At 41.2% G+C, this 140,750-nt stretch overlaps 1 protein-coding gene across 3 annotated transcripts; it reads right to left on the minus strand.

Moving 5' to 3' along the window:
- Positions 1 to 1,984: 1,984 nt before the first annotated feature.
- TRIM9 (tripartite motif containing 9) lies at positions 1,985 to 113,166 on the minus strand. 3 transcript variants are annotated; one of them, XM_029238471.1, is made up of 13 exons: positions 111,950 to 113,166; positions 50,538 to 50,633; positions 48,168 to 48,290; positions 34,520 to 34,630; positions 33,239 to 33,392; positions 25,012 to 25,157; positions 23,682 to 23,820; positions 11,493 to 11,681; positions 8,914 to 8,955; positions 8,463 to 8,486; positions 7,348 to 7,651; positions 4,883 to 5,045; positions 2,817 to 2,879 (listed from the first exon to the last, which is right to left on the minus strand). In XM_029238471.1, the coding sequence occupies exons 1-13, from the start codon at positions 112,769 to 112,771 to the stop codon at positions 2,817 to 2,819; spliced, it is 2,376 nt and encodes a 791-aa protein (XP_029094304.1). In that variant the 5' UTR covers positions 112,772 to 113,166. The 3 variants fall into 3 exon arrangements, with proteins under 3 accessions (XP_029094305.1, XP_029094304.1, XP_029094303.1); XM_029238470.1 differs by having other exon boundaries at positions 25,012 to 25,169; positions 111,950 to 112,771; XM_029238472.1 differs by lacking the exons at positions 8,463 to 8,486; positions 8,914 to 8,955; positions 11,493 to 11,681 and having other exon boundaries at positions 1,985 to 2,879; positions 25,012 to 25,169; positions 111,950 to 112,939.
- Between the last annotated feature and the right edge of the window lie 27,584 nt (positions 113,167 to 140,750).

The raw sequence follows: 140,750 nt of genomic DNA on the forward strand, positions 1-140,750 counted from the left end.
AACAGAGGAGGGAACAAATCTCAAACCCGCCTCCCCACCCAAGGCAAGGGGCTGGGGTATTTATGGGATAACTGCATAAGGAAGCAGGTTGGTCTGAGGTATGGGGCTCGTGGGGCGCGTGGGGGGCATGGGGAAAGGTGATTGGAAAAAGGTGCGGTAAGTGTCCTTCTGCCCAGCTGTAACTAATTACAGGCCTCTGCGCCTTCAGAAGGTCACCGAGAGGACACTCACGCATGCCCAGTTGAGGGGTTGGTAATCCTATCCAGTCTTAACCAGCTCAGCTGGAATTAGACACAGCTGATGCCAAGTTCCCGGAAAAACCACTCCCTCAAACACCTTATAGTTTAGGCTGCGAGCCGGGTCGTAGATTCGGGAAGGCAGGTGAAATGGATTTAACCCGTGCTTTCAATATGCTTTTAGGTCATGTTTTCCTTTTAATATAAAACCGAGGCTGTTCATTTGAAAAGGCTAGTTGTTGTAATTATTTTAAAACAATCGTATTGCTTAGCTACTCCAAGAAGTGGTGAAGGAACCAGGTTAGAAAAAGTCAGTGACACTGTATCTTGCAGTACAAGTTTGTGGAGCTTCTAGGAGCAGGTTTGTTAAGGTAAGTGCCCAGTGTTTGGAGGCAGACCCTCAACAGCATCTCACTGTTAATGTTTCATACTAAGTTAAGATTCAGGTGGTCAGCACCACTAGGCGACAGTGCAAGGCTCCTGAGGAGATGGAATGAAGTGCAGGTGTTTTCCCGAGCTCTGCGGGACCTTCCCATGACACTTTGCTCTGACAAAGGCGAACTGTCGTCCCCAAAAGGCAAAAACTAAGAAACTCTAAAGACACATAGGATGTTCTCTCATAAAAATCATTTATTGGCACACCAGAAATATCCATCTGTTCTAGTACAGTAGCTGTATGCATCTATAACTGCAATTCTGTGTAAACTACGTGTTACCGGTCACTAGAAATCTAATTAGCAGGATGAATTTAATAAGGAACAAGAGTAACTATGAGTCTACAGCGGCCCAGCCATCGAGTCTCATTGGAGAATAAATCATATATCAAATTAGTGTTGGCCTGCAACAGAATGTTTCTGTAGCCAAGAAAAACCAAGGTGGACACAAATAGGATAGCACCCATTCAATAAATCAGGTACACTTAACTAGAAAAACACCACAGCTGATAGAAACAATCTAAATAACGTAAGCCCAAGAGTAAATTAGTAGCTATTTACATATATTACTTTTTGCCCAAACTTTAATTTGTTAGCCTTCCCATCCTACCTCTTCCCTTTTGTTATTTTTGTTTTGTTTTTTTTTTTCATGGTGAATTTCTTGGCTCCCTGGCAAATATTTAGACAACTAACCAGAACCTCTTTCTAGGTGCTACATTTTCTAAAACTTCATGTCAAACCAAAGGATCGGAAGGGTAGCTTATATAAGTCTATCTCTACACGGAAGTAGTAAGCTTATTATTCTGCTATCCATCATAGCAATGACCTACAATTTCATTTCCTCCCGAACATTTGAACAATTCCAGAAAGTTGGGTTGTGAATGGCAGCAGAGAGGATGGATTGTTCATTTGTAACAGGCACAGATAGTCTACACGGAGACAAGCACATTGATCCTGAGAATGTGAATGCTGTGAACTGCAACTTAAGATCCTCCGTTATGGACAATGAGTCTTCCTCCTTCTGGTCATTATGTTTTTTTCACACTTATTTTTAAGGCTTAGTATCATCGCAGTATTAACAAATAAGAATGCTGACATCATTTCTACCAAAAAAGGACTCTGGTGAATGGCAGCAAGTACCATAATTAAAATAGCACAGTTGAAAAGGCATTGAGTTGGTATGTTTCTGGTGCTATGGCCAGAATGTATGGATTTTTAGCATCATTCTAGGGGATCTGAAAGATCTTACCAAGGAGCCTCTTTGGCCCTTGTTTATTTCCTTCCTAATACTAATAACAATTTGTAATAATTTTATTTTTGGCTCGTTCTCCTAGGACCATATAAGCTCCGGGAGGGCAGAGACCACACCTGTGTATTCACCACTCTGTCTCCATTGTCTAGAACAGTGCCTGGTCCAGAATCGGTTTTCAATTAAAAACTTGTATTAAATGAATGAACCAAATCATGAAGTCCCCTGTCCTGCCTCTATTTAGAGACCTTCCCATTTCATTCAGTGACCAGGGTTTCTGGCATGTCCTAATGACCTAGCTGTCCTGTGAGCCTCTACCCCTTCGTCTTTGTGTAGTCGGGTCACTGATACCTTTGTGCTTTAGTGGATAGTAAAACTTTTCACTGCTGAAAAGACTAGCTTTGCAGAGCTAACGCTGCATGAGAGGTCGCAGGGTAAGAACACTCAAGAATGTTCTAAACGGCAAGCTCCGAATTCAGCTCATTCTTCCTTAGCTCTCCCTACTACCTACCTCCTTGACAGAAAGTTTAAGAAAAAATTTATCAGGAGAATTTTCTCTTGGCAGTGCCAGGTCAGTAAGTCACCAATGACATGATCAAAGGAGAAAGAAAAGATAACTCACCTACATAAAAAAAACAATGTAACTAAAAGCAAAATCTGGCTGTGGAAACAAAGTGACATGGTGGGCTGTCTAGGTCTTCCGTTGGTTAGAACTGCTGAAGATGGAAGAGAAAGCAGGCTTTACAGCAGTAGAGAGGCTGGAGGGAAAGGGGGGCTGCGGGGTGCGAGGACCAGCATCTCTCTCCTCCTCCCTCTCCCTCCACCTCTGGCTGAGCTCCTTGCTGTCGCTCTCAGGTGGAGGTAAGAACAGGCAGCTGGCGCCTCCACAGCACATCTTTAGGCTATTGATGCTCTGCTGGAGTAGCAGTCGGGGACTGGGAGCCCCGTGTGGAGCGTGACCTGTGGGAAGAGACTGTGAGTCCCAAAGGCACTGCAGGATCCCCCCCTGCACCCCTTCCCCAGAGCACAGCGGGTGTGTTCCTCACTCAAAAGGGGATCTGTTCAGTTTTCTGTAACATCTATTCTAGCAGGCATTAAAGAGAATTCTAGTAGAGTTCAGCTGGTGCTAAGAACCTGGCCACCATGCTGGGCTCCCCACTCTTGGAGACACTTGATAATATGGTTCACAGCCACTTGCTTCTTCAAAGGATTCTGGGGAGATTGTGTTCCTATGACTGAAGACACAGGCATGGATATGAAGGTAGAAAAGCCTGTTGGCCACACGGCGGTGATCACTGCCATGTCCATGGACAGAAAGCAGATGCGCAGACAACCCTTCCCCTATTATTTGTCCACTAGTTATTCCAGTTAGGATAAGCCTTTCATTTAGGGATGGACTACATGATTGCCAGGTATGAAGAAACGTGGGCACTTATTTAATATTTCACTGAATTTTGTCCCACCTCATACTTCAGCTGCACGGACCAGGCTAGAAACATTTCATGCACTGCTGTCTGTCATCTCTCCCCTTCTTGTCTTGTCCCTGTCTTTCCCAGCCCAAGAGTCTTTCTCTAAAGATACTCAGAAACCCCTAAAGAGCGTCGAGTACAATATTCTTTGCAAGGGAAACAGCTGAAAATGTGGAAAACTTTGAATGAGGGTTTTCTAAGACACACTTCTAGGGAAATCTATAGCTTTCTTTTGTTCAATGTAGAGGCTGCACTCTGATTGATTAGATGTCAGCCATCCAGAAAAACCCATCTAGTTGCAGCAAGACAGAAGGGCAGAGGTCACTGGGTTGCAATCACTTCTACTGCACATACTGATAAACAACAACGGATTTTTAAAATAGCTCCCAAGACGTGGTTTTATATAGAGCAAAAATCACCAGCAGTGTTTTGCTTCTCAAGCCCTATCTATCCTATCGTAAAGCAGCCATTTGCTGAATGAGGGTCACGGTCGATGATGAGCTCTAGCTCAGGACGGAAGTGAAAGGTCCCGTCCCGGCAGAGGCTGGCAGGGCACACCCTCCCGCATGGCTCTGATCTTCTCTCCCACTGCCCCTCATCTGCCCCAGTTGCCACCTCCTGGCTCTTCCTTGCTTAAGTGAGGTCCCTCGTGCCTTAGAAACTTTGTCCTGGCTGTTCCCTCTGCCTGGAAAGCCCCACACAGCTCACTCCCTCACCCGCTTCAAGGCTCAGCTCACCTGTGACTACAATAAGTTCCACCTATGCTGATGACGCTGCTTAAGACGGCCACTGCCCTCCCTCGGTCTTGTCTCCACTGGATATCGCCTTCTAACATACTATATAATTAACACAGCAATTGTGCTTATTATTCACTGTCTGTCTCCTATAACTAGAATGTGAGCCCTAAGAGGGAAAGATTTTTGTTTTGTTTTCACTGGTAAACAACAATACTCATAATAATTCAATAGTGCCTGACATATTAAAGGCACTCAATAGATATTTGTTGAATGAACGAATGAGAAGAACTTGTTGTTTTTATTTACAGTAAATCATCAGTATGTGTTTTCTGTCCCCGAAGCGCCTGACAGAACTGATAAGAGTGCAGAGAAAACGCCCCAAATTTCTGAGCATCGTGCTAGCACTTCAGGCTCACACCTTCACTTCTCTGGCACTCACGGCGCTTTGCATCAGTGATTTCATTTGTTTTCATGCCAGCTGATTCAAGAGCTTCCTTTCTACTAGAGAGGAATCTAGGGCTCAGAGGGACAATCATTAGCCAGCCATGCAGAGAATCCCAGTTTCCCACCTGCTGTTCACTAGATTGTGTCTAAATATAACCGAGGGGCTCACGCCGGTCTGGAATCATCTCACTTGTCACGTCCATCCCACCCGGCGCTCCCCCACCCTTCCTCCGCGTCTTGGTCTGGGCCTTCGGTGGGCAGGGGCTGAGTTCACTGCCCGTGGGCAGCCTCAGAAGCAGAGTCTGCAGCTCACCTGCACGTTCCTGTTCAGGCTGACTGCCGGGAAGAACAGCCCTTCCACGTTCTCAAATGCGATGGGACCTTGCTGCTCGTCGTTGATAAAAAATGTCAAGGTTTTTCTATTTAAGTCTAGGAGGACCCCGATCGTGGCCCCCTTTGTGATCCCTCCCTCAGTTCTGTGGGAAGAGAAAACATGGGGTTTCACTTGCCTGTCATCATTCTAGAAGCTTCCCGTTTTGTATGGTTAAACCAGTATTTTTTAACTTGTTTAAAAGTATTGTTCCTCATCCCCACCCCAGGAGCCTTTTCCCCCCAATCGCCCCTCCTCACTTACAATTTTAATACCGCAGATACACTGTGTATCTGCTGATGGGCTGTACGTATATCTGTGCTTTATATATATAAGAAGTAAGATCTTTTGCTCGCTCCCTGGAAAACCAATTTTCACTCCCCTGTTGAGAATGTTATGGGTTCACCGCGCTGCTCTGTCTTTGCTGAGAGCGAACTCCTTCATACAGGGTCTCTACAGGCTGTCGTCTAGTAGAAAACAAAGCATCAAAGGCCAGGAGCAAAAAGTAGCCTCTGGGCTATCAGAGGTCTGCCTAGAGCTGGGTCTCACGCTTTGCACATATGGTGTGAATTAAACATCATTAAATACAAAATGATTTAATTTGAAAGTCAAAGAAGCACTTAAGCTGAACCTAAAACACATGCATGAAAAATTGGATTTGGGCCCTTCTGCTCTCCATGAAACAGAAAAGCTCGTTCCAGAAAGATGGTAATTTGGGGCATGCTGAATTTGGAGAAGTTGGAGGCTCTTCATAAAACGCCAACACCGGAGAAGAGGAATCTCCTCTCTGTAAGGTGAAATAATTAATTATACTGTAGGAGGTGGAGTGACTGTCATTTGACCATGAATTGTGTCTTACGCTTCCATTGATGGTTTCACAAAAGCCATTAAGCATGGATGATCAGATTTGTCTTTTTCCTCCTCTTTGAGAGCTAGCAATACTGAACTTCAGCCTCATCTCAGCAGAGCACAGAAATGTTAGAGTGTTGTTCTTTCCCCCCGGCACGCAGAACACAGACTGCACATAGCGGTTAAAACACAGGGGTATCAATTTCATCTTGGAAATTCACAGCTTCAGCAGTGAGGGCACTGGTGACATGTAGTTTGCATGCAAGCAGATGTGCTCTGCCTTAAGAAAGTGTTTCCCTGCATAGCGTGGCAGTTGTGTTATTACTCACTCCTTCACTCCAAAATAAAGAAGCTAAAAGGGAAAAGTAAGCGTGGAACATGGCATCAGGGAATCTGGTGACAGAGGGTCCCCCCAAATGTGAATTACTGAAGACAATGGCTTATATACATCTAGTAAGATTTGATATCGGGCTGGAATGGCATGTGTGCTCACTTCAAGTGATGGTGAATAATACACAACTGAATGCAGATGTATAGAAACTAACCAAGGGGACAGGAACTGAAGGACCTAGGAGTCCTACTGGCTAGAAAAGGGGCAGTGATGAGCATAGAGAAAAAGCTGAGACAGTGGAGTCCACTGCCTACTACTGCCTGACTCACTTTCCTTGTGATCCAACTGACTACAACTGTATTTTTGTTTTTTTTCCAGAGACACCAATGAGAATGTATCCTGGGGAAATCTTTGAGAATAAGGTGGACCAGGATCCATAAAAGACACTTCTCTACCTAGGAAATTTGTGACAAATACATTTGAGGAAGAAAACGCAAACCATATGAAAAAGGAGGTCTAGAAAAAATATGATAGCATGGGTTAAATTATACTTGCCTATATTCTGGTGTTAAAGGAAAACCTTTATTTACCTTTGTTCTCTTTCCCCAGCAAACTGGGTACTCTGAGTCCATACAATAATAAGAGAGTTCTTCAAGTACAAAACTATCCAAATTGGCATCCATACGACTTCGTTTAATGAATGGCTACTATTCTGAGAAGTGGCATTGATAATAATCATAATAAGAAGAACAGTGGCTTCTATTTTCAGGTGGATGGGAGGCATTTTTGCATGATTCATGTAATCATGGGAACATCTATGCATGGAAAAACATGATTTTCCTAATTGGTGGATTTGGAAACCGATGTTCAGAAAAACTAAGTATCTTGTCCAACAGTGCTTCTCTGGGAAGTTGTAAGTCTGGATTTTAGAATCCTGGAATGTTTTTCTATAATACATATGCATGAGGATTCTTAGTTTCCAGCCCTGGGTGGAACGTAGCAATGAGGGACCTAGGAAAGTACTCATGTCTCTGTCATTATGCAAATAAAATAAAATAAAACTCCAGGATGGACTCAGCCAGGAGCAGTAGGACTTCTACTTCATAAAGATCGCCTGCCTGTCTTCCTTCATGTTGTCTGTTTAACAGGTCTCTGAACTTGGGCTCTCGTTCTCGACCAGAAGCCAACGTGAAGAAGGCTTGCATGGGGGGTAGGGGCTGCAGGGTACCTGTTGGTGTGTGAGTTGTTGTGCATGAACCAGCTCCGGTTGTTGTCCACATACATTGCCCAGGCTTTGTCGTCCTTTCCTAACATCACATCCTTCATCACGTTGTTGCGAGCCACACCAAAGGCAGGGTCTGGGTGGTTGTCATAGCGATCCACCGTGAGCTCCCAGTAATGGACACCCTTGGAGAAGCCAGTCTTCCCCAGCACCACCCGGTCATCGTAGCTACTGCAGGTCACAGTCAGGTTGTCATTGGAGAAGATGATGTCAGAGTGCGCCGAGCCAGGGTCAAAAGCAAACCAGGCCACTGGGAACAACAGAAGGGAGGGCGGTTACTAAGACGGACCCACTGAGCTCACGCCATAACGCACTCCTGGGCCGGAGAGGAGCGTCTTGTCCCGTTTTCATGCTTCCATGCGGGAAGGAGGTGTCCAGGGCCAGAAGGGGCTGTGAGTGAGCAGACAGGGGGCACTTCCTGGGAGCTAGGGCTCTCTGCGCCCAGAAGCAGACGGAGGACACACGACCGATTCAGCAGGGGTTACCCGGCTCAGCCTGCGCTCCCATTCGGGTGATCCGGAAGCGCAGCGGCATCGATTTTGGAAGGTGCAGGTCCCTTCACGCGGTGACTGGCAGGACAGTACACCAGAGACATAAGGGGAGAGGGATGCGCTAAGATGCCTGTGTAACCCCGAGACGGGGAGGCTAGGAGCTAGAGTCCTAGATGGAGGAGGGATAGAACACACTCAGTGGAACAAGGAAATATCCCTTCTGCAGAAGTGCTCAGGTCTACTAGTTTTGAAAATGTCCTCAGTGTTAGCGAACGCTATCAGCAACAGAAACTAATTTTCATGAGTGATTGTGACTTGGATGTAAGACAGGTTGCTTCCTTCACCACAAATGCAGTCTCCTTGTTACTCCTGAAACTACCGTGTAAAACGTTTTGGACCTTAGGTGCAGATGGAATGACGTCTTTGTACGCAGCGCTGTGCCCGAGTTCTAAATGTCACCTGCCCAGAACTTGCTCTGGACAGACGAAATTGCTGATTTATCAGATCTGTGAGCCACCACACATGCACTTTGGTCTTTGCTATTTGTAACAGAATAAGGTTATTCCATACCTGCCAACAGCTTTTTAATATCAACTGTTGTCATTCCAAGTGAAAGGCATGGGAGAGAGAAATAGGAAGCAAAATTGACATTGATAAGAAAACATGTCTCTCTTGATAGACTCATACCAAAAATGGGCTCAGTTTAAAACTGCATATACACTACTCAGTTTGAAACTGTATCGGTCTGATTAGTACCTTTGCCCACAAGTGCTCTGCTTATAAAGAGTGCTTTGCATTGATGTACAAGAAATCTGGGGGAAAAGTAATCTTCTCTGAGGCATAAAATTTAAAAATACAGACTCATTTTTTCTGCGCATGTGAGAAACTGCTATAATGGGATTTGAATGACAATTAGACAATTTTATTGACATAGAATAAGCTGCCACCATTTATTTTGTGAAGGGAGTGGAGCACACCAAGCACATATGTAAAAGATAACAATTACAATAGGTATACTTGCCTAATTGAGAGTAAGGTGCAGGTTGTGTCTCAAAATTGCATCCTATAAAGAGATACTACACATCAAAGCTACGAAACAACAACCAGGTCAATAAAAATTATTTGTATACATGTAAAAAGCACCAGCTGAAGAGAGTCACCAGAGGCCTGATTCATGAAAAACCAAAGCCCTTTCTATATTGGTTTACTTGCCTGGGTAAAAATTGCCTCTCTGCTCTTTCAAAATGAATAGTACATCTTTTTTTTTTTTTTTTCATTTAATAAAATCTCCTCCAATTGTTTCTGAACTGTACAGCTTAAATTTTCATCATCTTCCAAGTTTAATCTTTTCCACTAAAGTTTCCGTATTCAGAAGAAAATGAGAAAAATTCATCCAGTTGAAATGGAGAAATCACTGAATCTTGATACAACTCCATTCTACATCACTATTCCATGTACGTAACTCTGGTTATGCCCAGAGGCCTTTGCTGTGACTTGGGCTCAAGTCACATGATAATTATATAACTAGATGTGTAATGTAATCCCTATGTTAATACATACATCTGGTAATTATTAATAATGACATGAATTACATGTCGTAAATATGAAAATGACCTCATCTCTTTCTTAGATTGTTTTACTACATGAGTCCTTTTCACCTAAGGGAGGGAGGGGGGATGGTGCTGAAGGGGGTGGGAGTGACCTCAGAGATGTATTGGAATCACCTGTGTGACTTTTGCAACCATCTCCCTCTTTCCCTAACATACCCTTACCTACTCCATGAGAAGTTTCATCAGGGTGGATGAAGCAGTCTAGTCTTAAAATGTTCAAAGGTGTGTGAACTACAATTTCAAGTGCTGTCAGTGACTGATCTAGGAAATGTGTTTTTGATGAGCACCAGGGTATCTCCTAGAAAGGATCATTTAATGTTTTTTCAATTCAGTAAGGCCCTTATGTGCTAAATAAAGGATAATACACTGAATTAAAAGAATTTTAGAAGAATTAAGAAAGCACCTTAGAAAGGACTAATGATTGAATTAAAAACAAAATGTAAAGATTATGATATTACTTTTGGTTTTTTTTTCCTCTGGGGTGAATTGATATGCAGAATAATCATTTTCTCCAACTCATGGCTGAATACTTATGTTTAGTTTGTATCAATTATCACTTCAATTCCTATTCACAGGTTAGAACTTAGTGAGTACAGAACACCTGGAGTTTTAAAACTGAATCTGATATCCAGCTTTGGACATAAATTTGTAGAATCTGAATAGGGCTTTTAAATTTTTTAAATGAATCATGCCTTGTGCAAGTCTTTTTCAAAACAAGTTTTCTGAAATCTTTTTTACACTACTTTAAACACACCATCGTACATTTAAGTTTCAACGATACAACTAGAACAATGGTGTCAAATACAGCCATCAGATATCCCCAAACCCACATATTTTATTCTTGAGACAATATACATTACAAAGACTACAACAATATTTCAGTACATTAGACACAAGTGAAAAGGCTTCCATAACAAACATGTCTAAAAGCCAATAGCGCACAGAAAAACATTAAGAAACATAAAAGCACAAAGAAAAATGTCATTTTAAAGAGAGCTTGAAGTCCCTGCATCCTTTTTGCACTGTCATGCTGTGGCCTTCTTCATTCCAGGATGTGGGATGAGCAAACAGAATAAAATAACAAACAAAAGAAACCTTTGGAAATGTGAAATGTGCATCATATGTATCCCTGATTACAATATAGTCCTGAAGAGATCAAATAGGACTGTAGTTTAGATATTTTAAGATTCTATGGGCTAGACAGAGTTCATGGCATAGTATCACTAGTCCAGCTTCCTGAAATCAGCCTGAAGCCGTGTCACAACCCTCTTAGCTGTGGGAAACTTCGGGAGGCCAGACTTTTCAGTGACTCCCATCTTTTGCGCCTTAGGCTAGTTGAGGGTTTCTGATTAAGCTGGTGGTGGTTCCTCCCCTTTGCTTAGAAAAAAATCAGCCATGACCCTGACTGTCTGACCAGTGAGCACAGGCTTCGGCAGGAAATACTTTCACTTGTTGCTCTCTGGTGTGTCTGCTTTGTATGATGCATTCTGCTGTTGGCAAGTTTTTTACTTTTATTTTTTCAATAAAGATCTCTTGAGTCTATGTTTAATCAGACCACTCCAGGCTGGGTGCACTGATCCAGTCTCCCAGACACAGCTGGTTTCCTGGATACAGCAGGGCTGCAAACCTCCATACTAAGGCCACAGACTCCACTCAGCCAGCACCTGCGCGTGCTATGCCACTGCATGTGATGACAGAGCAGGTTTCTCATGGTGGTACCAGCTTGTGCAAAAAGAACAACTTCACTCATCACTTTCCGACACCATTATATACAGTGACCACAGCTCGATGGGTTGGTCCTCACACCACACACACAAGAATGCCACAAAGCTCCCTCATCCAAATGCTCCTCATACCGGAAGCAGGCCACAGACATAGAGACTAGCTCATCACCCTCTGCACGCACATGGACGCCAAGAACGAAACAGGTATTCAGAGATGCCTTCAAGGCACAGAGATCAAGAGGAAAGGTCAGACGAGCTCAGCTCACCCGGTGCATTGAGAGACTGTAAAGAGGAATGCAAGCTCAGCTGATGGGGTGAGGATCGGAAATCAAAGTAGGATCTCCTGGGGAAGCTGGGCTGTAGATTAAGGGTGGAGGAGAAAGGACTCATTCTACGGAGCGGCAATCTTTCCGAAGGCACTGGAAAAGGGACTGTCTGTTCTTCTGAATCTGTGTCTAAATGTAAGATCAATGCAAACTAGAGATCAGAAATCTGCCACCTGCTGTGCACAGTTTTCCCCAAGACCTGCCTTACGAATGCATTTTCACAAAGCCTCATCCACCCCGTAGTTGCCAATGTGGTTTGAGACTGGGAGGGAATTCTCGGCAGGTCGGAACCCATGACCAGAGGATACTTCAAATATCACAGACAATTGTCTTCTCTTCTCCCAATTTTTAGTGGTAGAGAAGGTATTGGAAGTTTCCGTTTAATTAAATACCTTTAGAGTTGAATTTAGAAACCTTAGAGGTAAATTTTACCCATTGATGACCAAGAGGAGATTAATACTTCACCCTCTCCAGCTCCCTTGGATGTTACTACCTGTACAACAATGGCCTCTTAAAGAGTTTCTATTTAGGAGGTGACGATTTTGACCAACTCTTTGCTGTTCCATATTTTTCCTTTTGTCTCTTATTTTTTCCATTTCTAAATGGACAAGATGGTTTTTCTATACCAGCACACTCAAGACTTGGTCTTTGAATAGGAGAGGAAGATAGGACTGAACAAGTAATCAGGGAAGGAGCCTTACCTTTGTTTCTGCATTAAGATGAGACCCTAGGGATGCCCTTGAACATCTCTGGTTCTCTAACAATAAACAGACCATGGGCAGTGGTGAGGTGCATTTGTGGCAAAAATGTCTTTATTTTCAGATAGTCAGGTCTGGCATGAAGATCACTATTATCCCAGAGTAAGGACATATCAATTACTTGATTTGGTTCTAACATTTAGAGTAATTTAGAGGTAGTTCCTCTAAATTACTAAAATCATTCCTTTCTCTTTTGTTGAACAATAGGTGGTTGTATGCAGTAGGGTTATCTGGTCAGAGTCAGATGTTTTACCAATAGGGGCCTTCGTAGAGCTTAGTTTGATAGTAATAATTTAGGAAATACAGATGGCATGATGGTAGTATTCTATGTCCAAAACCACCAAGGAACTTTCTTCTCATTGAAAAAATAATTTTGTTTTGGTGGCCAGAGAGTGTTCCTGGGAAAATTTTTCTGGTTTGAGTCTGTTAGCATGTTCCTCTGTGTTGAACACATCCTTATCCTATCCAAATGCTATTCTGCGCACGGTCAGTGGAGCACGTGTGTGCAGAACGGGATTCTATTTGAAGGGCTCAGAGCAAGGGCATTGGCGGAGCATTTCAGCTTAATACTGCCAACCCGGTCTCATTTTCATTTCTGAACATATTAAAATTAGCTTTTCAGGCTTTAGACTTATCCTCGGGGAAAATTCTTTTCTTTTTCTTTTTTACTTTTTTACAGAAAAGTGTAAAGCAGATTTTCAGAGAAAAGAAATGGCTACTTATGGAGTTAAGGCTTTGTGTTCCCAATGATAATACATTCCAATTTTCTTCTACCTAAACTTCAAATGGTTCGGGTAATTTGGCATGTGTGATCATTTCCTGGTTCAGAAATGATTTACATTATAATGATCTCAGGGGGGAATTAGTCTTTTAGTTTAATGGAAAAATTTGAAAGACAATTGCACAGCACCACAAACTGATACGGGCTTCTTTTAGGGAGAGAATTTACAACTATATTTATCTCAGTAAAACATTTTTAACAAGAATTTGCTTGGAAATGTATTTTTCACCAAGTAATAATAATTAATTCATTATCCTTAAAATACTTGTTGCCCTGAAAATTAAGGGAAAGGACACATACAGTAGAATGAATTTTGGAGTATATTGAACTCTCGAGTGATCATCTGAAAACCAGTGAAGAGGCGGGTACTGAACGCAGACTCAGTGAGCATATCCAATCCCATCATACTCACCTTTTCTAGTCTCAGCACCAGGAAGAAGCACTTAGAGTTGGTGACGGCACCACTCTGCGGGACTGGGCTGAGGGCAGCTATGGTTATTCATGGGATTAATAACTTGACACTAAAATGGTTAGCTTTTCTATCCTTTTATGTAGATCCATTATTTATTGATGACCCAATTGTCCCTGACTCCTCTCAGTCTTGAACCATGCTCTCTATTCAAGCAAGCTTATTTAATATACATGTTACCCAATCACTCCATCTCTGTCTCTGAATTTTTCCCACCTATGGCCTCCCATACCCTACCAGCTGGGCTCTTACCCCATTTTCTCTAAGAAGCTCCTAAAAAAAACTTCCTACCTTGTCATGAAAATTGTCCAAATGAAGTGCAAGAGAGCACTTTCCACTTGATCCCAGCAGACTCTCTGTGCCCTTCCCCATGGGCACATGGTGCAAGTGTTGGGTCAGTTGCCTACAGGTCATCTAAGTCACTTGATATTACCTTAGGTTGCAGGAGTCTAAGAGGGAAGACACTTATCTCGATAACATCTGACCAGCAATCACAAGCTTCCCCTTGAAGTCCCCTAGGTTGAGGATCTCATGGCCTCCGGCAGCCCCCTCCTGTTCGTAGTCATTGCTTACATGGGTCTGGATATATCTCCTTGGGAACTCGACTCCTTAATCGTACCATTACTATCTGGGGCCATACAGAACAGCACGCTAGTTCTTCAAATATTTGAGAGCAGTCACCGGTCCCCTTTAAATCATCCCTTTTCTGGGATAAATAGAATCGATTTCCGACCTTTCTTCTAGGGTGTGGATTTCAAATCTTTACTCTCCTCATCGTGCCCCTCTGGACATGTTCAAAGACATGAATCAAAGACAGTAAGACAATATTGGGAACAGTGGTGCCACACCCATGTTTAGCCAAATCACACAACTAACATTGAGCCTACACATAGCTACCCAAGAGTGTATTCTGTGTTATACCCAGGATGCAGGAAGGATGTACATGCCACTTCCTTACCTCTCCTTCAAAGCACAATTACTGAGATCTGGAGAAGGCTTTTCAGCCATTAATATTCTGTCAGTCACGACAAAGAGGAATTGGGTTAGTGCTTTTTTCAGAATACATGATACGAAGCTATGTTTCAGGTCATAGCTAATAACCAGGATAACTATTATTAATTTTTCATGTATAGGTCGCTGGAGGAAGAAAAATAGCCCCTTCAAAGATTTTAAATTTTTTGTCATGTTTCATCACATGCAGTGATCCTGTCTGCTGAAGAGCTTTGCTGAGCAAAAAGCAGTTTAGCAGGAAAGAGCAACGGGAAACAGAACGCCAACGGAATACTGGTGTGGCAGCTCCGGGCATATCAGTAACCCTGGGATGAGGACAGTGTTTATAATGGGAGTGTGACAAGACACACTTTCCCTCAACTCTGTCAGTGACCATCACTCTCCTCTTGCCTTTGCCTGGACTGCTTTCCCTTCCTACCTGGATTGGCTGGACTCTGGAGTTGGGGCCTCTGCTTGGAAGAAGTAATCAAGAATCATCAAAGCAAAGATTGGCTGGGGACCACACTTATTATTTACTGACTTTTGGGTTTGAGGCAAAAAAAGAATATTTAAGTGGTGTGCTCCTTTTTTGCCTTACTGTATATTTATTTTATTTGTTCATTAGCAGACATTGCATTAAACCTGAGCAGCTGGGAAACGGGACACATGAAGTTGGGAGAACTGACCGTATTTCGAGAAAATCTGTATCTTACACTACTAATTGGTTTTTATACTTCTGAGGGTAGACTTTCTTGACTGATTCCAACATGTACAGTGCACTAAAGATTTCTACAGATGTGGAATATTTGGAAATGTAAAGTAAAGTCTTTGAGATATTATTTTTGGAATTCAAAGAGGAAAGGCAAACTGACAGGGATTCCATATGCTAACCCAGCTTCTTTTGTGTTCTGGTAGAATTCTTGGTTATCTTCCTGTCTGGTAGTGAACAGCTGCGTAACTTAAGCAGTCCTTGGGCCCTGGTTCAACAAGATGGTTGTATTTCAGAGTACAGTAAGGCAAGATATGTCACTAAGAACTGCACAAGCAGCTTTAAAAATGAGTTTCAGTTCAATTATAAACCAGCTGTAAAATAATTTGCTTTTGTTGGGAAGACTTGAAAAGAGACAAAGAAATGAATGAAGGGGTTGAGTGTCCTTAAATGATCTAATAAGCATCCAAAGTCACAGTTATGTCCCACTGGTACATAATTTACAGTGAAAGGTGGTATTATAATCTTTCTTAAGTGTGGCATTAACTGCAGTTGAGAAGTGAGAAACACTTCCGTTCTGGAAAGCTCCTTTTAAAAGAAGAAATGCAACAGCCTCTTTCCACCCTTGGGACAGCTGCCCACTCTGTCACCAAGTCCTCCACTCCAATTTAGAACACCAGGGCATTATTCATAAGGAACTATCGTCAGAACTGAAAATTCCTATATTTCAAAGAGATACAAAAGATTCCAAAGGACTAAACTGCTCCCCAGAGTGTCAAGTGCAAAGCACATTCTCCGAAAGCGAAAATAGGGTTTGGATCCAGTTCGGTCCTATGGAAAATCAGGCAATTCTCTGGGATGTCGTGCATGTTGTCAAAATTAGAAAGAGCAAAGCACCTCTTTTCTGGGCTCTGAAAGCTGTCACGATGCCTCTCACCTTGGATTTCATAAAATCTACCCGGATTTGTTCAGGTATGGTTTACCTACCTTGAGGAATGTGTCCTGGAAATGCATATCCCTCTAACTAGATACTTTTATTTGGGGTTGCAGGGACGGCTCTGGTGCTCGGAGTCAAGAAAACTACAGCCGAGGCAGAGTGGACCATACGCTTTTCCTTGTGTGACCCTTTACCGGCTACTTCCTACTAGTGTTGAATTTTCCGTGTCACAGGCAACCTCTGAGACCCACTAGAACCCCTGGGGGGAGCAGGAGGCGGCTACGCCAGTCCATAGCGTTTCCTGAAATAGTAACAGCTTTCGGCTGTGATTTTGAAGAGAGAAGCCACAGAAGAAAACCAGGGGGTATTAACTGTAAAGAACTTAGAGGTCATCTGCTCTAAGTATATAGTTTTAGAGACAAAACAATCCACCCCCCCACCCCCAAACAAAACCCTGAAGTCCAGAGAGATTAAGGGACACATCTAAGTCACACGGCCAGCTGTGATGGGACAGGATAAGGGCCCCAGGCAGATCAATTCCTGGTAGATAAAATTTGGTGGCTGACAAGGCCATTGCTCTCTTTTGTGCCTTGGAAATGTATAAAAGGTAAGGTCGATGCTATAGGCCATGGGGCACATTCCGGTGGTCTCAGGGGTGACCAAGGATTGTGTGCAGGACCTAATTATCATTCTCCACGCCCTGCATTATACTGAGGATGAATCTTTCTTGTCTATATAGAGTGGTTCCGTGGACTGTGGTGGTTAGGAATTGAAAGGCAAATACGTCACCCTCCCCTTTGGGATTCTGACCACTCAAGGTGGGCGGGCTGAGATCAGATGAGGTTCTTTTCCTGACACAAGGTTACATATTCTCTGGTGGGAAGCGGGGTGGGTGCGTGTCTCAGTACATTAAGGTTGAAGAGTACAATGCTTATCCTGGCCCCAAATCACTATAAAATATCTGCAAAGAGACTTTTGAACAGATGCATCTGGGGTCATTCTGGGCCTGTATTCTGCCTGCATCACTGAATATTCTCTGGGTTATTTTCTGTGATGTGTGGGACAAGAAGCTAGCACACTGGAAAGGGTGCTGTGATGCTGAGAGCCTAATGCGAAAGAAAAAGGCATTTTAATCTTTATGAATAACACCTTCTATGTCCCCTTTTAGAAAGCAGTTTCTAAGATGTGATTTCAAGAGTCCCAACCCTTTTGTTGTCATTAGATAAAACAATCCTGGAAAGCATTGGGGAGATGGCTTTTACGGCTGTTCAAGTAAGACAATGCTTGAGAGCACTTTTGCTCAGTGCTCTGAGCACCTGTGTGCAGAGAATGCTACAATTTACAGCCTTATCTACAGCCTGATTCTCTCATGATCCCTGATTATGCTTCCCACTTTTCCTCACAGTTGAGATCTGGAGGGCTGAGAGCTTCTGTGAATAAATAGCTCTGTGGTTTCAACCCGAGCAGGGCTCCCAGTCCCAGACCTCACTTGGTGGGGTCTTTCAAGGACCTCAAAGATGTGGCTCTGACATCCTTTTCCTTCCCAGGCAGTGACCCATCACTGCCAGCTGAAAGTGTCCACGTTGGAGAGAAGCTCAGCCCGGGGGGTTGGGGAGCCAGAGGGAAGACATGGAAAAAGGACAGGACCCAAGGACGTGCTTGGATACTGGAAATGACATTCTCACATCTCCTTCTTAAAGCAGGAATATTATTCTTTAGAGCAAAAGTCTAACATGACTGAAAGTGTTAAAGTCCAATTTCTGCCTGGGGTTTCTGGATGAACATGTGAGGCAGCTACACAGTACTGCTTCTACAAGCTGTCTTCAGACATCTAGCAAACAGACTTAGGGTAGTTTTTCCTCTTTTCCTCTTTTTGGTTGAGTGCAAATAGCACTGTTTTAATGTCAGCATCAAAGTGTGCTGTGCTGGGCATTGGAGCTGAAAGGCCCAGGCCTGGCGCGTCATTTATCCTCTCCCAGGATAGGAGAGGGAAGGCTCCGTTTTGCCATGTGTAGAGTAGAATAATAATAATAACACTTTCCTCATAGAGTGTGGTAGGCTGAACAATGGCCCGTCAAAAAATCTCCATGTCATAATCCCCGGAATCTGTGACTATGGCACCTAACATGCCAAAAGGAACTTTGCAGATGTGATGAAGTTAAGGATCTTGAGATGGGAGATTATCCTGGACTATGCAGGTGGGCCCAAGGTAATAAATCACAAGGATGCTTATAAAAGGGAAACAGGAGGGTTAGAGTCAGAAAGAGATTGGAAGACGCTATGCTGCTGGCTTTGAAGATGGAGGAAGGGGCCGTGAGCCAAGGGATGCCGGTGGTTTCTAGAAGCTGGGAAAGAAACAGAACAGATTCTCCCCTAGAACCACCTCCAAGGAACGCAGTCCTGCTGACACCTCACTTTTAGCCCAGTGAAACCCATTTAGGATTCTGATCTCTAGAACTGTAAGGTGATAAATCTGTGTTGTTTTAAGCTGCTAAGCTTGTGGTAATTTGTTAAAGCAGCAATGGGAAAGTAATACATAGGGCAAATCTGGAATGTTGCAGCAACAGAACAGAAGGGAGGTCTAAACAATAGCAGTGGGTACAGAGGTATATAGCAGTCTTAGGGTGAAGAGAAAAGAATCCCTATTTTTAGGACCTTATAGTAAATGGATGGCTTTTATGCAATTCCTCTGCTGGATTTCAGTACCCTGAAAATATTTGCTGGCTTTCAAATTGCTGTCTTTTTTCATGGAATCTTTTAATGGGCAATGAAGAAAGTTCTTGGAAGCTCTACACAAAATTCCCATAGTATTTTTTTGGGGGGGGTACTTATACTGTAATTCCATAAAGCCTTCTGATATACTTAATACTCCATTATCAAGAGTTCCAGAATATATACTGACTTTTAAACGTATTAGGTGGAAATCTTTCTAAAATGCATTATATACTTTCTGACTTTCTGAGCATATGCCACAGAACGTTCTCTTTCTCTCCCCCTTTTTTTTTTTTTGGATTGTTCACAGTTTTTCCAGTTACCTTCCTTGCTCAGTGCTGCCAACAGCCTCAATTCACTTCTATACCAAATTCCTTTCTCTTCTAACGTGAGGTTTCCGGTCTGCTGTGCTCTTTGCAAATGGGTCAATGAGCTCAGTGGAATTGTGCATAAAAAGAGGGGGAGCCGAGTGACACCAAGGGCTCTGCTGTGAGAACAACGTAGGAGTTTCTGTGCCTGAACTCTGTCCTTCCTTTTCCTACCAATCACAGGTCATTGTTGCTTACATCTTGACTGTAAGATGACTGCCTACACTGTAGGGTGGAAATCTTAGTTCTCGAGGGGTGAGGTGGTACCATAGTTTTAGGCACTCTGAGCCAGGTGCCATGGAGTTCAGGGAAGGAGGAAGAGTAAAGCCCATAGTCACTGGGCAGGGCCATGCTGTATTCATCGCTGTGATCGTCAAATCGGCTCGCTCAATTAATGTTTTTGAGTGAATGAGGCCTCCTTTGCAAAGTCAGCTCAAGGCATAATTTGAAGTTTTTACCTTACCTACAGTTATTCCCTCTGTTAGGATTTCTCTCTCTCCCTTCTCTGAGAAGCCTCTCCTTCCCTTTAGATCATGTTCATTTTCCCTGTAGTGTGTTGTATTTCATGTAGTTATTAGATGTAAGACAATCAGAATATTATGTCTATGAAAATACGAGTTAAAAAACCCTCTGTTAGAAACATTTTTACTTTTAGAAGAGGCTGCTTGTTAGTCGAAATTAAACTCTAAATAGTAGAATTAAGGTGATATTAAAAATGGAACGGCTCATACATTTCTGGTGTAAAATCTATCCGGAAAGCAATTTGCAAACATAGATCAAGGGCTTAAAAACGTTCATACTCTTTAGTCTAGTAATTCTACTTCTAAGAATGTGTCCAGTGAAATGATCTTTTTCGCAAAGATTTGGATTAAAGAGTATTTTTTGCACAGAAGGCGCAACCCTCTGTGTTCTAATTCCCCTGAAGGATTGGTGAGCTGCAGCTCCTCCTGTGCTGAGAAGGCTGTGTGAAGCAGTTCCCTGGCTCTGGGAGCTGAGGGAAGTCAGAGAAAGACCTTTCTCCAGCCAGATAATAGTCTCAGTGAATTATTTGAGCACCAGGAATATTATCTTTGGTCTATCTTATTTTTTCTCCAGATTTGAAAAGAAGAAAAAAAAGTAGTCTGTTTAGGTAGGTAGAAGGAAAATAGAGAAAAATGAACAAAAATTTTTCCATCCTATTCTCACCCATGTCTATTTTTCTTTGGGGTGGGGGGCAGGAGGATAGTCTCCCAGACACAGAATGAGCCCTAGAACTCTATGTATTAACAAGGCCTTGTCACATAATATTTTAAACAAATACTCTTTTGTAGATGGTTTCAGAGACCGTGACACAGCCATCACAGCTATTAAATGAATTACTTTAAAGATATATACAACCAGGTTGTGGGCCTTATTTTAAAATTTCATTAAAATTATTAATTGCTTACAGTTAAGTTTCTTCTTAAGTCAGGGTAATTTGGTTTAGATCTGCAACTGGCCTTATTCTCATGGCTGTGTTAGGTACATTCCCAAGAACTTTGCTTTCAGGGAACTAAGCAAACTTGAACTCATATACTAATTTGTTTTCCTTTCCTTTTCTCTTTTGATAACACATTCTTTATAATTCCATTGCATTAAATTATTTTTCATTGTCTTCCTGACTGATTCCCTTATATAAATTATGTCTTCCTTACGGTCCCTTTTCCTTCTCTCACAGTGTTTATCGTAATTTGTAAGTATGCAATATTTGCATGTCTATTTCTTTAAGGCCTGTCTCTCTTCCTAGACTGTGAGCTCCGTGACAGCTGGGGTGACCTCTGCTCAACACTCTATACCCATATCAGACACTTATCAAATACTGCCCAACAAATAGACAAACAAATTTGCTTTTGAAAAAAAAAGGTCAGAATTCACAACAATGTGGGCATTTGATCTCCCCTGCATAAAGTTACCTTTAGGTCAGCAGAAGGTTCTCTAATAGTTCAGAGAGTATAAGTGATAAGTGATTTAAACCTTGGACTAAATGCATGTAAATACGAGTTAGACTTGCTATCACATACGAGATCGTACCCTTCTGTGATACAGACTTTTTATTTTGAACCTTGGAAAGGGGTCAACTCTTGCTAAAAAGAACATAAAAGATTTTATTAAAGTAGAAAGCAAACCAACCATCCCATCACCCACAATAGCAGCAAAGAAAAAAAATCTCCAAAGCAAATCTTTCCAGGAATGGTAAGAAATAAGATTAATAAAGTATAAGTTCAGTTAACTTATTAAAACTCTGTTAATGGCATTTTCCTCATTGGTTTCTAAAAAACAAAAAAGGAGGTATAATTCTTTAGTTCTACAGGCTTTCTCAATTGTTACAGATCGATCAAATCTTTTTTTTCCTAATAAGCTATTCGTTATATTTTTTCTTGCTTTCTAAATCTTGTCTCACTGTTGGAATGAATTAGAATGAGGGAGAAACAAATAGAACAAACCAAAGTTATGGAGAAAGTATGTGTGTGAACTTTATTTCATCATGAGAAAATCACTTCTGTGCAGTAACAGAGAATACTGATATCTACACGATGATAGGGTTTTCTTTGTATTTAGATACATACCTTATATTTGTACACAATATATAAAATTCATGGAGGAAATTAATTTCTACAGTACAGTTTCTTTGTTGGAAGAGGACTTGTTCCGTTAGTTTCTTTTAGAAAATGACCCCCAGTTCTGTGACTGTGGTACCAAGGATCGCAGTTCCAATCCTGTAATTTATTAGACACCATAATCTTATGAACATTAATCGAAACTTAGAAACTACATCCTCCTGCAGGATGAAAAGAGAGACATAAGTGCTCAGGCTGCTGTGCTAATAACTGATTTTAGCAGAATAGTGATTCCCATGATGCATTATGAATAGAAATAGTTTTCCCATAGGTCTGGTGACACAGATTAACAACGTTGCTGCAGATCGTCTCCCTGCTCTGATAGCATGCACTTCACTCTTCAATCAAACCGCTTTGTACACACACGGGAAACAAGGCCATCCCCATTAAGGGCCTTCTGCATTGCACCTAGGAACACTTCTGGAGGGCTTTAGCATCTAGCATGGTGCTTTGGGAAAAGAGGCAATTGCTCTCAAGCTGATAGGTCTCTTCCCAGAGAGAAGTTGCTAAAATGATCATCCCAGGGGAGGCTCGGCTACCACATCCCTATAACCCAAAGCGGGAGAGGTATGTGGGCATTTCCCCTTCACCAGATCCTTCTCTTTGAGTAGCATCATTCAGACTTACAAGTGCTCCCCAAGTGTGGTTTTCACGACTAGGGGCCTTTCAACCTTGCTGTGGGGTTTGAAGTTGTGCTTATTTTTAACCATGTGAACCATTTTAGGGGTGACTGGCACATGCTGAGGTTTGTGGGAAGCGGAGCACAGTTCTTTTTGCTAACATTTTGAATGTGAACAAAATCAACATAATCAGTCCTGCAGAGGGAAGTTACGGAGAATGCCATGGGATGGGGGTGGCTTCTATGATTAAAGTGACACCCAGAAGGTCTGAAAATGCTTTGGCACCGACCACAAATACCTCGTCATAGGTTTCATTTCATGTGTTGCAATTGCTTTTAGAGTGAAAATGTTAACAGCCTCAGAGGTTATACCTGGCCATCAAATGCAGGCCCCTCTCCTGAGATGGATGGCTTGCCTTTGATGGCCAAAATATTTACAGTATAGCCAAGAAGCGAAAGTTGTCTGGAGATGGACCTTGTGCGGAGGCCCCGGGCAGCCTAACCAAGCCTAGAGGGACTGGCAAAGGTGAAAATGGCGAGGTAACGCAGAGGCGCTGGCCTCTTCCTGGCTGGTGCCCACGGGGAGCCTCGGTCCCAGCGTGTGAAACGGAACTTGCTGGTTAAGCCAGGAGTGGCCGACAGGCCCTCTCGGAAAGGCTCCTGCGCCCCACACCCCTTGGAAACACGTTCAGTCAGATAAATCCGCAGCTGGAAAGGACCTCAGCCCCGCCCTCAGACACAAGCCAGCGCTACAAAGCAATTGAGAATCGTCTGGGCAAAACTGGCCAGTGGTGTGTATTGTGGAGAATGGGAGCCTGCCCTAGAGCCTACATACATCTGTCTCACACACCGCGGCACATTGAGGCCTTCACTTTTCAGCTTCTTCCGCTGCAGCTTATTTAGAGCGTTATCAAAGGAAGCCACCGGCCAAGGCCATTGGAACTGCCGCTGTGGACTCTTTGGTTTGATCACGTCCACATACCATGGGCTCGCTAAAGGCAGGAGAGAAACGGCGGCTCTGTGCCAGAATGCAGGGCAAGTCATGGAAACACTTGCGAATGTGGGCAGTGGTGGGGTTACCTCCGGGCTTGCCAGCCATTCTAGATGCCTCGCAGTTCTCGCTCTGAGGGATACTGCTGAAGGGCCTTACCCTCGGACGTCTGGAGGACCAGGGTCTTGCTGTACTGGCTGACTCCTGTTTTGTTGAAGGCCTTGATGCGAGCATTGTATGTACTGTTGAAGTGAAGACCATCCACGGTGCACATGGTCTCCTTTCCAACATACACTTCCTGAGGGGCAGAAAAGAACAGGCCACCATTTAACTCGAACCCTTGCCCGGGGCTGGTCAGGAGGCAATGTTGCAGGGTGGACAGGAGCAGGTGCTTTGGGGTCTGCCTGATCTGAGCTCATCCTGTGAGCTACTGGGCACTGAATTGACCTCTTTTAGCCTCAGTTTCCTTCTCTGTAAAATGGGGACAAAAATACCTACCTTATGAGGTTGGTGTGAGGATTATATAAGGTCATACGTGCAAACTGACTAGCATAGTGCCTTGTGTTTAGCATGGGTCTGGCAGCTTACTGAATGCTAGTTATTAGCAGATAGGGCTTAAAAGATTAAAACTGGGTACTTACAGTTACCATTATGCTTATTATTATTATTGGCATTTATTCAGTATATTATACCTACTGAGCTCTTTATTCATCAGTATGATTTGTAAAAAACAGGTTTGAAAACACGCAGTGGTCTCTATGCTATGTTTATAACCCACTGATAACTTCAGAAACTGTCACAAAGCATAGGAGTTTTGAAGTTTAGGAAGGGAAATCATGAGTATTCAGATTTTCACCACAGTACAGAAGGAAGAGGGAGGAAACAGGGAAGGGAGGAAGAATGACATTTCAAAAGCTTAAAATAAATCCTAGCATAATGCATCCTTAGCATAGGTTAGGCAGATGCCTCTCTCTTTAGCTGTACACGTTGCAACGTTATGCTGATGTAATGAGTAAAAATAATTTGCATCAAAAGCACAGCCTTAAAATGACAACTTGTCAGTGGGATACTCAGTAGACTGGGGTCTGAGATCGCAGCATGCTAAGAATTTTATATGAATTATCTAAGTGGCTCTTAACAACAGTGCACGAGGTACATATTATTGTCATCCCCTTTTTACAAATGAGGACCTGAAGGCTCAGAGAGCTGAGAAATGGGCACAGTCCCAGAGCCAAGTGGGGGAGTTGGGACTTGAATGCAGGCAATCTGACACCAGAGCTGGCAGTACTGCACGTATCAATATTTTCTCTTCAGAAGAGTGGAGCAGTTTCTATTCAGGGACTCCTTTGTCCTTCTTTGATGGGACATGGAGAAAGCAGGCCTCAGATGAAGAGCAGGCAGGTCCTGCCGGGACGGGTCAGAGACTCCATGGTGGGTCCTCCGAGGTCATTACCGGTTTTGGCTGACAAGCCGTAGGTTCTCCACTTACCCGGAACTGACCACCATTGCCGTCATCCAGCTCCAGAATGTATCCTTCGGCGGGCACCGTGGACAGGGGCGGCTGTTTCCAGGACAGCGTAGCGCTGTTGTTGTGGGTGCAGCACTCCTCCAGCTGTAGGATGGGAGTCGCTGGGACTGGAGAGGAAGCTAAACAGAAATTAGTGTAACACTGGCTTCTGTCGAGCTGCCAACATTTTCAGTATCTAGGAATGAGAAGCACGCCCTTACTTAGGCCAAGTGGCTGGGCTAAGTAGCTAGCCTGGGGTGCATGGAGGTGGGGGGCGCCTGAACAGGATCCCTCCTAGAGTCTCCAGGAGTGGCAGTGGTTTCTGGTCTACTGCACTGCCTTTTCCCAGCTCATGGTGGCACTTCCTACCTTACCTGGCGGGGAGACAATGGCTCCGTTCTCACCCCCTTGAGCACCGGAGACATCACCCCTAAGAGAAGTGTTTCACGTAGGAAATGGATGTCCCATCCAGCCCACTGAAGCCTGTTTCACCCCCATAACATGGCTGATGAATTTATCATAGAGTTTATTCTGAGCCTTAAACCACATTTAATAAAATGGGAACTGCCTATGCTGAGAAATAGCTCTGAAACCACTATATTTCTAAGGTTCTATCATTTTTTATTAGTGATTCCACTCAAGGTTTTGTGCACATAAGTAGCTATAGCTCTGGAATTTTGAAAATTTGGTACCAAGTGACACAAACAGTGATTTCTCAGTTTTGAAACTTCTGAGGAATTTGACACCGTTCTTTCAAAGCAGCTATACCTTGAAAATGGCACTAGCTCAAGTCTGTTCCTTCTGTAGGTGTAGAGCAGTCAACTGTGAACCTAGAGAGGAGTATGGGAACAGATGGGGCCTGGCAGGGAAGGTCAGAGTGTCCTTGTGACCTTGTGAGAATCTGTCACAGTGTTACTAGCCACAAAACCACCCCCCCATTTTGTGTTGAGTCTTGTATTACTTAAAACTGCAGATTAGTTGAGCCTTCAGACATACAGACATAGAAATGTCAGCGAATGAATAATCCTAGCTCCTGACATATGAACTCAATTTATGTATCTGGGAGCAGTGTTTTTACTAACTGCTTAAAATTATTTTTCAGCACCAAAACATGAATTTATTTTTGTAGCACTTTAACACAGGAGAGAATGGTGTGGACCACGTCCAGGGACATTCAGGTGAACAAATGTTAACTGTGGAACACCTGGTATGCTGTACCAAAACTGGACTTGGAGTGTCATGCACTGAATTAAATCTCCTTGCCAGTCACCCTGACTAAGATGGTTAATTTAACAGCAGTTTAGAAAACAGGTTCTATGGTGGATTACCTAGAAAACAAAAGCAGGGACTACAAGTGATATGAAGGTGAAGCAGGTCTATTATCTTATAATTAACAAGGCTGGTACATGACAAGAAAACCATGCCTGAGTTACCAGATCAAACATAATTAAATCAAAATTACCCCCAGGTAATTGGAGGTCATCAGTTTAGGAAGGGAAATAACGTTTCAAGTTTCAATTGCACAGGGTTCAGGTGGAATCTTATCAGAGAACAATGGCTCTGCAGCCGCAGAGGAAATTTGGAATTGGAGGAAAGGAAATAAACTCACTGCCTTGTTCAATATATAGACTACAGGACTGGCTGGGAAGAGGAGACAGAAGACAGAGCTGCTTCAAATGATTCTAATGACCATCTACATGTAACAGGTATCATCTAGGAGTTGTAATTGGAGGTTAACTTAAGGTCGTTATTCCAGTTAGGAATTTACTTTGTCATTTAAATTTTTTTCCGTATAAACAGAATACATCTTAACATATCAACAGTGGAGTAAAATCTGACAAGTTTAAGCAAACCATTCTTCAGAGGGCTTCTAGAGACACGGAATGATTCTCCCTGGGGACATTTGCTCTTAGCTGTGCCTAATGGTTACAGCCTTCCATAGAACAACAATTTCTTGGATTCTATTTCATTATGTGCCCTATCAGTCTTCATTTTCCCTTTGTTCATGTTTCAGGCAAGTTTACATTTCATCAATTTTAAAATCAAAGAATAAGATCACAAGATGTTTTCAATTTGAATCATACAAATACTTGCAATGTCTCTGATAAGAAACCTCAAATTTCCCATATAGACATAGGTATAATTAAAAGATTAATTGAAATACATGGTGTCATATATAATTAAAGCATGTGAACTTCATTCATAAGTCCTCAGTGGATACACTTTAAAAGGCCAAGAAGAGAGAAAAAAGTCTAACCAGTCACTAATCTTCAGATCTTAACAGTGTCCCAAATTTAAACAAACAAGCAAACAAAGAAAGCAAAGTGAGAGACAGAGAGAGAGAGAGAGAGAGAGAGAGAGAGAGAGAGAAAGGAAGAGAGAGAAGGAAGGAACCCAGAAACATTTGCATGTATCTAAATCTATTCTCAATGTGCTGAGAATTATTTTTTCTTTTTCCTTATTTACCCCAAAGTGATGTTGCATATAAAAGGAAATGTGACATAATTACAGCCTCATTAGCAAAGACTAAGGCTGGCATTTCAGAACAACGGATTTTATACTGGGTGTTATATTATTATTACCCTTTTTCACTTTATTAGGTATAAAATAAATGACCTACAAGAATATAAAGTATTTTCAAATTGATTTATCTCTTGTGTTTTAGAAATGGACAGCATTACAGTTCCTGGGCTGAACTCTGAGAGAGAGGGTTTTATTTTATTGAAATTCCTATAGTTGGAGCTACAATAACGATCTTAACTCCTTCATGATCATTCCTGGACATGTTTATTTTTCCTAAAGAACTAGTTTCCCCTGACCTGATCAGAATTCTAGTACTCAGCATCCTTTTAGCCTGTAAGATCAAGCTTCAGGCTAAAAATTCTCTTCGACACAGGAGGGTCGGTGTTCTTATTGACTTCCCTGGGGTCTGGTGGAGCCTCATCTCAAAATTAAATTCTGCCACAGTGGCTTGTTATGTCTTACCTTTTTTTGTAATGTCTTACCTTTTTTTTTTTTTTTTTTTTTGCTGTACGCAGGCCTCTCACTGTTGTGGCCTCTCCTGCTGCAGAACACAGGCTCCGGACACGCAGGCTCCGCGGCATGTGGGATCCTCCCGGACTGGGGCACGAACCCGTGTCCCCTGCATCGGCAGGCAGACTCTCAACCACTGCGCCACCAGGGAAGCCCTCAAGTGTCTTACCTTTTAAAGGCCATTCTAGTTCAAATTATCTCTCACGTTTTTCACATTTGTTTACTTTTCCCTCTTCCCAGTACTTTTCAGATTGAGAGCACTCACAACCATCCAGAATTCCTCTGTGAGGTTTCACAGGAGTGTGGTGAGGACAATGGGAGAAAAGAGATCCCGTGCTGTGGAAACACTGCTGAGGGCCAGACTGTGGGCAGAGGCTTACATGTGTTCACTCATTTAATTTTCAGCACGACCCCACAAGGTAGGTACTGTTATTATCCCTATTTTAGACAAAGAAACTGAAACACAGAAAGACTTCACCACTAGTCAGTGGCAGAGCTGGGTTTTGATGCCCAGCTGGTTGGTTCCAGAGGCTGAATGTTTTTATTGCCTCTCCAGTCTGGGGTTCAGTAATAGTGAATGAGACGGAAAGTGTAGGCCTAATTCCAAGAGAATGAAACATTTTTGGTTCCTATAATGTGAACAATAAAGCTTCTCAAGAATTGCTGGTATAGATTAAAGAAACATTTCAACTTAAGAGCTATGGTGGTTGGGAAAGCAATTTTACTCCATCATGTTCTCTGAAGGTTCCTTTGTAGACTGTCTTTCCTTTTTATGGTGGTTGAATAATACAAATGGCATCTGAGGAAAGTTTAGACTTTAGAGGAAGGACAGGCTGTTTCTGGAAAGCTATCACTAGTACTTTGCTAAGGATAAATGTGAACACGGGCTTTGAGGACATGAATTCCAGGCCCTCAGACCATGAACAGATTCCACACGAGTCCGCACGTGTGCTCATTCCCATCACTGCCAAATCTCTGTGCATTCGTTCTCCATGATTTATAGGAGGGTCTGTTCAGACCATACTGTCCTTGCCCATGACCTTGGTGCATACTCAGGGCTTTTAACATTCAACACTAGTTAATGAAGATAAATGTGTCCTTAGGTGAGTAGAGGCACTCAAGGGATTAACAGCCATTGGTCTATGTGCTAAAAACGCTTGATAGACTATTAGGTCAATGTTTCATCCTGGGCTGGAATGAACACACTGGTGTTTCATTTCAGCACTGACTCATGAACCTTGGACCACTTTGTGTACTTAGGCAATTCTGGGGTAATATTTTTCTGGGAGAAGGTAGGTGTCTGAAATCTATTCTGAGCCAAGCAGCAGAGCCCTTGATAGACTGGGGAAAAAAACATTAAAATTTCCTTCCCATGACCTGGTAAGCGTTGAAAATAGCCATTTAGAATTAAGGAAAAATGTGTTCATTACTCCATAATAAAAACAGAAAACAAAGTTTAATCAGTTGTTTTCTACAAAAGAAAAGCCTGAGAGATCAAGCACAACTCCCATAGTCTGGAAAGAGGGTAAGATGATTTTCTAATCAAAATGCAACTGGAAAACATGCCATCACAATTTAGGAACATTTGAACAAAGAGGGTACCAGCATTCTCTACTCAAATCTCAATTGCCTGAGGGTGATATGGAATCAGAAAGAGCAGATCAGTTAAATCCTTAACTAATAAGAGAATAATTTCAGGCAATGCATTTTAGCTGAGTAGCAGCTGGCCTAAGTGGAAATATTTAAAAACCAACCACAGACCTACCTTCTTTGATATTAAAAAAAGAAAGGCGGGCTTCCCTGGTGGCGCAGTGGTTGAGAGTCCGCCTGCCGATGCAGGGGACGTGGGTTCGTGTCCCGGTCTGGGAAGATCCCACATGCCGCGGAGCAGCTGGGCCCGTGAACCATGGCCGCTGAGCCTGCGCGTCCGGAGCCTGTGCTCCGCAACGGGAGAGGCCACAACAGTGAGAGGCCCGCGTACCGCAAAAAAAAAAAAAAAAAAAAAAGGCACCTGACATGAAATTTCAAAACCAGAGAAATGCTCAGATTTTGAGTCAGGCATTAAACAGATATTCTAGCTGTAAGTTTGAATCATAGCTTTAAATACATATTTCTAGTAACTTTGAAAACATTTTAAAGTTTCTGCTAATCCACTTCGCACAATTAGATATCATATATTGAAACTAATGTATTGTTAGTCTCACAATGGTCAGATTAACACCATTCCAAATGCTACTTAAATTTGGCCATTTGTACATGGATATTGGGGTGTAATTTCTTGAGATATTTTTACTGACAAGCTGTGAAAGCACAGTTTATTAAACTGACTATGAATACCCTAAGACAATAAAAAGACCAACACTACACAAGGCAAGGTTGTGTATATACTAACAGATATCAAAGGGGCCAGTAGGAGAAGTCTTAACTACCGTCAATCAAGTTCTACTGTGTCATACCTTTTGGCTTTTTCTTTCCATTGAAAGCATGACAGATAAAAATTATTCAGATTCTAAAGAGGACTGGGCTCTCACTGAATTAATTAAACTTAATGAGCACAAAGCAAAGCTTATAAATGAACTCTGCAGAGGGATACTTAACAGAAGTAAATTAAATTAACATGAAGTGTTGAAAAGGAAAATGGAATAATCCACTCTCATACCAAATGACCTGCTATATTAAATTCATAAATAACTGTTCTGGATAATTTTGTGTTCCAGGTGAGTTTCTGCTGTGAGAGTTTTCTCCGTTTTGGCCTTTAGCGTGTGTGACATCCTCTCCTGTGTGTGCAGTCCGCGTCCACACTTAACTCCTGCGTGCAGCCCTAAATGGCCCAGTGAGAATGCTTTAGGAATGTGGTCTGTGATGCACGACTCGCGAACCTGCAGTTCCCACATCAGATGAAGGGCCAGTTCACTCCAGTACAATAGTTACCATCGTGCCAGCTGGCCTGGAGTCCACCGTGGCAGATGGACATGACTCAGGACGGATGGGGGAGGAGAGGGCTCTCCAGTTGATTAAACCATCTGAAAGCCCTGAGGCTTCTATCCTCTACCAGCCCCTCCTCCTGCCCCATCACCAAGGCTAATTGGATTGGCTCTTTTTTTTTTTTCTCTTTCACCAAAAGCCCTTACATTGCCCTCTTGTGACACATTTTCTCCTCTGAGCTACTTATGACATAACCTTTCAATGATTCTACCTCCTTGAAGGAACTGGGCAAAGAGAGAGGCTGATCAAGGGGGCTTTACCTCAGGCTCTCTATACGACTTGGATGGTGACACATCACAGGCTACCGTGTAGGTGTTAAAGAAAAAAAAAAATTTAAAGCTTGAAAGCACTGCTGCAACAAAAAGTTAAATTTCTTAAGTTTAAGAGAAGACTTCAGTTATTCCTTGAAGAAGCCACTTAGTAAGGCATTAACTTTACAGCACAAACCAGAAGTTGTAGGTGTGGGTTCTGGAACCATGCTCCCCGCGTTTGAATCCCGGCCCTGCCACTCACTAGCTGGGTGAGCTCAGGCAAGTAACCCAGTCTTCCTGTGCCTCAGTTTTCTCAGCTGCCTACTAGGATTGTGAGAATAAAATGAGTTAATCCATGGAAAGCAATTAGGAGTGTGTCTGGTTTGGTAGGCAGTCAGTAAATGCTAACTATTTTTGTTACTACAACGAAGCATTTTTATTTATAATCTATACACTACTTACTTCGAAAATTAAGGCATTATCCCAAAGCAATACATATGAAACAAAAAGATGAGAAAACTGAAAATAAAAGAGGGCCAAAATCCATTAAAAAAATGAGGGAAGTACATGTACCAGGGACAGGGATGAGTGTAACTGCATGATGTAGTCTGTAGCCCTAACACTCGCTGGGTTATATGGCTCTCTCTGTCTAATAAAAGGACGCATGCAGATTTTTTTTAAGAAACAAAAATGTTAAAGCACTGAATTCTAAGTTATTTATTACACGGATGCTTAAATTGGGAGAAGCAAAGAGCAAATCAATTTCTTCAGTTTTAAAAAAAGATTAGAAAATGACAAAGTTAGAGGGATAGAGGACAGATCAGTGGTTGCCAGGGATTGGGGATGGGGGAGGGGAGGCGTGTGGGTGTAACTAAAAGAGGCAGCAGGAGGGAAATCTTTGTGGTGATGGAATAGTTCTGTATCTCGATTGCAGAGGCGGTTATACATGTGATCTGATGGCACAGAACTGTACCAATGTCAATTTCCTGGTTTTGATATTATGTGATAGTTAAATGCTAGATGTAACCACTGATGGAAACTGGCTGTAGGGTACCAGGGACCTCTCCTTAATATTGCTGCAACTTCCTGTGAATGTATAATTATTTCACAATAAGAAGTTTTAAAGATCAGAAATACTTTTCAAATGGGCTATTACTTACACTGCCATAAAAATATCATTGCATGTTTGGTTTGAGTTTTTAGCTTTTTTTCAAAGAGTTATTTTCCTTAAGATAATTTTAAGTACTTGTACTTCCCCTCAGCCACCCCAAATCTCAAACAGATCTTGCCATATCCCCTAATTGCATGGACCAAAAAGTTTAAAAAGTTAAAATTTATTTCATATTTTCATTTTCCTTCTGTGTCCAGGCTCTCATTTTCCTGACCACTATAGGCAGGCTGACTGATCCTCTCAAATTCCCGCTAATCTACACTCAATTGTTTGCCACTATCTCTACTCCTGTGGAAGCAGTCTCAATTCTAACTCCCTTGATTTATATCAATATATCTGGGTTACTATCTGTAACAAGATTTTATGTACAGCTCTCTCTCTTTCTTCCTCTTTTTATGTCAGCTATTCTCTGATGCTGAGCATGTGAAATCTCTAAGATTCTCAAAGACGCAAGCATTGAGTTGATCTGGATTTATCTGACTTTCTGAGAGGCAGGTCACCCAGCTAAAAGGGTACATTTCTATTACATGATAAGACAGGAGCCACTCCAGATTTTTGTAACATTAACCAGAGAGGGGTGTGTGTGTGTGTGTGTGTGTGTGTGTGTGTGTGTGTGTGTGTGTACTTTCCCACCTCTCAGCTGATTTATAAACCTGGAGGCTGCCTTTTGTTTGCTGCAATCTGGCAAGCCGCCTTTATCCTGCTTCCAGCACCAGGATCCACTTGGGGTACTGCTATGACTGGGCAGGGGGGTGGCACAGGCACTCACTTTTCATCTGCACAAAGTCGAGCTGGTGGATAGACTGCAGCAGAGGGCTGTTGTCCAGACTCAAGTCGAAGTCCGTGGTCATCCTGGGAGTGAGCGTGCCTTTCCCCCACTGATCCTCAGTCAGGTGCACTCTCCTTATGAGGGCGTCAGAAATCTATCACAACAAAGACCACAGCCTAAGAAATACATCCCCACAATGGACACAGAGCTCTTCGGCTCTCCCAGAGCAGCCCACCGAGTGCCTCGGGACTCACACCCTTCCTGTCTCTGTGCAGGCAGCAAGGAGCCTTTTATGACGAGGGTGACCCGTGATTTATCATGAAAATCTGAACACTTTTGGGAGTCAGAGGGAGGCACTATATATAATTAGCTGCTGTTAATTGCTCTAATATATGGTCTGGATATATGATCATGCTGTTTATGACTTATCAACTAAAAGCCAACAACATTAAATAATGATATGTTAGCAATTATTTAAACCTACTAGAACCAATGGCCCTAAGTTTCTGATATGAGCTGTGGGTATCCTGTCAAGACTTAGAAATTACTTTTATTAATAGCTCAGAGAGGCTGCATATGCTAACCTGTAATATAGAATTTCCTACACTTTAAGCACATCATCTTCATGTATGACTTTATTCTTTGGTAGAGAACTATTTTGTTTCTTATATTTAGGTCCCCTCTGTTGTTCTTGGCCAGTTTGGTAGAATGTCAGTTGGAAGGAATCTACACGTTCCTTAATAAAAGGTCCCTAAATCACTGGGATCAAAAGTCAAGTAAAATTTAGTTGACATCATAACATGTCACTAAAACAACTCTGAAGAAATCATGAGACATCCAAGGAATGAAAAAACTTCAATTTATTTGGGAAATCACTGACTTACTGGCCAGAAGGAGGTGTCAAAAAAGGTAGAAACCTTGTATAATTACATCTCTAGCTGACAAAACTGTCCAGGATATTAGTAAAGGAACCCAATTCTTAAGCAAGGCAATAACTCTGTTTTGGAGGAACTTAGAGGGAATTATGTTTTCATGATCAAACATAAACAAAAACAAATTTAAAAGCCCATGCACTTCTCAATCTTGTAGCACGTGGTGGCAGAGACTTCTGAGAAGCCAGTGAAGTTCTGCAGGCACCCATGTCCGCACGACCACACAAAGGTGGGTTCTGATGTGCAGGGGCCTATGCCCAGCCAGGGCCGTTGGGAGTCTGGCCTTGGCGTTGTAGACTCAGTCTCGTGGGGCATTGAGAATCTGAAGCAGAAACTAGTTGACACTTACCTGCAAAAAGCCACTAGGATCATTTTCCTTAATCACCTCCAGGCAGTACTCCATGAGACCCGTGGTCTGGCGCAATTTCACTGTGCAGTGAGAGATCTGATCTCGAACCACCTAGGATTGATGAGACAACAGAATGGTTCAAAATGGCAGAGGGTAGAAAAGAAAGCAAACTGGGACTTTGGAAAGCTTCTTTCAACCAGAATCCAAGAGCATCATGGAATGGAACTAAATTTATGAGAATATTTGTGGTGTGGCAATGTCTGCTGTGGACAATGGCTCTGGAAGACGGATTAGATAATGGCTTTTATGGGGAGGGGCTTATAACAACCGGACCCGTCAGAAAGGCACGCAGATGTTGGACCTCTGGGAAGCGGGTTACCTTGGTGCCTCAAGGGACATCTTCCACAGGTCCCCCTCACTCCCCTCTTCCGGGAGCTGCTCTAAGTGGGAGGTCGTGGAGAGCCTGTCAAGGAGCTGAGTAACCTGAGGCGCAGCTGCAGCTTCTGCTCTGGGACAGAAGCCCTCTACCGGTCCCTCCTAAAGAGCAGACATCATCTGAGCCCAGATCCTCTCTTGTTCCAATTCTCTTTTCCCTGGGTGGGTGGTAGAGTAGGGCTAGAGGTGGAACTTGCTGAAAGACAATGAGCTAATGACAGCAAGTATGCCAGAGAAAGATGGATACAGAATCAAGTTATAATCCACTTAGCACCACTCACTGCTTCACTTTGGAAAGCAGTTTCCAAGGCAATTTGCCGAGAGATGAGTCTACCTTAACCTAGAGAGGCATCTCTCTGAACATGCAGTTTTTCTCTCCAGGAAGTTGTCTTTGCCCAGTGTCAAGGGCATGGCAGTCCTTGAAAAGTTTCCTTCTTTAGAAACGTTCATCTTCTGTGTCCTCTGCTCAGTGACCCAAATCCCGAAGCAGTTTTTGAAGCATAGAGTTGAACAAGGGTTTTCTAGGAACCTCAATTACTCATCCTCTATATTTATACTACTTGGCAAAAGCCTCAAAAATAACCACCATTCTGGATTTTATGGGTAATAACTAAAAGGGGTTTTAATAACAATGATTTTAAAATTTTCCTTGTTCCTTCTTTTCAGTTTTCATTATAAATTTATTTTCCATGAAAGATTATGACATCCTCTTTCAAAAACAATAGGAAAATAGGTAAAAAAAAAAAAAAAGAAGCAAATCACCTCACCACTCCAATGCAAATTGTTAAAGCATTTTGATATTTCCTTTCAGTTTTCTTTCCGAGCTAGATTTAGTTATAGCTGTAATTATAGTATGTGACAATTTTATCTCCTCCCACTTAACACCATATCATAGGCATTTCCCGTGTTGCCGCCATCAATAAATGTTACTGGTTACATAAATATCTGATTGCGTGGCTTATCATAATTTAACCTATTTTTTTGACACAAAGTTCTTCCTAATTTTTTGACAGTTCATCCATTCATTATTGTTGATCTTCCTTTCTGATTTTTTTATTTTCATAAAATATACATAAAACTTACTATTTTAACTTTTTTTTTTTTTTTGCGCTATGCGGGCCTTTCACTGTTGTGGCCTCTCCTGTTGCGGAGCACAGGCTCCGGACGCGCAGGCTCAGTGGCCATGGCTCATGCGCCCAGCCGCTCCGCGGCATGCGGGATCTTCCCGGACCAGGGAAAGAACCCGTGTCTCCTGCATCGGCAGGCGGACTCTCAACCACTGCGCCACCAGGGAAGCCCTTGAGCATCTTTTCATGTGCTTATTGTGTATCTTCTTTGGCGAAAGGTCTATTCAAGTCCTTTGCCCATTTTTAAATTGGATTGTTTGGTTTTCTTCCTATCTTTTGATGCACAGTTTATAAATTTCCATGAAGTCCGATTTGTCTACTTTTTATTTTGTTGCCTGTGCCTTTGGTGTCATATCCAAGAAATCATTGCCAAATCCAGTGTCATGAAGCATTTGCCCTATGTTTTCATCTATGAGTTTTATAGTTTCAATTCTTACATTTCAATCTTTGATCTACCTTGGGTTAATTTTTATACCTGCCCAACTTCATTTTTTGCATGAGGATAGCCAGTTTCCCCAGCATCATTTGTTACAAAACTTCCTTTTTCCCATTGAATGGTCTTGGAACCCTTGTCAAAAATCATTTGACCATATGTGTGAGAGTTTATTTCTGGGCTCTATTCAATAGTGGTCTTTTGTCTGTCTTTATGCCAGTATTATACTTCACAGCTTTGCAGTACATTTTGTAATTAGGAAGTGTGAGAACTCCAATTTTGCCCTTCTTTTGCAAGATTGTTTTGACTATTTGGAGTCTCCTAATATTTTGACAGCTGATTTGTTATTGCTTTTAAACTTTTAATATAATTAAAATAAAAAATAAAATGTAGGCTTTAAAATCCCTTTATCGGAATTGGTGAAAGAAACCAACTTTGATGTGGGGATTGTTTTGTGATTTTGACTGGCGGGGGTGGAGAGATCAAATTTTAAATTCACTGTTTGATTTATTTTCTTCTGACATCTAGTATGTTTCTGTCAAACTACCACCACCGTCTGTTAGTCTGGGCTCAAGGAATGCAAATTACTATATTTTATTATTTTACTTTAAAATCGGAAAGTAAAGAAAGGTTAAGTTTCTGCTTCTTAGGGGAAAAAAAACACCCACAGGTTAAACCCTTAAAAATGCAACACAGGTGACCTACAGCTAATACGCTACTCCTCTCTGCTGTATGAGGCTTGACTAAATTGTTCCCAGAAAATGTTTTTACATTTCAGCCGCCTGTGCATCAATGCTGCTAGGTAGCAGAAACCTCAGCAGTCACCATTCACTATCCAAATGGCATCTGCTCTAGACTATGCAGAACTGACTGGTACTGAAAGTCCAAACAACAAGCACAGACTGGATCTGAGCGCTGTAACCCAAAGTAAGTCTGCTTTTGAGGCAAAAAAGACGGAATTGTGTTTACTTTCCAGAACATTCAGCTCAATGATAATTTTATGACCTAAATGTGCTGAAATAAATACATTACTCAGGCCTCATAAAATTCTATGTCTGCCTCTATAAATTTCCTTCTCAAGCAAGGTTTTTTGGTGCAACAGGAGCTGTGGGAATGTTGGGGGCTCTGACTACTCTTAAGAAACTTCGCTGTTGCACTGCCAAGAGTCTGTGAGTTTCAAGGCTGTTTGTCATTGGCTCCTGTAGTCCATGGTTCAAGCTTCTTGGAAGGACTCAACATCCCTAAATTCTTGGCTCTCAACTCCCACTGTTGCCACAATGGATGCTGGTCCATTTTTAAAGCATTTTAATGAACCGTTTTGCAATGATCACAGTAGCCTGTGATAAAAATCACTGTTAAAAATTAAACAGTGAGGTTCCCAGAAGCAGCATTTTTGGGTGTTTCATAACTAACATTTTTTTTATAAGATTGAAAAAATTTTATTTATATATATATATATTTATTTATTTTTGGCTGCGTTGGGTCTTCGTTGATGAGCACGGGCTTTCTCTAGGTGTGGCGAGTGGGGGCTACTCTTCGTTGCAGTGCGTGGGCTTCTCCTTGCAGTGGCTTCTCTTGTGGAGCACAGGCTCTAGGTGCACGGGCTTCAGTAGTTGTGGCACGTGGGCTCAGTAGCTGTGGCTCACGGGCTCTAGAGCGCAGGCTCAGTAGTTGTGGCGCACGGGCTTAGCTGCTCTGCAGCATGTGGGATCTTCCCAGACCAGGGCTTGAACCCATGTCTCCTGCGTTGAGAGGCAGATTTTTAACCACTGCGTCACCACAGAAGTCCCTCATAATTAACTTTTAGTTTCTCAAATAATTAATCTAGCAAGATTTCCCATCTTATGGAAATCAGCCAGATAATTAAATCTTTTAAGAGTATAAATATTTTTTTCTCTGAGTGTCTTTTTTTTTTTTTTTTTTTGCGGTACTCGGGACTCTCACTGTTGTGGCCTCTCCCGTTGCGGAGCACAGGCTCTGGACGCGCAGGCTCAGCGACCATGGCTCACGGGCTCAGCCGCTCCGCGGCTTGTGGAATCTTCCCAGACCGGGGCACGAACCCGCGTCCCCTGCATCGGCAGGCGGACTCTCAACCACTGTGCCACCAGGGAAGCCCCCCCCTTTTTTTTAAAGATCTTTTTGATGTGGACCATTTTTAAAAGTCTTTATTGAATTTGTTACAATATTGCTTCTGTTTTATGTTTTGGTTTTTTTGGCCACAAGGCATTTGGGATCTTAGCTCCCGGATCAGGGATCAAACCCCTACCCCCTGCATTGGAAGGCGAAGTCTTAAACACTGGACCGCCAGGGAAGTCCCTCTCTGAGTGTCTTTATCAGCTTTCTTACTTGCTACCTTCTTTACTCTGTGTTATTTCTACCACATTATTATTATTTATTTCTACATTATATTTTTTTATGAAAAACAATTCTTAGGAAGCCAGGCCATATCACTTTTTCTTTGAGTTCCACATTTCTGTGCAGTGGCTCTGATGCTCTGGAGAAACCCTTGGCACCATGTTTGCAGCTGGCTGGATTTAAGTAGTTTCTTTTATTTATTTAATTTTTTTTGACTGCGTTGGGTCTTCGTTGCTGCATGCAGGCTATCTCTAGTTGCGGCGAGCGGGGGCTACTCTTTGTTGCAGTGCGGGGGCTTCTCCTTGTGGTGGTTTCTCTTGCTGCGGAGCACAGGCTCTAGGCCCGTGGGCTTCAGTAGTTGCGGCACGTGGGCTCAGTAGTTGTGGCTCACAGGTTCTAGAGCGCAGGCTCAGCAGTTGGGGCACATGGGCTTAGTTGCTCCGTGGCATGTGGGATCTTCCCAGACCAGGGATTGAACCTGTGTCCCCTGCATTGGCAGCCGGATTCTTAATGACTGTGCCACCAGGGAAGTCCGGATTTTCTTTTCTTAAGAAGGAAATGTACAAGTTGCGGGAGTGACACAAATAGGAACTTGGAAACAATCTTCCCGTTTTCATGTGCATTAAAGCCTAAACCAGCTCTCAGGGGACAATTAATCTGTGGTCCACAGTTTCAGAGAAGGCTTCCACAATTTTATAAGCAGTCACCATCTTTTCTGGATGGCAAATCCTACTGATCACTTGAAGAGCTTTATTTTGTTGAGTGGCAAATTTATAAAGGTCATTTCTTGGGTCAGGATATGACACTGTACCTTTTCGGAAAAGGAGAATTTGAGAACAGACTGCTGTGCCCTTTGAATGCTTAGACTTTTTTAGTGTCAGAGAGTAACCCACGAGAGCTTATACAGTACAAATGTGAAATTTCATTCTGCCTATCCACAACTACATTTTCCCGCCACACCTTGAACAGGCCAATCTCTCGCCACTCAGCTCAGGTGATACAAAGAGCAGCAAGAACTGAGGTTAATTAAGGGGAATTTCATTATTTTATCCAATATTGACCTTGACACCTTTCCTCCACCTCCATTCACCTCTCCCTCTTACATGTGGCTCTTTAAAAATTGTTCTTTAAATCTTCTTTTTAATAAATACTTTTTCTCATAGTATTTTCTCTCATCACGGGGTCTGGAGGGATAAGACTAATGAATTTTTAGTCTAAGTAAATACTAACATTCTCTCTCTCATATTTCAAGATAGTCTTTCTTAAATAGAATCTATACATTTCCATCACCATTTAAAACAATTTCCTCGAAGTATAATGCAATTCTTTTTTTTTTTTTTCTAAGATACAAGTACTTTCAAGATACAGTCTTGAAGAATTTATTCTTCACAGGTCCCTTTGGTCAGTGGGGATAGTTTTTTCTATGTGTCCCATAATGTCCTGAAGCAAGATGCCCAACTGATACTTTGAATTAACTCATTGGTGAGTTACAGGTGAAGTACTTTGACCATTAGATTCATCTAGTAAAATAAATAATTCTCTTGATTTTCTCCTAGAGTAGAATATTATCTCCTATATTATTACATTCATTGAAACTTAGAGGCATTTAAATTAAGGAAGGACATTTTTAATTTCTCACATGCCACCATTCTCCCACATGGTTTATGGAAATACAGCAGCTATTTCCCCCATTCTCTAGATACCATCCTCTGTACTAGTGTTATTAATTGAACCACACTGGCAACTAATTATTTCAAAGACAAGTCTGAGGTTTTGAGTTTTTAATCAATAAAAGGATCATTGGGCTGCCCTGGTGGCGCAGTGGTTGAGAGTCCGCCTGCCGATGCAGGGGACACGGGTTCGTGCCCCTGTCCGGGAAGATCCCACATGCCGCGGAACGGCTGGGCCCATGAGCCATGGCCGCTGAGCCTGCGCGTCTGGAGCCTGTGCTCCGCAACGGGAGAGGCCACAACAGTGAGAGGCCCGCGTACCGCAAAAATAAATAAATAAATAAATAAAATAAAAGGATCATTTAGGCCTATTAAATAAATAAAACACATACCTGTTTTGAGGAAGGCTTGAGATTTTAACAGTAAAACTGTGAACTTTCTCTCTCAGAAGTGTGAATGCCAATAACCTCATCAATAAACATTGAGTGGAATATCCAAATTATGCTCTTAGTGTATAGAATACTGTATCCTTGTACAGAGAAGTTAATGAAGGAAGAAATACAAGGTATTTGGAGAGAGAGAAGCATCCTGGTGTGGTCCCACCCACACAGGAGAACATTTACAATTTATGCTGTTCCGCAATGAAAGTGATGCATCCAGTATGGTGTTTTGTAAGATGTGAGATACGGTGGATTATTCCATCATCTTCAAAGTGTGCTTTAAGTGTCTTCTGGAGCTAAGAGTGTCACTCATATATGGGTTTAGGCAAAGGGCATTAAACAAGTTCTGTGACTATGCTTCATTGGCATTGCCAGAGTGGGTTGAGGGTGTTTAAAGGTATGTCCTCTAACCTTGGTGAGTTCCAACTGTGTGTGATGGCATCCTGACGATTCCACGGGCACCTTGGGCACTCTATTCCTTACACGCCCTCTGTGACTTTTGCTCCTACACGGCGGGAAGCAGAGGACCACAGAATTTGCCGAATGAATTCCCCATTAATGATAGGCTTGTAATCAATAATAACTGTGGTTAAATTATGAAAGCTGACCCCCAAAAGACTTCTGTGAGGGCAAAGGTTTCAAGTGTTCCAGTGTGCCTAATTTTTCCAAATGTCTTCACTGTAATGAACTAATGGAACTCCTTGCCAGTAGTTTTATGGGAATTGAGTGGGTTATTGACTTTTTCTTTCTGGTTTTTGCTTTTCTTTCTAGAAATGACTGTAACAGTCAAATCCTATCTAATTATTTTTAAATTCTTTGTGAGCTTGGTCGTCTTTCCTTCCCTCCTTCCTTCCTGACTACCTTCTTCCTTTTCTTCCATTCTCTCTTTCTCTCTCAACCTGAATCAAAGGATTACTTGCCTGTTATGAAGCATTGGCAAAATGGCTTAAGTAAGCCAGTAATATCCCTAGTGTAAATTTCTACTCTTAATGATATGGCCCTATAACTAATGTTTTTGCTAGCATAATGGGGACATACAGGCAATACATGGTAAATAATAACAAAGATAACAATGCCAATCGTGATAATGAATCTAACAAAACCCAATGGTACACTTGGATTCAAAATCAAGCATTCCATAGATAACTACAGTTGGGACATGGAAGCCCTCTGTAAAAGTGAAAGCTCTGTAAAACAGTAAGCTTTATGATTATCCCTCAGCATTCTCACCGAGTAATGTCATTGGTATGTTAATTTACCAACCACACATGGAAATTAAAGATTAGATTTTCTCAGAATATATTTGAATAGTTATAACTATTTTTTTTCTTTCAGAGGCTCTAGAGTTGCAAGGGAACCAAGAAACCAAGAAGACACCTGTCACTTATCACCTATCATCATAGTCGTGTACTATCCAACACATGAATTCATTCTAAAATACTGGGGAGAGAACACATTTAAGATGATTGTGGAATTATTTCAAACTCTGAATGTTACATAAATAAAAATAATTCTCAGATATTTCTTTGGGCTTACCAAAAGAAAAATGACATTTGTAAAGTTCCTGAAAAAAAAGCATGGATCTCATTAATGGCACATTTTAAGTGTTGTCACAAATTCCCTCTGAGGATCACAGGCAATGAAGATATTTTAAAGCCTTACTCAGCTAAGGAAGACCTGGGAAGGATATTGACAAAATACACAGTTCGTACAAGAAAGCTGGGGCCGCAGCTGACTCTGCTGCTAGTGGGGACATTGCCCAAGTAGTACCAAATGTGAGTTAGTAATAGTTTTTGAAAGCTCAAAAGCACTTTTTCCCTCCAGTAGCTTTCTGACATTTGATTAGTTTACCACACCCTGAAAACAGACATTTGGCTCCCAGTGTGTTTTCAAACCACAGGGCAGCATTAACTATAGCTTATATTTCAGACAGTGTTCCTAAAATATGGTCACATCTGCATATGCCTCAAGGCCTTTTTTTCAGCTTTTAAAAATAGCTCACCAAATTTGGTGCACTGGTTTATGCGATGATCAATTATACTCAAGCCGCTAAAGAATTTCCTAGGTTCAGAGACAATCACACCAGCCCATAGGCTAAGTTTACAATATGAACTCTGGTATTATGGAAAATGAGTCCCTAGGAGCACTTCTTCAGTGTGCTGAGTGACACCACATTTCCAGTCTTCCAATGGCAGCAACCGTAAAGCTAATATCTTGAGTACTGTGCTAAGTGCTTTACAATGCCCTGTGAGGTGTCGACTACGTCTAGCCTTATTTTACGCACAGGTGAAAGAAATGGAGCTGTAGACTTGTCCATGGTTAGAGACCTAGTAAGTGATAAAGTCTGTCCTCACGCCCCGTTCTCTATGACCCAGAATCTGGGCTTCTCATCCCTCAGCTCCATCTTGCCTCAGAACCAGAACTGTTCAATCTGCTCAAGCAATCAGTGCTTTCAGAGAGGGGCATGAGTAGATTATAAAGACTGCCTTTATGCACACTTGCTTTCCAGCTCCCCTAGTCTTTTGCATGGCTCAAGAAGAGAAGGTTGCCAGAAAAACACACACATACAACTCTCCTCTTTGTCAGCAAAAAGCAGGCCCCCAAGAGAACTCTGCCAAAGGGAAGCGGAAGACCATAAGATTACCCCTGCCAGACCGTGAGTGATGGGCTAGCCAACAAAGACAGAAAGAAGTACTGTGCTTGGCAAGCGATGTCTATAAAAGGCCAGTCTTTTCTCACAAATCTGAGGAGCAACAGAAGTGACAAGAAAGGGAAGAGGCAGGAGGAGAAAAGCAGAGGGAGGGAGACATTCGGAGGCTGACATCAGCAGTCGCGGTGTCGACCTTGCTGGCTGTTTTCAGAAGCAGCGACATACAATCAGCTGAAAACAGCAGAGGAACAAATCACTCGAGACAGAAGACAGAACAGCTTTGCTGCCGTGGGCCACAGCCAGCCACCTGTCTCTCGTTTCAGTAGCCCTTTGGGATCTGGGGCAGGGAACTCCACCCCGGGCAGGGTGTAATGAGGGCAGGCAGCTGCCTCTGCTCGGTGGTCCCTGAGTGCATCAGTGTGCTTGGCTGGTCAGACCACCAGCACCGATGAACTGACACTGGACGTGGGGTCCCCGAGATGCATTTCGGCTATTCCTGTGCCATCCCCATCCATCCCCACAGCACAGCCTATAACTGATTTCCACACAGTCCCGTCCTGCAGAGGCAGCACTAAGGAGAGGGAGACAGGGGGCTCTGCATTTTTTGATATAGATAAATGATGTTTTCTCGATCCTCGATCCCCTATCTGTCCAGATTGCTGCCCTTACATCTCTCCCATATAGAAAGCCCAGAGATGCCACTGTTGTCACCCTATGACTTAACACAAACTGTTCCCAGTTTCTGTTTAAAGATGCCAGGAAAGTGTCTGCAACGTTTCACAAAAGAGACGTCTGTTAAGGAAAAAGTTAAAATTTTATGGCTACATATTAAAACGGCTGGTCCACTATTAGAGGGAAAATCCCAGCTGTCCAGCTCATTGCCCGAAGACAGCTGTGGTTTTATTTTAGATACTCTATTACTCTATGTGGTTCAAATGACATTTTAAGTTCCACTATAACAATAAAAGTTCTGGGTTTCTGAAGGGTGATAAAAGGGAGGGCTATGGTGATAATGCTTTTAGTAGTGTTAGAGCAGGAGATGGAAACAGAAAAAGCACCCATCAGTCCTCATGACTAACTGGATGCACCAAGACCAGGGTGCACTCTGCTGATCACCCTCTTCTTCTCGCACAGCTTGGCCCATCCCTGCAGGCAAGAATGCAAGTCGCCATCAACACACGCCTCCCAGACTTTGGGCTCCTCCAATGCCAGCTTTTCCATGAGGCACTCTGTGACCCTTTTAGCTGGAAGTAACTTTGCCCTCCTCACAACTCTAACGACATGGGCCACCTTCTCCTGGAAACTCACTTTCTACCTGTGTTGGAGTCATCTGTGGGTGTGACTGATCTCATCCACAGGACTGTAAGCCCCATAATCCTGAGTCACCTTTGTGCCCCCCTCCCCCTGCCCCTGTGCCCAGCACTCTGCTCCTAGCAGGTGTGCATTAGGTAGGTGCTGGCTGACTGGTGAACGGATTAGGTAAATCCCCGTACGCCTTCTCTCTGCATTGTACTGCCAGCCAGAGGCAGTAGGGGGCCACGGTCCAGATTCTGGGTTCTGAAGCCAGGTTGCCAGGACTGGAATTCTGGATCCTTGGACCAGTTCTTAATGTCGTGGTGCCATGGTTTCCTCAACTCTAGAATGTGGATAATAGTAATAATGACCTTGCAGAGTTGTTGTGAGGAATAGAGGAGCTGATCCCTATAACACAGTTTGTATAGTGCTGCCTCAAAGAAAGTATCCCCGAACGTCAGCTACTGCTGTTACGAAAGCCAGGGCTTGGTCATCAAGGATGCTCATTCTGTGTTGCTCCTGGGTAACTACAGAATCACATTTCACAGCACTTCTAGATTTTAATTCAGATAAAAAATGGTGACTCCAGGGCTTCCCTGGTGGCGCAGTGGTTCAGAGTCTGCCTGCCGATGCAGGGGACATGGGTTCGTGCCCCGGTTTGGGAAGATCCCGCATGCCGCAGAGTGGCTGGGCCCGTGAGCCATGGCTGCTGAGCCTGCGTGTCCGGAGACTGTGCTCCGCAACGGGAGAGGCCACAGCAGGGAGAGGCCACAGCAGTGAGAGGCCCGCATACCACAAGAAAAAAAAAAAAAAAAAAAGGTGACTCCAGAAGAATTTTTCACTTAGGCCTAACTTACCTTGGATGAAAATGCTTATGGATTTAAACCCATTTCCCAGGTTGTTGCGGCTAAATGTATAAGATTAGCATCCACATAGTACAACCTTCAGAGAACTTTCTGGGTAAAAAAACAGCATCTTTAATACACCCACACTTGTCTCCCGCACATTTTAGGAATGACTACATATGTTACCATGAAACACACACACAGTCCAGTGGCCCTTTACAAAAGTCAAAAGCAAAAAACTTGATGACAGACACTAAGGGACAGGAGCCTGGAAACTGATGAGCTAGAGAAAGTCGTCTAAGTAAAACTCGCCCTGAGTCAGCACTTTGTGAGTCATGCATGACACGGGTCAGTGTGGGTGTCTCCTGAGGAAAACCCAGGGCTCTCTTGATCACCTGCAGTTCAGTGCGAAGGCTCCACAGGGCTGGGGTTGGTGTGGTGCCCCTCAGGGGCTTGTATTTATTCTAAGATGAAACTGAGAGGGTCTTCCAGTTAGGCCCACCACCCCAAAACAGCAATGGCCTCTCTGGAAGAAGCGGTAAGATCCCCAGCCTTGGTTTGCTGTCCAAGCCAACAGACTGAGGCTCTCTGAACATTCAATCCCTGGGCACTCTTCTTTCCTAACTCATGGTTCAGATTCCAACTTCGAGACATGCAATTTTCTTTAACAAAGAATCTGCTGTGCCTCTCCTTGATGCAATTGCTCTTCTGTGTCACATCGGGAACACTCAAAGGGACATCGCCCTGACACAGCACCAGTGAGGTCAGGCCGGCCAACTTTATTGTAGGGCACAGCCCTCACAGGCCCTTTCTGGCTTGGACCCTGTTGTCGTAGCTCAGCCTCCATGTCACAGGCACCTTCAGAGTGACAGGTTGGTAAGTCACAAAGGCAGGGGAGAAAGGTTTATATTCCGGCCACATCACTGCCCTGGCTTTGGGGAAGGAAGAAGTGGGTATGTGGATCTAAATGCGTTTTGAGGAGCTGCAGGTGGGTAGCAGAGGAGGGAACCTTAAGAAAGAAGATAGAGTTGGGGTTTCCTTCAACTTTGGAGAGATCTGTTAAGCTTCCCTGGGGAAATGTTTCTCTTTTCATGCTGCCCAGCTCCCCATGCTCACAGCAGAGTCCCCTGGGCCCTGGGTGCTGCTGTGTGCTGGGCACAGATTAAGGACGGTGACTCCGCTGCTCAGGGCTCAGCACTGCCGTCTTGCTGCAGGTCTTGCTGAGGTCTCGTGCCCCAGTTAGCAACTAGTTTCTTGCCTTGTTTCTAGTAACCATGAACTGGGCACTGGCCCTGTCTGAAGTTTCCCTGCCACCAAGCTTTGGCCCCAAATCTTGTAAGCTCTGTTGTCTTAGTTCTTCATTTTGAAACTCTCCCTTGGCTCTCCTACTGGAATCCCACTCTTTTAGAAATGGGATCTCCTTTTGTTCTTCAGGGACTAAAGCCTGTTCCAAGCCTGCTGGGGATATCTGCCACTTCCTGGGCTGCTCACCAGTCCCCAGCTCCCCCGAGGCTGTGTCCCCTCACTCTTGCCCAGTACTGAAGCTCCCTGATGCTGACTGCCTGACCCCAACAGAGAACCAATGGTCAGACCTCACTTCTCCCTCCACCCCAATGCCAGGCCAACATGGCACACTGCCCACCCACTACCCACTGGTAGCCACCCTGAGGCTATTTGCCACGTATGTGGCCCTCTCCGGATGGTCTACTTCTTGCTTCCTTCGGCTGGCCGCTGCCCGTCTATGTCTATCCAGCCTGCTCTCACGTGTTGTTGCCCTGCTCCAAGGGGGCAATAGATGGGGTATCAGATGTCTCCAGGAAGATCAGTCCTCCTGCCAATAGGGCCCCAGACTTGCAATCAATTGCTTCTACTGTGTGATGACCAAAGTCTGTACAGTTGTTCAGTTGCATAGTTTGCTTCAGAAGTTAAGACAAATCTTGTTTGTTTTCTGGAAAGTACAGATTCCATTTCCCAATTCAAAAATACATTTGCCTCTGCATGGTTGTTCTGGCCACTCTGTCTAAAATTTCAACCCCCATCCTTCGTATTCCCCATCCCTTTTTCCTTATTTTTTCTTAGCACTTTTTACTAACATACTGCATATTTTACTTACTTATCTTGCTTCCCGTTTATCCCTTCTGGTAGAACACAAGCCCCAGGAGGGCAGGGATTTTTATTTATTTATTATGTCTGTACCCAGAGCAATTCCTGGTCCAGAGAAATCACTCAGTGAGTATCGGTGATGTCAAGGAGGGAGTGAGTGGTGAATGAAGGGACGTGCCTGCTTCCCCCCGGCCGGGCTACTGGCCATCCAAGGCTGCGGGCGGGCGTACAACTGCCTGTCCCAGCCTGCGAGCCGGGCTTGCGGGCCTTCTGCTTCCCCCGGTGCGCAGCGCTCACCTTTAGCTTGTGCTCGTGCTCCTTGTTGACACGGGCGAGCAGCTGGGCTTTCCTCCTGTTGAGGGCGTCAATGAGGGCGTCGCACTGAGCTACCAGGCAGGCCTCGAACTCCACACTGTTCTCCTGCATGACAGAGCACAGCTCTCAGCCGCGAGGCGCCTGGGCACCTGGGGCTGCCAGAGACAGCAGAACCCCTGTCCACTTGTGGGGTGGACGTCCCTGCTGAAGGGAAGGAAGAGGAGCCCCGTGCACAGTGCACATCTGCTTTTTATAAATAACGGAATAAATTTTGTTCAACAGTGGTAGTGTTTCACGTTAAATTTAGATTCAAAGGAATAAATGTTACTTCATACATTTATTCTTATCAGAAGGAAATCATCTCCACAGTTTGACTTATATCAAGTAAAATAAAGTTTTAGTTTGTAGAGTTGAACATGAATCCTTTTGAGGGCTGGCACGCGCCCAGCTGTGCATGGTGGAAGGTGGCATTCAGAAAGGCTGGTTGCTGGGGGAATGGGGTATTGTTGAGGCATGAGGGAGAAAGAATCATCGAATCCAGGGGGACAAAGAAGAAAGCGGATGGCAATCGTCTTCGATATTAAACAATAATCCAATGACAACAGAATAATCATGGGTAAAAGCACTTGCTCCTCTCATTGAAAAAGCAAGTCATGAGTGCATGTAGGCAGTGAAGAATAACTGGTATACGTAACAGGCATCAGCCTGCTGTAAAAATCAGATGTGAACCAACCAGCTTGTGGGGAACAGTAAGCATGTTCTAAATGGATCATAGCTTTCCCATGACGTTTAAATTGAATGTTGGATCTAAAATTTTTTACGTGATTTAAATCTGCACATGCTACAGACATTTCTTTTAAGCAATTCTCTCCCTAAATTAAAGGTAACCCTTTCAATATGTTACATATGTAATTTTGATTCTCAAACCATAATCTGGAAAACAATTGTAATTTACAGCAAATGAAAGCTGAATACTCGTTACATATACAGTAATAGTATTGAAAAAATAGCAATCAACTGAGTAAACTGAGTAAAAGTTGGGGGGCTGGAAAGGAAGGAACAGCTTAGCCTATCAAATTTTAATTTATTCCCAAAGTCATCAAGAACTGTGTCTCTTAATATAAGGATCTATGGACGGGTATTAAGTCACTGTCTCAAACGCAAGGTCTTATACACGCCTGTATAAGGTGTGCATTTGTAATTGCTTCAGCAATGACTTCTACAAATGTTAGGTTTTGGTTTTCGTGGCAATTGCTTTTGAGCTCTCACAGAACTGTCCTGGAAAACATCATTGAAGAGCTCTCTATGTCCCAAGCAGGGTAATATTGGTAGGGAGGGGGCAGCTGTCTTCATACAGGCTCTGATTTAAAGCAGAAAGAAAGCTTTGCTCTGATGAAGAGGTGAGGTGCAGAGGCAAGCCTGGGGCTGCACACTTTATGCCAGCAAAAGCAAAGAAAGGACCAACTGATAAACTCTACTGCTTTGGAAAACAGGAGGAAGTGTACAACTGTTAGGTTGTTAGGGAATCAAAAGTTTTAACATGGGCCTGCACGCCAACTAAAGGCAAAGAAATCAGTGTGAGATGCTCTGGAAGCCAGGCTTACATTTAAAAAGCCATTTCTGCCTTGACACAGGTTAAATATTAACTCAGAACGCCAATCTATTGGAGGCCAGAGCTAAGGTTATTTCTGTGAGGCAAACCTCAAAACATAAGAACAGTAAACAGTGAAGAAGGTCATTATTCTAGCATCTCATGCAATTTCTGGCTTCTCCCCTTCAGCTATAGTAGAGAGCTCACAAGCTCTCAAATGTCAGCTGATCCGTTGGTCACTGTGCAAATTCTAGTTGCCAGGGGATCACGGTTGAAAAACATTTAAGTATCTAAGTAGAGGAGAAGCATTATTATGGGATAGGAAGGAAGGAAAGAAGGACGAAAAAAAGAAAATGTGACCTGTTTGATACCGTTAGATAAGATATAATGATTGCAAGGTGCTTTGGGAACCTATAGAATTAAAAAAACTTAACAATAATGATTGCATTCACAAAGAAATAGGTATCTTTCTTTGCACAGCAGCAGAGAATTAGGAGCTCAGTGTGGAAGATGGGAACCAGTTGGAAAACGGGGTTGTGTCTTTGGCCTGTTGGGGAAACGTAACCACCTTGAGAAGGGGTATATTTGAAGTTGGCCTGTATGTGTGTTCGTATGTATTAGAAGAGAAAGATCAGGAAAAAAATACATAGGAAATTTCCCACAAAACAGAAAATAAAAGAGACAGACAACCCCTCCCCGCCCGCCCCACAGTTACATCTTAACCCGCGGGGCGTGCTTTCCGCCTCCAGTGCTGCCAATACCTGGATCTGCTGGACCATGTTGCGCAGCTGCACCAGGAACTCCTTGGCTTCCTTGGCCCTGTCCGACAGCCCGTTCAGTGCCTGGGAAAGCTGGCTCTGCAGAGATGAAGAAGGAAACCATGGAGCTCTCATCATAGGAGGCATCCACAAGGCCGCACAGGGTGGTTTTCATCCAAGACCCAGGAGCCCTCGCCCTCCTCAGATTCCTCTTGTCTGAGCTGGGCCACTGAGCCAACATCTGTACTTGAGGATGCAGGTAATAACGGCATCCCGACTCCTTCCAGAGGCGCCTGAGGACTGTCTCCTCTGAGAAGGTGAAAACTTCTGGCCATCGCAGTCAAAGGCCCTTCCCAGCTGATATCTGCCTGGAAGTTCCTCATCTCATTAATTACTTAATTAATTCAGCAATAATTTATTTAATTAAAAAAAAACAGTGAGTCAGATGATCTGATACTTATCAATATTATTTAGCTCCATGTGTTACTGATCTGGGATTAGGGCAGAAAGAATGAAGACAGTTAAGAACAGGATGAGGGAAGAAAGGGTGAGAGCCCGTGCCATGCTCTGGGGTCACTTAAATGTAACGACAGATACAGAGGGCAGGATGATGTTCTTCCTCATCGGCGTCTTCGTCCTTCTCTCAAGTACAGCCCTGTTGCCCCAGCTCCTCTCCACACTAGCCTCCTAAAGCAAGGTGCGCTCTCTTCTGACTGTCGACCCCACCCCGTCCACATGCGGATGCAGTTCTGCTGGGGGGGCCAGGTGTCCAGGTAAGTACTTGCTGCTGGGGGGTGGCACTTGTTCTCTGGGAGGATGCACTGAATTCATTACCGGTTTCCTGAGCCTAAATAATAGTGGTTCTGAAACATCCTCCACACGGGCTCCCAATCTCTGTTGCTGATTGACGAGACCTAAGTGGAAGTTGGATGGGGGCTGGAGGGGTCTGAGAAAGATTCTGCTTTTCTGCTAACATGGGACCATTGTGGCTGGTGCAACCTTTTCCCTTTCGCTGCTGACTTTATGGCAGATGCCTTGTGACTCTCAAGAAGAGAAGGCCAACGTGGTAAGGGAGGGCGGGGAAAGGAGAAAGTTGCCTGGGTTCCAATGGCATCTTTGAGCATCTGAACCAACACTTGAAGTCTCCTACCACCAAACTTCTTGTTATTGTTGGGGGAAAATTACCTCCGAGTTTAATCCCTGTACTGGAGTTTACCGTTACTTGCAGCCATTACCACTGTACTTGGTACAAAATTCCTGCTCCTGGCAGACTGGGCAAGTCCTTCCATCCCTCCTATAAATTACAGAGACACGCTGCCTTTCCCCACAACACTTTCTTTGAACACTGAAGCCCTTTCTCCTCCTTGCCAACACAGTGCCTCATCCACTCTGTCCTTTCAGCTAAAGGGCAGAATCTTAAAATTATATCTCTTGGTCCTATGGATGTTTTTCACTTATATTTGCATTATTACATACGCAGTCAGGCACTGAATCTCTTTAAAAGTGTGCATGCCACAGGCCTGGTGCAAGCACTGTGGGGAGGCAGTAAGAGCACAGACTTTGGAAGGGTTCAGATTCTGATTCTCAAGGGTTCAGACCTTGAGAAAGTGACCTCTGCCTGAGTTACTCCAATGGAAAAAGTGGGAATAATAATATTTTGTAGTTGGGTTACTGTGAAGGCTTAAGGCATTCATCAGCCTGAAGGCTCCTGCTAATAAAGGATAGTGGTTAGGGGAACTATTCCAAATTCTCAAATGCTGTCAGTTACCAGCTGTTCATATCTTACACATAGTTTGACCTCATCCATAAATGAGAAGAACGCTACGATTCTTGGGTGCTGTGGGCACGGCATGAGATACTGTATCTAAAGTCCAGAACCCTGCTGGCACATGGTGCATGCTAATAAATGTCGGCTGTTATTAACTCTTACTCACCTCTTCCTTCCTGCCCACAAACACCTGTGAACTGACTGGGGTGGGATTCACAGGGCAGGATCCTGGCACAGGATCTTTTGGAGGATACCCTTCATCACTTGGGAGTGATGAGGTATTCAAACTCTGGGAGGCTAAACCGATGCAGCCCAGGAAGAAAAAGTAGAAAGCGAGCCTACAGTTAAGTTGCTGAAAGGGCTACTCAATGATTTATTACTGGGTCCCAGCTGCACTATAACTTGGGTTAAAAGTTGTCTCAAGAACTTTTTCAGGAGCCCAGGGGATGAAAAAGGTAAAGAGAGTCTTATTTGGAAGAGTGAGCAATAGAATGAGAATCATATTCTAAAGGAAAAAGTTTGTCCTTGTGACTTTAGAACTCATATTCTCTCTTCTTCTAAATGAGTCAGAGTTGGCTGGGCTACCACAGTTTTCTTCCCCCTTTTATTGTAACCCATGCCTCAGTAACCACATTTGGAGGTTTGAGTAGAGAAGTCAAATTCATTCAGCTGCACAGAACTGGAGCTACCTGATTTCTTACAGTCCAGCCTTGCAACTAAATGTGTGTGTATATAATGTAAGTCAGATCTGACACCCAATAAGAATTGTTGACCAGGTGCTGCTATGTACTTAGAAGAAAATTATACTATAGTAGAAAAAGAGTGCTGGCCTCAACCATTCCCTGGATTTTATACAGTAAAGCAGTACATAAACTGCAAAACTCAATTTATTTGCGGATTTCCTCCCTTTGTGTCTATGTTCAGGCCTTCTACCTGGCTAATGATTGTTCTGGTATTTGATAAACAACTGCATTATAAGATAAAGATCTAGAAACCTTTCTCTTAAGATTTGCCACCTTGTGGAAACAGAGCAGGAGACAATGAAAAATCCTGGAATCTATCTATCACTAGACAATGCTCTTCTTGTAAGGATTTATATGTGCGTTGCTTTCATAGGACAGTCTTTTGATTACATTTATAAGCCACATCTGATGTAGAAGAACATTATTTTTTATTGATTTTGTTTCCAGAAGCATTTAAATTCCTGCTCTATGCTAACAGAGATGTTCTGTATTCAGGACCACAGAACAGCCCTGTAAATTTACACCAGAACACTGAAGATGAAAATATGTAGTATGTGTTTTCATTTTGGCATCTTTGGCTGTACCTGTAGCCATCAGAAGCTGTTTATAATGCCTAAGCAATGACATCCTGATTTCTTGGATATTTGTTTTCCAATTTACTTTTGAAAAGATGTCATGATCAGAAAGTGAATGGGAGTGGGAAAATGATGTAGCCAAAGAAGCACTGACAAATTTCCAGTCCAGAGCTCAGAGAATGCTCGGAATAACCAAGATCACCCAGAAAGATGGCAAGTTGTTTGGAGCTTGAAGGAGAGAAACAAAGAACTCCACCTCCTCCCTTCCTTCTCCCGGGCTTTTTCCCCTCCAGCTTCTACCCTGGCTGGCTCCCCTAGCCTTGCAAAGGAGTGTATGTTATAAGAGGTCAGAGCTCAGTCTGGGAGCCCCTGTGGAGGATGTTTCAGAACTACTATTATTTAGGTTCAGGAAACTGGTAACAGATTCAGTGCATCCTCCCAGATACCAAGCTTTCCCAGACAGAAAGTCACGTCTTCTTTCCTTTCCCTGCCGTGAACATTATTCTTCTGTCATTTCCCCCCCTCAATTTACTACAAATACTGGATGGAGACAAATTGGAACAAATGAAAGGAAGCTTCCTTGCTGTCTGGGATCTGAAGTTATAAGCACGAGATGGGTCAAAAAGGGTCAACCAAGATTTGGTACAAAATAGGTGAGGTGGCAAATGTGTAAAGGCACCTTGATGGCCCCAAAACGACCTTGCTGCCACCCTGGGCAGCTCTGACATAGTGCACCCCGCTTGAGACTGTGGCCCACGCCACCTCTTTGCCAGATACCAAGGTCACCACAAAACACAGGAGAAAAGTGAGGATCGATGCAATGCGATTCAGAAGGACCTGCCCCCCGCCGCCCCCCCCCCACCGGGAGAATAACAATTTTTATTGAAGAAATACTGATTTTTGATTCTCACTACATTACTGACATTATATAATTAAAAAGTAAAAACAAGAAATTCAAATGGTGTCAACATATTGGTCATTTCTTATGAGCCACGAACTCTGATGGGTGCTTTTATCAGGTGTCCTATTTAACCCCAATCACCTCCCTGCCATTTTGCAGAGGTTCAAAGGTGTGGATACTCCTGAGTTAAGGCTTTACCACTCACCGGTTCAAGGAAGAGCCAGAACACAAACCCTAGTCTGATTCCAAAGCTGTGCTCTTTGCTCCAGCCTCCTGAGAAGAGAGTTCTTTCCCCACCCACAGAGGAAGAAACAAAAACAACCCATGGTGAGAGTATGTAAAACGAAAGAATGTGAGTTGAGGAGGGGATTATGATTATTAGGGAATTTGATTATTCTTAACAGTCAGCTTACATGTAAACCACAGCAAGACTAGTTACCCTATGAAATGGTCAACTTTTTTCCTTCATAAAGCATTTTTAGTGACTTTAAAAATGACCCCTGTCAAAGAGAGGGGTCTCATGGGAGAGGGCCAGAAGCTTTAGTTTGGGGTCCAATGCTGGCTTTATCACCTACTGACCTGAGATCTCGGGCAGGGACTGGGCTGAGTGTGGAATGAGATCAAGGAAGAGAAAAGTGAGTAGAACCTGGGGAACCTCCAAGCTGAGCTACCCAAGGGGCCTGATTCTCCTTCCACTTAGAACTTCAGTTCCTGCCTGTACCTTTCCTCCCCCCACGAAGGGCTCTTTCCTCTGGTCTGTTGGTGGGAGATCCTGGATCTACCCCAGCCCCAGCTCACGGTAGTTAGATGGGTGGGAGGCCTCAGAGGCTGGCCTGCTTGGAGCTGCCACCCTGTCTCTTACTTAACAGCAGGGCTGGGGCAGCGAACAGGCTGCAATCTACAAACTGAGTAGCTGGGCCTGGGAACTGAAACACACAGTCCAGGGGCAAGTGTGTGTGTGTGAGTGTATGTGAGTGTGAGAACATGTGTGTGTGAGGCTGTGTATGTGAGTGTGTATGCATATGTGTGTGCGAAAGCCTACGTGTGATTGTATGTAAATGTGAGTGTATATGTGAGTGTGAATGTGAGTATAGAGTGTGTGAGAGTTTGTGACTGTGTGTGTATGAGCTACCTCATCAGTGGTGTATGGGGAGGCTCTTAGCTTTGGATGAGGCTTGTATCACAGTGGTCTTAAGGGTAGGGCACTGGTCCACTAAACTGCTGCTTATTGCTAATTGGTTGTGACAAAGAGTCTCTCCTTGACCAAACTCTATCTAGCCAGGCTCCTCTGAGCCGTCTTGTTTACTTTATAGGACTCAATTTTGGCCTACAAAGACTTGAGCAAACACTAACATACTTTCTAATAGCTCAAGACTGCATCCCTAGGATGACCCTAGTCTCCCTTAAAGTGTCTGTCTGTCTATGTTTTCCTCTATGAATTTTATAGTATCTGGCCTTACATTTAGGTCTTTAATCCATTTTGAGTTTATTTTTGTATATGGTGTTAGATAATGTTCTAATTTCATCCTTTTACATGTATCTGTCTAGTTGTCCCAGCACCATGTATTGAAGAGACTGTCTTTTCTCCATTGTATACTCTTGCCTCCTTTGCAGGTGGACGTGGGTTTCAATCCTAGCCTTTTACTAGCTGTGTGGCCCTGGACATATCACCTAACCACAGTGCATCCTCTGGTGCTCTGCCCAGGTTCCCTTTCCAGGCTGCTGCACCCTTCCTCCAGCTGGGACTATCTGCTGTTGATAAATTACGCTAGGAACTGCTCTTGGCCGTAGCAAACTGGGTTGCTCAAGGCTATGCCTCCTTTCAGGGATGTCCCATGGATAGGGACCAGTTGGGGCCCCCTTACCTTGTTTTGAGAATAATGCTGAAGGGTCATCCCAGCTCCAGAACTCCCTGCAGGACTGGCTGAGGCTCCTGCAGGTTAGCTCCTCCCTCTGCTCGATCCTGGCCTTCTCCCTTCCTTGGAGGTGGATCTATGGAGACCACTGAGCAACTAACCATCCCTATTCAACTCTCTGAATCTGTGTCCAGGGGACCCTATCTAAAAAAACAATTTTCCAGGCTTCAGTTTCCTCATCTGCAACACGTGGATAATCACAGTGCCTGTATCATAGTACTGTGGTGAGGATCATGTACTATAGAAGGTTCTATACAACACATGGCATATTATAAGCATTTAATAAATAGTATTGTTTTTACAATGAGAATTATGTTAAAATACACATACATAAATCATTAAAACACTTTGTCATACCACATGTCCCAATGTGGGGTTTGGCCAATTACAGTTATCTAGACAGTTGGGTATATTGTAGTATTTACAATTGTTTGTTCCCTCCCCATCCTTGCCACAGGACTTGGAGGACCTCCTGTAGATGGAGCATGTGTTCCTGCCCCATTGTCACCCTTGGACATGTGGTTTGCTTTAGCTTAAAGAGGCCTTGTGATTTTCTACCAGCTTTTTTGCTCTTTGTCACACAGATCCAGGGGTGTATTGATAAACTGGCCCTCAAAAAACAAAACCAAGAAACAAACAAATTTTGATTTGCAGTGTTTGCCAATTCCCATGGTGTAAATACATAGTTAATTTTAGGCCACCAACATGGCATCACTGAACAGAGTTGGGGAGAGATGTGCACCATCAACTCTTTTGAGCTGTGGGCTGGTATAAGTCAGGTCAGCATGCCACAGGGCATATCCCACATGGTGGCTGTGGCCCTTAGAAAGAAGACATGTATAATGGAACTTCAGACTACTTCCTATGATATAATATGAGCAAGAAATAAACGTTTGGTTTATAAGCCACTGAGATTTTGGGGGTTGTTTGTTACTGCAGCAAAACTGACTAATACAGATAGCAATTATAACTTTCCCTTCATGATTTATTAATTTAATCAACCTTCCATTTTTACCATGGACCAGGCACAGTGATTCATGCCAGGAAAACAATAATAAAGACAGTAGACATAATCTCTTGCCTCAAGGAACCATCATTGCATTGAAACTTCCACCATTCTGAGCTTAATAATGTCCCCTTTAAAAGTTCTCTCCCATAGGCTCTCTAATAAAGCAGAAGAAAGCTGGAATATTCTAACAACTAACAACAGAAATGTAGCTACTCCACTTCTCAGGGAAAATGAGAAGTATCTGCTTTCCTAGTAAGACATAGCCAGTTCTGGCCAGAGTTTGATTCCAGAGGTTCTCTGCACAGCCTTTATCCACCAAACTTCAGATCTTTCTCTGTCTTAGACAGAAAACACTCAAAATGGAGATGCAAATCAACACTGAAGGTTTTTTCAGCAATGAAATAGAGGAGCCACTTTTTACCTCACCGCAAAGCAAAATAACAGCTGCCTCACCCCAATGTTCATAGTTTCTTGGTGGAAATTGATTTTCAATGTCTCTATGGCTTTTGCTTAGAGTGCTGCAAGCTGTGAAAGAATTCATGCAGAAACTGTCGTGATTGAAGGCTTGAAACTTTAATAAAGTAGCAGGCACACAGGCTGTAAGGTCAACACCACCCTTCCCAAGGCAGAGCTCGCCTTTCTGTGGATATTCTAAGCCACGACATGTGTGTTGTTAGGCAGTTACTAAGTGTTTACAGCCGAGAATCAGAAATATGCCTACCTTGGGCTAAGCCTTCGTGCAAATATTGGATTTTACATCCTGGAGATGGAGTACAGGATAGATCTCCTTTGTGTGTGTGTTGCCTTTTCTCCTAGGAGAATTCTAGGGCCCCAACCAGCAGGCTCTGAGTGATTTTCCAGAAAGCTATTTTCTCTGTGGATCCCCCTGGCTGCCTTCACGTCCACACTGGTCCATCATGTTCTTCCAGGTGGTATTACAGCATTCTGCTTTGTCTGCTACTACCAGGGAATTGTTTTAAGACAAGCAAAACAGATTTAAGATCTATAAATTTTCAGTTCTTAATAGTATTTAAATACCTCAGACAGAAACTCTCAGTTCTAAAATAAGCACTTTTCACTAAATAGTTTAAAACATGATCTCAGAAATATACATGAAAAGGTAAAAAAGCACTGAACTATTTTTCATATAGAAATGCTTTGTGCTTTTTCAGAGACTCAAGTTTTAAGTGCTCAAAACAGGAATGACTTCTTACTCACCCCTTCAAATTTCCAGTGAGGAGAATTGGCAAGAGCAAGACTTTTTATTTGTTTTAAGAAAAGTCTTTTCCCACCTTATTTCAAAGGCAGAATATGCTCATTTCAGAAAAATCAGAGAACAAAGAGACTTAGAAGGAAAAAAGAAAACCCTCAATCTCACCAGAGACATACTACTAATAGCCTTGATAATGAACCCTTGATGTTTATCTTTTGAAATTTTGTATATACTTATAGTCAATTACATATGTATATCAACAAAATTGGGATCATGTCATATACTTATTGATGTCTTGAAATCTGACCTTTTCGTTTAATATGCTATAAATATTTTTCCATCTGACTAAGTACACTGACTACCTATCTGACTATATAATAGCTATATAACACTTTGATAACATTTACTACATGGCAGACACTTCTCACAAAGCTTTACACATATTAACTCATCTTTTTTCACAAAATAACCCAGCAAAGGTGGTTATTATTGTTATTCATATTTTTTACAGGTGAGAGATTGAAGGCAAGGGAGGTTAAGTGGTCCAAAGTCATACAGTTGTTAAGAAGCAGAGCAGAGAATCAAACCTAGGAAGTCTGCGGCTAGAATCTGTACTATTCACCGGTAAACTGTAGGGTAACCCACTGTGCAGGTGTATCATAATTTAGTTAAATAATCTCCTATTTTAGGATATTTAGTTTGTTTCCATCTTGTTGCAAAGAGCCAAAATGAAATTCATGTAGGAAGTATTTGGACACATTCTTGATTATTTCCAAAAGTGAAATTGCTTGATCAGCAAACTTTCATAGTTAGAAGGTTTTAAAAATCATGTTATCAAAATGTCCCTCTAAGTAATCATCTAATTTACACTCCTGTTGAAGGTAATATATAGGCAAGTATTATTGTCTGTATATCTCACTCTAAATATTATAATTTGTATCTATCTTTGTAATCTGATAGGCGAAGAATGGAACCTCATTTTTAAAATTCGCATTTTAAAATTACCAGCGTGGGTGGGTGGGTTTTTTTCAAAAGCTTCTTATTGATCTTTTCCTAGTTAAGGTATAAGTTCTCACTGGTATTATTTGTGAAGCCCTTAGAAGAGGTCCTCGTCCATGGGGTGCTACCTAAGTGTTTAATTACAGAAGCTAGTTTCTTCCCACTGCTGATGACTAGACAAGGCTGGCCTCACCACACGTGTTTGCTTACCTTAGGGGCCCAAAACTGGAAAGAGATCTGGAAAATTCAGGTTGCCTGTTGGAGAGGAAGTGAAGTCGTAGGTTGCTAGTTTTAGTAGATTATGGTCAGAATGTCTGGTTCACAAAATCTCTACTCTTTTGAATTTATAATCATTATTTTGTGGACAGATACAACTACATGATAGCTTCTGGTAAACATGTAACAGGCATAAGAGATGAATATCCTCTCTTCTTACAGGACAGGATATGTATAATATAAAGACGATATGCATAATATAAACCTTTGTAACATATTTATAAACATACTTGAACTTATTAATTGGGTTATTAAGATACTTTATATTTTTGTTCATTATCTGTCTACTTGACATAATTTTCTAAAACAAATAGATATCAAATTTCCCACAAGGATCATGTTCTCCTTTATTTTTAGGAGTTTTTGCTTTCTGTATCTGTGGCTTTCTTCTTTGTTATATCTTCTTTATACCTTTTAACACTAGATCTTATCCTTCTATGTTTCACTTAGTTCTTTTGGCCTTGAATTCAATTTCATATGATACTACTATATATATATACCCTCCTGTCTCTCTTGTAAAATCTTGCTCATCTTTCATTTTAAAACTACATTTGTTTTTAACTCAATCTGACTTTTTTTTATTACCATAGGGAAATTTGGGCTATTTACACTTATTGTATTAATTGATATAGTTGACTGTATTCCATCAATATTGTTTATATTTCTCTTTGTTATAATCCATTTTTCCTTTTTAAAAAATGTGTGGCTTTATCAGATTTCTTTTAATATCTTAATCGCACTCACCAATTAATTTGGATGTTTTGCTATGTTTTTCCATTTGCAAGCTGCTACTTTCCCATCTTCATCACATGTAAACCTACATTTGTCCATTACTGAGTCAAAATTAACTAATAACTTTGACTCTCCTTTCCCACTACAGTACCCCAAATGCTTCACTTAATGTATCTCTCAGAAGTTAAAAAATACCGTTCTAAATAATCCTTGGATCAAACTGGAAACTGAAACTGAATTTATAATTTATCTAGATATTAATGAGGAGAAATAATTTGTGAAAATATATTACAGTCAAAAATATGATTATTTGGGTGAGGTAGGAAACCCACACACTCTTTATAACATTGTTCCTACTAGAAATATTGTTCTTAGATGGAACTTGGAAAACCAGCAATATTTTTTTCCCTTCTCCCTATCCTGTACCTCCTAGACCCAGAATGGAATCCTTCCAACTCTAATATGCTTTCAAAGGTAAATCACAATGGTGGCCAGATCATAAAAGAAAGAAGAGGCTTTTTTGCACTTAAGTGCTTACATCAGTATGGCTCTGGCAGACTCTTCTTATGTTCTGAACATTCAATAATTTCAGTGTCTTTTTTTCCAGTATTAAGTTATGAGTTGCATGGCAAGATACAGTGGTCTCTAACTCTTTTAAAAATATTTTTCATAACATCAAAGAATAGCTCACAGCTAAGCAATCCTGTAACTGAGATTAAAGTCACAAGTTTCCTTTAAACTTTACTGGGAAACAAATACAAGAGGTGTCATACCATCTATTCTTCAGCTTTTGTGACACCTTGGGAGGAATAAAAGCCACACTTGTGGCATCTACACCATTAAGCAGCATTAATGAATGTTCACTCCTGAATGTTCACTCCAAGGGAGCACCTGTGCCTTAGTAGTGTCACTGAGAGCAGGGCTCAGCCACCAGAATCAGGGTGACCAGGTTCAATCCCTGGGTGTCGATTCTATTTCTTGATGTAGTATGCAGAATAATGCCCCTTCCCCAAATGTTCATGCCCTAATCCTCGGAACCTGTGTCATCTTACCCCACATGGCAAAAAAACCTCTGTAGATGTGATTAAGGTTATGGACCTTGGTTTGGGGAGATCATCCTGGATTATCTTGATGAGCCCATTCTAATCACATCAGTCCTTAAAAGTAGAGGACCTTCTGGGCTACAGTCAATGAGAGAGAGATGTGACAAGAGAAGAAGGATCAGGGAGAAGCCACATTGCAGGCTCTGAAGCTGGCCATGAGCCAACAGACACAGGTGGCCTCTAGAAAATGAAAAAGGCAAGGAAACTGATTCTCCCCAGAGTATCCAGAAGGGACTCAGCCCTGTGTGTTGGACTTTTAACCTACAGAACTATAAGATTAAAAAATCTGCATTGTTTTAAGTCATGAAGGGTTGTGGTAATAGAAACCTAACACACCTGAGAAGGCAGTCAGTTAGAAGCTGGATGCCCACTCCCTTGGGCAATGGCCAGATTGCTTCATCTTATATATTGTAAATGTATTTAGAATATGAATCCTCTGTTCTCCCTTTGACATTGGACTAGCTTCCAAAGAAAAGTAGAATGACCACAAAGAATTTGGCCCAGTGAAATCTGTGGACACATTTCAAGGTTAAGGAACCATAATTGGCTATTCAGCCCTTTACATACACATGTGAAGTATCTGAGGCACCTGACCTCCTCATAAACTAGAAATTCTGGGAGGTTGAGCTGTCTCAATAGCCCTGTGGCTAATCACCAAGGGCGAAGCTTCCCCATGAGGCTGGAGTCAGCTATTGAATTTCAGCTCTTTTAAAACAGGGACCGGAAACAGATTTTTGGTCTCTTCAGAGCAAGTGGCTATTTGTTCAAGCCTAAACTGACGTGTGTTTTGGATACCAGTGTTCCTTTCCACTTGAACCTGTTATGACCATCAGTTTATATATACCCTGAAATCTCAGCTCACTTGAAATTTTACTTATCTTGGAAAAACTACATTTTTCAAAGTCATGGGGTCATTGGGAGGCTGGGAAGTGTTAATCACAATATCTGAATTTTTATTCTGACCTCAGGACCCTCCTATAACATTGAGGCAGCACAGCTTCTTTAAAAAGCTTCTTTAGAAAAAAGGGCACACACAGAGAGACCACTACACACCCACTAGACTGACAACACTGAGTGCTGGTGCGGATGGAGAGCCTCACAGAGGCTAATGAGAGTTAAAATGGCAAAACCACTTGAGAAAACTGACCCTTTCTAGGCAAGTTAAATATACAGCTACCCTACATGACAGCATATGTCCACAAAAGACTTAGATAAAATGTTCATAGCAGCTTTATTTATAATAGCCCCAAGCTGGAAACTGCCCAGATGTCTATCAATAGTAACATGGATAAATAAATTCTGTATATTCATACAATAGAATACTGCTTAGCAATGAACACATTCAAGATAATGATATATGCGAAGCATAAATGAGTTTTAAAACATTATGTTGATAAAAAGAAGTGAGACACAAAAATATATCTATTGTATTTATGTAAAGTTTAAGAAAAGGCAGAACTAATCCATGATAATGGAAGTCAGGAAAATGGTGAAAGTGTTACGTGTAGGGATATGTTCTACATCTTGATCTGGGTGGTGGAAACATATATATAAGTGTAAAAGTTTGTATATATATAAAAATTCATCGAGCTGTAAATTTAAGTTTTGTATATTTTACTGGAGATACTTTACGCTTTTTATTTTAAAATGAACATTTTTTTTCCCAAGGATAAATACTCCTTGTATATAATTAATCTTTGTTTACTAAGACCCCATGCTGTGGGGTTAGTATTTTTTCAGATGACTTTGTTTGTCTTTCAACTGAATCTCTGAATTTAAACAGATACCCACAAAACCCTCAAGGATCTTATAGTTGACTACTAGAAATATTTCACTCAATTTTCTGTAATACTTGATATTGGGAGCTATTGCTGCCTTGGATGAAGACCGTCATCTCTCAACCCTTCCTCTGACCGTGTTGTCACTTCACTTCTGTTGCAGATACCCAGCAGCACCTGAAATCTGGCCACATGGCATCCGCTAACTCTGATCTGTGTGCCCTCTCACAATGACATCATTGTAATTTAAAAGATGTGTCTGTTTTGATAAATAACAAGGTCCTACTGCATAGCACAGGGAACTAGATTCAGTATCCTCTGATAAATCATAATGGAAAAGAATATACAAAGGAATGCATATATAGGTATAACGATCACTTTGTTGTACAGCTGAAATTAACACAACATTGTAAATCAATTATACTTCAATAAAAAATAGAATAAAGGATGTGTCTGGTTGAAGGTCCTTTAGGAGGAAATGTATGCCTAATCTGAAAAGTGGTAATTTCTCAGAGGGAGGAGGAATGATTGGGCCCAGGGAGTACGAAATGGGATGGCTCACACCACCTCTACTAGTACCTCCACCTACTCTTAGAAATGTCCCGTCCTTTAGGAAGGCACGAATACCATAAGGCTTGAAATACACATGTCCTTTCTGGTCAACTCATGATGCCATAAGTTTGTAGGAAGAAGAACTTGTGTGCAGACGTGCTTGGTTTGACTGTGAGTTTGAGATGCATGCGATCCTTTCATATTCATGATAAATCCACATATTACTTCTCTGACAGTCCTAACATTTAACTTATAAAGCCTAAATATAAGGACACTGAATTATCCTTAACATAACTCTCTCTCTCACTACCATGGCTTCAATTATTCTGAGAACAAATTAAAACACAATCTTATTATTCTAATACATGATCCTATTCATTGACAAAAGAGAAACTCTTTGGGTTATCTTAAATAGCTTCTAAAACATACTTCAATTTTTCTTCCCCCCAGCATTGAAAGGTTTGTTAGGATCCAGTATTTACAGGTCAATTTTCCATCCAAAGTAAGATTAGTAGCGATCATCAATATTGTTCAGAAAAATGGATTTAAGCTATGTCTGATTTCTTTTTACCCTTTCCCTCTGCGTCTTTGTCAATCCATCTCCAGGCAAGTGAATTGCAGCTCCTGCCTAGTGAAATGGGAATGGTTTCCATGACAACAGCTTTTCGCTCTGCTAGTTAGAATCTAAGATTTGATTCCCGCAGAAATAAACTCACCATGGGAATTGGTTGATTTTGTAAACAACTAAATAACTGTGCAATCATTTCCAAAGAAAAGCCTGTTAAAAGCTTGCATGAGGAAGGGTGGGTTATGTGAGGTGACATCACGCAGACAGAGCAATGTGCAGGGAAAGGCCTGTTTGGAGCTTGCAGCTCGCTGCGTTCTGCACCCGCCAAGTGTGGGCTGCACAGCCTAGCCCTCCTGTGAATTTCAATGATGTTTTCATCCGAGGTAGAGGGAATAGATTTTAGAGCACCTCACAGCAAATGACAAGTGTTCACCCCCAAATGTCTTTCCTCTTATTTCCAGAAACTATTAGTTCTTCAAAAGACGAGATTCCCGGAGCTGTTCTTAAGTATGATATGAATTTAATTGCTTATTATCTCTGTTAAAATAAGGTGCTGCTATTGTCCAAGAATACTCTTTTCTCTTTACCATCATTTCCCCTTCTTAGTAATCTTATTTTATCAATCAAAAATACTTTAAAATATATTATTTATTCTATATGTTAAGATATGTAGGAACATTTTCAGGTTTTTATTTTTCATTTCAAAACCTAACATGACGTTCAGAGTTTCAAATAATGTTTTATAAACATATTTTCCTAATGACATTTATACAACTCATAATGGTTAATTCTTATTTGTAAGAAAAAAATTGCCATCGATCTAGCAGTATATAATTAACAAAGCGAATTCCATTAATTGCATTCCTGAATCCATTAAGCCACATTTCCTTCTGAACCCTGGGACTCACTGCTGGAGCAGGAAGTTCTGTTGGAGTGAGGTGGTGCCCTCTGCAGAGAACGGAGAAGGGAATGAGTATGCAGCTTTGAATGAGGATGCTGGTTATTCAAGACTGTGATGAGGACCCTCTGCAACGTGTGAACTTGATAGCTAAATCAACCCCCCCCTCCCCAGCCTAAGCTGCATTATGCTAAGGGGGTTTTAAATGTCATTGCAAGTATTACACAGCAATTCCTCAGTATCCCACCTGTCATTCTCCCCACCCAGCAGAAGATAATTATGGCCAAATCTGGTAAAGTCTGCCTCTCTGCGTTGTGCACCTTCCTTGTCCCCTCAGCCTGTCCCCTGATGTCAATTCTTCTCCTTCCTCTCATAGCTTAGGGAGGATCGGATACCAGTCACTTAAGAATGATCGAACGATCGACCAAATACGCCATTATCCTGTCATTGAAATTCATTCACATTAAAATTTTATCTAAACCAAAGAGTTCCCTTTTAAATCTTTTATTTCTAGTTGTCAAATGAAAGACTTTGTAGTTAAGGGAATTTTTGGTAATGTTGAGAAAACTGGGAAGAATTTTGATGAGGAAAGGGGACCTTGAAGTTACATTAGTTTTACAAATGTGCTGGCCACAAAGGCAAACCTGAAATGATCTTTTTAGGATAAAGTTTCTCTCCTCCCATCCCTCCCATTGGGCATCTTCCTCCTTAGGGTAAGAGCAGCCCTCTGAGGCCTTTGGGGGCCTGGTCCAATTGGCAGGTGTGGGTGGAGGAACTGGTGTCCCTTCATCGTGAGCCTTTCCCAGGAGCTGAGCCAAGCCTGTTCTGCTACAGACCTGCCTGCTTCTTCTAGACCTGGCCTCAACCTTCTCTGGGTGAACACAGGGCTGGCCTCCTCTTCTGCCACTTCTAATTACATATATATCACACATATATATTCCCAGCATAAAATATTAAGCTCATGGTTAATAATGTTAACAGCTTAACTTGCTTATATGAGGTCCTAAAATGCATACATTATAACTCCTATAGTGTTTCTGAATTTCTGACTGAGAAATTTCTGAATTTCTGACTGAGAATGTTATTACTAGAGTGAATCAGCTTTATGGGAATTGTCTACCTGAATGTCTTATATTTAGAATATCATCTTCCGTCTATTTCTAGTTATATATTTAAAGTGACAGAGCTCTGGTATGCTGATGGCTAATTGATTAGAGTTAAGTATGGAGAGAGGAGAGGTGTTGGGGAAGGAAGAAACCAGAGTGGGTAGAATATGTGGTCTCATGGGCAGAGCACAGCAGAGACATCAAGCTGGTTGGGGGGCATCCAAGAGGGGAAGGCAGAGAATGGTGGGAACGATGGAGAGAAGAACAAGATAGAAATGTAGAAAGAGAAGATAGAGAACAAGTTAGAATCAAATACTAGACCATCTGGGGTAGTGTTGAAATGCCTGTTGACTCATAAGCATCCTTGATCAATTCCATCTACAGGTTTTTTTTTTTTTTAACATATTTATTGGAGTATAATTGCTTTACAATGGTGTGTTAGTTTCTGCTTTATAACAAAGTGAATCAGTTATACATATACATATGTTCCCATATCTCTTCCCTCTTGCGTCTCCCTCCCTCCCACCCTCCCTATCCCACTCCTCTAGGTGGTCACAAAGCACCGAGCTGATCTCCCTGTGCTATGCGGCTGCTTCCCACTAGCTATCTATTTTACGTTTGGGAGTGTATATATGTCCATGCCACTCTCTCGCTTTGTCACAGCTTACCCTTCCCCCTCCCCATATCCTCAAGTCCATTCTCTGGTAGGTCTGTGTCTTTATTCCTGTCTTACCCCTAGGTTCTTCATGACATTTTCTTTTCTTAACTTCCATATATATGTGTTAGCATACGGTATTTGTCTTTCTCTTTCTGACTTACTTCATACTTCACTCTGTATGACAGACTCTAGGTCCATCCACCTCATTACAAATAGCTCAATTTCATTTCTTTTTGTGGCTGAGTAATATTCCATTGTATATATGTGCCACATCTTCATTATCCATTCATCCGATGATGGACACTTATCTACAGAAGTTTTATGTGAAATTTGGTCAGGAAACCAAATATTAGGATTTATAACTTAGAGATCCTTTACCTGTTTTTATAGGATGTGCATACAGAGTTAATAGAACTAGGCATCTCACTAATTATATGACTACTTTTCAGTTCTCTGCTTGTAGAAAGAAACTGAGAAGCGGTGGTGGCTCTGAAATGTGTGAAGGAAAGTAGAACTGCATTCTCCAGAATTCCCTTTCCTGGATGCCCAGTTAGGGTGGGCCACAAGAGAGATCCTTGAAGGAGATTTGGAGTGGGGGAGGGAATTATCAGTCATTTGGTAACTTACACACATTGTCACTTATATGCTGGTTCAACTAGTTGGCATGAGGCAGCCACTGAGCCAGCAATCGCTCCACCTTCCCCTGGACCCTCCAGCTTCTCCAGTTCCTGGGCCAGGTGTGTGTGTGGTTTAGTTCTATGACAAAAGGCCCCAGATTCTGCAAGACACATGCATCACATCACCAAGGTCAGAAGCAAGAAGAACTGACATGGGTTTCGGTCCGTCCTCATGAGCTCCAGCTTGCGCTTGTGTGTTTCAGTCTCCTCTAGTTCTGCCCTGTGGACTTCAAGTTCCAGGATCAGATATGAATTCAGATAACAGCCTTACAGAGACTGCTTAATCACTTTCTCCTACAATTGTGTGAGGTCAAATCCTTGTCACAAATCCCCCTGTCTAACTAACTAACTAACTAACTGGCATATCTCCTAGTGGTTCTGCTTCTTTGATTGAACCCTGGCTGATATAGAAGGGAAAGATTTGAAAAACATTTAGTTCTAGAGTAAGCAAATAAAGTCTTCTTTAATGCTAAGAACGCTGTGCGTATAAAAATCAAATTAAAATGCAAACCAAAACCCATTGAGATACCCTTTCATCCCCACAAGGATGAATATAATAAAAAAGACAGACAATAACAAGTGTTGGAGGATATGGAGAAATTGAAACCTCATACATTGCTGGTGGGCATGTAACAGGGTGCAGCCACATTGGAAAACAGCTTGGCAGTTCCTCAAAAAGTTATAGAGTTACCACATGACCCAGTAATTCCACTTCTAGGTATATACTCAAGAGAATTGAAAACATATGTTTACACAAAAATTTGTATAGAAATATTCACAGCAGCATTATTCATGAAAGCCAAAAAGTGAAAAAAATCCAAATGTTCAACAACTAATGAATGGATAAATGAAATGTTATATCTATGCAGTATTATTGCTGAATATTATTCAACAATAAAAAGGAACGAAGTACTGACATATGCTACAAAATGGATGACCCTTGAAAACACTATGCCAAGTGAAAGAAGCAAGATGCAAGAGGACACATGTTGTATGATTCTATTTCTATGAAAAGTCCAGAATAGACAAATCTGTAGAGCCAGAAAATTTTATAGATTAGTAGTTGCCAGTGGCTGGGGGAGGGGGAAATGAGAGTGACTGCTAATGGGTACAGAACTTCTTTTTGGAGTGATGAAAATATTCTGGAATTAGATTGTAGTGATGGTTGCACAAGTCTGTGCGTACTATACTAAAACCCACTGAATTGTAAACTTTGAAACGGTGAATTTTAAAAGGGTGAGTGAATTATATCTCAATAAAGCAACTGCTTAAGAAATCAATCTCAAAGTCTTTTTGATAAATGAAGCAGAGTTTCAGCTATATAAAATCTAAATAAAATTTCAAATGTAGGCAATTCTATTTTCAGTATAAGCTAATAGAAATCATGAAGTCTCAAGATAATTATTAAATGTAGGGTTGTATTTACTTAGAAGGAAAACAGTGATCCCCAGAAGCCAATAATGGTTCACAGGAAATAAGTATTGTCAAACCAACTTGATAGTATGATTTTAAAAAGGCATTTGAATGAATCTAGTGTGATATCTTTCTAGAAAAGGAAAAGAAAATTTAACTAGCTTATTATTTAGCTGGTGGAGCGTAACTTTTTAAATAACAAAGGGAGATTTCTGAAGGTATAATGCATGGTTCAGGCATAATGTTGGTCCTGTTTGGTTTATCTTTTAGATTTCAATGGAGTATGGATGGCTTAAAAGCAAAGAGGATACTATATCTGCATATACTTAAATTAAAAGACAGACTGAGGATCCAAAGAGATTCTGATTGGAGCCACAGTCTGAATTGAAGCAGATTATATGCTTTGCCCTTGATAAAATCTAAAAAAAATTGCACAAGTCCAAGATCGTAAGATGTGATTTTGCAGAATAATGTCAAAAGTGGTTTAGGCCTAAATGGGAAGGAAATCCAAAAAAGAGGGGATATATGTATATGTATGGCTGATTCGCTTTGCTGTACAGTAGAAACTAGCACAACATTGTAAAGCAACTATATTCCAATAAAAATTAATTTTAAAAAGGTGGTTTAGGAATTTTAGAAAACAGGTTCAGCAGAGGTCACAGAATGATGTGAATGCAGGAAAAAAATCAGGATGCATTGATATAGATCTGCATCTTTAGAAAGGTCAACAATTCAAATTCTTCCAGGGGCTACTAATTGCTTTCCTAATGGCCAGTTCCTCCTTCTTCCATCCTAACAGATCACTATATTATTGGGGGCAATGATGTGTTTGGCTAAAAATGATTTCTGAACCTCCCTTGCAGCTGTGATTAGCCAATGAGAGGTAGCTGAAGTTTCTGAGAGGCCTTCTGAGGAAGTTCTTTAATGGGAACTGACTCAGGTGCCATTTAGCCCTTTCCTCCCTTTCTTCTTTTTCCTGTCTGGGACATGACCTCGATGACTGGAACTTTAGCAGCTATTTTGAACTATCAGGCAACTTGGAGGGTAGAAGCTGCACAATAAGGATGGTGGAGCAGAACAATAGATGGAACATAGGTCTCTGATGACAGTGTAGCCACCATAAGCTGACTACCTGTCTCTGTGTTTATATTATGCAAGTGAGAAAAAATTTTATTTTATTGAATCCAATCTTGTTTCCTATTATGTGGCTAAATCCAATCTTAACTTGTGAAAAATGAATGAAATGGGTTAGGTGAGTAGCTGTTACTTGGCCACTCCCTATTATCTCTGCCACATGGAAGTTTCTATTAATAGTAATAGTTGTTTGGTTTTGCTTAAGGAAGAAAAATCCAGGCTATCTCTAACATTAGCCTAATATTGCACCTGAGAGATACTTGGCATTGGTGAGGATTGTGGTGAACTAGAGAATTCATTTGTATAAGAGAGTGGCTGCTTCTCACCTCCTGTTGATTGTCATCATGTGAAAATATGGAAAACTCTTAACTACTGTGTTGGCTGACCCTGTTGGGGCTTTTCAAGACTCATCTGCTGGCCTCAGTCTGCGAGCCCCAGCTCAGCTCATGAGCTCAGGTCCGTGGTGAGGAACCAGTTTCATTCCCTGCCATCATTCACGTCCTACCTTGGGCACCAGGTTTGGTTCTGGATATTATGCTCTGAGAAGAACTGGGGGATACGTGATGGAACGGGACGTGAAGGTTGTCTCTGAATATTCAAAGACAACAAATTTTTGTGTGTGTGGCCCTAGGAGGGTGACACTAGCTAATGAGTGTTTATGACAAGACAGATTTCATTTTTAAAAAAAAAATTTAAATTTAATTTAATTTATTTTTTTATACAGCAGGTTCTTATTAATCATCAATTTTATACACATCAGTGTATACATGTCAATCCCAATCGCCCAATTCATCACACAACCACCCCCACCCCCCCGTGGCTTTCCCCCCTTGGTGTCCATACGTTTGTTCTCTACATCTGTGTCTCAACTTCTGCCCTGTAAACTGGTTCATCTGTACCATTTTTCTAGGTTCCACATACATGCGTTAATATATGATATTTGTTTTTCTCTTTCTGACTTACTTCACTCTGTATGACAGTCTCTAGATCCATCCACGTCTCAACAAATGACCCAATTTCATTCCTTTTTATGGCTGAGTAATATTCCATTGTATATATGTACCACATCTTCTTTATCCATTCGTCTGTTGATGGGCATTTAGGTTGCTTCCGTAACCTGGCTATTGTAAATAGTGCTGCAATGAGCATTGGGGTGCATATGTCTTTTTGAATTATGGTTTTCTCTGGGTATATGCCCAGTAGTGGGATTGCTGGATCATATGGTAATTCTATTTTTAGTTTCTTAAGGAACCTCCATACTGTTCTCCATAGTGGCTGTATCAATTTACTTACATTCCCACCAACAGTGCAAGAGGGTTCCCTTTCCTCCACACCCTCTCCAGCATTTGTTGTTCGTAGATTTTCTGATGATGCCCATTCTAACTGGTCTGAGGTGATACCTCATTGTAGTTTTGATTTGCATTTCTCTAATAATTAGTGATGTTGAGCAGCTTTTCATGTGCTTCTTGGTCAACTGTATGTATTCTTTGGAGAAATGTCTATTTAGGTCTTCTGCCCATTTTTGGATTGGGTTGTTTGTTTTTTTAATATTGAGCTGCATGAGCTGTTTATATATTTTGGAGATTAATCCTTTGTCCGCTCATTCATTTGCAAATATTTTCTCCCATTCTGAGGGCTGCCTTTTCGTCTTGTTTATGGTTTCCTTTGCTGTGCAAAAGCTTTTAAGTTTCATTAGGTCCCATTTGTTTATTTTTGTTTTTATTTCCATTACTCTAGGAGGTGGATCAAAAAAGATCTTGCTGTGATTTATGTCAAAGAGTGTTCTCCTATGTTTTCCTTTAAGAGTTTTATAGTGCCCGGTCTTACAGTTAGGTCTCTAATCCATTTTGAGTTTATTTTTGTGTATGGTGTTAGGGAGTGTTCTAATTTCATTCTTTTACATGTAGCTGTCCAGTATTCCTAGCACCATTTATTGAAGAGACTGTCTTTTCTCCATTGTATATCCTTGCCTCCTTTGTCATAGGTTAGTTGACCATAGGTGTGTGGGTTTATCTCTGGGGTTTCTATCTTCTTCCATTCATCTATGTTTCTGTTTTTGTGCCAGTACCATATTGTCTTGATTACTGTAGCTTTGTAGTATAGTCTGAAGTCAGGGAGTCTGATTCCTCCAGCTCTGTTTTTATCTCTCAAGACTGCTTTGGCTTTTCGGGGTCTTTTGTGTCTCCATACAAATTTTAAGATGTTTTGTTCTAGTTCCATAAAAAATGCCACTGGTAATTTGATAGGGATTGCATTGAATCTGTAGATTGCTTTGGGTAGTATAGTCATTTTCACAATATTGATTCTCCTAATCCAAGAACATGGTATATCTCTCCATCTGTTGGTATTATCTTTAATTTCTTTCATCACTGTCTTATAGTTTTCTGCATACAGGTCTTTGGTTTCCCTAGGTAGGTTTATTCCTCAGTATTTTATTCTTTTTGTTGCAATGGTAAATGCGAGTGTTTCCTTAATGTCTCTTTCAGATTTTTCATCATTAGTGTATAGGAATGCAAGAGATTTCTGTGCATTAATTTTGTATCCTGCAAATTTACCAAATTCATTGATTAGCTCTAGTAGTTTTCTGGTGGCATCTTTAGGATTCTCTGTATATAGTATCATGTCATCTGCAAACAGTGACAGTTTTACTTCTTCTTTTCCAATTTGGGTTCCTTTTATTTCTTTTTCTTCTCTGAGTGCCACGGCTAGGACTTCCAAAACTATGTTGAATAAGAGTGGTGAGAGTGGACATCCTTGTCTTTTTCCTGATCTTAGAGGAAATGCTTTCACTTTTTCACCATTGAGAATGATGTTTGCTGTGGGTTTCTTGTATATGGCCTTTATTATGTTGAAGTAGGTTCCCTCTATGCCCACTTTCTGGAGAGTTTTTATCATAAATGGGTATTGAATTTTGTCAAAAGCATTTTCTCCATCTATTGAGATGATCATATGGTTTTTATTCTTCAATTAGTTAATATGGTGTATCACATTGATTGATCTGCATATATTGAAGAATCCTTGCATCCCTGGGATAAATCCCACTTGATCATGGTGTATGATCCTTTTAATGTGTTGTTGGATTCTGTTTGTGAGTATTTTGTTGAGGATATTTCCATCTATATTCATCAGTGATATTGGTCTGTAATTTTCTTTTTTTGTAGTAACTTTGTCTGGTTTTGGTATCAGGGTGATGGTGGCCTCATAGAATGAGTTTGGGAGTGTTCCTTCCTCTGCAATTTTTTGGAAGAGTTTGAAAAGGATGGGTGCTAGCTCTTCTCTAAACGTTTGATTGAATTCACCTGTAAAGCCATCTGGTCCTGGAATTTTGTTTTTTGGAAGATTTTTAATCACAGTTTCAATTTCAGTACTTGTGATTGGTCTGTTCATATTTTCTGTTTGTTCCTGGTTCAGTCTTGGAAGGTTATACCTTTCTAAGAATTTGTCCATTTCTTCCAGGTTGTCCATTTTATTGGCATAGAGTTGCTTGTAGTAGCCTCTTAGGATGCTTTGTATTTCTGCAGCGTCTGTTGTAACTTCTCCTTTTTCATTTCTAATTTTAATGATTTGAGTCCTTTCTCTCTTTTTCTTGATGAGTCTGGCTAATTGTTCATCAATTTTGTTTATCTTTTCAAAAAACCAGCTTTTATTGATCTTTGCTATTGTTTTCTTTGTTTCTATTTCACTTATCTCTGCTCTGATCTTTTTTTTCTTTTTTCTAAATTAATTAATTAATTAATTAATTTATGGCTGTGTTGGGTCTTCGTTTCTGTGCAAGGGCTTTCTCTAGTTGTGGCGAGCGGGGGCCACTCTTCATCACGGTGCACGGACCTCTCACTGTCGTGGCCTCTCTTGTTGCGGAGCACAGGTTCCAGACGCGCAGGCTCAGCAGTTGTGGCTCACGGGCCCAGTTGCTCCGTGACATGTGGGATCTTCCCAGACCAGGGCTCGAACCCGTGTCCCCTACATTGGCAGGCAGATTCTCAACCACTGCGCCACCAGAGAATTCCTCTGCTCTGATCTTTATGATTTCTTTCCTTCTACTAACTTTGGGTTTTGTTTGTTCTTGTTTCTCTAGTTCTTTTAGGTGTAAGGTTAGATTGTTTATTTGAGATGTTTGTTGTTTCTTGAGGTAGGATTGTATTCCTATAAACTTCCCTCTTAGAACTGCTTTTGCTGCATCCCATAGGTTTTGTATCATCATGTTTTCATTGTCATTTGTCTCTAGATATTTTTTGATTTCCTCTTTGATTTCTTCAGTGATCTGTTGGTAATTTAGTAACGAATTGTTTATCCTCCATGTGTTTGTGTTCTTTATATTTTTCTCCCTGCAATTGATTTCAGAAAAGATTGTGGTTGGAAAAGATGCTTGATATGATTTCTATTTTCTTACATTAACTGAGGCTTGATTTGTGACCTAAGATGTGATCTATCCTGGAGAATGTTCTGTGCACACTTGAGAAGAAAGTGTAATCTGCTGTTTTTGGATGAAATATCCTATAAATATCATTTAAGCCCATCTTGTTTAATATGTCATTTAAAACTTGTTTTTCCTTATTAATATTCTGTTTGGATGATCTGTCCATTGGTGTAAGTGAGCTGTTAAAGTCCCCCACTATTATTTACTGTCGATTTCCTCTTTTATAGCTGTTAGCAGTTGCCTTATGTATTCAGATGCTCCTATGTTGGGTGCATATATATTTATAATTGTTATATCTTCTTCTTGGATTGATCCCTTGATCATCATGTAGTGTCCTTCCTTGTCTCTGTAACATTCTTTATTTTAAAGTCTATTTTGTCTGATATGAGTATTGCCACTCAAGCTTTCTTTTGATTTCCATTTGCATGGAATATCTTTTTCCATCCCCTCACTTTCAGTCAGTATGTGTCCCTAGGTCTGAAGTGGGTCTGTTTTAGACAGCATATATATGTGTCTTTTTTTTGTAACCATTCAGCGAGCCTGTGTCTTTTAGTAGGAGCATTTAATCCATTCACGTTTAAGGTAATTACCAATATGTATGTTCCTATTACCATTTTCTTAATTGTTATAGGTTTGGTTTTGTAGGTCTTTTTCTTCTCTTGTGTTTCCCATTTAGATAAGTTCCTTTAGCATTTGTTGTAGAGCTGTTTGGTGGTGCTGAATTCTCTTAGTTTTTGCTTGTCTGTAAAGCTTTTGATTTCTCCGTGGAATCTGAATGAGATCCTTGCTGGGTAGAGTAATCTTGGCTGCAGGTTTTTCCCTTTCATCACTTTAAGTATATCATGCCACTCCCTTCTGGCTTGTAGAGTTTCTGCTGAGAAATCAGCTGTTAACCTTATGGGAGTTCCCTTGTATGTTATTTGTCATTTTTCCCTTGTTGCTTTCAATAATTTTTCTTTGTCTTTAATTTTTGACAGTTTGATTACTATATGTCTCAGCATGTTTCTCCTTGGGTTTACCCTGTATGGGACTCTCTGTGCTTCCTGGACTTGGGTGGCTATTTCCTTTCCCATGTTAGGGAAGTTTTCGACTATAATCTCTTCAAATATTTTCTTGGGTCCTTTCTCTCTCTCTTCTCCTTCTGGGACCCCTATAATGTGACTGTTGGTGCATTTAATGTTGTCCCAGAGGTCTCTTAGGCTGTCTTCATTTTTTTTCATCTTTTTTCTTTATTCTGTTCTACAGCAGTGAATTCCACCATTCTGTCTTCCAGGTCACTTATCCGTTCTTCTACCTCAGTTATTCTGCTATTGATTCCTTCTAGTGTATTTTTCATTTCAGTTATTGTATTGTTCACCTCTGTTTGGTTGTTCTTTAATTCTTCTAGGTCTTTGTTAAACATTTCTTGCATCTTCTCGATCTTTGCCTCCATTCTTTTTCCAAGGTCCTGGATCATCTTCACTTTCATTATTCTGAATTCTTTTTCTGGAAGGTTGCCTATTTCCACTTCATTTAGTTGTTTTTCTGGGGTTTTATCTTGTTCCTTCAGCTGGTACATATCCCTCTCCTTTACATCTTGTTTACCTTTCTGTGAATGTGGTTTTTGTTCCACAGGCTGCAGGACTGTAGTTCTTCTTGCTTCTAAGACACTGGATTTGGCTGCCAGAAGGGCACTTTTGTCCTCTGAGAATATTATGTATAATGGGTGGTGTCAGAAGCCTGATTCACTACTGACTGGAAGGCGAGCAGCAGCGCTGCCGACCATGCGGCGGCAGCGGTGTTGCTGACCATGCGGCGGCAGTGGCGGGAGCCTGGAGACAGCCCTGGCAGTTGGGTGGGCGTGGGCTGGCCGGGGAGCAGAGGCGCGAGCGCCGCCTGCGTGGAGCCATGGTCTCCGGTGCCGACAGCTGCGGTGATGGCAGTGCTGCGCCTAGACAGATTTCATTTTAATGTCAAATAGGACTTTCAACTCTCTGAGCTATCAGGAGGTGTGATGGGCTGCCTGGAGAGGGGCAGAGTTACCTGACCCTGGAGGTTTGGTATAGGATGTCAAGCTTTGATGGGAAGATTGTAGAGGGCATTCAAGACCTAACTAGTCTGGACTACCTGGAAGGTCCCTTCCAACTAGATGGACCTTCCAGGTAGTCCAGACTAAGGAGACTGTAACATAAATCCCCATTAAAATAGAGGACATGTGACGCTACTGTCATTGTATTGTGACATTGTTTGCCTTAACTCAAACACCTTCATTAGAAGTGAGCTAGTAATTTGGATATTTGTGAGAAAGAGGACAGTGAATGACTCTGATAAGACAGTTCTGATGAGTTTGATTATAACAAATAGGTGCGTTGTCTGTAACAAATAATTTTTCTCATTCATCTTTCTTTGGTCATCAAAAGCAGACCCCAATTCAAGTGTGAAGAAGCAACAGTCTGCACAAGGAGATATATTCATGAATTGTTTGTACTGGTGAAAAAAATCCTGGAACCAACCTCAATGTCCATCAACAGAAGAAAAGTTAAGTAAGTCAGCGAGTATGCACACCACAGTTACAATGAATGAACAAGAGAATAAAAAAACTATGTATCAATCTTGAAAATAAAATATTCATTGGAAAAAAAGCAAATTGTAATATAATAGAGAGGTTAAAAATTTGGGCTTTGGAATGCTAACGTTTTAGAAATGAAGGACAGTTTAGAGGTTGCCACTGGTTAGGAATGGGGTTAGAGGTGAGGGTTGGAGAAGGTTGGGGGTCGGATGGTGAGAAAGAAAGTGTGGTTTTAAAAGTACAACAGGAGGGAGACTTGTGGGGTCCAACCTATTGATAATCTTGAGTGTGATGGTGTCTATACAAACTTATACTAGTGCTAAAATTATATAGAAATCACACACACACGAAAGTAAAAGTAAAATTGGGAAATCGGAATAAAATTGGTGTATTGTATCAGTGTCGATATCCTGTTATATTGGAATATTGTACTACTGTTTTGCAAAATGTTACCACTGAGGAAACTGGAAAAAGTGTAGAAGGGATTTCTCGATATTACTTCTTACAAGTGCCTGATTGAATCCTGGCTTTCCCACTAATTATCTGTGAAACCCTGGACAAATGGAAGACTATAAGCCTTTGTTTCTTTCTTAGTAAAAATGGGATAACCATAGCACCCACATCATCGAGTTGTTGTGAGGATTAACTGGCTCAGTATATGTACAGTGTTTACAACAGTGCTGGCGTATTGGTTCCTATTGCATGAACACTATGGTACCACTGATATAAAGGTGGAAAACAGGGATACGTATATTTATAGTAAGACTATAAAGAAATGCATGGAGGTGATAAATACAAATTCAGGACAGAGTCACCTCCGATAACGGGGAAGGGAATGTCCCTGGGGAGGCACACATTGGGAGCATCATTTGTCTGCATAGTGTGTTATCTCTTGGGTCCTGTAGCTCAAACATCGCCTCCTCTGAGATGCTGTCCTTGACTGCCCTGCCCCAGGTGAGACCATCAGTCACACTCAGACAGCACCTTCATCTACCCCTGCCTCAGCACTCATTCTTCCATGGCTGTGTCCCCACCAGAGCTTCTTGATGGCAAGGTCAGGCCCACTGGGCAATGGCTGAATATTGAGGAATGAACATAATGCTTAGAAAACCATCCTGTAGGATGATGAAATCATGGGACTGATTTGTTACCAGCAGTGTTGCAAAGTCAGGAGGCAAGAGAGGACGGTTAACACTCTGAAGCAAGCTATTTGATTGGTAATTAATTAAAATATTCCGGATGCATCTAACATGTGCAAGGCACTGGTCTAGGCCCTGGTGTACAAACACAAACAGGACAAGGGACATGAGATCTAGTATAGGCAAGACTTGCACATATGATCTGTATCTGGTAAGAAAAATGGCCAAAGAAGGGTACCAAGCAAATACTATGGGAAAATCTTGAGAGATTCATTTTTTTTTCCCCCAAGTGAGAATAATGCAACACATTTTAGAGAACAAGAGCTAAGCTTTCAATTGAAGTATATAGCTTTTAGCAACATTTCATATAAAAATATTTTCAATGGAAATACATAGCTTTTAACAAATATTTATATTTCATTGTAATTTAAAGAAACACCTAAAAGAACAATCTATTTCGCATACATATGTTCTTACATAATTTATTCTTTTTAAAAAGTCCCCTTAGCTAATCTTATCATTGTACAGTCCATGCTTCATTCAGGCCCTGAAAGGTAATATTTTCCTTCCTGATTAATAGCTTGCTCCAAGATGCCATTTCCTAAATTTTACTCCCACAAGGCTCTATCGTTAATGTTAGAAAAATGAATATCTAGCTATACCAAATTAAATTCTCCAACTGTTGCACATGCAGAGGTTTTCAGGGTTAAACTGGATGTCTGGCAGCTTAGGGAAGGATCATCACATGGGCAGTCCCTGCCGCGTGAAGGTTTGACTGCAGGTGATATAGAGGTCGCACAGCTCTGTCCCCGAAGGCCTGTCCTGAGAATTCTCATCTCACAGACTTTACAGACAGGAGCCACATTCAATGTGACAGTCTAGGAAGAGAGCCACTAATGCTTTTCCCCAGTGAGAATGACAGCAGGGTGCTGAGCATGTCTTCTCTCATTTTTTCGAGAGCCGTTCTCAACAGAGTACTGTTAAGAAAGTTCATGCACTTGTCTGTCTGCCTGTCCATCCATCAAATCCTTCTACTGAGTGTGTCCTATGTCAAAGTCATTGGTTAGTTAGTAGGGACACAAAGACCAGCATGACCCCAGACTGTCCTGGAGAAGCTGGTGATCCAGGAGAGGAGGCAGGCATGCGAACTTACATAAATGCAAAAAAGTGTTATGGTGCTGTGAGAGGTGTGCGTCAGGCTACTGTGGGCCTAACAGAATGCAGCACCTGGTTCTACTTTGGGGAGTGTGGGTTAAGAGAGCGTCAGGAGGTAAAGCTCAAGAGCTGTAGCGTTCCCAGTGAGCAAAGGTGTGGAGGGATAAGATGGCCCGGCTTAGTTGGGAACTGTGAGTCTTTAGGCATGGCTGCAGCACAGCAGTGAGGAGACCTGGTCCAGAGATACCCTGATGCTTTCTCTGCTTCCCGTAGTAAGCAGAACCATCACTGATCAAGTTGTTGCCAAATTTCTTAAATGAGTAAGCATAGGCATTATTCTTGCTTTTATTCTGCTGGCTTTCAGAAAAGGTCTGAACTCTCAGCTCCTTAGCAGTACCATTTCCCTTGAACCCAGTGATACGCAAGGCAAGCCTGCCTTTAAAATCCATTACGGAATGCTACTTACCCTGAAGTTTTAACTCTTTGATATATCATCATTAAGACAGTGCTCCACTACTTCAAAAAGCCTCAGAGATTGTTGATTTTGGCACAATCAACAAACGCAAAAGCAAAGCAAAGGGCTGGGTTGGACTCTGAATCCACAAATTAAAAGTCATCCCGTCTCAGTCTTATCATTTACGTTAACTTAGTTTAGTGTAAGCACCATGATGGGCTTTTCTTATTCTTTCATCAAGACTGAAAAGATTACACTGGGTCTCACTGTGACTTAGCAGCTAGAAGGTGTACATGCTGTGGAGCGCTGCCTTTCCTGATCCTCCCAGACACACTCGTTAAGGTGCTGCCAACGTTGATCAGAGGAACCTGGGAATGGCCTTCAGGAAGAGGTGCCATCCCTTTTTATTTTCATTCACTCATTCAACACACACACACACGCACAGAGTGAGCACTTACTCTGGGGTAGACACTGTTCTGTGTATTGGAACTCATTTGGTGAACAAAATGAGTTCCTGCCCTCATCGAACACATATTCTGCTGAGAGGCAAGAGAACAAAGCTGTATCTGTATCTAATATATGACATTATATAGATATAGATCTCTCTCTCTTTCTATCCATCTATCTATCTATCCATCCATCTATCCATCTATCTCTCTATCCATGATGTCAGGTAGTGACAAGTGCCTTGAAGAAAGGTAGAGTGAGGTAAGGGGAAAGATAGGAGAGAGAGAAAGTGAGTGTGTATGTGGGCATGTAGTGAGGGGTCACAGGGATGGCCTTTCTCAGAAGGTACCCTTTAAACAGAGACCTGAATGAAGCCAGGAAGCAAATCATGTGACAATTTGGGAGAAAACCAATCCGCGGACAGGGAATGTGCTTAGCAGGTGTGAGAAGTGTCAAAAAGATCAGCGTGGCTGGAGAGGGGTGTGGCTGGGATAAGGGGAGTAGAAGAAGGGTTCACAGTGAAGGGCTAGGTCATGTAAGGATTTTTAGGTAATGAGCTCTTGAAAGTAACTGATGGAGAGCCATTAGACCAACTGATATTACCTGATTTACCATTTACATAAAATAGTTATTATAACCATATAACCACAGGGAACCCTCCCCATGGAAGACTGTGTTTTTCAAAGATGGCCATATCTATATACTTATCTCTTCCTAGATGTACTTCTAACAACGTGACCCACCAAGAGAAGTGGTCTATGTTCCCTCTCCTTGAAGCTAGAGAGGGGCTTGGGATTGTCCTAGTCATTGCAGCGTGACAGAAGTGATCTTATGTGCCTTCCAAGGCTAGGTCATAAAGAGGATAAAGCTTCCTTCTGCTTCGCTTCCAATCTCTCTCTCCCTCTCTTTCTCTTCTCCTCTCTCTCTCTCCTCTCTCTCTCCCTCCTTCCCTCCCCGTCTCCAGAGGTGCTCACCCATAGGAACCCACGTGACAAGTTGTGAGGAAGACCAGACCCCTTGGAGAAGCTGATGGAGAGGAACTGAGGCTTCCTGCAAACAACCAGCACCGATGTGCCAGCCATATGAGTGAGCCTCCTTGGATATGGATTCTCCACCCCTACACAAGCCTTCAGATGACTTTGGTGCCAGCTAACATCTGACTGCAACCTCATGAGGGACTCTGAGCCGGAATCACGAAGCCAAGCCACTCCTGATTCCTGACCCACAGAAACTGTGAGAGATGACGAATTGTTTTTAGTCACTAAGTGGTGTCACTAAGTGCTAGATCACGTAAGCCTTTGCAGGTCATGGTAAGGAGCCTGGATTTAATTCTAAGTACGATGGAAAGTCATCGGAAGGTTTTTAGTAAGGAACTGACATGCTCTGATTTGCCAGTTACAAAAAAATATTATCATAACCAGATAACTACAGGAAAGCCTCTTTGTCCCTGAACATGTATCTATCTTTTCTCCTTCCTCCTGTCTCTTTATCTCATCTCTCTCACCTGTGCTCTCTCTTTAATGCCCCTCTCTCTTGTTGTTGCTCCTCTACTTTCTCTCAGTTACTCGCATTCCCTCCCTCCTTGGCCTCCCCGGTGGCACTCAGGGGAGCTGTGATTCTCTTAGCCAAACCACCGCTGTGAGGGAAGGATTGAAGAGGAATTTGGGGGTGGTGAGGTGAAGGCAGTCCTCTGCTGCACATTGAGATTGAGAGACTTTTACAGAAAACACCCAGGAAGAGATGCATTCACCTAACTTGCCAGTGTGGGTGTAATTAGCAGAGGAGTAGAATGCAAATAGCTAAATCATCCTAAAGTTGGGTTAATAGTGAGGTATAAATGTAGGCTCCCTGAAGATGGAGCAGTCAAACAACCCATACTTACGGTCTTTTTATCTAACAGGCACAATGATCCAGCTACTGAATTCTATTAATACCTTATGTGGCTTGTCATTAAGTTAATTCTCTCAACATGTATTTTTCCAAAATCATTAGTATGGTGGAAAAAAGACCTATAAATGTTGTAAAGCAAACTGCCAACTCCCTAACACTTGAGGAGACACTATACAAATAACAAAAGAGCCAAGGTCTGTGAAAAAGATTAGGAATTGCTTTATAGTTAATAAAGAGTCTTCAAAACATTTTTACCCCCTGTTGTGCGTCTGCTGGAATTCCTCTTCTCAGGAGAATTAAATTTAATCATCAACAGTCTCGTCCCTTAGTATTTTGGCTATCGTTGCTATTAGCAACATTTAATTTGTGTTTAATCCCTATGGATTTTATTTTGAATGGGAAGGAGACACTGATTCTGTTGCCTGAAGCAGCGTACTCTGAAATGTCAACACTCTTCAACTGATACAAGTCCCCGATTTCAAAGCAGAGTTTTGACATAGGCACAGAGATTGCCAAGATTCTATCAGTTTAGTGGCTGCCACTATGCACTCAGACTCCATCACTTAAGCAGATTCCTCTTTAACCCTCATTTTTGACCCCAGATACAGACATCGTTGGCTGTAAATCTCTAAGTGTTGAGAGTTAGGATTCACAGGTCACATCACTTTATTGGTGCACAGTATAAGCCCCATACCTCATTCCTGACACTGATGGAAAGAACTTGTCATTTTACTCTCTGTAGACTAAACAAACCAACAAAAAACTAAGAATTGAAAAGAATCTTGAAAAATACCTTGCACTGAGCACTCATTTCATATTTATGAAATGTTTTATTAATAATAATTAGATGAGCTTTATTTCAGGTACTCTCACACTATTTATCAGACTCTTAAGGGTCCCAAGATGAGTCAAGTTGTCAAGCCCATTTCCTCCCAAAGTCCTGAGGGAAATCATCTGTTTCTTCCTGGTACTTTCTTTTAAAGAGCTTAGTCTTTATGGAGCTGGGGAGGCTCTTACTGATGAGAAGCGATGCCCTGTACACACTGACAACAAGGGATGAAGCTTCATTCAATTCAAATGCAGAAAAGTTCATTCAACACTCAGTCTGTAGTTCATACTTCACACTCTTTGGGAGTTTCTCAGACACACAAGCTCAACTGCAAGATTGATCAGAACGAGTATTCTTAGGGATGAGAGGGGTTACAAATTATCACCTGAAGATAAAGACTATCAAATGTACAGGAAATATTTATGGGCAAAAATGAATCTACAAGCATCTGCTTTCTTAAAATCTTTAATAAAAGAAGTTGTCAATTTAATCAGCCATCATCTCTAAAGATAGATGAATGGTCAACCTGAATTTTAAAAATTCATTATCTTAAAATTTAGTAATTGAAGTCCAGGGACCATCACAGAATTAGTTCATCTTTCTCTAGAAAGAAGTTTGACATCATTTTGAGAGTATGATTTATGACTCACACAGAAAAGAAAGGATTAAACATTACTTGTACTCATTTGGCATATTACTTTGAAGTTACCATAAGTTATTTCATTAGGTCTAAATGCCATTGATCCTAAAAAGCACCATCATTTTATGTTCCAGTAAGAAAGAAAAGCATTGCCAGTTAAACTATGAAGCAATTGTTTAAAATCACATTGATTGTAAGTCATATCCTGATTGCAGAAATGATAAAATGTGAAAAAAAATGTGTGTGTTAGGCAGAATAATGGCCCCCAAACATGTCCACAACCTGATCTCCAGAACCCACAAACATGTTAGGTATTCATATAGATGAATACATGCAGATGGAATTAACACTGCTAATCAGAAGATGGGGAGATTATTCTGGATTATAATGACAAAGGTCCTTGAAGTGGAAGACAGAGGCAGAAGGGTCAGAGGGAGATGTGATTACAGAAGAATCGTCAGAGAGGAGCAACGTTGTTGGCTTTGAAGATGGAGGAAGGAACTATGAGTGAAGAAGGTGGGTAGCCTCTAGAAGCTAGAAAAGGCAAGGAAATAGATTCCCCTCTAGAGCCTCCAGAAAGAATGCAGCCCTGCTGACACCCTGATTTTAGCCCAGAGAGATCTGTATCGAACTTCTAACCCACGGAACTGTAAAAGGTAATAAACCTGTGATTGTTCAAGCCACCAAGTTTGTATAATTTTTTTTTTAGTGAGTTGTCGTTTATTATTTATTTTAATTAATTTTTTTTTTTTTTGGTCGTGCGGCATGTGAGATCTGAGTTCCCCGACCAAGGATCAAACCTATGCCGCCTGCAGTGCAAGTGCGGAGTCCTAACCACAGGACTGCCAGGGAATTCCTGAGTTTGTATGATTTTTTATGGCAGGGATAGGAAGCTAATACAATGTACATCTTAGAACCCATGAATATAACTTGTACAAATTTGAAATTATAATATTTATATTTTACTAGATATATAAATTCGTGAGACTTATCAATTGTTATTCATAAACAATTTTAGACAAGCCTGAAAAGATTAATTATGCACTCCTTTCTCATAGGGGACAACCTTCATTAGGATGTATAAATTCAGATAAATACGTTCAGGAATCAACCTTACTACTCAACATTTCACTTGTCTCTGATGCTTTGCTCGCTTCTATTTATTACAGACGTGGAAAAAAACCCTTTACAATGGGACAAAATAATGCCTATGCATTCATAATCACTGATCCAGCTAAAACATTAGAATATTCCAGAGTATTAAAACCTCTCTAACCAGATCAGATATTAGTTTTTAGTCAGTGAATCTTTATCATGTAATGGAATGAAAAACATTAATTGGTATTTATTTGGTTTCAAAAAATTTTAAATATCAAATTCTTTGTGTTAGCCCTCAGTCTAGCACATAATACATTCATTCTATACAAATGTATAATTTGCAACTGTACTACCTAAATCCAAAGCTGAATTTCTAAAAACAAAATAAACAAACTAATCTTTGAATAATCCCCAGCACCAGGTCTACTACACTCTAGATCCCAGATCTCATAATCTCATGTATAAAACCTTGACATTAAACGAATGAGTCCAACATTTTTCAGGCAGTTTGGAAATGTCACCTCACCTGGGCACAGTGAGCTATCCCTCAGGGGGCACAGTACTCTGAATACAAAATAGATGACCTAGGCATTGGTTTGGAGCACCAGCTCAGCAAACCATCAAAGAAAATTATTCTTTTGTTATTCTTATGCCATTATCCTTCGAGTTTCACAATTCCAGGAAGGATCTTAATTGTTACTGGGCCAAGATCTTGTTTTTTCTGGCCAACAGTTTTTTTCTTTTTATTTCTTTTTTTCCTCTATCATTGTTGTCTTGTCATACACAATGCAATTTTCCCAACCCTTTCCCTGATCCTCTTCAAATCGAAGGTCAGCGTTTCCAGCTTCTGGGATCAGAAAGCAAATATTTATTACGGTGAAATAGAGATTTAAGGCAATATTTTGTACCTTAATATTCATCTGGCTTGGCTTAGCTTCTGCCCATCAGATAAAAAAATGAGTAAATGAACCCACTTCCCATTCATTAACAGAATCATTCTGGAGACGTTCATTTTTTGGAGCACTTATTGATAAGGCTCTTTGGGAAGCCAGCATGGGGTTTCAGACATATTATGCCTGCATGGCCATTGATGCTGTGCTCTAAGTCTTCTGATCCTTATTTCATCACCCTAACCGCCACCCCCCACTTTGACAGAAATTGCTGCTCACACTTTCAATGGGAAGCAAATTGCTTGGGTGGTCTCAACAGCAAATGACTGAGCTAATGAATTGTTCTATTATTGTTATTAGCCTGATTATTAGAAGTGCTGCTCATATTACAGAATTGAAATGTTTCTGTTTTCTAAAATAACCCAAAGAAATTTACAAATATTCTTTTATCTGTCTTCAGGAAGGTTATAATGCAAGTCACACTATTTCCTCTTAAAGATCAAGGGATTTGTTTTCTGGGAAGCCATAATAATTAATATTATTAAAACTTGAGTCCCTTATCTTTTAGAGTAATATTCTATCTGCTAAAATAAAATACATTAAATTAAAAATACTGCTTTGTCATATTTGAAATTTTTTCTTAGATTTTATCTTTAAAATCTGCTTGTCAACTGTTCATTTGTGACCCACTGAAAATATGACATACAGTACATAGGCAGAATAGCATTGCACATCAGCAAATTTCAGAAGATATGAAAATCATGCTTTATTTTTGTTATAAAATAAAAATCATGGTATTTTAATCTGAATTTACTAATCTTTCTTCTAGTAATATACTCTGTTGACTAAAAAAATCACCAAGGTTATAAAATCCATAAATTAAAAAAATTCTTTTGAGACCAAAACATTTGTACAAGGCTAAACCATCTCTGTGGAACTCAGTAAGAAAGAAGAGGTGGGTTGGAAAAGATGTCGACAGGGCCAAGTTGATACACAAATTTATCCGCTAAAGATCAATTCAAGATAATTTACTCAAAGGAGAGAAAGTTGGGCCCTGATTCCAAGACAATTTACTCTGATTTTAAATTAAATTCTAACAACCTTGATTGTTTTGTTTCAAAGTCTAGGACTCACTGAAAGTAACGATTCCATAAACAGATTACAGCAAGAGGCAACAATTGATAGCCTAGTAAAGAGACTTGAAAAACAAGTGAAAATGAAGAAAAGTCCCACGGTGATCTAGGGGCCTGGGCTAGCACATTTCAACCTTCCTCAGTACGGCTGAGAGGGTCCTGGACTTACAGCACAACACAGTCTTGCACTGGAACTCAGAGCTGAAATGCTAGTCTAGTTCAGACATAACAACTTATTATCTGAGTGCCCTTGAGCTAGTTACTGAGGTGCTATGAGTCTCACATCCACCTAATGGGAAGAGTTATTCCTGCGTTGCCTATTCTATCAATGTTACAGGTTGGGAAGACTAAATGAGATCACGTATGTATTAGGTTATTGATTCAGCTGCATGTGAATTCTTTCCACGAGAATAAAGACTGTATTTCTTAGCCTCTGGGTGTCGCCCTAGAACTAACTCTGGCCATGGTGGTGGTGAGAATGCAGGTGTGGTGGTGAGCAATCCTGGGCCGTGAGGATAATGGCAGCAAGACCAAAGGGACCGACATTCCTGATGACTCCTTCAGCAGAACAGGTACACTCAGTTCAGACTTTTATGTAAAAGAAGAAAATTTCCATCATGTTTAAGTGCCTTCAATTCAGCTGCATGTGGTGTGTCCCAATCACACTAAATATGAATGACCTATGCCCTGAAAATTCTGGATGGGATTTGTTATAAGATGCTTAAAGAATAAGAAAAATATTGCTGTTTCTTAAGCTTAAAAATTATATTCTTAGCTCTCCACATACAAGTAAGAATTCTCGTGATGATTTGCATTTTTCTTCGGAGATCATAGTAGGAAACAAGGATTTTGGGACTCATGGGCTGACTGCACAGGTCTCCAAGTTCTGTAGGGCAGGTCAGAATGTGTTTGTTTTCTTTTTTAATAAATGTATTTATTTATTTATTTTTGGCTGCACTGGGTCTTCATTGCTGCCCGCGGGCCTTCTATAGTTGCGGCGAGCGAGGGCTACTCTTCGTTGTGGTGCGCGGGCTTCTCATTGCGTTGGCTTCTCTTGTTGTAGAGCACGGGCTTTAGGCGCACGGGCTTCAGTAGTTGTGGCACATGGGCTCAGTAGTTGTGGCTAGTGGGCTCTAAAGTGAAGGCTCAGTAGTTGTGGCACACAGGCTTAGTTGCTCCGCGGCATGTGGGATCTTCCCGGACGAGGGCTCGAACCCATGTCCCCTGCATTGGCAGGCGGATTCTTAACCACTGATTCACTAGGGAAGTCCCCCAGAATGTGTTTTTAAGGAAGAAGTGATGAAATGGAGGCTAAGTTGGCTAGGCCTAGGACCAGCCCAATGCCCATCCTCCCCATAATGGTTTTTGGGAAATCAGCTCTTTCCTCCAAGGAGGGAAACAGTGGAGCACAGAAAATCAGAGATAAGAAGAAAGGCTGGGATTTTTCATTTCCCCTAATCACGACTTCTACAACTTTGCCTGATATTACCATGGTTACCACATGACTTTTGAATTAAGTTCTACAGAAAGAGCAATAGTGGACCCCATAAGCATAGCGTTTACCCAGGTGCCTTCCTTAGTAATAGGAAGTTACAGGCCATCTGCTAAAAATACATGATGGGGTAGTCCTGTCTTCCAAAATTTACTTTCGATTGTTCACCACAAATTGGGGACATAGAATTGGGGGCACAATGAGAAGAATGGGAAAAAAATACAGCTTTACTAGGGAATTTAATGTTCCTCTAGCTACAGCTATCAGTGTAGGTTCTTTAGAATACCGGTTACTAGCAAGGCTCTAAAACCAGGTTCCAAATAATTCATTAAGTGGAAAATGTGGAATAAATTCTGTAAAAGAAATGTTTTGTCCCAGTTTCAAGATTTTTATGGCTCTTTCACTAAAAAAAAATTCCACTAAACTGGAATACACAGACGAATCACCTCCTGCCTGGAAAACTTCAGAATTTGTAATGGGTTTTCTAGCTTTCTGTTTCTTTCTTCTATAAAGAAAAATGCACTTGACTGGTAGGATAGTCTTCAGAAAGCATTTTTATCATATTACTTACCTGTCAAGAGTCTAAATATTATTATTTTGTTTAGTCAATTCTCATTCTCTAGACTATCCTTCAAAGTCCTATATCAGCCAATCTTCCTGTTACCACCTTGCCAACCTCTTTATCCCTTCATTACTTCTTAGGTCAACATCATAACATTCTCTGCACATATCATACTTTTCTTATTTTTTATAGAACCATACAGTATCAGTTGCTTTTCCTCAACATCAAGTTTTTGAGATTCATTCGTTCTGTTGCATGTTCATTCCTTTGTGTTGTTGAGTAGTATTCCACTATGTGGATTTTCTACAATTGTTTATCCACGCTCCTATTCATAGACATTTGAGTTGTGTCCAGTTTTAGGTTATTATGAATATGACTACTATAAATATTCTTGCACAAGTCTTTTGTAGACATATGTTTTCATTATTCTTGGGTAAATGCCTAAGAGTGGTGTTATTGATTCATAGTGTAATAGTGATCAATTCATTATTGATTCACGTTTATATCTATGAGAAATTGTCAGCTTTCCAAAAATCATTTATTCTCCCACCAGTGATGGATGAAATTTCTAATTGCTTCATACCTTTGCTAGTATTTGGTATTGTCAGTCTTTTTAATTGTATAAAAATTATATAAAATATAATATAATGTAAAAAATAATTATAATGTATAATATAATATAAAATGGTATCTTATTGTGGTTTTAATTCACATTTATTTAATGATTAATGATGTTGAGTACTTTTTCATGTGCTTAATGGCCATTCCTCTATTTTCTTTGGTAAAGTGTCTATTCAAGTATTTTGTCATTTTAAAATTGGATTGTTTGCTTTTTGTTACAGGAATATATATACCAGATTAAAATTCTTTGATATATGTTTTATTTTTTCCTAGTCTACATCTTGATGCCTTTTGATTTGTAGAAAAATTATAAATTTTGATGACATTAATTTATATATTTTTTCTTTTATGGTTAGCATTTTTTGTGTCCTCTTTAAGAAATTTTTGCTTTTTCAAAACTGAAAATATATTCTTCTACATTCTCTTCTAGAAACTTTATGGTTCCAACTTATACTTTTAGGTCTATGATCCAATTCAAATTACTGGGAATATCCCCAATTCTTTCTGAAATATTTCAAGAAATTTATTTCTGCCTTCTCATAGGGAAACTTAACTCTCACTCCCAAAATAGTTATCTTCATACTTTGTCTTATTACATGAGAAAAAATACTGAAGGAGGATGAAGTAATTAGGCTTCTATGGCAAACCTGTTGGTATATCTGTCCCACATCCAGCCATCCAAGGAAAGTTCCCTAAGCTCTGAAATAGTGAACTATTCTTTATAATTTTCTATATTCTTGCCATAGAATCAGCTATGGATTAATAGATTGCACTCCCATATCTAAATAAGGATTTAAAAAATAAGACAGCTCACACAATATGTAAGAGGAATTCAATTCTTAGTGGACAAGGTTCTAAAAAAAAAAGACTGAGGATAAGGAACAAAACCTTTATATAGAGATAATTGAAAGGAAAAAGAAGCCTTACCTCTGGAAACTTAAAAAAATTCATATTTAATATGGAATCAGAATTACTTTTTTGAGATTATTTAGGTTTCAACTCATTCTTTTCTAACAGACTATTTGAATAGCTCTTACTTTCATTTAAGAAAGAATTGTTCTCTTTTGAAAATGTATTTGCATTTGCACTGTTTTCTCTTAAAAAGCCCTTCTCCCTAAATTGCTTCATAATACTGCTAAGTGACACTATGAAATATGCACAAAATCTGATGACTTGATAGGGAGATGTACAGTGTAGAGAAAGCAGAGGTGGCAAATCTTTTCTAATTAGTACCTCTGGGCCCCAAGGAAAAGCAGCTTATTTCAGAATTAGGGTTCTTTTAGTATCTGTGAGTAAAAAAAAAAAAAAGAAAGAAAAGAAATTTAAAAGACAAGTGAGTAATAAGAAGGCAGACAACTCAGTGGAAGAGTGGGCAAATTACTTAGCTGACTACATGTAAAAGAAGATATTAAAATGACCAGAAAACATATGAAAACCTTTTCAATACCATTGGCTATCACAACACTGTGATCCCGCTATATACCTACCAGGATAGCTAAAATGCAAACACAATTAATAGCAAGTGTTGGTGAGAATGAGGGGGTGCTGCTGGTGGGAACGCACTAGGGCACCGCCACCTGGTAACACAGTTTAGCAGCATGGACTAATGGTGAGCTTATGTGTACACTATGACCCAGCAGCTCCCTTCCTAGGGATATAACGCACAGAACTGCTTACGTGCGTACACCCAAAGACATGTAGTATAATGTTTACAGCTGCACTACTCGTAATAGCCAATACCTGGAAACTGCCCAGATGTCCACCAATGGTAGAATGGATACATTGTGGAATATTCCTAAAATGGAATACTATAAAACAATGAAAATGAATGATTTAAAACTACAGGCAACAATACCAATGAATCCAACAAACATAAAGATAAGCAAAAAAAAAAAACAAAAAACAAAGCCATGTTGGAGTGTGTGCTGTCTGATTACATTCACGTGAAATACAAAACCGGGCACAATTAACATGCTGTCAGAAGCCAGGATACTTGGACCCTTGGCAGGCACAGGTGTGATCAGTTTGTGAAAATTCATTGAGCTGTACATTCATGATTTCTCCACTAAAACTTGCTGTAACGTTTCCTTTTTTTTTTTTTTGCAGCTGCAGACTCAAATAATTTTAGAAGTAATTTCAGAAAACTTGCAATCTGGCACTTCCTGGGTCTGACATAAAGCAAAAGCACTAACAATGAGTGGTGGTGTGCTGGAGCTGGCTTGTTCTCTCATCCCAGCTCCAAGGTCATTGCTTTCACATCAGGATAGCTTGAAGTCAGACATGGCAAACCCTAAAAATCAGGGCTTTACTTTTTTTCTTTTCCAGTGTGCCACTGAACCACAGCAGTGATAAATTTTTCTGCATAAATAATAATCACTTGAAATTGAAGAAATTTGGCATCTAAAATGAACATTCCCCTTAGAAGATTAGCACCAGACTGGCTCTTGCACTGAGATAAGGAACTCCACATCAAGACTCAAACTTCAAAATCCTCATGGTGGGTAAGGGAGAAGGCTAAAGCACATTTACCCATTTTGTTTTCACCTTTTATCTCTCTCAATCAAATCTTCTCATTTTAGGAAGTAAATAATCAAAGTAGCTTTTTTGTTCCTTTTTGACCACCCCCTCCGCCCTGCCCTTTTCTTTCTCTGCAAGGAGGTGACAGTGAGTGTCAACTGTAGACAGGGGTCATTACAGACCCGCCAGTGGGTTGTCCCACCCAGGATAGAGAAGCAGAAGTCAAAGCTGGGTGGCGCGTGCTCCCCTCTCCCCACCTAGCTGCCTCTGCCCATTCCACCCTGTGCTGTCAGCCTCCCTCTCACACGGCTCTGGAGCCCCTGGGGCACTTCCAAGGCCAGGGTAATATGAGGGGAACGGAAGATGCTGCAGCTACCCGGTCCATCTTCTTTTGATCCCCAAACATTGAAGCCCCCAACTGAGAAACTTGAAACAGTAGGAAAATTAAAGTGTCTCTTCACAAAGGCACAAGTAGCAGGCAGCAGACAGTTTTATCCAAGAAATTCTTGTCAGGAAATGAACCAGAGAAACATCAATAAATCTAGATCCCAATTAAATTTGACACTGACGGTGACTCTAGCTCTCATCTAATCTTACATCCTTATTCTATACATAAGAAGCTGGATGTCCAGAGAAGCCAAGTGGGTTGCCCAAGAGGTAGACACAAGGTCAGAACAGGGGCCTCTAACTCTGTGTCTCTTGCTTTTTCTATTTATATTGGGACTTGGTTGCCACTTTCATAAATTCCTGATGGACTTCTCCCCCACTCTTACTCCATGTTAATGTTTCTTTTTTTTTTTTTTGCGGTACGCGGGCCTCTCACTGCTGTGGCCTCTCCCGTTGCAGAGCACAGGCCCCGGACACGCCGGCTCAGCAGCCATGGCTCACGGGCCCAGCCACTCCACGGCACGTGGGATCCTCCCGTACCGGGGCACGAACCCGTGTCCCCTGCATCGGCAGGCGGACTCCCAACCACTGTGCCACCAGGAAAGCCCATGTTAATGTTTCTGAATGTGGGATGTACCTTGTAATTCTTTTTAAAATTCTTTTTCTTGTTTATCATTTTTTTCCTAGAAATAAATTAAAGCCTGTTATTAACTTGTTGGTGTCCTAGAATCTAGGCAATGTAGATTTACAACAGATATTTACATTTGAAAAATATATACCGGAGATTTCTTTGTAGGAAATGTTTCTAGTACATTTAAAATGTGATTTTGTTGTGCTTCCCTGGTGGCTCAGTGGTTAAGAATCCGCCTGCCAATGCAGGGGATAGCATTTGAACCCTGGTCTGGGAAGACCCCACATGCCACAGAGCAACTAAGCCCATGTGCCACAACTACTGAGCCTGCGCTCTAGAGCCCGCAAGCCACAACTACTGAGCCTGCGTGCCTAGAGCCCATGCTTCACAACAAGAGAAGCCACCACAATGAGAAGCCCGCGCATCACAAAGAAGAGTAGCCCCTGCTCGCCGCAACTACAGAAAAGCCCACATGCAGCAACAAAGACCCAACACAGCCAAAAATAAAATAAAATAAATTAATTAAAAAAAAATTTTTAAATATGGTTTTTTTTACATGAAGTTTACAGGAACACATGCCCACTTGGGGCTGCATTTTGGAAGCAGTCCTTAGCAGCTTGTTGCCTGTCAATCTTTTTTTCCATTTTTGCTGTCCTCCTTGAAGTCATGGCCCGAATTCCTCACAAACACCCAGAGGTGAGTGAGAGAGTCAGGAATCCTTGGAGCAGCCATTGGGGAAGAGCAGACGGCAATGTGGATGGCTGCGCTACCCTCACTCTCAAGCCTATCTGAATTTCTCACTGCTCTTTGCCAGCTTCTGACTAACCCAATGTGCTGGTTAATTTTATGTGTCAGCATGACTGGATCACAGGTATTTGGCTACACATTATTTCTGGGTGTGCCCGTGAGGATGTTTTGGGATGAGAGTAGCATTTGGATTGGTAGATTGAGTAAAGCAGATTGCCCTTCCCAGTGTGAGCAGGCATCATCCAATCCACTGAGGTCCTGAATAGAACAAAAAGGTGGAGGAAAGGAGGATTTGCTCTCTATGACTGACTGCTTGAGCTGGGACCTTGCTCTTCCCCTGCCCTCAGACTGGGAATTACACCATCAGCTCCCCTGGTTCGAAGGCCTTCAGACTCAGAGTGAACTACACCACCAGCTTGCCTGTGTCTCCAGCTTGTAGCTGGTAGATCATGGGACTTCTCAGCCTCCAACTGTGTGAGCCAATTCCTAAAAATAAGTCATATACATATATGACTTATTATTATTTCCTGTCCTATTTAACAGGTAACAATAGCTCACATTAATCATGCACTTATTCTGGTCAGGCTCTGTTCCAAGGGTGTTGTATCTACCATTCCTTTCATCCTCACAACAATCCTTGGAGATCAATCTGATTATTATCCCCATTTTACAGATGAGAAAACCAAGGCACAGAGAGGTCAAGTAACTTACCCAAGTGCATGCAGTTAAATGGTAGAAAATCTAGGGTTTAAACCCAGGCAGTCTGCTTCAAGGTCCGTGTTCTTAACTCCTCCATTGTGTTGCCTGAATAATAGCAGACCCAGGAACAGAACACAGCTCTTCTGGCCCTATACTAACTTTTCTGGCCCAGTACCATGCAGGCACTTCCACTACAGCTTTATCATGAAAAGGCCTCTTCAGCTGGGCTCTAGTCCTTTGGTTCTAACTCCCGTTACAGCGCTTACTATAAAAGGGCTTAACCAGAGACTAGTTTTTACATTCCGCCATGCTCATTCTATTTCCTGTTTCTCCTATTTTATTGTCTGTTACCTGAATTCCTGCTGTGCAACTCAGATTCTTCTAGTTTATATATAGTTTTAAAATGCTTGCCATCATTTGCTCTCAGCCAACAAGGCATTGATGTGGCAACTTCACAATGGCATACATGGTCAACTGCTTTTAGGAGTGGGGAGGAAGGAGTCTCATGTTTCTGGTAGGTGACATGGTGGCCTCAATAGGGTATTTTAAGGTTTGAGGTAAGGTGATCATGAGCTGTCAGACTTTAGTCCTGGTCCTGAGTCTCAACTTCAACATGGATGAAGCCCTCCTAACCCAGTTATAATGATGATCACTGTTAAATCAAAGAAATAGTTCATGGTGGAAAAGACACTGATGCGACATCACATCTCATAGCACAGTTCACACAGCAAATCCTGTTCTAGCAACAACTGTTCCGTGACCTTTGTTTTAATACATTACAAGAACCAGTTCTTCTCAGAGGTGCTTGGGAGTTAAAATGGTCACACGCCATTATCTGTGTAACCATTATCCACTCCTCTTTCTGGGTACATAAAAGTGCTTTGTTTTTATGATCAAAATGGAAATCTCCCTCATTGTATGAGTTTCCCCAGTTGAGCAGCTGAATAAACCCGGAGCTCAGAGCTGGCTAAACAGCCAGTGGTCTCACGCTGCACCATCAGTATCCTGAACTTGATTCAACAACAGTAAGGTCCTCACTCAGCCCACACTAGGCCTTGAGGAAGTTACAGTGAGGATTGAGCTCTGAATACAGACCATCTAAATTCCTTAACATGGCTGGGAAGATTAAAGAACAGTAGGAACGCAGTGGGTTTAGAGACCACTGATAAATATGATTTAATCCCTGAAGAAAATCATGTGATACGAACAAATACTAAATGAAATTAATTTTCAAATCTAATATTTATGCAAATTTTATACCAATCCCTTCAGATATACTAACTATAGAATTTCTCTAAAAACACTGGGTTAATTTTTGATGGCTGTATCTCACAATAATAACCTTCTATACATAGTTTTAGAAAACTTAATAACTGACCATAACCCAAAAGCCCTCATAACATGCAAATTAAATAATGTGAATTGTAAATTGATGACTTTGTTCTTATAAAAGTAAATATAAGACCTAAGGGAGTGAAATTGTAATATAATTGAACTATTTGGCTCCACTCAGAAGAGAGTAATTGACCAGTCTTTGGCCAGCCTCCAAACTGGGTAATAATCTTCTACCTACTAATTCATTCCTTCCCAGTTTTGCAGATAAAATTTATAAATTATTCTTTAATTCCTGCCTTCAATGTAAACAGAGCTTCCAGGTTCTACTAAAGAGCTGCCATATTTCATTTCAGTGGTGGCTATAAGTCAATGGATTCTGTGTTTGTATTTAGTTAAATCATTTTATGGCATGTTTCAAAAGAAAAGTGTCATGTGAGTTCATTTTTATACAACCCAGATGTATACGTTGTAATCTTATTTTAACATTACAGGTGATCGGCCAAGTACATTACAGTAATCTTTTGCTGGGATCAGTGCCGGCCCTGCAGCTGCTACCCACGTGGTATGAGCTGAGGAGCTGTCAGCACTGGGACGTTCACTGGGAAGGAAGCCAGGGCTGGGAAAGTCAGTGTTAGGTTGGAGGCAGAGGGTGCACAGGCCAGATGGGCTGGGCAGAGAGACTCCTCGGAAGTTGCTATCAAGGGTCTGAAGCTAGATGAGCAGACTGGAAACACACTGGTCAGAGCAAGGCATGGAGATGGCTGGAAGGAAGGGACATACATTGAAACCAAAGCTGGGCCCGCAGACAGGTGAGCAGAAACCAGGAGATTCACAGGAGACCACAGTGGGAGCGGGAGGGGGGGAGGAGTAGAAAGGGGTGGTGGCCAGGAAGGTGCCAACAAAGCTGGCAAGCAGTGCACCAGAAGGGGGAGAGGAGCAACAGGAGACTCTTTCGCATCGTCTCATAAACTTCTTTTGTGCTTTTGGCCAGGGCAGGAGCCAATCAGGGGACAGCCATGCTGCAATGCAGCAGTTCTCCCTGCGAGAGGGACAAAGGAAAGCCTGTTGCCTACAAATTCTTCCTTTTCCAGCCTTTATGCTGAAATTCCTACCATTAGATCGATGCTTTGAGCAAAGGCACTGTGTACTGAAGGCAAATGTTAAAAAAGGACTATCATTTATAATGAAGGAACATTATTCAATAGTATAGACATATATAATTTCCCCTTCAAGAGGGAACAACAAGGTTAAGGTAAACTTTGATAGTTGTAGTCATGGAGTGTGGGAAAAAAACTGTGATTATGCTTGTCTGGGGGCACGGGAAGGCCTCCAAAAGAGAGAAAAGGTGTTTCAATTGAGCTTCACACGCATGTGCGTGCAAACACACACACACAAACACACACATACACACAGAAGCAACTGAAAATAGGTCCTTGGTTGTTCAGAACAATTAATATAAGTTCTAAGAAATCAAAGGCATTTTTGGTAATACATACTGTACATAATTTACTGAAGTGCTCTGGGATTTATTTCTCTGACTGTTGAGGGGGTTGGGCAAATGATCCCGATTCTATCATTTTATAACTCTCAAATATAGGGGAAACGTCCACCACTTTGACACCCTGAAGTGACTTGTTTGAATACCACAATGGTAACCTGTAAGTAACAGGAACCGCAGAACCACTGGAACTTTATGATATTGTACTAAAGTGAACTCCATCACTAAAGTCGGGAGGAGTAGAACTTGAGGTAAAGAGGAGGCACAGCCATCATATTCAGGGATTTTGATAACGAAATTATTTCCTCCCCCCGCTTTTGGATTTCTCCATGTTTCCTATTTGTCATGAGCCAATCCTGGTAGAGCCTATCTGAGCTCTGCTTCAGAACTGGCTGATAGAGGTTACTGGGAAAGGAAGCAGCAGTAGGTCCTGGTAGGCCAGTCTTGACAAGTTTTTTCTCCCACTCATATCTGTGTCTGATTTTTTTCTTATTTCCTGTGTCTCTGAGAGATGAGAGGCTCACACCTCTGTTCCTTTCATTCAAAAAGTGAGTAAACTTCAGAATATATAAAGAATTTTTACAACTCAACGATAAAAGAGAAGTAACCCAATTTCAAAATGGGTAAAGGCTTTGAATAGACATTTCTCTAAAAAAGATATAAAGATAGCCAGTATATCTTTCCATGTTGGACATGGAAAGATGTCCAACATCACAGTCATTAGGGAATTGCAAATCAAAACCACAATGAGACGCCCGTTCACATCAACTAGGATGGCTCTAGGCAAAAAACCAGGCAATTACAAGTGTTGGGGAGGATATGGAGAAATTGGAACCCTCATCCATTGCTGGTAGGAATGTAAGATGATGCAGCCTCTTTGGAAAACAAGAATCAAGGATATTCTCAATGCTGGAAGCATTAATTTTCTCTTTGGCTTGCTGTTTTTTTAAATTAATGTAAAATATTTGTGTGTTGACTTGCCAATTAATACCAATATTTATTAATATGTTTTTTAACCTACATAGCAGGACCTTACTGTCAAGTCAAACTTTTCCACAAAATTTCTATATACAGTGACCAGAGCAGCCATTCTTAGTTCACGTGGAATGGTGTCATTTTTGAATGGTAAGGGAATGGTAGTTACACTCTGTACACTTGCTTATCATGCTTCTTGAAGCTATCCTGGAAATTCAGTGCTCATACAAGTTCCTATATTCCATATTTTTTGTTCCTTCAAGTAGAATGTAGAGAAAATTTTATTAAATTCTGAATAATATTTTAGTTCCACCAATGAATGGGAGATTTGCTTCCATAATGGCAGAAGGTAGCCAGGTAACACAAGTTGAATGTAAACATGGAGCTTCTTCACACTGCACTGACTGTGTGCTAAAAGCTGTTTATCGTATTTCCTTGCTGAGTCTGGGCCAGATGATTGATGGTCAATAAAATCAATAATAACTGCTTGTTAAAAGCACCACAGATTTATCTGTGCCATGTAAGATTTATTAGATTGGATGGAAGCCCAATATTACATTTGATTTTATGTGACTAATTCTCTTGGGATAACATTTCATAGACGTGGGGGTAGGGATGGCACAGCACAAGTGACACCATCTTCTCAAGTTCATGAATTGGTGTGTCTGGGTGATGGCATAAATACCCTCAGTAAGTAGCACATCTATAGTAAAATCAGCTGTTGATTATGTGCACTGATGAAAAGAAATTAAAGTACAGATGATCCAAACTGGTAGATTATGTTGTAAAGTCACTTCCCTTGGGCTTTGGGTGAGTTATAATTATAACTGAATCTGTGTATATCTGACCTTCTGAGCATTTGCTCCTTACAAAATCAAAAAGCCTGTCATGAAGACCTGCCTTAGGTAGAAACTGTTTAATCCCCCACGTTCACATTTACTTCTCTCTGCAACCGGCTTTGTTCAGAGACTAGATAATGTCTTAGACTGATATACAACACAGGTCAGAGCAGCACGGCCCTCTTGCAGGCTCTTCCTGGAGCGTGGCAGGGAGTGATAAGTGCTTGGTGTCAAACAGTTGCTTCTTAACATGCAAGCTGCAAGGAAAGTAAGAGTAAAGAGAGGATAAAGGAAAATCTCAGTCAGCTTCAATGAATAAATCAGCAGTAGATGAGGATGAACCATCTATGTGTACTGGCTAATGACAGAAGGTAGTTATTCCCATACCAAAGCACAAGGTTCAGCATTCTACTTCCCAAGCTAATTTTTTAAGGAACAGTTTCTTCTTTGATCAGAGCTACTAGGATAAAATGTGCAGTTCTGGTTCTATGCAAGGCTTATGAAAAACCATTTTATTTGGTTGTGCTTTAATCCATTCTTAAACAATAGGCTTTTCCAGGTCACATATTCCTTTCTATATTTATGGTAAAAGGCAGGTTAAGTCTTTTCCTGAACAGGAATACACATAATTTTTTTTTAACCATCTTGGCAAAAGGTGCAAGAAAAAACTGAAAGTAAACAGAATTAATAACTGCTTACAGGTTTGAATGCATTTTGATGTTTTCCAGGATAGACTTATAAATGTTTTAGATTTACAGAAATATACTTAAAATGCCAAAAAATCTACTTGTTCTTTTATATCATTTCTGTCTATAAATTTTAAGATGATTATTTTGTTAGAAGAGGACAATGAACCCCTGGCTGAGCTGATAGAACCTTACTGCCTATCTGTCGCTTGCTTGGTTCTGACAAGGCCGAGGTATCCAGCACACTTCCGATGATCTGGTCTATGGAACACTCAACGTACTTGTCTCTCCCTTCCCTCTACCCCCTATTTTGCTCTTTAAATTAATTTTGTCACAAGGGGACTTAGGAGACAAATGACTTTTAATTTCTCACTAATTTTAATACACGAGAACTAAAAGATCTCAGTTATGTCATTGAATTTGTAAGAACATAAAACTGTGCTTTGCAGTCATATGTTTCCTGGGATTATCAGAAGGTAGGACAGAAAAGCAGTTCGACACAGGAGCTCTGGAGTCAGCCTGGATTCAAACTCTGGCTCTGCCTCTTACAACCGGTAGGACTTTATAACCTTTAAAGTCCCAGTGCCTCAGTTTTCTCAGAGGAAAATATGTGAATTCTGGAGATTAAATGAGAAAGTGGCTAGAAAGGGCTTAGAACAGTGCCTTGCATGTAGTAAGTGCTCAATACATCTTTTTTAAAGAGAATAATTTATTTATTTATTATTTATTTTATTTTAGGCTGCATTGGGTCTTAGCTGCGGCACGCGGGCTCTTCATTGCGGCGTGCAGGCTTCTCTCTAGTTGTGGCCTGCAGGTTTTCTCTCTCTAGTTGTGGCACGCAGGTTCCAGAGCACGTGGGCTCTGTAGTTTGCGGCACGCAGGCTCTCTAGTTGAGGCGCAAGACCTCAGTAGTTGTGGCACGTGGGCTTAGTTGCCCCGCGGCATGTGGGATCTTAGCTCCCTGACCAGGGATCGAACCCATGTCCCCTGCATTGTAAGGCGGACTCTTTACCACGGGACCACCGGGGAAGTCCCAGTGTTCAGTACATTTTTAACAAAAAGTGTGAAATACAGGTTTTCAAGTCTAATTATTACAGTCAGGCTCGTATGAGAAACAAAATATTAGGATATGTTGCTAATCATTAATCTTTTTCGTACTGATTCTTCTTTTTATTAAACAAACCTTTTTAAAACATCTTCTGTGTGCAGAAATGGGGGAAAACAGATATATAAGAAAAGTCTATGACTTTGAGTTATCAGGGTCCAATGGGAGATTCTAAAATATGCAATTATAATACAGTGGGAGGATGTTCAGTGTTAGAACACAAAGATGGGAGCTCTGCGGGGGTTGGTGGGTGGGGCGCACAGAAGGTAGAACAGAGTTTGGGACCACACTGTGAACGGGCAGGGCACTGAAATGACCGGTTCTGTTCCAGACATGCAGGTACAAGTGGGAGTTGAAGCCATGGGGTAGATGAGTCTCTAGAGACAGGTGTGTTGAGAACAGAAAAGTCAGTGATGTTTCTTTATTCGTGACTAGAAATTCAAGATGAGTTTTCTTGCTCTTTCAGCTTAAAATCAATCAGTCAAAATGAAGAAAACTCTTTCTACAGTTAAGGAAAAAAAGTGTCTGTAATTAAACCCAGCTGGGGTGGGAGTTCTGCTGGTGCAGGAGAGGCTCTGCTGGAACACAGAGCTGCACCCAGGTTCCCGGTGGGCGTGCTGCTCTGGGGCAAGGCTATTGAGGCTGGCTCCTGTGAGCTGGGCCTGGCAAGCTTAGTGGGGTGATTTGAAGGTCTAGTCTAAGAAAATGGTGGAGGGAGGCCTGGTGGACTGGGAGAGGGCTGGTGGGGAAGCTGGAAGGCCATGAAGGTCAAGAAGGAAGAGGTAACTTAGGCAGGTGGGACTATGGCTGTATCTGCAACATAAACCAGAAAAGTTAAAAAGATGGCAAAGTCTGGGCCAAACAGAAGTGAAATGACAATTTCCCTGACAATGATGTCAAGTGCCTTCTGTGCATTCCGCTTGGGTTTTTCCTAGTAATCTTACTCTGAGATAGTTCTCAGTTTAAGACAGGGGCCCAGTTTCAGGTTAGGGATAAAACTGCTGTGAGAACACCCCAGGACAGTGGTTTTTGGCTTTGAGATGTTTTAGGGGATGAATTAGACATGCTGTTGACAAAACCTAGATGGTCTCTGATAATCTACATTCTCTGCTGGTGGCCATTTTATAGTAACTCCTTTTCCAAGGTTAAAAATTGATCCTGAATGTCAATATGAAAATTTTAGAAAGGCTGGGATGTAACAGGCAAAGCACTACTCTTAACTTTCACACATTGTTCTGCTCTGTTGTTACAAGAGCAGCACCAGTTTTGACCTTTCAATATTGTCCTTTTGGGCTTCCCTGGTGGAGCAGTGGTTGAGAATCCGCCTGCCGATGCAGGGGACATGGGTTCGTGCCCCGGTCTGGGAAGATCCCACATGCCGCTGCGAGCGGCTGGGCCCGTGAGCCATGGCCGCTGAGCCTGCGCGTCCGGAGCCTGTGCTCTGCAACGGCAGAGGCCACAACAGTGAGAGGCCCGCGTAGCACAAAAAAAAAAAAAAAAAAAAAAAAAAAAATGTCCTTTTTTGCTTTATAGAATGTTTAAAACAATCTATTTCTATCACAATTTAATGAAAAACTCAATCGAGCCAGTCATTGGGCATCATGTATACAAAGTGTAAAAGTAGTCAGAAGTAGATCAAAGCAGTTATTTTTAATTATATTACATTAGGATTACTGATGTCCAAAATCATTTTTTAGTTATTTATGATAGAAAGAGAAGCAACATATATTAAATATATGTACATACATACTACAAAATTTATATAATTGCTTTACCTCTTTGTCTTTGACTTTAATATTTAAGGAGTAATATAAATTTAACTTTTAATATTTTAGATTTAACACAAGATTTAAGGATAGGCTAATTAGGGACATTTATCCACAGGGTGGAGTTTTAGAGCAGTCTACTCTGCACACACAAGAAATTAAGAACACTGACCTCCTTACTGACTTATTGGCCAGTCATTGCCTAGAATGATGTCTCCCAAACTTGTGTGGAAGCAAAGAGAGCCTCCACAACCTAAGTGTCCATCCACAGATGAATGGATAAAGAAAATGTGGTATATATATATATATACACACACACACCTACACACACACATGCAATGGAATATTATTCAGTCATAAAAAGAAGGAAATCCTGCCATTTGTGGCAATATGGATGGACCTCAAAGGTATTATGCTAAGTAAAGTAAGTCAGACAGAGAAAGACAAATACTGTATGTTCTCACTTTATATGTGGAATCTAAAAAATCTGAACCCAAAGAAGTAGAGAGTAGAATGGTGGTTGCCAGGGGCTGGGGGTGGGGTGGGGATGGGGGGAAGTGGAGAGATGTTGGCTAAAGGGTACAAATGTCCAGCTATAGGATAAACGTTATGGGGATTTAACGTACAGCATGGTGACTATAATTCAAAATGCTGTATTATATACTTGAAAGTTAAAAAAAGAATGATAATTATGCGAGGGGATGGACGTGTTAACTAATCTTACTGTGGTAATCATTTTACAGTATATACATGTATCAACTCATCATGTTGTACACCTTAAATTTATATATACATCAATAACGTCTCAATAAAGCTGAAAAAAAAGGAAACGAACAAACAGAAAAGAGTTTCCAAAGTCAAATAAGTTTGGAAAATTCTAGGTTGAACCAAGCAGGTTTCTTTGTTTCAGGATCTATCGGTATATGGATATAACAATGCAGAATGTGGATCACCAAGAGCGTGTGTAGAGTAGAGAGTCTCAAACTTATTTAATTATGGAAACTTCGAGGGAATACACTTAAAAAAATTCCCACCTAGAGAATGGGTCAAAACAACATGCATGTCTTCAGAAGTTTCTTGCCTTTGAAAACAAACAAAATTGATTTTGGGCAGAAGTTTGATTTCAGAACCTCCCTGTCCAGCCTGTTGGTCTTAACCATAACATCACCATATATGCCAAGTAATTTAGAATTGGTTAAAAAAAAAATCCCTGAGGCTTCTTTGTAAGCAATCTCTCAATAAGAATAGAGGAGACTAGCCAAAAACTAGTGAAGATTACACAGTGGTCAACGAGTAGACAGAGTTAGATTAAATATTATATAATTTCTGCTTCATTGAATCAAAACTGCTTTTTTTGTATTTATGGCATCAGAATGCAGCCTTCCAACTATAGTATTCTAGAGATAATACTTAAAATGAATAAGAATTAGTATCTTCAGATACAAATGTTTATACGTGCTAAATCTCAGTTGCAAGTGACAGAAAACCAATAAAAACTAGCCAAAGAGAAAAAGGAGGGGGAGGTTTGCTGACTCACTTAACTGCAAAGGCAGGAGGGGGTAGAAAGGGGTTATGAAGGGTTCCAGGGACTCAACAGTGTTCTCAGAAGTCTCTGTTTCTTACCTCTGTAACTCTGGGGATTGCCTTACTTTCTTCTACTAATGTAAGAGGAAGAGGAAGAGTCAGGGACACAGACACCTCTGGCTTTTATTCTAGCTGCAACAAGCCCAGAGGAAAGCAATGCTCTTCTGTCCCTGATTCAGTATCTCTAAACCTCAGAAGAGGACTCTGATTGGATTGGCTTGCTTCATGTGCTCATTTTTTGAATTAATCACTTTGGCCAGTGGGATAGGGTGTGACGCTTGGTCAGGCCTATGTCACATGCCCTCCCACTTGGCCAGGTAAGGCAGAGCACTGGATTGGCAGCCCACCAGAATCACAAGGACTGAGCAGAGGCAGGAATGTGGTGGTGTGGGGAAGCACTTAACTAAGTTAGAAGAATACTGCCGTTATGAGACCAAAACATAAACAACACAAAACACTAAACTCTATGGTTGCTATACACTCTTTTCTTCTAACAAATAGATGGAATTACTGAAATGAAACTATATGATTCCCCCCACTCCCAACCCAATCACATACTTTTCAAGAGGCACCTGAAGTTAGTGCAAAATTGTGTTTTGGCACATTCTGTCCTCCTTCCTTCACTCATACACAAGCCAAGTGAGGGATCACTTTGCTCTTAGGTGGCCACATTTACCATAATATATAATAGCAGTAGGAATAACCACACAAACTGCTTGGTGGTGGAGCATTACTGGGGAGAGGAAGCACTGAGCTATAGCTATCAGTGTTCTCTACCCTTTTCTGTCTTCTTTTTCTTCATCAACTCTGTTTCTCCACTTTTTTTTTTTTACGCGCAGGCTCAGTGGCCATGGCTCACGGGCCTAGCCACTCCGTGGCATGTGGAATCTTCCCGGACTGGGGCACGAACCCGTGTCCCCTGCATCAGCCGGCGGACCCTCAACCACTGCGCCACCAGGGAAGCCCCTGTTGCTCCACTTTTGAAGCATCTCAAGAAATTAGTGCTGTATTTAAAATGCAGAAGATCCAGGGAGAGCAAAAAGGCTTTCTTCTGCACTCAGAATGGTTTCCTCTTAGACTGTACAAGAGGCGCCGGTCAGTGCCTCCCTGTCCCTGCTGCTCACAAAGGCATTCTGCCCTGGGCTTTCCTCCAGCTGAACAGTGAAACCAGGAGCCAGGTTTGTATCAAGTGTCTGTTCATTAGGGCCAGGACTAGGGTGAGGGGAGTAAGGCACTCTCCTTGATGCAGAATTTAAAAGGGTGCCAAAAAACCTCAGTAGTCGACACTAATATTTTAATGGAATGTTTTTAAAAATAAAAATGAATGCCCCAAAATACATGATGAACAGAAGAGCAAAATCTTAAACAACGATAGGATCAATAGTACTGATTTTCCCTTCAGACTCAGGCTCCAATATGGCTTAGCATGGCACTGTTACTGATCAACACTTAAAATGTTGATATTCTGCTCATCATGGAGTTTTTGTATTCATCTTTGTTTTTTAAGATATTGCCTTACAATATTTTTTATCCTGATTACTGAGTTTTTGGTACCCCCTTATGTTTTTCACCCAAGGTGAGTGCCTCACTTGTCTCACCCAAGTCTTCTGCATACACCTCACTAAAGGGGTAGGCTTGTGACCTAGGCAGTCATCAGTAGACCCCTGACTCAAGTTGGGCCAATCACATTCTTTCTCTAAACTTCAAAATGTGGCCTAAGAGACACAGAGACAGTAGTTAGATGAGAGTGGCTACTTGAACAGAAATGTCATGCTGCACTGGGGCTGGAGGGGTCATGTCAGGCCTCGTGCAGCCCAAGGAAGCCCATCCAGAGAGAGAAGCAGGCATGAGAGAGTTAGGCATATGCCAGACTGTATTATTTGTTCAAAATATTCTCTGTCCTCCTCTACAAGGCTCTTCTCGGTGCCTTTCTCTGTTGGAAGAGTGAATTTCCTGTAGCACCGATGTCAGTCTTGGTCACATGGTTTGTTTTAGCCAATGGAATGTAAGCAGAAGAGACATGCAATGTCTGAGTGGAAACTTTAAGTGCTATTGAGTGGTTCTGCTCTACTCCCTTCTCTCTGCCCTAAGGTTGGTGTGTTCCAAACATGCTCTTTCAGCCTAAGTTCAAGAATAAGGAGGATGTGGAGAAGGGCCAGAGCTGACTTTCAGTGGGTATTATTGTAAGAAATTACATGATATTGTTGTAATTCATTGAGAATTTACAAAATTAATTTTTTAATTAAAAATTTATTTTTTTGTTTTTTAAAACAAAAAAATTGTTTGTTACTGCAGCATAACTTAGTCCAAGCTGACTGATACACAGAAGTGAATTTAATCTCTAGATTTCCAGCTCCAGTCTCCTTGTGAGTTGATCTTATTTCCCATGAAATCCTCTGAGATCCCCTAAGTGGGTTTCTGTTCCTTACTACCAACAATCTCTGATAAAACTGATAAAAAACAATATTATTTAGAACTATTTTTTTCTTAAACATTTATCATACAATAGGTTCTAGCCTCCTCTGTGCCAAGACTAAGTTATACGAATACACACACTTTGAAAGGTGCTTAGGTGAGAGAAGTGCAATTTATTGTACTCATGGTAAGGATAATTTTTGCCTGTGCATTATATTTATTACTCAATGACAGATGGCTGTGACAGTTTTCTCTAATTTTATGAAAACTGTGAGTTGATCTGAAATTCCAGTTAATAGCATCTTTTCATGGTATATACAGGAAGAAAAATTTCTGCTGCTTCAAAAGTGATAATATCTTCAAAACTGAATCATATCAGTTATCATTTTAGCTTTGTAATTGAAAAACAAAATACCTTTGTTTAATATACAAATAAGGGCTTCCCTGGTGGCGCAGTGGTTGAGAGTCCACCTGCTGATGCAGGGGACGCGGGTTCATGCCCCGGGGTCCAGGAAGATCCCACATGCTGCGGAGCGGCTAGGCCCGTGAGCCATGGCCGCTGAGCCTGCGTGTCCAGAGCCTGTGCTCCGCAATGGGAGAGGCCACAACAGTGAGAGGCCTGCGTACCGCAAAAAAACAAAAAACCAAAAAAACAAAAAAATCTTTGTGTGTGTCCTTGTTCCTTGGGGTTAATTCAACTGACTATTCTCCGAGGACGCATGAGGATCTGGCTCACTCTTTTAGGCCACCTTTAAGAGTAGCCTTTGTATGGCACCTTGTGCTCTGTAAGGAGCAAGCAAATTATCCCAAATTGGGGGATGAGATTTTTATGCAGTAACTGTTGACTAGTGAGACAATAACTTCCGTTTTATGCAAAAACTTTCTATTTTGCCAAACTGAAATTAGTAAGCTATAAACATCTAAATTACTTTTTCAAAATATTTTCACAAATATAGTTTTAGGTGCTTTACATCCTGTGTGTAGGAAGCACAGAGAGGTTATAGACTTGCTTAAAATTACCAGCGAGTAAGTGGCAGCATCAGGTCTGGAACCCAGAATCTCATCTAGTTCTTTCTATTTCTGCCTCAGCACAAAGAGGAACAATTCATTCTTCTGTAACATTCTCCTTAATACCTGTAAGAATATTTACAGTGCTCACAGAACGTTCTGATTATACTAAAAGTAAATTTTTAAGAAGTTAAAAACATGAACATATGTTACCTGTTACATTTACCATACAGACATCTAGATTATATTGTATTTACTGCTGATATATATTACATATATTATAATATATGTAATATATCATAATAATATAATATATAATTATAATATAATATATATATTTATATATATATATAAAACTGAACACCACTTTGGTTACATTAAATAACACATTTACTACACAAATTTTTGATGAGATGCCACCATACTACAAAGCAGGTATTTTTTCCAGAAGGCTTTGAAGGTGAAACCATAATAACTGATGATTTATTTTAAAATGTTTAACTTGCAAATCTTTGTTTAAAAAAAAGAAGGTAACAGAGAAATAACATTTGAGACAAGATTCAGAATGAACAGTCAGTGTTTAGAGTACAAAGGAAAAGAAAATTCTTGCTCAACAGTACAAACACAAAGGAACGGTTACAAATGTATTACTGATTCAGTGATTGATAAAATACACCAAGAATTCAAGGATAATGTTAGATTTAGAAATATGAATTGCCAAAATTACAAAGTAATAATAATGTTTCCAATTGCCTATATGAAAATGTCTACAAAATCTTTTTTTGTGTGAGTAGCAATTCTTTATACCAACCCAAGTTTGATAAGGAATAGAGCAAGTGCTGATACTAAATAAAAAGTGTCACCAGATATTTGCCCTATAAGGCCACTTCCTGCATTATTTTTCATGGATTTTGAAGGCCATCTATATCTGAAACGTATTTTAATTTAGTCAATTGACAACTAATGAATTTCAACTAGTTGTTTTTAATACCATTTAAAAGATAAACTTCAGCCATTTTGTCTTAAATGTGTAAGATGATGACTTTCTGAGGGAAACAGTTATTTACAGGGTTTTCTTTATCACTGGAAATGACTAAATATTAATGAAAACTTTCAGGTCTGGTGATAACTTGTGTGGATAACTAACTGCCCAACTTTGGGAGAACTACTTAGTGTAATTCTTTGCTCTCCTATGTTTTGAAGGACATAGAAACTCTGGCCCATAAGCTTTTTGTGAGGATGGAAGATAAACAGACATAGGAGAAAATCGCACATTATCACATTACCTTATTAAGGAGATAAGGTGGGGGAATAATGTTTGTTGTTCATCTAACAGATGATAAGTAAATGTTAAAATCTGTCATCCTTCTGCCTTATATTTATTGGCAGTTTAATAATCTTGATATTGACTGAACAAAAATATAACTATTTACTCTTTTGAAAAAATGTGCAAAAGATCAGAGAAGAAATGGTCTTTTTAAAAAATGAACCAATATTCCCTTCCTAGCCTACTTATGTCATGTCTGAAGGGCTTTACATTATTCTTTTTTAGCAGACATCCAAATTTCAACCCTGTCCACACCACAGTGTCTACTCACAATGTCCATTACCGATAAAACAAATGGTTTAACATTTCAAATCTACACGGGGCTTGGCGGAGATTTAAAGGCTGCCTTTGGTCTTAATGGATAAAGTATAGGCTCTTCTTCATAGAAGAATAATGCAGTGGTTTGACCATCCTAATTAGCATGTGCCTCTGAGTTCTTTTTCCAGACAGGTGATTAGTTTCTTAGTTCCAAGGAGAGTTTTGTAGGGCAATTTAACATAGGCTATAGTTAGCAGTTTAAGAGTGAAATCATAATATGAAGAAAAAATTGGCCATGAACTAAAGTTCTGAAAACTTTCAAAATTAAACATCATTTAAACAAATTGAAGTGTTTAAAAAATAGTGGCATGTACCTAGGAGGGGAGCTCAAATTTGTGCTGAATTAAGTCTCTCCATCAGTACTAATACAGTTTAATAGACTATATGTGAGAACATAAATGACTGTAAACATGGATCCCATTTAGTATTGAGTTGAGCTCCCAGATTGCTGAATATGGTGATGTTTTATTTTATTTTATTTTTTCTTGCTGCAAATAAAATATCAATGTTCTCCTCCTTAACCCCAAGGCCTCTCTCAAAGGCTAGCCTTTCTAGTCTCCAAGGAATGCCAGGAAACCCTGAGTGGGGCAGAGCTGATGCCTGAACACCATCTCTACTGCCCTGCCTCATCCTGGGGCTTGCAACTCAATGATGTGAAGAAAACCTCCCTACGAGAGTCCTGAACCCCTGCCTTGCCCTTTGCACACCCAACGAAGTCGATTATTTAAAAAGTAAAAGTCCAATTCATGTACATCTCCTCAAGAGTGTTTCCCTTCCTTCTAAGCAGTGTGGGCAATAACATTATAAAGATCTCTTTCCTCACGAAGCTTATTTTGTGTGTGTATGTTGGGGGGGGGCAATAGATAAATACAAAAGTAACATGATAGTTAAAATATATAGCATCCCAGTTAGTGGTAAGCACTACTGAGGAAAATAAAGCGGGGAGGGAACCAAGGGGTTCAGAAAGGTCTCACTGCAAGGGTGACATCTGAGTAATGATCTGAAGGAGGCAAGAGAGTGAACTGTTCAGATGCAGGCTGAAGGAACATCAAATGCAAAGGCCCCGGGTTCAGAAGGGGCCTGGTGTTGGTGGAGGAACAGCAAGAGGGACTGTGTGGCTGAAGCAGAGGGAATGGGAGGAAATGAGGGCGATGAGGCCAAGTGGGAACAGGTCATGTGAGGTCCTGGTGGACTACCCTAAGGACCATCTAAGAAACGCGGGGGGCAATTGGAGGATTTTGAACAGAGGAGTGGCATCACCTAACAAGTCGTTAAAGGCCCTGTTCTGGAGGCTAGCTTTGGCGGAGGTACCATCAAATGACATCAGAAAGATAAATTTGGTAACAGGTGTCCCCAAATTTTCACAGACAACTACTGACTGTGAGGAAAAGGGTTGGACTCTGGACAAATGGGTGTGTGGGTGATCGATAGGAGGGGGTTACCCTGGGAGACTGGGAGATGCACCTGCCTAGCTTTCAGGCCGCGACCGCGCAGAAACCTCCAGTCCTGCTACTCCAGACCAGATCCCCTCCGCGAGGGTCAGGGCCGCAGCCTTCAGGCCGTGTTGCCATGGCGACTACAGGATTTTTTTTTTTTTTTTCTCCACCCCACTCCACATTCGCACACCTCTGTGCGCAAAGCACCCGGACCCGCATCCTTACTGCGCTGCCGCTGGGCTTGGGCCAGCGCCGACTTATCAGCATTCAGCTCGCGGCGTGTTCCCCGCCCCCTCTGCGAATCCAGGCTCCAGCCTATCCAGCAGCTCCAGCACCCAGCGGTCCGCGCCGCCCAGCCGCGCCCACCTCCTCCCCGGGGACCACGGCCGGAGCCCCACAACCGGCTCTGCCCTGGAGCTTCCCTGGCGGCCCTGAGCACAGTCGCGGATCGGCCCAGCTACTCATCGCCTTCCCGCACGCTGGTGGCCGCTGAGAGCTGCACGTCCGCGGCGGGGAGGGGGCGCCCTAAGCCTGGCTCGCAGGCAGCGTGCACCGGGAGACCCGCTCTACGCATCCCCGAAACAACTCTCTGGAGAGGTTCAACTCTCTGGAGAGGTTCAACTCCCCTGTGCGCAGTTTACGGTCCCCTGCGCTTCCTGCAGTGCACCAGACGGGGGAAGCAGATATTGGAGGCACCTGCATTGCGCCCCAGTTGGGAGGCTCTGTGCGTAGAAGAGGGGGACCGTCTGCTGCAAAACCGGAGGATCGGAGGCGCGGGGAGTTAGGGGTGGGTTTTCTTAGGACTCACCTTGTGCAGTTTCCACATGGCTCCCAGAGCCTTGACTTCGTGGCTGGAGTGTTTGCCCTCCTCCAAGCACTGGTAGCACACGGGCATCTTGCACTGCACGCAGTACATGCTGTGGTTCTCCAGCTCGTGGTCTGTGCAGGTGGAGACCTTTCTTGGGCTCAGCCGCCGGCTCACGCGGCCCTGGGCCGGGGGCACCAGGCGGTGCTTGGCTAGGGGACCCCGGGGCGGGTGGCAGCGCAGGCGGCACGGATCACAGTAGAAGACATCGCACTGTTCGCACATGACGGTGGCCTCCTTGGGTGCCTTCTCGCAAAGCTGGCACTTAAGGGCCGCCGCTTTGCTCTGCTGGTAGCGGTCAATTACCCCTTCCAGGACGCGGTTCTTGGGGAAGCCGCGGAGCCCCCGGTCATCCAGGATGAGGCTGCGGTGGCACTGGGGGCAGGTGATACAGGAGTTGCGGGGCACCGGGGCCAAGGCCGGTGACAGGTGTGTGGCCGGTGGCGGCATAGCCGGGGGGAACACACGTACGCCGTTGGGGGACTTCTGGCACGGGGTAGTGGGTGCGCTGGCGAACCCCCCGTAGGAGCCATAGCCGCTGTCCGCCTCGCTGTACAGGCTCATCTTGTCAAGGTCCAGATAATCATAGTCGGAGACCCCGGAGCCCGAGGCCCGTCGGCTCTGGGGCGACTCCGACTCCGGGGTCTGCACCAGGATGTTGCGGGCGCACGCCTGACATATATTGTGAGAGCAAGGCAGGATGATGGGCTCCCGATAGAAGGAGCCGCACACGGGGCATTTTAACTCTTCTTCCATCTCTTCCATGGGGACCTGGCTGGGAGCGAAGCAGCGGCGGCTGCAACTGGATCCTGAACTGACGAGGTGGCCGGTCGGCCTGTCGTGTCCAGCACCTTGGCCAGCAGCGGCGGCGGTGGCGTTGGCAGTGGCGCCTTCCCGCGTCGCTTAGGCGCCGACTCCCTGTGAGGCGCTCTCTCTGTGAGCCACCGAACCGCGGCGCCGAGCGCCAACCCGGGACCGCCCCCTCCTGCCCCTCTAGTCCCGCCCCAGCCTGTAAGCAGCGGCTTATTGGACGGCGGGCGAGAGAGCAAAGCTCTCATTGGCCACACGCCCCGTCCTTCTCCTCTCCTCCGCAGGCCACGGGGGGTTTGGTGGAGGATTCTGAGGATGAGGGGAGTCTTCGTTTCGGGCTGCATAATCTCGGGAGGGGGCCGGCGTGCGGAGGCGAGGGGACCGGGAAGGAGGGATTAGGCGGGATGACTCATCCCTCGCCCCGCTTCCTTCCGACCTCCGGCTCAGTCGCCCAAGAGCGGGGCGTGAGAAACCCCTCCGCGCTGCGAGGGGGCTGGTAGAGGGGCTGGTTCCTGTCGCCGGCGTCTGCGTTTGGCTTGCAGCTGTAGTCTCCGCGCCGATCTCCGCTCGCCAGTGCTGCGCCGCGCGGGAGACCCCACCTTCTTCCGCTGCTGGCGCCTCACCCAGGCCTAGGTTTCTGTACGCGAGCCGGGCCATTCTCCCGCTCAGGAACTCGCGAAAGCCGGCCCCTGCGCTCCTGCATCCCGGGGGTCTGACGGCGCAGGCCTGGCAACAGCCTTCTTGCTTCTTTTTCTCCCTGTTCCTGGTGTCTAAAAGGGGATCGACAGTATCGATTTCCTAGTGTTGCTGTGAGATTTAAACTACGCGACCCACGTAAAGGCTCAATATATTAGTTAAAATCTATGCCCCCTTCATTTCACGCTTTCAATTCAGGCTTGGCCCAGAGGCTTCTTACCTTGCGGTGTGAACGTGTCTCTATATCCCCTCTTCATGTAAAAGAGCTTCTGTCCCCTCTTCAGTCCTCCTCCCCCCAAAGCTGTCCTCTCACCGGGGCTCTCAGCACCTGGCTGAGCTTTCACAAGGCCAGTAGAACCTTTGGTTCAGTTGAGGCAGGAATGGGTTGCTTATTTCTGAGTGCCCATAGTTTAGTAAACTAGCTCTGTGGGTGAATCACTGTGTCACTGTCGAGTCTCAGTGTGTGACTCCAAATAGCTTTATTCAATGTAATGTGGCCTGAGCATCTACCACAGCTTCCAGAATGATGGATTCTTTCTGTTTCTTCTAGTGAAGTGCGAGAGGTGATGGTGATGGTGGGGGCCTAGTTCTAGTGTTAGTCCTCATATATTAAGCTCCATTCTTCTCCCTCTCCCCAAACATCGCTGGAGATAATTGGTCCTGCCCCTTGCCTGCAGAACTGTTGATTTGATGATGGCGAACAAGAAAATCCAAAAAACAAAAAACTCATATTTAGGTTAAGTGACTTAGTGATATTCTGAGGTAATAACTTATTTGAAGTTGCACATGGCTGTTTTGCTGAGTGATTCATGAAGTAAATGACAAAATTTCTTTCCAAGTTTTAACAAATCTTCCAATTTTCCGCCTTCCAAAAAAGAGATAACTTGATTATATGCAGCTCATTTAAATCACTCTACTGTGCAGAAAAAAAAAAAAAAAAGGACTTTTTATAACCCTGCCCTTGGAGAAATAGTCCGTAAACTAGGTTATCTTTCCCACCTTCAATTGCAGTAAAAACAGCACGTGATCATTATTTGGGGAAAAATTTTTTCATTGTTTTTTAAGTTATGTTAATTACAAATGCTATGTGATATTAAAAAATATATATATTGGAGTATAGTTGATTTCTATGTGATTTATTTTTAACCTAGCTTTTAACTAGTTGAGTCCAGAGCATCCAAAGGCATATGTACTCTGTTTATAAACATTGAACTTCTTCGAGGTTGGAACATTATCTATTTGCAGGATACATCTAATTTATAGGTCCCAAGATAATTTGCTAATAACAAGTAGTTAATAATTAATAAATAGAAAGGAGCGTCAGTACCACTCATAATTTACAATCCTTCAAAAGACTTTTATATGCATTTGGTTGATTGTAGTAGCCTTGAGCCAGTGCTTTGGACATTTCAAGGTGTGCTGCTGTTACTCTTTTTATGAGTTTGAACTTTGCTTATCACAGTATAATATCTGCTATGGATTGAAAGTGTCACCCCAAAATTCCTATCTTGAAATCCTAACTCCCAAGGTGATGGTATCAGGAGGTGTGGCCCTTGGCAGAGCCTTCATGAATGGGATTAGTGCTCTTATAAAAGTAGCCCAAGAAATCTCCCTTGCCCCCTCCATCATGTGAGGTTACCATGAGAAGACCACCACTGTGAGGATCTCCACCAGTTACCAAATTTGCCAACACCTTGACCTTGTACTTCCCAGTCTCTAGACCTGTGACAGATATATATGAAATCTATGAAATATGAAATATATTGAGATGATTTGTTAGATTTGGTCAGGATTAGCTAAATCAAACCCAGGAGATTTAAATGAGTATCATTTGTTTAGTGTTCACACTGTTCCAGGACGTAAGTTAATTTATTTACATGCATACCTAGTTCAATCTCTGTAATAACAAGAAGAGATGGGTATAATTATCCCCATTTTAAAGATGAGTAAACTGAGGATAAGCAAAGTTCTGAAGGTCAAATATTGGTGAGGCAGGGGCTTCTTTCTTTCTTTGTTCATTCATTCATTCAACAACTGCTGAGCTCTACTCTCTGTCAGGCTCTGTGTCTGATAAATATCCCAAATGATCTTTTTTTTTTTTTAACATCTTTATTGGAGTATAATTGCTTTACAATGGTGTGTTAGTTTCTGCTTTATAACAAAGTGAATCAGTTATACATATACCTATGTTCCCATATCTCTTCCCTCTTGCATCTCCCTCCCTCCCACCCTCCCTATCCCACCCCTCTAGGTGGTCACAAAGCACCTAGCTGATCTCCCTGTGCTATGCAGCTGCTTCCCACTAGCTATCTATTTTACGTTTGGTAGTGTGTATATGTCCATGCCACTCTCTCACTTTGTCACAGCTTACCCTTCCCCCTCCCCATATCCTCAAGTCCATTCTCTGGTAGGTCTGTGTCTTTATTCCCGTCTTACCCCTAGGTTCTTCATGACATTTTTTTCCCTTAGATTCCATATATATGTGTTAGCATACGGTATTTGTTTTTCTCCTTCTGACTTACTTCACTCTGTATGACAGACTCTAGGTCTATCCACCTTACTACAAATAACTCAATTTCGTTTCTTTTTGTGGCTGAATAATATTCCATTGTATATATGTGCCACATCTTCTTTATCCATTCATCTGTTGATGGACACTTAGGTTGCTTCCATGTCCTGGCTATTGTAAATAGAGCTGCAATGAACATTTTGGTACATGACTCTTTTTGAATTATAGTTTTCTCAGGGTATATGCCCAGTAGTGGGATTGCTGGGTCATATGGTAGTTCTATTTGTAGTTTTTTTGTGTGTGTGTGCGGTACGCGGGCCCCTCACTGCTGTGGCCTCTTCCCTTGCGGAGCACAGGCTCCGGACGCGCAGGCTCAGCGACCATGGCTCATGGGCCCAGCCACTCCGCGGCATGTGGGATCTTCCCGGACCGGGGTACGAACCCGTGTCCCCTGCGTCGGCAGGCGGACTCTCAACCACTGTGCCACCAGGGAAGCCCTATTTGTAGTTTTTTAAGGAACCTCCATACTGTTCTCCATAGTGGCTGTATCAATTTACATTCCCACCAACAGTGCAAGAGTGTTCCCTTTTCTCCACACCCTCTCCAGCATTTATTGTTTCTAGGTTTTTTGACGATGGCCATTCTGACCGGTGTGAGATGATATCTCATTGTAGTTTTGATTTGCATTTCTCTAATGATTAGTGATGTTGAGCATTCTTTCATGTGTTTGTTGGCAATCTGTATATCTTCTTTGGAGAAATGTCTATTTAGGTCTTCTGCCCATTTTTGGATTGGGTTGTTTGTTTTTTGTTATTGAGCTGCATGTAAACCAAATGATCTTTTTTAACTTCTATGCTTATTCTGCTTACCTTCTCTGATAGTTTAGCATTTTCTTGAATTTGTTTCTCTAAAATATTTTATATTTTCCCCTCATGTTGCAGTATTTGGCCATAATGTACTTTACAACCCTCCAATGAGTTGTATTTAAAGGAAATAAAAATCTGAATGTAGTTGATACTATAGAAATACTATAGGGACTATCTTCTCTCTTCCAGCTGGTGATCAGCCCATGCCCTGAAGCGTGAGGATTGACAGCCCTGTAATTTTATCATTCCTGGAGTGACTGCAGATGTTCTCATTTGTGTAAAGTGCCTCTGAAACTTACTATTCACCCAAATGATGTTCTTTAGCAATAAGTTGAGCAAACTTAAAATGTACTAGCAGCTTTTCCATTTTTTTTAAAGACAAGTGTTTTCCAATGAAAAATTTAGGTGCTTTCCTATTTACTTTTGACTACAGTGCTTGATTATTAACATAACTGTCTCTGATTCTAAAGAATGAACACTCAGAGGAGAAAGAATTCTCTCTCTTCCCCGCACGTTCTCTTCTAGTGCCATCAATCCTTAGGTACAGGGGGAAAAAAAATCAATGAAAGGAGCTGATTAAAGGCTCTGGCACTTTAAGATTCTCTGACAAATAGATAAACATATTCTGTATTTATTTTGTGATTAAGGGTATTGCTGAATGTGGTTTGTAAAAATTGCATTATTTGAAAATAATGGAGGTGATGTTCTATTTCAAAAGAAATTTGAGGAAACTTTTTAATGGGGTAACTTAACCCATTAATATTTAATTTTAAACTTGTAATGTTTGTGTCATCCTTTAATAACTTACACATTTATTTATTGTTGATATTCTTTTTTTCTTTTTAATTATGCAATAATTAAAGTTGGGCAATAATTACAGTAAATTAAGAGTGTTTTGCCCATTTAGTACTACTGGAACATGACCTTATTCAAATTCTGTTTCTAACTATGAGTAATATGGGACTAGTACTTTGGAAAGGGTAGACAGGAGAATCTGGGAAGATGGAAATTTAATGAATCTTATATTAAGGTAAAACAGCTGGAGAATAAATCCAGGAGACCCAACTTGTGAATAATAGGAATCCTAGAAAGAGGAAAAGGCACAGATGGAGGAAAGATCACAACTGAAAAAAATAATTTTCCTGATATAAGATATAAGATTACAGATTGAAAGGATTTTAGAATTATATGTGACATTGATTTTAAAAAAAGACTCAAGCACATACAGATACAATTCTTGAACTCCAAGGAAAAAAGAACATCTATAAGCTCTCAGACAGAAACAACTTAATTATAAAAAGAAAAGAATCAGATTGGCATTGGATTTCTATTTTGCAGCCCTGAAGGCACGAAGAATGTGAAATAAAGTCTACAGCCTACTAGAAGTAAAAGAAGACGTCTAAGTATTTTATAGCCAGCCAAGAGATCACTTGATTGTCAGGTTAAAAAAAGATTTTGCAAGAATTTAGAGAATACAGCGCTTACATATTCCATCTAAGAAAAATACTTGAGAAGCATTTTAAACTAAATAACAAATGAATCTTAGAGTCCACAAGATGCGTAAGGAGCTGATGGGAAAGTAAAAGTATTCTGAGGACCTCAGAATTGGGGAGAGAGAAAAAATGTGAAAGGATAGGTGAGAAATAGAATATTTTTGTTGGAGGGATTACTTATTATCTTTTCTTTTTCACTTAAGAGTAAACATATGCATACATTATGAGGCCTGGGAAAGGAAATATAACTATTAATATAATGGAAAGTACAATATAACTCACAATTAACAAACCTGGGGGCAGTACTATGTGAAATTCAATGACAACAAATTTTAAAACTTAAAGAAATGGATATTTTCCTGGCAAAATGCTATATTAACTGAATTAATCCTTCAAAGTAGAAAGCTTAAATAGACCAACCTCCATAAAAGACATTTGAAAGGTTAAGTTTTGATTTATCATTAAAAAGGATAGCATGGTTATACAGATGAGCTCTAGTTAACTTTTTAAGAACAAGTAATTTTAATGTTATTGAAATAACCTAAATTAAAGAAAAATATAGAGTGTTCCCTAGTCCACTTTATAAAGCCATCATAAGTTTAATAACACAATATAATAATATATTTAACAGAGAATGCAATAAATCAAAAACTATAGACCTAAACCACCTAAGTAATAGATGTAAAGATGCTAAGTAGGATATTAGCAAACAGATTTCAACGCTGTAGCAAAAGGTTAGGATCTTAGGATTTCCCCAGGAATCTTAGTACGGTTGAGTGTCAGGTAAACTATCAACACAAATTATTACATGAAAAATTAAAGGGGCAAAATTCCCCTTTTGGCCATATGGGAATAATCCTCCTTCCATAAATGACTAAAAAGCAGGATTAACTATAGGAATCAACTATTGTCAGACACTAGATAACAGACAGTGTAGGGTTATAATTCCTGAGAGAAGGCAGACAAAGAGGTGAGCCCTACCTTCAACCAGGCTTTTGACCAAATGGTAATTTCCAGACTGTGATACAGAGGAGGAATCCAAACAAGCCCACCAATCTCCCTGAGTTGAGGAGAAAGAGATTCAATTTTGGGGAGGTGAAGGAAGCTAGAATTGGAGAGAGGAAAGAATCAGACAGACAGTTTCAAGGAATCTGCACGTGGATTTGCTTGAGTGCTTGAACACAATGTGAGCATGTATAGGGTTACTCTCCACAAGAATGGGCAATAACAACTTCTGAGGAAAGAGCAATTATTGGATTTGTAATATAAACAATTCTCAGAGCACACATAGGACCAGGAATCGTTCATATTCTCTTTAGCCGGAATGAAGAGGAAGCATTGAATATACAAAAATACATTAGCAATGCACAATTAGCAACTGATATTAAAACTGTACCATTTATAACAGCATCAAAATTTCATGAATTTGAATTAACAAAATATGTATAAGACCTATACACTGACAAATACAAAATGTTTCAGAGAGAAATGAAAGCAACTTTAATAAATGGTGAGATATGCCATGTTCATAGATTGGTAAGACTCAATATTGTTTAGATGGCAATTTCACCCCAATTGATTTATAGATTCAATGCAATTCCAATGAAAATTTTCAGAAGGCTGTTTTTGAGGGTAAGCAATTGACAAGCTGATTCCAAAATCTACTTGAAGATGCAAAGAAGCTTGAACAGCCAAAAGTATTTTGAAAAAGATCCAACTTGCAAGATTTATACTAACTGATTTAAGACTTACTAAAAAGCTACAGTAATTAACCTGTTGTGTTAGTGGCTTAAGGATAGAAATATATATCAACGAAACAGAATAGAGTTTAGAAATAGACTCATATATCTATGGTCAATTAATGGTAAATAAAGATTCTAAGTAAGCTGTGTGGGAACATCTATTAAAGTTAAAAACAAACATCAATAAGGTTAAAAAGTTCAAAAAGCAAAGAAAAATGTTGGCTTAGCCTTTATACAGTTTGTTCTAGGTTATTTCACTTTTTGTAACAAATGTGTTACAAGTGTGTTATAACTTGAAAAATATCTAAAAAATAATTCTTACAAGAATTTTGAAATAATTTCTGAAGGAGTGTGACTACTGTTACTTGTAATTCCCTTTCTCCTATCTAATATTGTTACGTGCCAGAATTAAAAAGCATCTCATGTTTCTGATCTGAAATTTCGGAATTCTACTTTACATACGCTGTTACAGTGTTAATCTGACAATATATCATGTATTCTATCCTGACAGTAAACCAGAGCTAGTTTCTTCTTAAGCTTCCCAGTACAGTTCCCATGCCATTGCGCCTTAGAGTGTTCTCTGGAGCTGTCTTCCTGGTGAATTTCTCTACTTTCTACAAGTTTTCAAATATTTTTTCCCTGCCTTTAAGAAGCAGATAATTTGCTAGAATTAACTTGTCAGCAGAATTCTTTTGCTGTAGGTGTTCAGTAAACATTGCCCCAAGCTCTTCTCTGTTTAAGTCTCAAAGTCAGGAGTCATTCACAATTTCTTTTAAATTTAGTTGTTATTACTTTTGGTAATGCTGGGAGACCAATACAGGAGAATATAGGACATAGGAATATAGGAATTCTTCTCTTAGGATTTTGAATTTGGGAAACTGATTGGAGGTGCAAACCAGAAAGGTCATGAACTGTACTAGAGGCCAAATTAGCCAGTACGGTTATATGGAAGCTAAAGTTTCAAGGAACATGTCTGGTGTGGCAGATGTTATCAGTGCTTAGCAATATCTTTTCCCTCCTGGGCGTATGTATGGGAGACTATGCAAACTGCTGTTGTTAGGCAAGACTTTGTGACCAGGTCTGGCCATAGAAATGTGTGCAGTAATGTGTGTTACTTCCAGACTGAGTTAATGAAAATCTCCTGCACAAAGTTATGGAAAATGCGTTGAGATTTTGTTGAACCATAGATCAAAGCTGTTTGGATCCCTGAATCTGCACATAGAAAGCAGCTATCAGAATTGGTGATTCACTGCCTGAAGAACAACTGAGGAAAATTAGCTTTTGCGTGTTAAGCCAGAGATGTGAGGGTTCTGTGTTACTGTAACACAGCACAGCCTAACCTGACTAATATAGTAGTAAAGAGAGATAAATGGAAGAGATAGGCAGAGACAAGTCATGAGTATAGCCCTTAAAAGAGACAAAGTAGCTATGTTGCTTCTTACCTGTTTATTTGTTATAGTTCCCATTAGACCTGGCATTACTTTGGTTTCTGTACTGGTATGCCACAAATTTATTGGTATCTTTACAATAAATTTAACTTTTCTTGGTTAGCTGAAGTGTGCTCTCTTTCCTTCCAATCAAAAGACCAAAATCAAACTATTCAGTTAGTCACATTTTAATCGCTTAGATATTGAGATCTGCATTGTCGTAGATGCTGTTGGTACTCTGTCCACTTTTCTTTAGCATGCACCTCTTCATGCCAAAGGCCACTTAGTGCAAAAAACTGCGAGTTTTTGAGGGATTTTTCTAGCCAAGGAGCATGCTCAGCCAAGACACAGGGGAAGCCTGGAGAATTAATGCCCCTGGAAGCAGCCCCAACAAGTGATGCTGGGTAGGTGAGGGGTTGGTGGATAAATAACTAGGTTCCTAACATCTCTTGGTTGAGATAATTTTGAGACTTTTTCCACATTGCCTCCCAGAGTTCCCCAGTAGGATCAGCTCAAGTTGCCCAAAGTGGCTTAATAACTCACCCTTTACTGGCTGCCTTCTTGTCTTTTCTTATTTCAATTCCTTAACAGTGTTCCTTAGGATCATCCCCCAAATAAAGTACTTGCACTTAAATTCATGTCTCCAGATGTGCTTCCAAACCAAAATAACCATTTTGTGTGCATAAGAAGGCAATGAAGAGAATCTTCATCTCATGAAATGGTCATTTTTTCCCCCATTTTTTGTGATGTTCGACCCATTCTGCCTTTTATACTACCTAATTTCAACTCCAGAATCTTAAGTTCGTTCCTTTTTAGTTTCCATCCTTTGTTTATGATTCATTTTTTTCATGCAACATTTTCCTGATTTCACTTAGTGGTTTGTTTGTGTTCTATACACATTGAACTTAAGACACCAATTTTGAATTCTTTGTCAGGTAATTCATAGACATCTGTTTCTTCAGGGTCAATTTCTGGAGATTTACTTTTGTTCCTTTGATTGGGCCATGTTTCCTTGTTTCTTTGTATGCCTTGTAATTTTTTTCCTCTGAGAGTGGGATATTTGAAAAAATAGCCACCTCTTCCAGTCTTTATGGAACAGTTTTGTACAAGGGAAGACCTTCACCAATCAGACAGGCCAGAGATTCTGGGGACCTCTCAAGCCTTTCCTGGGAACCCATCTTCTGTGGGCTTATGCAGATAATTTCCCAATCAGAGAGATTTGCTGGCTTACTTTTTAGGAGCTTGTTATCTCATGCTTTCTGTTTGTGGTACTGCAGGTTCTTTGGTGCTGCAACAAGTCCCAGAGTTCTCTTTTGTTCTCCATGACCCCCAGGCATTCAAAATATCAGGAAGACAGAAGTCAGTCCCTTGGGGAGCCCCTGAGAAGCCAGAATGTTGAATGCACATTCCAAGCTTCTCTTTCCCTCTCAAGGAAGAAGCCACGAGTTGGGTGATCTCTCCCTATTGTGCCAAGCTGTGCCAGCTAAGGTGAGGTGCAAATGCAGACAGAATGCAATGGCTTTCCTTACTCAGTTCAGCGCAGCTGTTCTTGGCTTTGCACTCACCTGGCAATCTGCAACATCTTGACTCGTTTCTGAAGTTCTTGTGAAGGCATTTTGGTCTATATATTGTTGAGTCAGTGTCTCTGTGTGGGAACGAGGGCTGCAGCTTCCTATTCTGTTATCTTTCTGACATCATTCTATTTCTTTTTAAACATCTTTATTGGAGTATAATTGCTTTACATTGTTGTGTTAGTTTCTGTGGTATAACAAAGTGAATCACCTATGCATATACTTATATCCCCATATCCCCTCCCTCTTGCGTCTCCCTCCCATGCTCCCTATCCCATCCCTCTAGGTGGTCACAAAGCACCGAGCTGATCTCCCTGTGCTATGTGGCTGCTTCCCACTAGCTATCTATTTGGTAGTGTATGTATGTAAATGATACTCTCTGACTTCGTCCCAGTTTACACTTCTTAATCCCCCTGTCCTTAAGTTAACTCTCTACATCTGCGTCTTTATTCCTGTCCTGCCCCTAGATTCTTCAGAACGAGTTTTTTTTTTTTTTTTTTTGATTCCATATATATCTGTTAGCATACAGTATTTGTTTTTCCCTTTCTGACTTACTTCACTCTGTATGACAGATTCTAGGTCCATCCACCTCACTACAAATAACTCAATTTCGTGTCTTTTTATGACTGAGTAATATTACATTGTACGTATGTGCCACATCTTCTTCATCCATTCATCTGTTGATGGACACTTAGGTTGCTTCCATGTCCTGGCTACTGTAAATAGTGTTGCAGTGAACATTGTGGCACATGACTCTTTTTGAGTTATGGTTTTCTCAGGGTATATGCGCAGTAGTGGGATTGCTGGGTCATATGATAGTTCTATTTTTAGTTTTTTAAGGAACCTCCATACTGTTCTCCATAGTGGCTGTATCAATTTACATGTCCACCAACAGTGTAGGAGGGTTCCATTTTCTCCATACCCTCTCCAGCATTTATTGTTTGTAGCTTTTTGTTTGTAGGTTTTTTGATGATGGCCATTCTGACCGGTGTGAGGTGATACCTCATTGTAATTTTGATTTGCATTTCTCTAATGATTAGTGATGTTGAGCATCCTTTCATGTGTTCGTTGGCAATCTGTATATCTTCTTTGGAGAAATGTCTATTTAGGTCTTCTGCCCATTTTTTGATTGGGTTGTTTGTTTTTTTGATATTGAGCTGCATGAGCTGCTTGTATATTTTGGAAATTAATCCTTTGTCAGTTGCTTCATTTGCAAATATTTTCTCCCATTCTAAAGGTTGTCTTTTCATCTTGTTTATGGTTTCCTTTGCTGTGCAAAAGCTTTTAAGTTTCATTAGATCCCATTTGTTTATTTTTGTTTTTAATTTCTATTTCTCTAGGAGCTGGGTCAAAAAGGATCTTGGTGTGATTTATGTCATAGAGTGTTCTGCCTTTGTTTTTCTCTAAGAGTTTTATAGTGTCTGGCCTTACATTTAGATCTTTAATCCATTTTGAGTTTATTTTTGTGTATGGTGTTAGGGAGTGTTCTAATTTCATTCTTTTATATGTAGTTGTCCAGTTTTCCCAGCACCACTTATTAAAGGGGCTGTCTTTTCTCCATTGTATATTCTTGCCTACTTTGTCAAAGATAAGGTGACCATATGTGCGTGGGTTTACCTCTGGGCTTTCTATCCTGTTCCATTGATCTATATTTCTGTTTCTGTGCCAGTACCATACTGTCTTGATTACTGTAGCTTTGTAGTATAGTCTGAAGTCAGGGAGCCTGATTCCCCCAGCTCCGTTTTCCTTTCTCAAGATTGACTTGGCTTTTTGGGGTCTTTTGTGTTTCCATATAAATTGTGCAATTTTCGGTTCTAGTTCTGTGAAAAATGCCATTGGTAGTTTGATAGGGATTGCATTGAATCTGTAGAATGCTTTGGGTATTATAGTCATTTTCACAATGTTGATTCTTCCAATCCAAGAATATGGTACATCTCTCCATCTGTTTGTATCATCTTTAATTTCTTTCATCAGTGTCTTATAGTTTTCTGCATACAGGTCTTTTATCTCCTTAGGTAGGTTTATTCCTCAGTATTTTATTCTTTTTGTTGCAATGGTAAATGCGAGTGTTTCCTTAATGTCTCTTTCAGATTCTTCATCATTAGTGTATAGGAATGCAAGAGATTTCTGTGCATTAATTTTGTATCCTGCTACTCTATCAAATTCATTGATTAGCTCTAGTAGTTTTCTGGTAGCATCTTTAGGATTCTCTATGTATAATATAATGTCATCTGCAAACAGTGACAGTTTTACTTCTTCTTTTCCAATTTGTATTCCTTTTATTTCTTTTTCTTCTCTGACTGCTGTAGCTAAAACTTCCAAAACTATGTTGAATAACAGTGGCGACAGTTGGCAATCTTGTCTTCTTCCTGCTCTTAGTGGAAATGGTTTCAGTTTTTCACCATTGAGAACAATGTTGGCTATGGGTTTGTCATATATGGCCTTTATTATGTTGAGGTAAGTTCCCTCTATGCCTACTTTCTGGAGGGCTTTTATCATAAATGGGTGTTGAATTTTGTCAAAAGTTTTTCTGCATCTATTGAGATTACCATATGGTTTTTATCCTTCAATTTGTTAATATGGTGTATCACACTGATTGATTTCCGTATCTTGAAGAATCCTTGCATTCCTGGGATAAACTCCACTTGATCATGGTGTATGATCATTTTAATGTGCTGTTGGATTCTGTTTGCTAGCGTTTTGTTGAGGATTTTTGCATCTATGTTCATCAGTGATATTGGCCTGTAGTTTTCTTTCTTTGTGACATCTTTGTCTGGTTTTGGTATCAGGGTGATGGTGGCCTTGTAGAATGAGTTTGGGAGTGTTCCTCCCTCTGATATATTTTGGAAGAGTTTGAGAAGGATAGGTGTTAGCTGTTCTCTAAATGTCTGATAAAATTTGCCTGTGAAGCTACCCCGTCCTGGGCTTTTGTCTGTTGGAAGATTTTTAACCACAGTTTCAATTTCAGTGGTTGTGATTGGTCTGTTTACATTTTCTATTTCTTCCTGGTTCAGCCTCGGAAGGTTGTGCTTTTCTAAAATTTGTCCATTTCTTCCAGGTTGTCCATTTTGCTTGGCATAAAGTTGCATGTAGTAATCTCTCCTGATCCTTTGTATTTCTGCAGTGTCAGTTGTTACTTCTCCTTTTTCATTTCTAATTCTGTTGATTTGAGTCTCCTCCCTTTTTTTCTTGATGAGTCTGGCTAATGGTTTATCAATTTTGTTTATCTTCTCAACAAACCAGCTTTTAATTTTATTGATCTTTGCTATTGTTTCCTTCATTTCTTTTTCATTTATTTCTGATCTGATCTTTATGATTTCTTTCCTTCTGCTAACTTTGGGGTTTTTTGTTCTTCTTTCTCTAATTGCTTTAGGTGTAAGGTTAGGTTGTTTATTTGAGACTTTTCTTGTTTCTTGAGGTAGGATTGTAGTGCTATAAACTTCCCTCTTAGAACTGCTTTTGCTGTATCCCATAGGTTTTGGGTCGTCGTGTTTTTATTGTCATTTGTTTCCAGGTATTTTAAAATTTCCTCTGATTTCTTCAGTGATCTCTTGGTTATTTATTAGTGTATTGTTTAGTCTCCATGTGGTTGTATGTTTTACAGTTTTTTTCTTGTAATTGATATCTAGTCTCTTAGCGTTGTTGTTGGAAAAGATACTTGATACAATTTCAGTTTTCTTAAATTTACCAAGGCTTGATTTGTGACCCAAGATATGATCTATCCTGGAGAATGTTCCATGAGCACTTGAGAAGAAAGTGTATTCTGTTGTTTTTGGATGGAATGTCCTATAAATATCAATTAAATCCGTCTTATTTAATGTGTCATTTAAAGCTTGTGTTTCCGTATTTATTTTCATTTTGGTTGATCTGTCCATTGGTGAAAGTGGTGTGTTAAAGTCCCCTGCTATGATTGTGTTACTGTTGATTTCCCCTTTTATGGCTGTTAACATTTGCCTTATGTATTGAGGTGCTCCTATGTTTGGGTACATAAATACTTACAATTGTTATATCTTCTTCTTGGATTCATCCCTTGATCATTATGTAGTGTCCTTCTTTGTCTCTTGTAATAGTCTTTATTTTAAAGTCTATTTTGTCTGATATGAGAATTGCTACTCCAGCTTTCTTTTGATTTCCATTTGCATGGAATATCTTTTTTCATCCCCTCACTTTCAGTCTGTAGGTGTCCCTAGGTCTGAAGTGGGTCTCTTGTAGACAGCATATATATAGGTGTTGTTTTCGTATCCATTCATCCAGTCTATGTCTTTTGGTTGGTGCATTTAATCCATTTACATTTAAGGTAGTTATCAATATGTATGTTCCTATTACCATTTTCTTAATTGTTTTGAGTTTGTTATTGTAGATCTTTTCTTTCTCTTGTGTTTCCTGCTAGAGATATTCCTTTAGCATTTGTTGTAAAGCTGGGTTTTGTGGTGCTGAATTCTCTTAGCTTTTGCTTGTCTGTAAAGGTTTTAATTTCTCCGTTGAATCTGAATGAGATCCTTGCTGGGTAGAGTAATCTTGGTTGTAGGTTTTTCCCTTTCATCATTTAAAATATGTCCTGCCAGTCCCTTCTGGCTTGCAGAGATTCTGCTGAAAGATCAGCTGTTAACGTTATTTGGATACCCTTGTATATTATTTGTTTTTCCCTTGCTGCTTTTAATATTTTTTCTTTGTATTTAATTTTTGATAGTTTGATTAATATGTGTCTTGGTGTGTTTCTCCTTTGGTTTATCCTGTATGGGACTCTCTGTGCTTCCTGGACTTGATTGACCTTTTCCTTTCCCATATTAGGGAAGTTTTCAACTATAATCTCTTCAAATATTTTCTCATTCCCTTTTTCTCTTCTTCTTCTGGGACCCCTATAATTTGAATTCAGTGTGTTTAATGTTGTCCCAGAAGTTTCTGAGACTGTCCTCAATCCTTTTCATTCTTTTTTCTTTATTCTGCTCTGCAGTAGTTATTCCCAATATTTTATCTTCCAGGTCACTTACCCGTTCTTTTTTTTTTTTTTTTTGCGGTATGCGGGCCTCTCACTGATGTGGCCTCTCCCGTTGTGGAGCACAGGCTCCGGACACACAGGCTCAGTGGCCATGGCTCACGGGCCCAGCTGCTCCACGGCATGTGGGATCTTCCTGGACCAGAGCACGAACCTGTGTTCCCTGAATCGGCAGGTGGACTCTCAACCACTGCGCCACCAGGGAAGCCCATCACTTATCCATTCTTATTCCTCAGTTATTCTGCTAGTGATTCCTTGTAGAGAATTTTTAATTTCATTTATTGTGTTGTTCATAATTGTTTGGTTGCTCTTTAGTTCTTCTAGCTCCTTGTTAAATGTTTCTTGTATTTTCTCCATTCTATTTCTGAGATTTGGGAATCATCTTTACTGCCATTACTCTGAATTCTTTTTCAGGTAGACTGCCTATTCTTCATTTCTTTGGTCTGGTGGCTTTTTACCTTGCTTCTTTGTCTGCTGTGTGTTTTTCTGTCTTCTTATTTTGCTTAACTTACTGTGTTTGGGGTCTCCTTTTTGCAGGCTGCAGGTCTGTAGTTCCCATTGTTTTTGGTGTCTGCTCCCAGTGGCTAAGTTTGTTTCAGTGGGTTGTGTAGGCTTACTGGTGGAGGGGACTGGTGCCTGTGTTCTAGTGGATGAGGCCAGATCTTGTCTTTCTGGTTGGAAGGACTGCATCTGGTGGTGTGTTTTGGGGTATCTGTGACCTTATTATGATTTTAGGCAGCCTCTCTGCTCTTGGGTGGGGTTGTGTTCCTGTCTTGCTAGTTGTGTGGCATGGGGTTTCCAACACTGGAGCTTGCTGGTTGTTGAGTGGAGCTGGGTCTTAGTGTTGAGACAGAGATCTCTGGGAGAGCCCTTGCTGATTGATATTATGTGGAGCTGGGAGGTCTCTGGTGGTCCAATATCCTGAACTCAGCTCTCCCACCTCAGAGGCTCAGGCCTGACAGCTGGCCAGAGCACCAAGACCTTGTCAGCCACATGGCTTTTGGGAAGTCTGCAGTCTTCTGCCAGCATTCAGTAGGGGTTCTGTAGGAGTTGTTCCACATGTAGATGTATTTTTGATGTATCTTGGGGGAGGAAGGTGATCTCCACATCTTACTTTTGCACCATCTTGAAGGTCCTCTCTCTTCACACCTCCTGCTGCTAGAGGGTCCACATTTCATTTGGAAAGGACATAAATCTGGCAATCTCACTTCAGGCTTAGCCCATCCACCTTTTTTCCCTTTGTGCTTAGTCTGTTTCACTTGCTCATAACGGGCCCCATGCAGAGGCCTTGCCCCCAGCCCTTCACACCAGAGTTCCTCGTGAAATGGCTGAGCCGACACCTCAGCTTGGGACGTGCGCTGAAGCTCCTCATAGGACACTCAACTCAAGAATCTGACATCATTCTTATCTTACATTTTACAAAGAGAATTTAAGTGGTTTGTATTTCTGCCCCATAAAACTTTCTCTTTTAATCTTCAGAAACCTTCCAGGAGATCAAATAATAAATAATAAAAGTGCCTGTGTTCACTCGGAACTGTATAATTTAATAGAAGATATTCACATTAAGAGATATATTAATAGAATAAAAGGTATTCAGATTCACCTTCTAATTTGTTAAAACTCTGTAAGGTAATTAAGACAGGCATCTTAGTTTTACAAGTACAAAAACAGGGACTTAAAGAAATCTAGTGACTTATCCAAGGTTAAAAACTAAGGAGAAGAGCCAGGACATTAAGCCACGACTTCTTACTTCTGGTCCAATTCTCTTTCCCCTACATTGAGCTATCAGAAAAACAAGAATAAAATTATTGTTTACATACTGCTTAATGTTGGTGAGGGAGAGAACAAGTTAAGGAAATTTGTAAAGATCTTGGACTTGAATGTGAAGACTCGAATGGACTGATTCTTTCAACTTGGCTGCTCCTTGAAGAAGAAAGCACAGATTACAGTTCTAAAATTAGATTTCTCAGGATTGTTTGAGCTATATGATCTTGTGCATGTCCTGTACCATGTGGGTCCCAAATTTCCAAGTCTTAAGAATGCCTGGATGGTTCCTTGGGTCCTTTGAAGCTCTATGAAACTCTGGCTTTCATATCCACATTATATTTCTGGGAAGAAGGAGAAGGCAAAAGAGAAGGGGATAAAGAAGAAGTAGAGGAGCAGGAGGAGGAGGAGGGGGAGGGGGAGGAGGAGGAGGAGGAGGAGGGGAGGGGGAGCAGGAGGAGGAGGTGGAGGTGGAGGAGGTGGAGGAGGAGGAGGAGGAGCAGGAGGAGGGGGAGGGGGAGGAGAAGGGGGGGAGTGGGAGGGGGAGCAGGAGGAGGAGGAGGGGAAGGGGGAGGGGGAGGAAGGGGAGGGGAGGAGGAGGGGGAAGAGTAGGAGCAGGAGGAGGAGGAGGAAGAGGATGGGGAGGGGGAGGAGGAAGAGCATGTGTCCTATAGTCTTCAAGGAAAAAATGTTTCATATCATTTTCTCCCCAGGCTGACTGAGAATGAGAATAGGCTCTGGGGAACACGTAATACTTAAAGCATCCTGTACGAGTTCTTGCAGTAAGTGAAAAGTCAGAACCACTTGCTACATGATGACATCTAAATAGGATTAAGTAGAGCTCAAACTCATTTGGGAGAGGAAAATTGCTAAAATATGGCTGTAGTACTACTAGACATTTCATTATTAATTTCTGTTCTTTGGTATGAATTTTTACTCAAATATCAAGCAGAAAATATCTATTTATGCCTTAAAATAAAATACAAGTTTAATGTAGTAAACATATTGATTTAATATTTAAGCAGAGAAGAAATAATACCTTTGGCATGATACCCCATTTTTCATGAACACTTTCATGTATTAGATGTCATTTGGTTCTCATAATCCTGGTAAGTGACTTTATCTTTACAGACACAGAGATTCTTAAAGGTTAAGTGGCGTGCCTAGGGTCATGCAGATGGCATTGGGCTATATAATTCAGCTCATACATAGGAGTAGCCAAACCAACTTGTAAGAGAATATTTTGTTGTCATAATTTCTAATAGTAGCGTTCTCTTATGCAATGTTTTCTCAGCTTCAATGATATTTGTTGGGTAGTAACATAGAAAATGAGGTGCCATTTTTATGAAGTGGCTAATATTTATTGCTCCATATTTCTCTTCCTTGATGCCACCAATGGATAGTGTATTAGAAGGCCTTTATGTAGATCTTAGGATAGTTTCATTTATTGCTGGTTTTTGAGCCCCAGATTTTCCAATTTTCCTGATCTACTTCTGATGAGAGCCTGAATGAGTAAGATCATTTTTCTTGCTCCAACTCCATAATTCAAATCTCTTTGAATTGCTTGCAATCACCTCTTAATTGATTGGCTATTAAATTATTTTATAACACTTCACAAATTTGGATGTACATATGGTTCTTCACTGCAACCTCCAATTATCCTGGAATTATTATTTGTGCAGTGTAGAGGACAAATAATTATTTATGGGTTGAATGAAAAATCCTCTTTTACATTCTTACAGATTCAATAACTGTAACATGGGCTTTTATTTGAGTGGCATGTTTATTTGTGGTTTTGAAAATAGACGGTTCTGTAAAATGACAGTTTAAAAAAATCTGGGTAGAGATAATTATGGGCTTAAATTTTTAAAAATAACACAATCAATTAAAAATATTTATTGCTCATTTGTTGATTATGAGAGACTAAAGGAACACATCTCTGCCCTCTCAGAGTGAATGTTTATTAGAGAATAAGACAAAATCCCTCAAGATCACAGTATAAGACTGTGAGTGCCATAAATGTGTTCCATAGTGTCATGGGGGTCAGAGGAGGGAGCATGTGTGGATGAGGTTATGAAGCCTTCATGGGTTGGATTTCAGAAGAAACAGTTAGGGTTGGGAAGAACATTTAGTAGGGAACATAGTAAACAGAGAAGTTGGAGTTTGGGGTCTTTTGAAAACAAAATTTGTAGTAAAGGGAATCAACCCAGAGTTATTATTTTAGTGTATAGGACACAAGAACATATGTATGGAAGAAGGAGCTGGACTTTTTCCAAAAGGGCAGAAACATGTCCATGAGCCTTAGCATCCTCTGAAAGAGTCAGAATAATTCCTTGTTAACTAACAAAAATCTGATACTCTCCAGAGTCTAGACAGGAAAAAGGGAAATTAACAATATATTTTAAGTAAAAAAAAATAGTATATGTTAATCGTTTAAAAGAATAAATAACTTAGGGACTTCCCTGGTGGCACAGTGATAAAGAATCTGCCTGCCAGTGTAGGGGACATGGGTTCGAGCCCTGGTCCGGGAAGATCCCACATGCCGCAGAGCAACTAAGCCCGTGTGCCATAACTACTGAGCCTGTGCTCCAGAGGCCGCGAGCCACACTACTGAGCCCACGTGCCACAACTACTGAAGCCCATGTGCCTAGAGCCTGTGTTCCACAATAAGAGAAGCCACCACAATGAGAAGCCTGCTCGCCACAACTAGAGAAAAGCCCACGTGCAGCAACGAAGACTCAACGCTGCCAAAAATAAATAAATAAATTAAAAAAGTAATAGTCATAAAAAGAAGAATAAATAACTTAGAACCAAGAACTGAAGTACTTTTACTTTTTGGGTACACTAGCTCTTTTATTGTAGAGCCAAGGCAGGGTCACATAGAATTTATTCAGGTTACACAAATATTGTAATTGTCTCTTTGAGTTCCTCCATTCCAGCTGCCATGTGCAGTGAAAAAAAGCATGAATATTGGGATCAGACAGATCTGGATGTAAACCCACTTATTAGCCACAAGAACATGGGCATAAATTCCATGAGGACATTGTTTTTCTCATTGCTATATATTCCAGCATCGAGAACAGTGCCTGAGATATAATGAGCGCTTTGTAAATATTTGTTGGATAAATTAATGCTCCTTTTGAACCTCAATTTCCTTATTAATATAGTGGGAAACATAATACCTAACTCAAGGAGTTGTACTGAGAAATTAAATAAGAAAATGTTAGGGAAATCCTCTAACACAGTATCTTTCATGTACCAGGTTTCTAAACACATGACTTTCTTTCCATCTTCAGATCAAGATGTACTAACTGTATCTTTCATTAATTAATTACTTTTTTATTTTTATGACTGTACATCTGGTTTTTAAAAATATGTGGTCTAATATCTGTAGGCCCAAGAGCCCCATGAAAATGTGCTCTCTCCATGGATTAGAAAAAGAAACCAGTATTGGCTGTGATGTTTTACACTGGCTCAGCCACAGCCTGTGCTGAGAGAAATGGAGACAAGGCACAGAGCGACAGTAGGGCGAATCCATGATTCTCTCCTCTGTGTCTGTCTGGGAGCACCAGTGGGTTCACCTGTTTTCAATGACATGACCAATGAATTTAGTTTTACAAAAATGAAAGCAGGCCAGTTGATCTAGACTTTGTCCATAAATGCAGCTCAAGTTAGAAATAAGTCACTTAAAGGACTAGCTCCTTTTATTCAATATAGATAAAACTCCTGTACTGATCATTTCATTGAATTTTACAAAATCAATCCAATAAAATGTGGGCCAAGAACTATGCTAGATGCTAGGGGATACAATGGCAAATAAGAAACTTCATTCTGTTTTTAGACTCAGGATAAGATTTGCAAGTGATAAAGAAGAAGAAATAGTGAGGCTTTGCCTGTGTAGGTCAATCGACCTTTGAGAATAGCTTAGATACACCCACAAAAGTGGCTACTGTTAGGCCCATGGCTGGATAGGCCTCTGAGTAGTAGTAGGTTAGGCAACCTTAAAAATTAAAATCTCCAACCACCACCATACCTTAGATTGCCAGTCCAACCTCTGGCTCTAGAGAAAGTCCTTTCCCACCCTCATTGCAAGACCCACCTCCATTCCTATTCAAAGATGACTAGCAGTGAGCTGTCATTTCCTGTCCCCGGAGACTGACAGATAAACATCCATTCCCTTTAGGAGTAAATAGGGAAAAAATTCTTCTCCTTCTACTAAGGGCACAGATAGACCCAATACATTATTAAACTGAACACCGAACATCTCATTTGGAAGTATGTGCATTCTAGTTAATGCTGACAAGGCAGTTTTCCACCAAACAAAGGTGAGTATTTGCTTAGTTAGGAGATTTTCAGTAAAAACAACAACAAAAACGAATCTGTTCCATCGATGTTACCACTGCTAAAGACAAAAAAAATATTCCCTTTTAAATGACACTTCCCCAGTTCAAGCCTCCATCACCTGATGCAGGAGACGATTAAGCCTGGCATCATAAGTGTCTGTGGTGTGTCAGTGACTGCGCTCTGTGAAGGTGCAGACTCGAGTCACATTTTGGTATCTTCTTTGTCTCATTGTCTGTTAATGAGTATCTACTAAGTGCTTATGGGGAGCATTACATTATATTAGCTGCTTTTAATTTCATTTTATTCCTTTAATTTTTATTCTAAGGGAATTCTGTGATTGAGCTAGTCATAATTATATTCTCTAGTGGGTTCTTTTGCCTGTACAAGATAATAGATCTGCTTGTGAGAGCATATGAAGATTTTATCAGGTCCTGCAAAAGGCATTGCAGGACATTTGTGGAAGCTGTCACATCCAGTTGTATCAATCCAAATTCCTCCGTGAACCGCTAAAAAAAATTCAGAGGATTAAATCATTAATGGCTTTTGTCTCCTTTCATTAGTACAGCCTAAAAGAATTAAAAAAATAAAAATCACACTGACTGGTTGATAAAATTGACTGACAAATTACAATGTGATGAAAGGAGAGACAGCATAGTGCAGTCAGACACAAAATCAGTGATGTGGGGAATCAGTGAATCAAAGACTATGGGTGTGCACTTGCAAACCAAGTTTACCCGTGAATAGCTAAGCCAGCCTAGGGAGTGAGGCCACCTGAACAGTCAGAGAAGCTTTTCGGAGATAGAAGAATGTAATACAAAGGAAATCAAGTGTGGTCCTCTCTTCCACCCTCATGTTTCACTAGGGGATTTAACTGTAAAGAAGCTGAGCTAAATAGACCTATTGATTCATCATTACTTAAGAAAAGCAGAAAACAAATACATCTTTACTGGGTTCAGCAATTTAGTGAGCGAAAATATATATGCAATAAAGTTTCAGTTATAGCATTTATAATAACCACAAGTCAGTTTTTCTTCTCTCTTCTGCTAGACAATGGGGAGGTGTCAGACTAACAGGAGCTGAGGGAATGTGTCATTGTGGTCATTTCTGTTCTGATGGAGATGTTGAGAAATGGTTTTCTGTAAGGCTCATGTAAAGAACCATTTACAACAGAGAATTTCACTTCAATTCAAAAGGTTACTTGCTTACATTCTTCTTGAAGAGAAAATAGAAGTCTAGAAAATCAAACCTTTCTCTATTTTTCTTTTGTTAGGCTACTTCTCCAAAAATTTTAATGTATTTCATTTTGGGTGAATTTTGAATTTGGGGAGATGCTAAATTATCAGGCTAATGATACACTCTTAATAGCCAGGCTCCAGAGGCCTGATGTAAGAATGGGACCTGGTACTCAGCCTCTCTACTCAGGATTTCTTGTGTCTGTTGCACAATGCAATCAGCTGTATTGCACAGGGAAGTAGATAAGAGATAGCTAGCTAAGTCCGAAGGGGAGGCGTAGTGGGCTTTGGGTACCAAAGAACAAATGAGTGGGCCTGGCAAGAGGAGAGAGGAGGACAGAATAGAACACAGAGCTGCAGGATGGGTAACATTATGGACTCCAGATTAATGAATGGAGACATCTCATGCCAGAGTTGGGATACAGAGATAAAGAGAAGACAGAGCAGCTTTCTGCTGCTGAGGAGGAATGGCCAGGGGTAGACTGTGCACACTGGGAATAAGACTCAGAAGAAGGCTACATCTGGTTGTTTTTTTTTTTTTTTTTTTTTTGCGGTACGCGGACCTCTCACTGTTGTGGCCTCTCCCGTTGCGGAACACAGGCTCTGGACGCGCAGGCTCAGCGGCCATGGCTCACGGGCCCAGCCGCTCCGCGGCATGTGGGATCTTCCCGGACCGGGTCACGAACCCGTGTCCCCTGCATCGGCAGGCGGACTCTCAACCACTGCGCCACCAGGGAAGCCCTACATCTGGTTTTATATTTTGGCATTATGTACCTGGCTGTTTCAACCTCAGCTTTATTTCCATTTATAGATAAAAGCACAGGAAAAGCCTCAAAATATGCAGTGGATACTAATGTGTTCACCACTAAAATCCCAGAACCCAGAGGTCCAAAGTGGCTCTGTTCCTGCTTCCTGGAGGGATACAAGGCAACCGGACATATTATACTGATTGTGTAGATTGCCTTGAGGGAAAATAGTTTTCAGTGATCTGTTTCATAACCTTTTTTGTAAAACTGTGGGGCAGGAGAATGGTATAAGTTTTAGTGTTGTCTTCCTTTACCATGTAGGGAGTTTTGATTGCTAGAGGAACCATTTATACCAAAAATAACTTAAGTGTTAAAATACAGAATGTTTATTTGAAATTTAATGTGCCTGGCCTGAAACCACAGTTATTAGATAACTGTCCTCCAAGTCAAGACATTTACCTGAGAACCTACACTTAAGAGGCTTCCTCAGAAAGTTAATTAGAAACAAGCTACTTACTTATTAGTATAAATATAGTGGTTTTAGCATAATTACTCACTGTTCTTTAAGTTTAAATTTTATTTCATTTGTTGGTAGACTCTTATCTGCCTCTTTTACTGCAGTACGGATTTTTCTTATATTTTCCCATAATTCTTGTCTACATTTTGGAGACCAAGACCACATCTGTAACTTCTGATGCCAACTGTATGGGAATTAAGGGCCCCTTAGTAGTGAGAAGCCACCATTGCAGTGTGATCCAGTAACAGATATTTTTTGAGTATCTGTGGTGTAAAGACAAATGATGTACAGGAGTACTGATTTCGTCAGTACTTTGCATCAAGTTAAAATTCTACTGTAATAATAGTAATAATAGCACTTTATGAAGTGCTAAGTACCAGGTACCACACAGACACTGTGCTAACCAATAATGTGTATTGTCTCATTTAATCCTCACACCAAAATGTCCATCAACAGATGAATGGGTAAAGAAGATGTGATACACATATACAATGGAATATTACTCAGGCATAAAAAAGAACGAAATAATGCCATTTGCAGCAACATGGATGGACATAGAGATTGTCATACTGAGTGAAGTAGGTCAGACAGAGAAAGACAAATATCATATGATATCGCTTATATGCAGAATCTAAAAAAAATGGTAAAAATGAACTTATTTACACAATAGAAATAGAGTCACAGATGTAGAAAACAAAGTTACGGTTACCGGGGGGAAAGGGGGAAGAGGGATAAACTGGGAGATTGGGATTGACATATACACACTACTACATATAAAATAGATAACTAATAAGAACCCACTGTATAGTACAGGGAACTCTACTCAATACTCTGTAATGGCCTATATGGGAAAATAATCTAAAAAAGAGTGGATATATATGTATACGTATCACTCTGCTGTACGCCTGAAACTAATACGACATTGTAAATCAATTCTACTCCAATAGAAACTAAAAAAAAAATCCTCACACACACCTCATGAGACAGGCATTATCATCTCCATTTATGGTTGAGAAAACTGAAGCTCAGATAGTTAACTGACTGAGATTTCACAGTTCCTAAATGGAAAAGTTGCGATTCTAACACAAGTCTTACCAACTCCTCTAAGCTATTTGTATTTGTCTGCTTGGGCTGCCATAACAAAATACTACAGACTGGGTGGCCTAAACAACAGAAACTTATTTCCTCACAGTTCTGGAGGCTAGAAGTCAAAGATCAAAGTGTCAACAGGGTTGGTTTCTTCTAAGGCCTCTATTGGCTGGTAGATAGCTGTCTTCTCCCCGTGCCTTCACATCGTCTTCCCTCAGTACCTGTCTGTGTCCTAATCTCCTCTTCTTATAAGGACATCAGTCATATTGGTTAAGGCCCACCTCAATGATGTCATATAACTTTAATTACTTCTTTAGAGACCCTATCTCCAAATACAGTCACATTCTGAGTTACCAGGGGTTAGGACTTCAACATAATGAATTTTGGGTGAACACAATTTGGCCCGTGTCTTTAAGTCACAAAATCTGTGTATTGCCTATAAGAGGAAATATTAAGCCACTAGTCATTTCTACTCTGGTATGAACTAGTTTTTCTACAACTAATTTCCTGCAGAAAGATTTTGATGATGAAACTCATGGAGAAAGTTGGGGCACTGGGTCCTTTAGAGAATGAAGAAAAATGAGCAAGAAAGGGGACCCGGGGATGCTAGAAAGCTGGCATTCTCCTAATTTAATACTTTTTTTTTTTTTTTTTTTTGTGGTACGTGGGCCTCTCACTGTTGTGGCGTCTCCTGTTGTGGAGCACAGGCTCCGGACGCGCAGGCCCAGCGGCCATGGCTCACGGGCCCAGCCGCTCCGCGGCACGCGGGATCCTCCCCGACCTGGGCACGAACCCGTGTCCCCTGCATCGGTAGGCGGACTCTCAACCACTGTGCCACCAGGGAAGCCCTAATTTGCTACTTTTGGTAGAGCCAGATTTATGGGAGTAAATTAAACAAACACAAGCATTACTTTATTTTTATTTCTATATTCCATCTTTCTCGCTTCGTTTTCTTTTCTGAAAGTGTCACTGCTATCCATCCAAGCCGGCAGGCTCCTTAGCTCTTGGAAAAGCTCCTCAATGACCTCATTGTCACTTATAAAATGGTACACACATGCATACACACACACACACACACACACACACACACACACACCGGTAATAATCTGCTAGACTATCACTTAAAAATAAGTTAGTAAACATTATAGTCCTCTGTTGATACTGATTGGAATCCAGAAATTGTTAGGAGGTGTTTGGAATATTTAATAAGAATTCAAAGGGAGCCAATCATGAGGGATGATTTTTTTTCCTGGTGAACTCCTAATTTCCAGCAGAGCTGTTTCATGGAAAGGAATATATCAGAGAGTAAATCTGAGCACTGCTCACACCCTGCCTTCTAAAAGCCCTGATTTCTATAACCTCTAGGGAACCAAGCCTAATGGGAGGGGCAGGGCCTTCCCCTCTATCCTCATCTATCAAGAGTGGGTTCTCCCGTGACTCTCTCTTCTCCCATGCTAGTGAATTTGCCCATGGATGTATCCTGCTGAATTTGCCACTTCTCCGGTGGCAAAATTAACTACCAATTTACTTTTGGACACCAAGCTCAATGTTAATAACCCTGCTTGACAGCTTTTTAAGAGCTTCCTGAATCAGGAAGGGCTAATAGGTTTCAGTTTGCACGCCAACTCCAAATGATTGATTGGTAGTGACTGTCTAGGAGAGGGTGGTGTTATATGAAGGTCGTGAGGCCATTTTTTAAAAGAAGGAATGGCATAATCAGTTAGTGAGGTCTACTATGGGAGAGAGACTAGTGGCACGAGTATAAATTAGCTTCCATCATTAATAAATTCAAAGCTACAATTCATTGTGCGCTGACCCTGTGCCAGCCACTGGGCTCAGCCGGGTACATTCATTATCTTAGTAAACCTTCACAACTCTGCAGGATAGGTGATATATCCCCCCTTTGCAAGGGTAAAGAAATGTAGGCATAGTGGGATTAAATAACTAGCCCAAGATCACCCAGCTAGTTAGAACCAGAGCAGGAATTTGCACCCTGGCAGTAGTGACACAGACTCCTTGAAACAATACACCAAATGTGTGGATTAGAATTTGAACTGAGGCTGCCACAGGCAGAGCCATGGTGCTCCAATCACCACCAGACAATCACCACCAAGGACCAGGGAGTGCCATTTCCTTAGATATGTCCTCTGTACCTCCTTTCTGGCTTACAGATGGGATGGAGGTAAAGGTGGGGTTTCTGAGAGGAGGACTTGTCTTCCTACAGTTAGTCCACACATATTTAATGAGCACCTACTCTGTGTCAAGCATTTGGGGATGCAGCAGCATTTCCTGCATTCAAGGAGCTTATACCCAAGAGGGCTTATGCCCAATAAACTTAAACAAATAAGGTAACATCAGACCCTGAGAAATGTCGTGGAGATGATTAATCAGGGTTACAGGGTGGGACTGAGTCAGGAGGGCTACTTTAGCCAGGGGTGAAGGCCTCTTGAGAAAGGACCAAAAAGATGGGAAAGAGGCAGCTAAGGAAAATCTAGGGACAAGCACCCTCAAACAGAAGAAGTGGCAAATGCAAAGACCCTGATATAAGGAACTTGTCGTGTCTGAAGGAAAAAGGCTCAGATATTTGCTATTACCTCATTCAAGACTAAAGACATGGCCATGCTACAGGGATTGTCTGGGGTTCTCCTGCACAAAACCACTTGGTGGGGGAGACAGAGGCAAGGGATTTGCCTTCTCTTTTCTCCCTTTCACACTCTAAATGTATCATGTTGATAAATCAATGAGGGGTCACAGGTGCCAAAGCCTTCAGCTTTGGGAAGGATTGAATTAATTTGGTTGGAGAAGAGTATGAATTACCATACTGTGTGGTGATCATGTGTGTGAATTGATAATATAATGGTCACACACTGATTAAAACTACTAGTAGAATACCTTTATTTACATGATTTACAAGTTTATCTTTGTAGAGAATGGGTTAGAAG

The sequence above is a fragment of the Monodon monoceros genome, unplaced genomic scaffold (assembly GCF_005190385.1).
Source record: "Monodon monoceros isolate NGI ecotype Baffin Bay Population unplaced genomic scaffold, NGI_Narwhal_1 Super_Scaffold_21, whole genome shotgun sequence".
NCBI classification, from domain to species: domain Eukaryota; kingdom Metazoa; phylum Chordata; class Mammalia; order Artiodactyla; family Monodontidae; genus Monodon; species Monodon monoceros.

What these genes read in the sequence shown, in the direction of transcription:
- TRIM9 (XM_029238470.1), bottom strand. Translation starts at nt 112,771, where the DNA reads ATGGAAGAGATGGAAGAAGAGTTAAAATGCCCCGTGTGCGGCTCCTTC. An exon ending in AGCACGAGCACAAGCTAAAG is followed by an intron (nt 34,631 to 48,167) that starts GTGAGCGCTGCG and finishes CATCAATCCTAG; the next exon opens with GTGGTTCGAGATCAGATCTC. An exon ending in ATCCTAGTGGCTTTTTGCAG is followed by an intron (nt 33,393 to 34,519) that starts GTAAGTGTCAAC and finishes TTGTTGTGATAG; the next exon opens with ATTTCTGACGCCCTCATAAG.